The sequence below is a fragment of the Drosophila novamexicana genome, unplaced genomic scaffold, assembly GCF_003285875.2.
Source record: "Drosophila novamexicana strain 15010-1031.04,08,12 unplaced genomic scaffold, DnovRS2.1 tig00001292-arrow-arrow-pilon, whole genome shotgun sequence".
Taxonomy (NCBI): domain Eukaryota; kingdom Metazoa; phylum Arthropoda; class Insecta; order Diptera; family Drosophilidae; genus Drosophila; species Drosophila novamexicana.
In genome coordinates, this window is record NW_020824848.1 from 697,778 (window position 1) to 841,956 (window position 144,179).

A 144,179-nucleotide genomic window follows, 5' to 3' on the forward strand; every position below is an offset into this window, starting at 1 on the left:
TTACCCTGTACTTATATAAGGTTATCCCAGTGTTATAAGCTACAGATATCTGTGATATCTTTATTTCTATATGCTATTTATACTCTGAATCAGATGCGGATTCTGCATGATTAACACAAAAGCTGGGAGTACAGGGTATTATCTGCCAGTAGAGCAGACTTTAGCTTTAAGTTTGATTTTAACTTTAACTTTATATTTCTTCATAATCATATTTTGTCCGCTTCTCCAAGCCCCCACGCATATATCCGAAAGTCAGGGAAGATGATACGTGATCAGTTGGTGTCGTTGCGGGGCAACTTGAATCCCTTTTGTTTTACAGGGCATGCGGTGCAATAAAAAGCTTAACAGTTCAATGCCTGCCTCTGACTTCAATGGAGTTGCCATAAAAAGCGTGGAATTCGCCAGAGTAATAAAGAAAAAAAAAACAACAAAAAGAAAATAGAAACAATTGCGCCTAAAAACCACTCAAGCATACTCTCAGCCGCTGACGACTGTTGTTTGACGGGGGCGGAGGGGCTGCAGGTTGGGGGGTTGCCATAGTCAAAAGTTACAAACGTGCGCGGTGAGTGAATGCCGCCGATCAGACAGTCGGACGGGCGACTGACTTTAGCGGGAGGCAAACATTGGCTAGGTAGCAAAAACAAAGTCGTAAACCTGAAATAAGCCATCAATGGCATTACGGTGTTCCTTTCTGCAACTTCGAAAAGCCCATGCCCGTAACCGGGTGCAACCCCTTGCCAGGCAGCTCCACCTTTTTGGCTAGGTTTCATTTGTCAAAGTGCTTGGCGGCGCATGACGTTCACTTTTTTGCGGCTTTTACGTATGGGTAATCTTATAGGCGGGCATTACTCATACGCCGCATCAGCCATTAGCTGAAATCACGACGCTTCACATTTAAACTTAGCTGATTACACTGCAAATTATATAATTTCGTTGTTGATTTGCCGTTCTGCTGCTGCTCTTGGCCCACATTCGTGCCGTCAGCTTATTTAAAAATCAATATTTGCTTTGATACGTGTGCAGCATATTAATCATACGCAACGTGCTCCTAAACAGACTTTGCTCACTGTGATTTTTGGAGTGCTAACGGAGTGGAGGGAGGGGACGAGAGTGCCCCTCTCAGTGCCCACTTTTGAGGCTAATAAAAAGTTTTGACGCCAATACGTGTGCGGCTTTGCCCCCAGCTGGGTAGCTGCGCCATGGATATTAGAATATGCCTGAATGAATACCGCGTATGTGTGTGTGTGAGGGAAGGGGGAGATTGGGAGGGCGGGGTCGACACTTTCACATAGTTATAATAAGCAAAGTTTCATTGCTAAATGGAAGCAGCGGGCGCCACGGGGGGTCTAATCGACACTGATGTCAGGCGCTAATGAAAGAAAAATTAACTTCTTCAACGGGGCTGCGCTCACTCTCTGACAAGATAATCTAGATAATGTAAGAGTCGAGAGTATGTGAAAGAGAGCTGTGTGTGTGTGTGTGTGTGCGCGCGGCGAGTTCTAGCATAGAAAAGGAGTACACAATAAGGCTCATGTGTGCGTGGGCTACAAAGGAAATGGTCGCTATTCAGCAGAAGATGATACATCTGGATTATACTCTGGTTCGGTAACTGAAACAGGAGTATATTTATTATGTGAGAATCTTTTGATCGGCTGTGCATGTGAGTGTTAACCAGCCCAAGCCCGCTATCTCAATAACCAAACCAATTGCCCAAATAACACCCGAACCGAAGCGCGTTCAATGTCTTCTTTCATCGATTGTATGTTTGATAATTCACAACTTTTGGAGACTTAGTCCAGAGGTGGTCACAGTTTTAAGGTCATTGTCAGCGGCTTACAGTTTGTGAGCCACGTTGAAAAACATGACTATTTCTAGAGAGCTCTTTTTGAAATCGATAATTCTGAGCCACAGTTCGAGAGTGACTGGTCGCGATTAACAGTTTTAGAGTCACGCACCCTGACTCAAGAGCAAAAATGTATTTATCCATTTTGTTCAGCTGTCTTCACAGTGTGAACAGAGTATGAAACAGTTGTTCGCTACATTAATCGTTGTAGTTGATTTAATGATTCGCTTCGCCTGCTGCTTAGCATTGACTGCACTTCGCCTGTGCTTGCCAAGCAGGATCAGGCTCAATGGGAGCTGTTGTGCAGCAACTTCGTGCGGCCAAATAAAGAAATTAGCAACTGGCCTGGTCGTCTGCACCTGGCACCTGGTAGCAGGCACCTTTACGCTGGCTCAACCACGGCTGCAGCTGCTGCATAATTGCCCGGCCGCAAATTAGTTTTATGCATTGCACTCGACTCGGCGCCGCCGCGAATCCTGCGAGGGTTACTTCAAGGCAAGGATGTGGGCCGGGTCTGTGCCTCGTCTGCACCGTGGCCTGCTGCCTTTAGCCTGCAGCCTTTAGCCTGTTTGCCGAGCTGCTGTTAACCACCAGCCAGGCTCATAAATGTTTGAACAGCTTTTACCGCTGCCGCAGTCGCGCCGCAGCTCTTTGTCCGCTGCCGCTGCCTCTGCTGCCGCCGCTGCAGCGCTTCCGGTTGCCAGATATTCAACATGGCGTCCAGGTTGGGCGTCTCGCAGTGCTTAGTTATTGTTGTCTAGTTGCGTTTTTGTGTGCATATTAATTGGATTATCTAACAAGCGAATACACACACACACACACACACACACGCATATCTATACACACGCTGGCAGTCACGTTAATCTCTGGGGGATCAGGCGAGTCCTGGCATGCAATTGTTGAAAAAGCATTTGCACAAACATTGCGCGCCGGGACTCGCCTTGAGAGCACAAAAAGACGCAAAATCAACATTAGATGCGGGCTGATACCCGCCAGCCAGACCAGCTCAACCCAACCCAACCCAACCGCCCACTTCGCCCACTCGCCCACCATCCCGCCCACCCGCTCTGCATAAATCAACCTGGGGGGCAGCAGCTGCGCTCGCTGGCCTGGCAGCTTGTCTAAATATTTATACAATGCCAAAGTAAATTAAAAACAGAGAACGGGCAACAAGTTGAAAACATTGTTAACATCAGCTAAAAAACAAAAAACCTAAACAAGTACAAGTAAAACTGCTCAGGCGGGTAGGCACAGCTGCGAGATACCCTTTAACCAGAAGAGAACGGCTGCTGTTTTGTCTTTCGCTTAAAATTTTGTAAAAGTGGTGTAAAGATGTATTTGAAGTGTGAAGAACTTTTGGTCTTGGTATATGATAGGATATACCTCAAACCAAATTTAATGCCTCTTGGACTTATAGTCCTTCAGCTAAGCATTAAAAGCCGAGAAATTTGAATAGATATTTATCGATTAATCGATCACAGACATAAGCTTGACTTCGTATGTTATCCGAGAACTATTATTATGGCTATCACATGATCGGCGGTTCAATCGTTTTGAAAGAACTTTCTATGCGGTCGCCTTGGGTCACGATTTGGACATTATTCTATTGGTGGTAAGAATCGACTCGTCCCTATATGTTGATCAAGTGTATATATACTTTGCGGTTGATTTCCTATGACTCCTTCTGCCAGTCATGCACAGATTGAAATATACCCTTATTGCTAATAGATACAGGGCATAAAAAGAGGGTAAAATATATAACGCCTCAATAAAATTAACAAATACCTTACCAAAGCTAAGCAGACTTTATGAACACGAATCCTTAAATGTGCAATATGGAATATGGTTATCACATACCCTATACACAGCTGCACTAGTGCAAATGCCCGCTCAATGACAGGGTATAGCGTGTGTGCAGCCATTGTAGCGTTAAGCAAAGGGACTGACAAACCAAATCAAACGGACTCAAATGGATGCCTAGGCCGCCGTTGTGGACAGGCATCATTAGGCTGGCAGTTGTGGACTAATAAACTAGAGAGCATACACACAGATACCCCTCCTGATCCCGTCCAGAGTCTCAGTCAGACGTAAATAAGCCCAGTCCGGATTAAGCAAACCAACAAACAAGTAGCTTAAAAACGCTTGCGGGGTAGTTCGTTGTTGCCATGGCTCGAGTCCATGGTTTCTGTTCGTGATTCGCTTCCTGGTCCTGGTCGCACCTGCGACTGAGCTCTCCCCTTTTCGGTTTTGTTTTTGTTGACTTCACATATTTGATGCTGCGTGGGTAAATTAACAAATAAATGGCATTTTTGTTTTGCCATTGCCGCAGTCCATTGTCCCTTCGACAGGACCTGTGCGTTGATCTGCTCTGCTGCTCTCCAGCTCTGCTGCTCCTTTGCAATTTCATAAATTCCCGGCGCAAATGCGTAAAATGTGGCTAGAGCATTTTCCCCTTGGCAACGTTTGCCCATGCCCGCTGTCCAGAGTCGCAGTCAGAGTCCATGTCCTTTTGTCCATTTGACCACAAACAACATTGCACTTTTCCTTTGTTGCATTTTTGTGTGTGCCAATGTGTGTGAGTGTGTGTGTGTGTGTGTGTGTGTGTGCGTGTGTTGGTGTGTGTTGCCTGCCTTAACAACAGCAGTCATTGTGCTTGTATTGCATAGATTGGGGCGCCTGCATTTGACTTTATATAAGTTCTAAGGGATTTATCAAATATTCAATAAAAGTCCTTAATAATTTAAGAGGCTTGCGAATGTTGAGAAAAAAGTTCCGAATTTAAAAGCTGGAAATTTTTTCTACTTTCAAAAGGTTTTATAATCGTTTAATTCCTAAATTATTTGGCCCTGCTCATTATAAAATGCAGCCTTGAATGAAAATTCTCTCAGTGTATATATATATATGGGAAATATATTATTTGAAGGCGATTTGTATTAATTTCATTTCACAAACATGTACATAGTGCTCGGTCGCTGCTCGACTTAATCCTTGAGCGAGCACTTTTCCTTTACCTTTTTAATTTTTTTATCTTTTATTATTTAGCCATTGTGTAAACAAATTTCTTATTGATTGCAGCGCTGTCAGCAATTCGCTCACCTGGCTGCAAGGTGAGGTGCGGAGTCAGTCGAATAACTTCTCAATTAAGTGAAATTAAAGAGGGGAGCAGCCTGTGTGAAAACTCTTCAGTCATTCGGGCGCTGTAAATCTCGTGCAGCGAAACTTTTTAAAATTAAATGACAAACCGGCACACACATACACACACTCACTCACACACACACACACACTAGCACATATACGCGTGCGTGCAAAATGCATTTAATTTGCTGCAAAAGTGACTGTCGGGCCTCAGACACTGGCCAGGCGCTGCTCCGGGCACGGCTCCAGCCGCGGCGGCACCCGTGGCAGGAGCAGCAGCAGCAGGGGGCAGCATGGAAGGGATGGGGAGGGGGGAGGGGGACAGCACAGCGGGCGGGCGGCTTTTAAAATGATAAAAGTCGCCGCTTGTCGCGACAACGAGACGCCGACAAAGCGGCGTAAATTTCAATTAAATGTGAAAGCAAAACAAATTTTAACTTTGCTCGCACTCGCACTCCGCCAGAGAATTGGACGACAAACGCGTCGCTACTTCAGTACCAATTGGCCAAAAAACAGTTTATGTGGCTTCGAAAACGTGAAAAAGTTATTGTTAAACTGTGAAATTGACTTTTTGATTGAATGACTGACTGATTGTTGATGTAAGCACCATCCGAAGTGCTAGAGCTTGGTAGACCTTGGCTGTAGAAACCTCTAAATGAAAGGGGTTTTTTAAAAATTGATTGATTGATTGACTCATTAATGGCTGACTGTTGATTGAGGCACAGACAATAAGACGGCTGTGCTTGTGTTGTAGCACTTCAGTGCCAATTGCGCAAAAAGCAGTTAATTGTTTAACTGTTTGATTGACTGATTGATTGATGGACTGGCTGATTAATTGACTGGCTGATTGATGATCTAAGTACAACCCGCAGCATGTATTAACCTCTAATCTTTCTTTAAAACTGATTGATTGATGGACTGATTGAGAGTCAGATAGACTGAAGATTGAGGCACAGTCGGCTTTGGGACTTCAGTACCAATTAGACAATCAGCTTATACGGTTGAAACCTGGAGAAGGTAATTGTCAAAGTTCTTCAATGATTGAATGATTGATTGACTGATTGATTGAACGACTAACTGATTGCTCTGTTCTAAGCCCAATCAGAAGAAATTTTCTTATGTTCTAAACAAACTGAGCTTGGGAACGTGCTCCACGGATTGTATATAATTAAAATCTTTTGCTAGGCTCTGATGAATTCAAAGTTTTAAGTTAAAACCCAAATAAAACTTGAGTAATTCGCAAATTTTTATGGTATTGCGAATTGCAGCGCATAAACATAAAATTTGTTTTTTGGCAGTGTGTTTGTGTGCGTGTGCCTAAATGTAATTGTGACTTCCATATTTCAATGAGAATGTGCCTGTGTGTGTGTGTGTGTAATTGCCATGACTGTGTGTGCGTTGTTGTTTTTGTGCTTGTTATTATAACAATTACTTGAAAAATACTCCGATATCAGCGTTCAGCGCCGACAGCACCAGTAAAATTATTTAAATGCCTTTGTGTGCGGGGATTACGAGTGTACGCACACACACACACACACACACACACACACAGAAACACACACAATAACACACACGCACACGGAGATAGATAAACAGACTGAAACTCAGAAGGATACACACGCACAGGGGCCTTGTTATACAATCACAAATACACATAACAGGCTTCCATTATGCTGCAGCTGTGGTGTGTGCGGTAAGTGAGCGAGTGTGCGTGTGTGTGTGTGTGTGTGTGTGTGTGTGTGTGTGGAGTGTGGGAAATGAGCATTGCTCATGGGCTATGCGTTGTGTCTGCCGGAGTTCCGGGGCTAGGCCCCGGCGCGTCCGTCAGACAATTTGGTTTAATTGATAGTTGGGATAATGTAATTATAGACAATTGCGTTTCATGCGAAACCGATTTGCTGCTGCTTCGATTATAATGCTACAACACAATGCTTAAGTGCCGTACATATATGTATGCGCATGTGTGTGTGTGTGTGTTGGGCAAAAAAAAGTGCCCAAGTGGCTGCCACTTTTGTTAATGAAAATATGCGGCCAAGTGAAGTGTGGCCAAGAGAAGTGTTGTTAAGTTGTAAAACATTGCGAAACATTCGCACGAATGTGTGTGTGTGTGTGTGTGTGTGACCGACATGCCAATACTCTAACTGTGCTGCTCTGCCTGCCAGGCCTGGCTAATGAGGCGCACTATTTGAATGGGCTGCCAGTTGCAGTGGCCAGTATCTTTTATCTCGTCAGCCTCTGCCCCTCTACGCGACGGTTTCGACCATCAATCAATGCAGCAAGTGGGATAAGCAAGTACTAATTGAGCTGTAGCCGACTGCGCAATACTCTGTTTACAGCTAAGAATAATTAGAAGCTGTTGAAGAAGAGTTTGCTTAAACCTTGTTGGTGAATCGAAGACTTTATGGCCAAGGAAGTGGATTATTGACTGGAATTGATTTATTTTGAATGCGATTTCTTTGATTATTGCCTTGGTGACTCGCAAACTGTAAGTTCAGGGCTGTTTAGTAAGCTGGAGCAATATGCTTGCCAAGTTCAGCAATAGTTTCCAAACTGTGCGAAGCTTTTATGCGCCTTTGGTAGGAACGCCTGGGACTTTGTAATACAATATCCGAAGCAAATACAGGTAACACATTCAAAATGTTGAGTCTCTAAATAAAGAAGAGACAGAAGCCAATATGCCCATTTGTAACTCTGTGAATAGGGCGCTCGAAGAGCCCACACAGAGAGACACGGAATTGCAGCTGATGCTGCCCGTTCAGCTAGCGCTAATTGGCAGCCGATGGGGGCCAATGGCCGCAGGTAGTACATGCAATTAATTATGGTCATTTTCAGGTGCGCACCCACCAAAAACCCGAATAACCAAAGCTGAATGCGAGTCCGAGTTTGGCTGTAGTCGGTGCCGTAGATGACGCCGGCGTGTCCGTCAAATGGTGAACGGTGGCTAAATATCAAAGCGGCGCCGTTTGCCAATACTGTTGCATACTTTTGTGCGCGACTGTAATGGAGTGGTGTGTGGTGCAGCAAGAATCGCAACGCAAATGTGCGCAAACAAGCGCATAAACGTTGCCCGAGCCCCAGACAAATGGCAACAAATGATGAGGTTCTTTTTTCGTCGACCCTTTGTATGTGTTGTTGTTGATGCCCTGTAAAATGGCGCCCAATTGGCAATTGCCGTTTCCGGCAGCTGATTGGCTGCACCGGACAGGCAATGCACCCGGAGCCGGCATAATGTGCATCCGTATCGATGACAATCACCAAATCGGGCTTGCCAAATGCACAACAACAACAACGACAATAAAAACATTGCATTTGTGGCCAGACGCCGCGGCGCCTCTACTTGCTGCCGGTTTTTATGATGGGGCTTTCCGCGATTTTCCACAGCCCAAAACTGATTTGCGGCTGTTAAGTGAAAATTACATGCAAATGAAGCCCGGCATTTAAAATATTTCCCAAAGGCAGCAAATTGACTGAATGGCATTTTTATGGCCTGATCCACTTACGTCTTCGGCATTTCGCATGGCAAAGTAATTAATAAAAACACAAAGTTGCCTGCCAATAAATTGCCGAAAACGAAAGAAATACCAAATAAATTAAAAAGTATTTTATTTTAAAATCAAATTCCATTTATTTGCATAGACTGGCAAATGGAAAAGCGTAGAAAGGTCGTCGAAAAGTGTTGCAGTGTGATTGACTGATTGATGCTCAACTTATAGCCCAAATTTCAAACAATGTTTAGTTAAATATATGTTAAACATATGATTGACTGATTGATGCTCAACTTATAGCCCAAACAATGTTTAGTTAAATATATGTACAGTGAAAATTAATCCCGATTGACAACTGACTGATTGATGAAAAATATCATTAGCTAAATATATATTACATTTTCAAATAACAAATGTTTCTATACCCTGTTATATATGTGCAAAAATAATAATAAGAAGTGTTGCAGGTGTACATCATTGACTGACTGACTGATTGACGATTGAACTACAGCTTAAATTTAAATATGAAATATTTTCAAGCTTCTTTATAGGCAATTTCAATTGATTGTTTGACTGACTGATTCAAGTAAACAAGCATTTGAGCCCGATTGATTGACTGATTGATTGATGATAAACGTACAGTCTTAGCCCCAAGTGCTAGAAAGCTGAATTGTTCACAGAAGTTACATTTTGCAATGTATGTAAAACTGCAGAAAAAAAATTGTATCAAAATTCAACCTGGAAGGCTTAAAATGATATACACTAATTTGATTGAAGATTTGATTTTCACTTTTCAACTTAATGGAAATTGTGTGTTTTCAAGATGAAAATTAAACATTTCTTTGATTGGTTTCAAACTAAATTTCGAAGTGGACACTTCGTCAGCCTGGCTGAAAAATAGGAAGTAAGCCTATTTTCACTTTTATGGAAAATTCCTTGCCCAAGCAAAGCAGGTAGCACTTGCTGTTATTTGCTAGCATCTCATGCTAACTACTTAAATCTCTATTCCTAGGCCGATTTTTGTTTTGGTTTGAATCGCAGTTGGCTTTCCTTCAGCTGGCTGCACCAGTAATAAAATTAATCAGCTTTAATGCACTTTGGGTGCGCTACCTCGTCCTGCGGCCGAGGCAGTGCCCCATGTTGAATAGCTGGGAGATAACAATAAAAAGGAATCCGGCCAGCGATGGCAAAATGAAGCACTGTGGCAGTAGGCGGCGGCATTTGCTGCTGCTGCTGCACTAAATAATTTCTAATAAAATAAAATAAATAATGAACGCAGCAAACGAAGGATGCCAGCCAGAACAAACTAGCCACCCAGCTAAACCTTTGCAGCAGAAGTGGGAGCTGGAGCTGAGACTGAGACTGGGGCTGGCATATTGCGCAAATATTGCTGCAAGCTGCTTTGGCAATGTGTTTTACTTTTATTGCACTCAAGCCGACGGGCGCGCTGCACATTTTTAACGCCAGTCATAAAAAGCGACGAGCAGTAAGCCGCCACTGGAGATGGAACTGCCGCTGGAGCTGATGCGGATGCTGAAGCTGGAGCTGGAGCTGAAGCTGGACGCAGCCTTGGCCAACACATTTTTACAATTTTAAGGCTGAGCAGCGCACACGGCGCCCGGCCAAATGACCGTAGAAATGATTGCTCGTCGAATCGGGCGCAGAGTTGGGGGCGGAGCAGCTGCGTAACCAGGCAACCTCCCAGCAAGGGTCATTGGTTGCTATTGCCATTGGTGTCCACCGGGTAAGCCTTTGCGCTGTTGTTATTTGTCTGGGCTTATTTGCTAAAAATAAAATCTAACTGCCAGCCGTACGGCGACTTAATAAAGGAAATTGCGTGAAAAACCGCTCAAAGCATCTCAAATGCCAGTCCGCCTTACAATCTAAACACTAACTATCTAATCAAAAGGCTGAACATAATTCGAGGTAGAAAAACTTTGAATTAAAGAGAAATTCCAAGTGACAAAGGCTACTTCTATTATATATTGTAGAATTATATTTTTTATGTTATGTAGTTGATTCGTAAAGGTCTAATCCAAACGACGGCTTAATGAAAATCGGCTAAATTTTGGCCGAGTTATGGAGGTGGGAAATTTTGACCCATGTCTATATACGAATCTTGGGGTTAGATTTGTCTATATACGAAAATTGGGGTTAGATTTGGACATGAATTTCGACTAAAACATCGGTGTTCAGATTTTAATGCCAGATTAATCTAGAGGTAAAACCATGAACAAAAATACAAATCTCGTGAAAATCGGATGAGATTTGACCGAGCTATGGAGGTGGTAAATTTTGACCCACGTCTATATACGAATCTTGGGGTAAGATTTGGACATGAATTGCGACTAAAAAATCGGTGTTCAGATTTTAATGCCAGATTAATCTAGAAGGAAAACCATTAAGAAAAATACAAATCTCGTGAAAATCGGATGAGAATTGACCGAGATATGGGGTGGGAAATTTTGACCCATGTCTATATACGAATCTTGGGGTAAGATTTAGACATGAATTTCGACTAAAAAATCGGTGTTCAGATTTTAATGCCAAATTAATCTAGATGGAAAACCATTAAGAAAAATACAAATCTCGTGAAAATCGGATGAGATTTGACCGAGTTATGGGGGTTGTAAGATTTGACCCATGTCTATATACGAATCTTGAGGTAAGATTTGGACATGAATTTCGACTAAAAATCGGTGTTCAGATTTTAATGCCAGATTAATCTAGAGGTAAAACCATGAAGAAAAATACAAATCTCGTGAAAATCGGATGAGATTTGACCGAGTTATGGGGGTTGTAAGATTTGACCCATGTCTATATACGAATCTTGGGGTAAGATTTGGACATGAATTTCGACTAAAAAATCGGTGTTCAGATTTTAATGCCAAATTTATCTAGATGGAAAACCATTAAGAAAAATACAAATCTCGTGGAAATCGGATGAGATTTGACCGAGTTATGGGGGTTGTAAGATTTGACCCATGTCTATATACGAATCTTGGGGTAAGATTTAGACATGAATTTCGACTAAAAAATCGGTGTTCAGATTTTAATGCCAGATTAATCTAGAGGTAAAACCATGAAGAAAAATACAAATCTCGTGAAAATCGGATGAGATTTGACCGAGTTATGGGGGTTGTAAATGTTGACCCACGTCTATATACGAATCTTGGGGTAAGATTTGGACATGAATTTCGACTACAAAATCGGTGTTCAGATTTTAATGCCAGATTAATCTAGATGGAAAACCATTAAGAAAAATACAAATCTCGTGAAAATCGGATGAGATTTGGCCGAGTTATGGGGGTTGTAAGATTTGACCCATGTCTATATACGAATCTTGGGGTAAGATTTGGACATGAATTTCGACTAAAAAATCGGTGTTCAGATTTTAATGCCAAATTTATCTAGATGGAAAACCATTAAGAAAAATACAAATCTCGTGAAAATCGGATGAGATTTGACCGAGTTATGGGGGTTGTAAGATTTGACCCATGTCTATATACGAATCTTGGGGTAAGATTTAGACATGAATTTCGACTAAAAAATCGGTGTTCAGATTTTAATGCCAGATTAATCTAGAGGTAAAACCATGAAGAAAAATACAAATCTCGTGAAAATCGGATGAGATTTGACCGAGTTATGGGGGTTGTAAATGTTGACCCACGTCTATATACGAATCTTGGGGTAAGATTTGGACATGAATTTCGACTAAAAAATCGGTGTTCAGATTTTAATGCCAAATTAATCTAGATGGAAAACCATTAAGAAAAATACAAATCTCGTGAAAATCGGATGAGATTTGACCGAGTTATGGGGGTTGTAAGATTTGACCCATGTCTATATACGAATCTTGGGGCAAGATTTAGACATGAATTTCGACTAAAAAATCGGTGTTCAGATTTGAATGCCAAATTAATCTAAATGGAAAACCATTAAGAAAAATACAAATCTCGTGAAAATCGGATGAGATTTGGCCGAGTTATGGGGGTTGTAAATGTTGACCCACGTCTATATACGAATCTTGGGGTAAGATTTGGACATGAATTTCGACTAAAAAATCGGTGTTCAGATTTTAATGCCAAATTAATCTAGATGGAAAACCATTAAGAAAAATACAAATCTCGTGAAAATCGGATGAGATTTGACCGAGTTATGGGGGTTGTAAGATTTGACCCATGTCTATATACGAATCTTGGGGTAAGATTTAGACATGAATTTCGACTAAAAAATCGGTGTTCAGATTTTAATGCCAAATTAATCTAAATGGAAAACCATTAAGAAAAATACAAATCTCGTGAAAATCGGATGAGATTTGGCCGAGTTATGGGGGTTGTAAGATTTGACCCATGTCTATATACGAATCTTGGGGTAAGATTTAGACATGAATTTCGACTTAAAAATCGGTGTTCAGATTTTAATGCCAGATTAATCTAGACGTAAAACCATGAAGAAAAATACAAATCTCTTGAAAATCGGATGAGATTTGGCCGAGTTATGGGGGTTGTAAATGTTGACCCACGTCTATATACGAATCTTGGGGTAAGATTTGGACATGAATTTCGACTAAAAAATCGGTGTTCAGATTTTAATGCCAAATTAATCTAGATGGAAAACCATTAAGAAAAATACAAATCTCGTGAAAATCGGATGAGATTTGACCGAGTTATGGGGGTTGTAAATGTTGACCCACGTCTATATACGAATCTTGGGGTAAGATTTGGACATGAATTTCGACTAAAAAATCGGTGTTCAGATTTTAATGCCAAATTAATCTAGATGGAAAACCATTAAGAAAAATACAAATCTCGTGAAAATCGGATGAGATTTGACCGAGTTAGGGGGGTTGTAAGATTTGACCCATGTCTATATACGAATCTTGGGGTAAGACTTAGACATGAATTTCGACTAAAAAATCGGTGTTCAGATTTTAATGCCAGATTAATCTAGAGGTAAAACCATGAAGAAAAATACAAATCTCTTGAAAATCGGATGAGATTTGGCCGAGTTATGGGGGTTGTAAATGTTGACCCACGTCTATATACGAATCTTGGGGTAAGATTTGGACATGAGTTTCGACTAAAAAATCGGTGTTCAGATTTTAATGCCAGATTAATCTAGAGGTAAAACCATGAAGAAAAATACAAATCTCTTGAAAATCGGATGAGATTTGGCCGAGTTATGGGGGTTGTAAATGTTGACCCACGTCTATATACGAATCTTGGGGTAAGATTTGGACATGAATTTCGACTAAAAAATCGGTGTTCAGATTTTAATGCCAGATTAATCTAGAGGTAAAACCATGAAGAAAAATACAAATCTCGTGAAAATCGGATGAGATTTGGCCGAGTTATGGGGGTTGTAAGATTTGACCCATGTCTATATACGAATCTTGGGGTAAGATTTGGACATGAATTTCGACTAAAAAATCGGTGTTCAGATTTTAATGCCAAATTTATCTAGATGGAAAACCATTAAGAAAAATACAAATCTCGTGAAAATCGGATGAGATTTGACCGAGTTATGGGGGTTGTAAATGTTGACCCACGTCTATATACGAATCTTGGGGTAAGATTTGGACATGAGTTTCGACTAAAAAATCGGTGTTCAGATTTTAATGCCAGATTAATCTAGAGGTAAAACCATGAAGAAAAATACAAATCTCTTGAAAATCGGATGAGATTTGGCCGAGTTATGGGGGTTGTAAATGTTGACCCACGTCTATATACGAATCTTGGGGTAAGATTTGGACATGAATTTCGACTAAAAAATCGGTGTTCAGATTTTAATGCCAAATTAATCTAGATGGAAAACCATTAAGAAAAATACAAATCTCGTGAAAATCGGATGAGATTTGACCGAGTTAGGGGGGTTGTAAGATTTGACCCATGTCTATATACGAATCTTGGGGTAAGATTTAGACATGAATTTCGACTAAAAAATCGGTGTTCAGATTTTAATGCCAGATTAATCTAGAGGTAAAACCATGAAGAAAAATACAAATCTCTTGAAAATCGGATGAGATTTGGCCGAGTTATGGGGGTTGTAAATGTTGACCCACGTCTATATACGAATCTTGGGGTAAGATTTGGACATGAGTTTCGACTAAAAAATCGGTGTTCAGATTTTAATGCCAGATTAATCTAGAGGTAAAACCATGAAGAAAAATACAAATCTCTTGAAAATCGGATGAGATTTGGCCGAGTTATGGGGGTTGTAAATGTTGACCCACGTCTATATACGAATCTTGGGGTAAGATTTGGACATGAATTTCGACTAAAAATCGGTGTTCAGATTTTAATGCCAGATTAATCTAGAGGTAAAACCATGAAGAAAAATACAAATCTCGTGAAAATCGGATGAGATTTGGCCGAGTTATGGGGGTTGTAAATGTTGACCCACGTCTATATACGAATCTTGGGGTAAGATTTGGACATGAATTTCGACTAAAAAATCGGTGTTCAGATTTTAATGCCAAATTAATCTAGATGGAAAACCATTAAGAAAAATACAAATCTCGTGAAAATCGGATGAGATTTGACCGAGTTATGGGGGTTGTAAGATTTGACCCATGTCTATATACGAATCTTGGGGTAAGATTTAGACATGAATTTCGACTAAAAAATCGGTGTTCAGATTTTAATGCCAGATTAATCTAGAGGTAAAACCATGAAGAAAAATACAAATCTCGTGAAAATCGGATGAGATTTGACCGAGTTATGGGGGTTGTAAATGTTGACCCACGTCTATATACGAATCTTGGGGTAAGATTTGGACATGAATTTCGACTAAAAAATCGGTGTTCAGATTTTAATGCCAAATTAATCTAGATGGAAAACCATTAAGAAAAATACAAATCTCGTGAAAATCGGATGAGATTTGACCGAGTTATGGGGGTTGTAAGATTTGACCCATGTCTATATACGAATCTTGGGGTAAGATTTAGACGTGAATTTCGACTAAAAAATCGGTGTTCAGATTTTAATGCCAGATTAATCTAGAGGTAAAACCATGAAGAAAAATACAAATCTCTTGAAAATCGGATGAGATTTGGCCGAGTTATGGGGGTTGTAAATGTTGACCCACGTCTATATACGAATCTTGGGGTAAGATTTGGACATGAGTTTCGACTAAAAAATCGGTGTTCAGATTTTAATGCCAGATTAATCTAGAGGTAAAACCATGAAGAAAAATACAAATCTCTTGAAAATCGGATGAGATTTGGCCGAGTTATGGGGGTTGTAAATGTTGACCCACGTCTATATACGAATCTTGGGGTAAGATTTGGACATGAATTTCGACTAAAAAATCGGTGTTCAGATTTTAATGCCAGATTAATCTAGAGGTAAAACCATGAAGAAAAATACAAATCTCGTGAAAATCGGATGAGATTTGGCCGAGTTATGGGGGTTGTAAGATTTGACCCATGTCTATATACGAATCTTGGGGTAAGATTTGGACATGAATTTCGACTAAAAAATCGGTGTTCAGATTTTAATGCCAAATTAATCTAGATGGAAAGCCATTAAGAAAAATACAAATCTCGTGAAAATCGGATGAGATTTGACCGAGTTATGGGGGTTGTAAATTTTGACGCATGTCTATATACGAACCTTGGGGTAAGATTTGGACATGAATTTCGACTAAAAAATCGGTGTTCATATTTTAATGCCAGATTAATCTAGAAGGAAAACCATTAAGAAAAATACAAATCTCGTGAAAATCGGATGAGAATTGACCGAGTTATGGGGGTTGTAAGATTTGACCCATGTCTATATACGAATCTTGGGGTAAGATTTGGACATGAATTTCGACTAAAAAATCGGTGTTCAGATGTTAATGCCAAATTAATCTAGATGGAAAACCATTAAGAAAAATACAAATCTCGTGAAAATCGGATGAGATTTGACCGAGTTATGGGGGTTGTAAGATTTGACCCATGTCTATATACGAATCTTGGGGTAAGATTTGGACATGAATTTCGACTAAAAAATCGATGTTCAGATTTTAATGCCAGCTTATTCTAGACGGAAAACCATTAAGAAAAATACAAATCTCGTGAAAATCGGATGAGATTTGACCGAGTTATGGGGGTTGTAAATGTTGACCCACGTCTATATACGAATCTTGGGGTAAGATTTGGACATGAGTTTCGACTAAAAAATCGGTGTTCAGATTTTAATGCCAGATTAATCTAGAGGTAAAACCATGAAGAAAAATACAAATCTCGTGAAAATCGGATGAGATTTGGCCGAGTTATGGGGGTTGTAAATGTTGACCCACGTCTATATACGAATCTTGGGGTAAGATTTGGACATGAATTTCGACTAAAAAATCGGTGTTCAGATTTTAATGCCAAATTAATCTAGATGGAAAACCATTAAGAAAAATACAAATCTCGTGAAAATCGGATGAGATTTGACCGAGTTAGGGGGGTTGTAAGATTTGACCCATGTCTATATACGAATCTTGGGGTAAGATTTAGACATGAATTTCGACTAAAAAATCGGTGTTCAGATTTTAATGCCAGATTAATCTAGAGGTAAAACCATGAAGAAAAATACAAATCTCTTGAAAATCGGATGAGATTTGGCCGAGTTATGGGGGTTGTAAATGTTGACCCACGTCTATATACGAATCTTGGGGTAAGATTTGGACATGAGTTTCGACTAAAAAATCGGTGTTCAGATTTTAATGCCAGATTAATCTAGAGGTAAAACCATGAAGAAAAATACAAATCTCTTGAAAATCGGATGAGATTTGGCCGAGTTATGGGGGTTGTAAATGTTGACCCACGTCTATATACGAATCTTGGGGTAAGATTTGGACATGAATTTCGACTAAAAATCGGTGTTCAGATTTTAATGCCAGATTAATCTAGAGGTAAAACCATGAAGAAAAATACAAATCTCGTGAAAATCGGATGAGATTTGGCCGAGTTATGGGGGTTGTAAATGTTGACCCACGTCTATATACGAATCTTGGGGTAAGATTTGGACATGAATTTCGACTAAAAAATCGGTGTTCAGATTTTAATGCCAAATTAATCTAGATGGAAAACCATTAAGAAAAATACAAATCTCGTGAAAATCGGATGAGATTTGACCGAGTTATGGGGGTTGTAAGATTTGACCCATGTCTATATACGAATCTTGGGGTAAGATTTAGACATGAATTTCGACTAAAAAATCGGTGTTCAGATTTTAATGCCAGATTAATCTAGAGGTAAAACCATGAAGAAAAATACAAATCTCGTGAAAATCGGATGAGATTTGACCGAGTTATGGGGGTTGTAAATGTTGACCCACGTCTATATACGAATCTTGGGGTAAGATTTGGACATGAATTTCGACTAAAAAATCGGTGTTCAGATTTTAATGCCAAATTAATCTAGATGGAAAACCATTAAGAAAAATACAAATCTCGTGAAAATCGGATGAGATTTGACCGAGTTATGGGGGTTGTAAGATTTGACCCATGTCTATATACGAATCTTGGGGTAAGATTTAGACGTGAATTTCGACTAAAAAATCGGTGTTCAGATTTTAATGCCAGATTAATCTAGAGGTAAAACCATGAAGAAAAATACAAATCTCTTGAAAATCGGATGAGATTTGGCCGAGTTATGGGGGTTGTAAATGTTGACCCACGTCTATATACGAATCTTGGGGTAAGATTTGGACATGAGTTTCGACTAAAAAATCGGTGTTCAGATTTTAATGCCAGATTAATCTAGAGGTAAAACCATGAAGAAAAATACAAATCTCTTGAAAATCGGATGAGATTTGGCCGAGTTATGGGGGTTGTAAATGTTGACCCACGTCTATATACGAATCTTGGGGTAAGATTTGGACATGAATTTCGACTAAAAAATCGGTGTTCAGATTTTAATGCCAGATTAATCTAGAGGTAAAACCATGAAGAAAAATACAAATCTCGTGAAAATCGGATGAGATTTGGCCGAGTTATGGGGGTTGTAAGATTTGACCCATGTCTATATACGAATCTTGGGGTAAGATTTGGACATGAATTTCGACTAAAAAATCGGTGTTCAGATTTTAATGCCAAATTAATCTAGATGGAAAGCCATTAAGAAAAATACAAATCTCGTGAAAATCGGATGAGATTTGACCGAGTTATGGGGGTTGTAAATTTTGACGCATGTCTATATACGAACCTTGGGGTAAGATTTGGACATGAATTTCGACTAAAAAATCGGTGTTCATATTTTAATGCCAGATTAATCTAGAAGGAAAACCATTAAGAAAAATACAAATCTCGTGAAAATCGGATGAGAATTGACCGAGTTATGGGGGTTGTAAGATTTGACCCATGTCTATATACGAATCTTGGGGTAAGATTTGGACATGAATTTCGACTAAAAAATCGGTGTTCAGATTTTAATGCCAAATTAATCTAGATGGAAAACCATTAAGAAAAATACAAATCTCGTGAAAATCGGATGAGATTTGACCGAGTTATGGGGGTTGTAAGATTTGACCCATGTCTATATACGAATCTTGGGGTAAGATTTGGACATGAATTTCGACTAAAAAATCGATGTTCAGATTTTAATGCCAGCTTATTCTAGACGGAAAACCATTAAGAAAAATACAAATCTCGTGAAAATCGGATGAGATTTGACCGAGTTATGGGGGTTGTAAGATTTGACCTATGTCTATATACGAACCTTGGGGTAAGATTTGGACATGAATTTCGACTAAAAAATCGATGTTCAGATTTTAATGCCAGCTTATTCTAGACGGAAAACCATTAAGAAAAATACAAATCTCGTGAAAATCGGATGAGATTTGACCGAGTTATGGGGGTTGTAAATGTTGACCCACGTCTATATACGAATCTTGGGGTAAGATTTGGACATGAATTTCGACTAAAAAATCGGTGTTCAGATTTTAATGCCAAATTAATCTAGATGGAAAACCATTAAGAAAAATACAAATCTCGTGAAAATCGGATGAGATTTGACCGAGTTAGGGGGGTTGTAAGATTTGACCCATGTCTATATACGAATCTTGGGGTAAGACTTAGACATGAATTTCGACTAAAAAATCGGTGTTCAGATTTTAATGCCAGATTAATCTAGAGGTAAAACCATGAAGAAAAATACAAATCTCGTGAAAATCGGATGAGATTTGGCCGAGTTATGGGGGTTGTAAATGTTGACCCACGTCTATATACGAATCTTGGGGTAAGATTTGGACATGAATTTCGACTAAAAAATCGGTGTTCAGATTTTAATGCCAAATTAATCTAGATGGAAAACCATTAAGAAAAATACAAATCTCGTGAAAATCGGATGAGATTTGACCGAGTTATGGGGGTTGTAAATGTTGACCCACGTCTATATACGAATCTTGGGGTAAGATTTGGACATGAATTTCGACTAAAAAATCGGTGTTCAGATTTTAATGCCAAATTAATCTAGATGGAAAACCATTAAGAAAAATACAAATCTCGTGAAAATCGGATGAGATTTGACCGAGTTAGGGGGGTTGTAAGATTTGACCCATGTCTATATACGAATCTTGGGGTAAGACTTAGACATGAATTTCGACTAAAAAATCGGTGTTCAGATTTTAATGCCAGATTAATCTAGAGGTAAAACCATGAAGAAAAATACAAATCTCTTGAAAATCGGATGAGATTTGGCCGAGTTATGGGGGTTGTAAATGTTGACCCACGTCTATATACGAATCTTGGGGTAAGATTTGGACATGAATTTCGACTAAAAAATCGGTGTTCAGATTTTAATGCCAAATTAATCTAGATGGAAAACCATTAAGAAAAATACAAATCTCGTGAAAATCGGATGAGATTTGACCGAGTTATGGGGGTTGTAAATGTTGACCCACGTCTTTATACGAATCTTGGGGTAAGATTTGGACATGAATTTCGACTAAAAAATCGGTGTTCAGATTTTAATGCCAAATTAATCTAGATGGAAAACCATTAAGAAAAATACAAATCTCGTGAAAATCGGATGAGATTTGACCGAGTTAGGGGGGTTGTAAGATTTGACCCATGTCTATATACGAATCTTGGGGTAAGACTTAGACATGAATTTCGACTAAAAAATCGGTGTTCAGATTTTAATGCCAGATTAATCTAGAGGTAAAACCATGAAGAAAAATACAAATCTCTTGAAAATCGGATGAGATTTGGCCGAGTTATGGGGGTTGTAAATGTTGACCCACGTCTATATACGAATCTTGGGGTAAGATTTGGACATGAGTTTCGACTAAAAAATCGGTGTTCAGATTTTAATGCCAGATTAATCTAGAGGTAAAACCATGAAGAAAAATACAAATCTCTTGAAAATCGGATGAGATTTGACCGATTTATGGGGGTTGTAAATGTTGACCCACGTCTATATACGAATCTTGGGGTAAGATTTGGACATGAATTTCAACTAAAAAATCGGTGTTCAGATTTTAATGCCAAATTAATCTAGATGGAAAACCATTAAGAAAAATACAAATCTCGTGAAAATCGGATGAGATTTGACCGATTTATGGGGGTTGTAAATGTTGACCCACGTCTATATACGAATCTTGGGGTAAGATTTGGACATGAATTTCGACTAAAAAATCGGTGTTCAGATTTTAATGCCAAATTAATCTAGATGGAAAACCATTAAGAAAAATACAAATCTCGTGAAAATCGGATGAGATTTGGCCGAGTTATGGGGGTTGTAAATGTTGACCCACGTCTATATACGAATCTTGGGGTAAGATTTGGACATGAATTTCGACTAAAAAATCGGTGTTCAGATTTTAATGCCAAATTAATCTAGATTGAAAACCATTAATAAAAATACAAATCTCGTAAAAATCGGATGAGATTTGGCCGAGTTATGGGGGTTGTAAGATTTGACCCATGTCTATATACGAATCTTGGGGTAAGATTTGGACATGAATTTCGACTAAAAAATCGGTGTTCAGATTTTAATGCCAGATTAATCTAGAGGTAAAACCATGAAGAAAAATACAAATCTCGTGAAAATCGGATGAGATTTGGCCGAGTTATGGGGGTTGTAAATGTTGACCCACGTCTATATACGAACCTTGGGGTAAGATTTGGACATGAATTTCGACTAAAAAATCGGTGTTCAGATTTTAATGCCAGATTAATCTAGAGGTAAACCCATGAAGAAAAATACAAATCTCGTGAAAATCGGATGAGATTTGGCCGAGTTATGGGGGTTGTAAGATTTGACCCATGTCTATATACGAATCTTGGGGTAAGATTTGGACATGAATTTCGACTAAAAAATCGGTGTTCAGATTTTAATGCCAGATTAATCTAGAGGTAAAACCATGAAGAAAAATACAAATCTCGTGAAAATCGGATGAGATTTGGCCGAGTTATGGGGGTTGTAAGATTTGACCCATGTCTATATACGAATCTTGGGGTAAGATTTGGACATAAATTTCGACTAAAAAATCGGTGTTCAGATTTTAATGCCAGCTTATTCTAGATGGAAAACCATTAAGAAAAATACAAATCTCGTGAAAATCGGATGAGATTTGGCCGAGTTATGGGGGTTGTAAGATTTGACCCATGTCTATATACGAATCTTGGGGTAAGATTTGGACATAAATTTCGACTAAAAAATCGGTGTTCAGATTTGAATGCTAAATTAATCTAGATGGAAAATCATTAATAAAAATACAAATCTCGTGAAAATCGGATGAGATTTGGCCGAGTTATGGGGGTTGTAAGATTTGACCCATGTCTATATACGAATCTTGGGGTAAGATTTGGACATAAATTTCGACTAAAAAATCGGTGTTCAGATTTTAATGCCAAATTAATCTAGATGGAAAATCATTAATAAAAATACAAATCTCGTGAAAATCGGATGAGATTTGGCCGAGTTATGGGGGTTGTAAATGTTGACCCACGTCTATATACGAATCTTGGGGTAAGATTTGGACATGAATTTCGACTAAAAAATCGGTGTTCAGATTTTAATGCCAGATTAATCTAGAGGTAAAACCATGAAGAAAAATACAAATCTCGTGAAAATCGGATGAGATTTGGCCGAGTTATGGGGGTTGTAAGATTTGACCCATGTCTATATACGAACCTTGGGGTAAGATTTGGACATGAATTTCGACTAAAAAATCGTTGGTCAGATTATAATGCCAGATCATTTTAGAGGGAACATCATGAACAAAAAGCCAATCCTCGAGAAAATCGTTTGAGTTTTGGACGAGCTGTGGGGGTGGGAAATTTTGACCCATGTCTATGTACGAATCTTACGGGTAAGATTTTGACATGAATTTCGAATCAAAAATCGTTGGTCAGATTATAATGCCAGATTATTTTAGAGGGAAAATAATGAACAAAAAACCAATCCTCGTGAAAATCGGTTGAGTTTTGGTCGAGCTGTGGGGGTGGGAAATTTTGACCCATATCTATATAGGGGTAAGATATTGACATTTTGACAGATTTAGTCAACCAGCAATGAAGGGCAATATATGACAAACGATCGTGTAGAGTACAATTTTTTTAACTTAATCAAATGTCAAAGTTCAAAGCACACTATAAAGAGTACTTTTTTCAGAGGAGACATCTTACATATACTTTCTAGAGGTATCTCCTTCGATCAGTTACGCATGTCGTGACTACATACCATTACCCTAATCAAGAGTAACATATTTATATTAATTTTTTGTTTTGAGTATGCCGTTTAATTATGTAAAACATGTTTGTTAAGTATGTGTGCGTACATAAGTATATAAAGTGTGCAATAAAAATATAAAAAAATTCCGCCCTAAGAATGCGCGTTTGTACGCGTTTTCTCAGTTCTAGTGGCCAGTGATAAAGTTTGTTGTTTTTCGTTTCTTTTTTTTTTGTCGTGAACGCAATTTCAATTTATATTTATGACCTTTAAAAGCCATTTTATGAGCTGGCAACCTCGCAGTAGCCCCCGACTCCACGCATCGGCAGCTCATGTTAATGTTATGGCGCATTTTGCGATTTTAAAGAAATAAACTTGGCCAATGGACAGGCCATCAAGTTGGGGGGCTATTAAACTGTACCAGGACCGTGGAGCCGTGGTTGCGCCTTGGGCCTGGCCCAGTTGCTACTTTTCGAGAATTGGCGCCTTCATGCAGGCCCGGCCTGACATATTGAGTCACATCTATTAATCGTATGGCGTCTTGCGGCCATTCGAGTTGCCATTCGTCGGTCGGGTCTGCCCGAAATGCTTGGCCATCAATCAGCCAAGGACTTCATTAGACATATTAGCAGTGGCAGTCGCCTGTTTGCACACAATGCGCAGGACAGCATGTTTCTGTCAGTTGGTGCCTAATTAAGATGCCAGTTTCGATTTGCTGCCGTGGCAACTGTGAAAAAGGTTATTAATATGGCCGACTTGCAGGAGGCGCCGCTCTGCCGATTGCAAGCCATCAAATCAAACGAAATCACAAATAATTAAATATCTTTCACAACAGCCCCAGAAGCTGGTAAGCAAAGAGGTATGTTAAGAAAATTTGAAATGTAGCTCACACACAAAAACTAGAAGAACAAATAAACAATTAATAAATAATAATATTCCAATGGAATATTTGGAAAACTTTATGACCGAATCAGGTAAGAGAATTGCAATAAAAAATATCAAAGTAATGGTAATTTGAAACATAGAAGGGTAATTTACAATAGACTTTAAAACATTATAAGCCAATATTTTTCCCATGTTTGACAATATTTTTTGATCAAATTCTGGTTCCCTCAGAAACCTTTTGGAATCTTTGGAATATCGACTTATAATATAATGAATACAAAATCGAAATATTCCAAGTTAAGTTAAAACATGAATGATGGTCAGTTGAGATGAGGCGGAGTTTTCGCAAGGGATACAAAGGGCCCTGAGCACCGCAAATCAAACATTTTCTAAGTTTTAGCATGATTTCTTAACGCATCTCGAAATCTTCTTCGAGATAGCTAATTGTATTAATATTCACACCTCCAAGCGACTTTTATTTGGATTTTAGGCACAAAGTCAGAAGGAGAAATTATTACCGCAATGTACACATTCACTCAAATTAGTTAAGTTTTGGCAAAGCTTAAGTCAGTTACAAGAAATACTATACAATTTATAACAGTGTATTATACCCTTTTATTCGTCTTTGTTCTCTCTTTACCAATCGTTTGGGCACAGGGTATAAATATGGACTAACAATTGGCTAAGTAAATGCCTTCATTCATTCAAATCAGTTAAGCAGACATCTGGCAATCATAAGGGAATCTATATAATTTCTCACAGTGTGTTATATCCCCTTCTGTTTGTATTTTTTAGCAATCGCTTCGGGCACAGGGTATAAATATGGGCCGAAAAGTGGCTAAGTAGTTTGTTTACATTGTTAGCTATTTGTGTGACAACCTTTTTTGGGCCATGATCCCTTGGCTCCTTTTGTTGTTTTGTTGCGTCGGCCTCTGTGGGCTGAGCTTGTCTGTCTGGCTGCTTGGCCACATTTCGGAATTGTGGTCATATTGTATTTTGTCGATTTTGCATTTTTGAGACATTTCTCAACGTTTCTCCCTATTGGCAGAGGCCCAACTCAGTTTTTGCCAAACACTTTGCGGTTTTAATTTAAACAAAACAAAGCCGAGCTTGTCCTGACCTACCGCAGCATTTTGATGTGCATTCAAACAAATCGGGTTATAGTTTCAGCTATAAAATAATCCCAATGAGTAAAGTTTGGAGCTGCAGCAACAGCAACAAAAACAACTGCAACTATATGCTGGTTAGGAGCTTAAAAAAGTGTGCGAAAAATTGACAGGTAAACTTTTGGTGTGCAGCAAGAAAAGTTGCTAAAAAACTCTGGAAAATTTTCAAATCTGCCAATAAAAAAACCAAAAGTTGACAATATATTAAGCACACGAATCAGGCTCTGCAGGTTTATATCAAAAGTATACGTAATTGGATATTTGGCAAGTCCATTAACAAACTATTGCAATTGCCCGAAAAACGGCAACGATCCGCCTGGGCAACCTCTTAGCCGATTTGGACATATGTCCGAGAATTTGTATAATCGAATAGTGAACGGGACGCAGCTATAAACGGAATTTTCACTTAACATTTGCAGTTGTCTTTAATATGCTTGGGTACTTTAAGCTGATCATCAAGTGTGCTATGTATCTCAAAGGAAGGCATTGTGCAGATGTGTGTGTTTTCCCAGATGTCTGATAAATCGAAGTGCTATAACTTTAAGCTCCTACTGATTCAATCTCCCAGAAATTGATTTCTATTAAAGTCCAGTTCTTTTGCAAATTAAAGAAAAATAAATATTTTAGTGCCTAAAGAGTGTTTGGAGTTCGGTAGCTCAAAGTTACACCAGCAAGGGTGTTTAGTCTTTGGCATAGTTAAGCGTGTTTTCTTCATTTTTTTTTCGATACGCTTCACCTGGCTCCAGTTGCAGCTGCAGCTGCAGCTTCAGTTACTGTTGCAGTTGTTGTTCTTGTCCGTTTTGGCAAAAAGCTTTTAGCTGGACGTATCCACTGGAGCGTGCGGCGTTTGATACTTGGGTCGCTGCATCAAAGGACATTTAGCATAAAGTTCACATCATTGCCAAATTGTTTGGCATGTTAACTTTATTAGTGCACCCGTCTCCCCTCCCTACCACTCCTCCCTTTTGGCAAAGGCAACAACATGCTAGCGGAAAATAGCCATATGGGGCCGCTCGCTATCGATACGAGAGTCTGTTGTATTTGATTAGCTAGCAGGTTGCTTTCAACTGCCGTGGAATGCAATTTGCAATTCGCAATTTGCGAGCACTGCCAATGCACATGGTTCCCACACGAGCAGCACACACACACACACACATATATATATGGAATTATAATAACAATCAGGTTACAAAGCCACGCAGGTCGCAGAACAGGTTGCCTAGTCGCCGCCCAGACAGATGTCAATCAAATGTACAGGCTGAAAACCTCGTCGCCATAAGCCACATGCAACATGGACGTTGGGCTTGCAATTCGCTGTCGTTACACTTAGCGAAAAACTAGCTGCTTTTATAGAATTAGCAGGCTATGCAATGTGGCTTCAGCTGGACTAGGAGGTATTTTTATAGAAAGAATATATATAGCAAACCTTATTGGATAAAATTCATACTAGCACAGCTCTCGAACCGGGTAAATTGCACAAGCAATACTTTCTAGCTTTTTCCATTAGCTTTAGTCTGGCAATTCTCAACCAACTGAAGTTTTGAAAGGCGACAAGGTGTGTGGAATCATGGATTCGATGGCATGGTCTGCTGATAATAGAGGAAGTTCTGGAGGTTCTTCAAATAGGTATGCAGACAATTTGTTAATTTCTCTGCGTGTGCTTATAGTTTGTTTATCTTTTATAGATTTCAAATAAATAACAACAAAAACCCCGAAACCTTAACTTGTTGAGAATTACAAGCCTCAGCCAAATTAAAAGAATAACAAATAACAACATAATAACAAAGTAAATCCTAATATATGCGTCAATTCATATTTTTAAAGCTTAATGCAATAGAAAACTGAATGCCCCAAAAAGTAGGCAATGAATTATATACCCAATAATTTTTATTACTCATACGAGCCGTTGGCCACCTGCTGTTCGAAAAATCCCTAAAATATTAAATTTATGGTATGACTTGTAGCGAAGTATTTAACTTAAACGAAAATCAGCTTAATTTTTTCTAAGTGTATCTTATCTTCTGCAGCAACAGGGCAACGCTTCTTTCTTATTTCCAGCGTTTTTTGGACGCTTGATTGATTTTTTGCGCGGCAGCTACTGTTGACTTCGTCGTGGCCGTTGCCTGGCACACCACCGCATTACAATAGTCCAGAATTCAATGGGGCTGGCTCCAGGTTTCGCGGGCACTTCAGCTTGAGCCGCGGGCACTAAGCACCGACTGCGACTCTTGTTGTACTTGTTGTTGTCGTTTTGTTTGATATTGTCGTCTAGCAACGCGTCTGCTACACACAAACACACGCACGCACACACACACATACGCGAACACAGTGCACTCTCTCTTCCTCCCTCTGCTCGCCTTTGGCATAATCAGTTGCAAAAATTTGACACGTCGCACATGGTTTGGCAAAAAAACGCGTTCGGCTGCTCTTTTCCCATTTTTGCCATTTTTCAGCGCCATTTTCTTGCACATGTGTGTTTGTGTGTGTGTGTGCTTGTCTGTATGTGCATATTTGCATATCTGTTTTTGATTTTTGTCGCTTATGGCGTACATTCAATTTGACGGGCTCTGCGCCAGGCGCTCCCATCCTGTCTGTGCCTTGCATCGAAATCAATAAATCTGCTCCACTGTTTGAATCCAATTTATCACTTTGTAGACTTTTTTTTTACCACCAACCGCACAGACAAGCAGCGACACGCCCACAAGCAGCAGAGCGACACCCCGGCACCGCCGCCCAGACAATCATCCATTTATGAAGTGGCAAACAGGCGTCGCCGATTGGTAGCTTATCCGCGCTCCATGTGCAATACAACTTCATTAGGCGCACACACACGCACCACGAGGCGTATGAGTAATGTGTGTTTCGCATTATGACCCCGCCCTCTTACAGCAATTTCTTATGCAAAGCGTTGCAACACGCCCATCGCCCAGCTCCCACCTCCCAACGCCACGCAAACCGCCGTCAATCGATCAATAATGAAATTTAACAAAATATTGCGCACACAACAAAAGGGGAAAATGCGCGTTACTTTTGCTCCTGCGGTGCAGGTCCTGCGGCGCATATTTTCGTTTAGGCGCCAGCCTTTGTGTCCTTTTCATGCGAAAATATGTTGCATACTTTGGCGCGTGCCAAAAAAATGTTTTCTGAGCGCACGATTAAATTGCGGATGTGCATAAAACAGGGCAAACGCTGCCAAACGCTGGCCTTTATTATACCCTTATTAAGGATATTATGTACTTTAAATCAAATATGTAACGCATAGAAGGATAAGGATATATTCGAGGAGGATATATTAGAGCATTTATCTATTCTTATTCAGACGATTTAAAGCCTGCTTTAATAATGTAAGTAATAATAATAATAACAAGTAAGAGGTTCTAGTCGGGAGCTCGGACATGGCTAGATCGACTCGGCTGATCAAGAATATATATACTTTATGGGGCCAGAGGTGCTTCCTTCTGCCTGGTACATACATTTGGCTTTCGCACAAATACAATATACCCTTATACCCATTTTGAATGGGTTCAGGGTATAAAAATAATAATAATTAATAATTTAAAGTCTACAGAGTATTTGAGCTTCGGCGTGCCGCAGCTTGTCCCGCTTTCTTGTTTATTTTAATTTGCATGCGCATCCCTGTCGCTGGAAGTGAAAACACAAATTATCATATATTTTTTTTATACATTAAATATATTTAGACGTTTTTCCATTCGAAAATTGTTTTTGTCACGCAAATGTGGGGCACAATGAGCGCAAGGATTTGTTTGTTGTTTTTTTGCTAGGTAAAATGTTAAACAAAATATTGCAGTTGGAATGTTTGTTTTTTGTCGGTGCTATTTTCGGGTTTTTTTTTTTCGCCATTGCGCCACGCCCTCATTGCGCCTACGCCCACGCGGGGACGGCCACATTTGTCGCGTTTCATTTTGGGTTTTTTTTCGGGGAATTTCTTGACATTTTATCGTTTTAGCAAACTTTCTTACATCAAGTACATTTATATAAGTATATATTTTTTTTATATTTATGCGTTTTTCTTATTTTTTTTTTGTATTTCTTTTACAATGCATTTTTCTGGTAAATGTTTCACTGTATCGTTTGTGTTGTGTACATTTAAGTTAAAATAATTATGTAAGTTACATTAAATTGTTAAATATTTAAAATTACGTTACTCGGTGCCATACATATTATTATTAATATAGTTCGAACTGAGAGATAGAACATATATTGTAAAGCGTACTTAAAACAAAACTGGCAAGCATCAGGAACTCAAGACTCTTTGGTTAAGAACGCTTAATGCTAAATATGAAATAAGATTTAAGTTTCATTTATTACAAAATACAAAGCATTTAATGCATTAGATTCGAGTCACTAAACTAATCAAGTTTTCTTGTTGACAGGCCATTTGACATTGAGTTCAATTGCGAATTAGACCAAATGAAAGCTTTAGGTTTAATGTAACACTAGAAGACTTTTGAGAACATAATAATAAATTTGGTTAAGAAATGCTTCTAGAGAACGCAAACAACACCAGTAAAATGTGCTGTTTGCGTCTGTTAAATTTAATCAAGTTTCGCATTTGGTTTTTTTTGTTTTCTTGCACTTTTAATTAAACTTTCCGATACGCTTAGCTCTAATGAAAACTCTAAATACATTTAGCTTAAACTTAATTTTCTTTATATTTGTAATCCTTTTTTTTTTTTTGTTGCTGTATATATATTTTTTGTTTGTTGTTTATTTAATTTTAGCTGAAGTGTGTGTGTTTTTCTGCTACTTTTCTGCTTTGCGTGCTGCTCAATTTTCTCCGCTAAACTGTCCAAGTTTTTCACTTTTTTTTGGCGATTGACCAATTTTCCACTTTCACTTTGTCACTTTTCTCTATTTCCTTTTCGCTTTGCGTTTTTCCTTCTTTTATATGCTTGATTGTCCACTAAAAACTATGCTTGCTTCTAATGCTTTCGAGTTTTATTTTCTGCTCTATTTGAGTTCTCCTATTTTGTTTTTTTTTTACACTTACTTGTAATTCGCAATTGGTTTTTGTATTTTATGTATCATATGATTTACTTTTATTTTCGTTCTTGAAAACACAGACATTAATCAAACGTGGTAAAGATTCAGCGTTTCGGTTTTTGCAAATGCAAATTATATACTTATTTTGTGCATAATTAAATTGGCAATAAATTTATCGACGAGCTTAAATAAATTGCAAATATGCACTTATGCATATTAACTCTCTATGTATTTATGAGTGTGTGCATGTATGCATGAATTTTGGATTTCATGTTCTCGATGCTCGAATCGCGTGCTCTATATAAATTGCATTACCCTTTTCCCCCAGCTTGCGTTTATTACAATACAATTAAACGTACAATACAATACAATACATATACATATACACATGCACATACACGAACATATACATACATATCTGTGTGTGTGTGTGTGTATATATGTGTTTATATGGCGTATAAGCATAATTTACCTTTATTTATTCAGTCTTAAGCTACAAAAATCGTTATGCATATTTCTGCTTTCTGTTTTTTTTTTTTCATATTATTATTCCATCTGCTAAAATTTGAATCTATTCAAATGAGAGTATTAAATTCGCAATTTTATTTGAATTGTTTATATTCACTTATTTTCTGTGGCTGTGTGTGTGCAGCGAAAGTAAAAGTAAGAGTTAAGCGATTCGCATGAGAGTTTCTCGCAGGTCTTGAAGAGGAAATATTTGGCGACAGTTGCAGTGGCATTAGTTGCAGGCTGTAGATGCCCTTTTTCTCAAGTAGCAGGGCGAACAGGAGAGTGTGTGGCTTATGTCTAAAAAGCAATCTTAACTGGTAGGAGAGCGCCCGGTTCCAGAAGCGGCACCAGGCTGACGACTAAGCATATACTCTAATCTATTAAACTTTTATTTATATTTCCTTTTTTGTTCTTTTTTATTTTTAGTTATAGAGTGTGTATCTAACGGCTATCAATCGAACGTTCAGCTGTCTGTGTGTGTGTGAGTTACTGCGTTTATTTTACAGGCGTGCCTCTGATGGACCTTACTTTTAGCTGAACCCCAGCTTGTATCTAGTATTGGGGACTAGCTTTTGACTCTGTGCCTAAGACGTTTAGCGCTTTCCAAGTTTTTACTGTAGTGTGTACCTTGCTCAATTAAACGAATCTCAAATATAATTGCAAACTCTATGGCTAGTCAAAACTATAGCTATGTAGTACAGCGTATTTGTATTTTCGTTTTTGGTTTTCGGTTTTGGTTTCGGTTTCAGTTTGAGTTTGAGTTTAAATGAAACGCCTGTTTGCTCGGAGGTTCTGCTTTTCGCGTACACTCAAAAAAATGCTTGAAAAAATTACCATATCAAAAAAATATTAACGAATATCAGAAAATATTTTGATTTAAGATAAATTGCTTCTATTTAGTATAAATGAGAAATTTCTTTTCAAAGCAGAAATATTTTCTGCTATTAGGACAACATTTGTATTAATTGGCAATTTTCTATTAATTTTGGCAAACACAAATTTTTGAGTGCACATCAATTTGTTTGGGTTTTCGGTTTTTGGTTTTTGGTTTTTGAATTTTCCCGTTTTGTTCGGATTTTTTTTACTGCTGCTTCAAGTTTGTCAAAGTGGAGACTAATGCTACAGCTAACAGCTAGGTTTAAATTAATATCGAATATCGAATTTCCATTTTTACATATTTACAAGACTTTAGTTTTAGGGGTATTATGTTTGTTTTTCTTTTTGTTTTTTTTCTGTTTTCTTGAAGCTCGTTTCGAAAAGTTCTACCGACTCCATATGAAGAAAGTGTCATATGGCCGCTTCCCACTTTAGTTTAGATAGTTTAGACCAAATGAATGCTCACGAGTATGTACAATTAAAACTCATTGGCTGAAAACTCATTAGCTCAACCCTGGCTGAGCAGAAGGATGACGACAGCAGCGAAGCCAAGCAGCGGGCAGGTGAGCCTGAGCTGATGGGCGGCACCTCCATTCATGAGCAGATCCTGGCCCGCATTGCTGCGTACATCCATTAGATCACGGGACAACGGCAGCTCGGTCGGATCGCTCAGCTCATCGTGGCAGGGCAGCATGTCGGGCTTCAGCAAAAACAGGCGCACATGGATGGAGTTCTTACTGACCATAGTTTCGATTGCATCGCCAGTCAATGGCTGCTCCACATCGTTGTGGGCCAGGGCATGGCCACTGCTGCTGCTGCCAATCCCAGCGCCGCCATAGAAAGTGCTCTGCTTCTGCAGGTTCAGGTTGTCGTCCATGTCCAGGCCGCCGTGCCCCAGGCCCAGGCCGGACACATGCCCGCCACTGGCCTCGTCGTAGTAGTCATAACGCTTTTGGGTCTGCGCGACAGCTGCCACGCCCACGAGCTCCGGCTGCTGGCGACGCACACGAAGCTTCGACTCGACCACATTCTCGGCGAGAACATCCGTGAACTGACGCTGGCCGCGCAGCGCCTGGCGCGACTTGCCCGAGGGGTGCTTCTTCATGGCCAGTCCAGTGCCGCCGCTGCTCAGGTCGTCCAGGTTAGCATAGTTGCTGCTCACGCTGCTGCCGAGGCTGTTGCCGATGCCGCCCATGCTGGCGCTGTTGCTGCCGATGGCCGTGAAGCCGCCAATGTTGAGCACGTCCAGGATGTGCGACGGCACCGGGTCGACGAAATGCATCAGCTTTGGGTCCTGGAGCGTACAAATGATATCCTCCAGCGAGTCACGCAGCTGCAGGTGACGTGTCCGGTTTTTCAATTCAAAGATCCATTGCAGACGACAGTCGCAAATGAATTTGTTGTCTGTTGTTGGCCGGAAGATAAAAAGAAGAGCGGGAAAAGCATATGAGTATAACATATATCTGTGGATATATATATATTTGTTGCAAGTGAGCAAAGCAAATAAACGGCGGCGCATTGACAGCTCCACTCGGCCAGGTTGAATGTGTGTGCGCATGTGTGTATGTGTGTGTGTGTAGGTGGGTGTGTGTGCGGGCTGTCCTTAAATTGCTTTTGTCAAGATTTCGTGCTGCCTTTCCCCTGCTCCTTTCAGCCAACCAATCAACAAAATGTAAGTAACTAGAACATGCACGACTGTGTGTTACCCTGGGTCCAGCTTTGTCTTTAATACTGTGTGGGAATATCCACATAATGAGAATTTATATTCTTGAACGATCTGCCTGTTTATTGTCCAATATAAATGATATTTTTATGTCCTTAAAATCGCATTCATTTGTGTGTGTGTGTATCAGAGAGCAGAGTTATGGCAAATGTGGGGGCTGAAGGGTTTTCAGAATTTCCTAAAATCTACTGTGACTTTGCGTCCTGAAATTCACTTCCATATTTAATTGCTCTAGTTCCTTCGATAATTTATGAATATACGTCTTGAAATTCCCTCAAACCTTCCAATCCAATAACCAATCGAAAAAGCATCCAAACAGATGCGAGCACGGCTTACAGTTATTCTGTAACAAGTTTCCCATTTGCGAGTTGCTTCGCTTCTTTGCTTCATATTATGAAAATTTATATTCCTCAACATTTGTGTTAACTGTACGATACTTTCCGGGCTTAAGGATGGCAATCAAGTGTTGTATATATATTAAAAATGAAGCCTGTGCCGTCCAAGAGCAAAATATAAATATATTTATATATTTGTACAAAAACTTCTATTCCAATTTTGGCGCCTATAGCTTTAATAGTCGCTGGAGCAGGGGCATGTCTGCCCTTTCCGTTTTTAATGATGACATGCAAATATTTATGTAACATAAATCAATTCCAAAATAGCCAAAAAGCACATCTGCTTTCAGTCCAGTAGAGGGTATACAGGCCAGCTTAACTACCCTTTCCCTGCTGTTGGACACAGGTGAGTGATTTGAGGGGCGGGGCTCGTCTGCTAAGTGGCTGCCTGCAACAATTGGCTGTCATTTGCTGGCCATGGCCAGAAGACTTGCATTTGAACTGTGAATCGGATATGGATTCGTATGCCTTGGCCGGGGTCAGGGCGTTTTAAATGATTTTACCAGCCAGCCAGGTAGGTAGCTAGCGAGGCTTCCATTGCTGTCCATGTCGTTGACGCTGTGCAAGTTAAACGCCTCAATGACATTTCCAATTTAGAGAGGACGCCGCAGCTGCCGATGCTCCTGGAGTGCAGCAGCGGCAGACAGTTTCCCTCATATCCCCTGGCCCAATTGCTCGCCTGGATTTTGACTGTGTCTGTCTGTTGGTTTGTCACTCAGTTGAACGCCCAACTGCTGCTGCAGCTGCTGCTGTCAATTATTTTGTATTCCTTCTCCGGGCAGGACGCCCCCAGGCGAAGGCCCGCAACAGGGAGCCGGCGGCTGCGGCTGCGTCTGCATCGATTTTCATTGATTCGTTTCGAGCGCAAACCAATTTGTTGTTTGGTTAGTTAAGTTCGAATGGCTTAGCTTCAAATTGAGCGCATAAATAGGAGACCGAGTGTCCACAGACATTCCAGTGCTCATTAAATCGAGTGTGTAAATTATTTACAGAGTCTACTCAAGAGTTTCAACAATCGTCTAACAACTGTCTGTCAACCCACAGGAGGCTCGCTGCTCATCAGATCGTTTTGTTATAATTGAATTTAATTTGTTTACCCTATACAAATGGGCAGAGAGGGTATTTTATATTCCTTCAATCATGTCTGACAAACCCCATTTCAATATGCTTGAGAATTCGCTTTGCTTATAGAAATCAGATCAAGTTGCTTTTTACAAATCTTTAGCTTAATATCGATAAATATCGACTTGCAGTTCATGTCTTTTGAGCATATCTCTAAGGTGACATTTTAGATATGCTTCGAATCGATAACTATCGGTTTTATGGTTTGATTAAGGCACGTCTCAGATTAATAAACTTGGAAATAGTCTTAAAACTAGAAAACTCGCGTCTTCCAGAGCAAACGATGATCAAGCTTCGCAGATTAAATTGCTTTCAACTTATGGGAGACTATTTCAATTAAATCGATATATATCGGTTTCCAACTCACACATTTTCAGCACGCGACTCAAATTATATTAAAAGTTGGAGACATACATATTAATATAAAGTTCTTAATAGATACTACTTCAATTTGAAATTTGCAAAGCCTTGACGAGCTTAGCCCATATACAAAAATCTATGACACCTTCAGACCCCTAAGTAAGCATGTAGGGTAGAGGCTCGTCGAGCACTCCTTCCCAACACTGATTTGATAAGATTCTGTTGCTTTTAAATATGGCAAATACATATTTAACAACATTGTGTCTGGTATCCTGTCCAAGCTCACAACTTCCAATTAATTTGTGTGGGCGCCGAGAGTTGAGTTCAGCGACAGGCCCAAAATGTCGACTCGTATGGGGCCCAAGCTAGTTAATGTTCCGGGCAAATCTCTCGAGTGTAATTAGGGCCGTACGGTGACACAGTTTTCCATGTCAACATGCATAATTAGCATAAACGTTACAAACAAAATATTGACTCTTTGACTGACTGACTGACTGACACACACAGTCGAGAGCTGTGCACATCATTATCCCTGCGCGCACACACACACACACAACCACACACACGCACACACATGGGAGGCTCGGGCTGAGGGCTCAGAGGAACGCAAACACACAATGACTCAGTCGGTGGGGCCAATTGTGGTGTAGGTATGGAGGCAGGCGGCACAATTGTCAATATACAAAAGGCCGAGAGGTACTAGAATTCTGACTTGGAACGATTGGGACAATAATTCTGTGGCAGAGCCCAAAAAGTTGCCACAAAAGAAAACTTTCGATGCGAAAATAGTTGCCAAATTAGTGGCAAGTAGAAGAAAGGCCAGGAGAAGAGGGCAACGTGTACGGAAGTCAAAAATTCTAATTTTCTATATGAAAACATGCAAAAAGCATAAATAAAGTTAAATATGCAAAGAAGCGACTCCGGAAAATGTTCCAAATGGGCAAGACTTGGCAACATTTAGCAAGCAAATTACAACAAAATTAACATGATAATGAACTGGAACTGGTGCTGGCGCTGGCACTGGCCCTGCCACAAATTGTGGCAGCTGCGCGGTGCGGAGGAGCTGGCTGCAGACACGGGCTTTAGATGAAAACTGGCAGCTGTTTGCAGCTGACCAAATGACAATGACTTGCCAGAAAAGCACAAGCACAAAGCACGACACATAAAAAACATGTAAGAGCGTTTTAATTGGGGTATGCGCGACTAGAAGATACCCTGAGCCGGCAAATTGGCTTAAGCTATGGCCGGGTTTCTTTTTACCCCAGCTAAACTCTATGGGGAAATGCAGTCTTCAATTCTTTACTGTGCTTGGAGTCCGATCCTTTTTCTCAGTGCCCAAATATGGCTACCTACTCTGTGGGCATATCAAAGCCGCAAGGCTTTACCTTTAATATGAAGTGTTCCTATTACAAATTAAGGAAGAACGAGGAGAGGTAAAAACGTGAAATATTTATAATCTGTAAAAGTATGCTGCGTAATCCTCGAGATATGCTTGAAGAAACATGTCTTAAATAGATATTTATCGATATTAAGACGGATCTCAAGCTGCATCTAGTTTGCTTGAAAACTGATTGAAGCATTTCGCCGAAATGATACGAGTCAAGAATATATAAATTTAATGAACTCTAAGACCTCTTCTTCTTTGAGTTACAAAATTTGCAACACTTTTAAATGACCCTCTGCAAGAGTATGAAAATGGTAACGACAATGTCCTTAAACTAAGAAAAAAACTGTATGCAGGAATATATACAAATGTATATATGAAAAGGTAAAGTACACACACACACACACACTTTGAAACATAGATAGGACAGTCATGTGACTGGCTTAATGTGCAGCAAAACTGTTCATGTGTGTGGGTATGTGTGTGTGGGTGCATAAAATACTTTTATATTTTTAATGATACTTGGCCAAAGCGGTAGGAAGTGTTTTGGTCTGCTGCACACACTCTAACAGGCACACACACACACACACACACAGATACACATAGGCACACACATACACACGCCCGCCTCATTTTGCAAGCAACGAACTTCGACTTCTGCCAGCCCTGCGACCCCGCCAACGGCTCCTGTTATCCCCGCTTACTAAACTAGATGACTTTCAGTTCTTACCCCTTGCCGCTTGCCACATGACGTTGCAACTTTTTTTTTTTAGTTTTTTTAGGTGCTGTTGCAACAGTCGAAAACGTTTTTACGGTTAGCAAAGGACATTTACATACACCCACACACATGCACACACACGCACTTGGAGTCATGCATATGCGTCTATGTGTACATTAAATTTTATTATTGTCATTTTCATAGCGCTGTCCAAGCGACTCCCCCTGCACCCTCTGTCCGCTGCCCAACACTTTGGCTAACAAGTTCCAAGTACTAACTGTTTGCATAAGTTCACGTGTGTATGTGTGTGTGCGTTTAAGTGTGTGTTCTGTGCCAACAGGCAGCCAGCCAAATTAGACTCAGCTGAACTTTGTTTGGTCAGTTTTAATGCAAATATGTCCGTCAGTTCCTCCCTCTCTCTCCGCTCACCCCCCTCTGTTTTCCACTCCTTTCCTTTTCATATGTCGTAACATATTCATAATTAGTTGTCATTTCCATTTGCTGCAGCTGCAATCCAAGAACGTTTATATTTTGATATAGTCTGATGGAAAAGCTTCTACTTGAAGGAAAATCAACGAAGGTTTAAGCCATACGCCTTTGGTGTTTGTTCTGGATAAAATCTGGGCAAAGGTCTATCAATATCTACACGTGAAAGCAATCTTCTCACAAAAGGAGAGTCGAAACTAGCGGATGAGCTCTTTGGGAGCTTTTGAGGCGGCTAGAGGATGACGAAACAGCTTTGATTATTCTCGCCGAACGTTCAGCCATAACTTGGGGATAGGAGAGAGCAGCTGGGCCAAGAGTCTGCCTGCCCAGCTCAGATCCCTGCCGCTTAGCCCCTATCAAGGAGCTCGAGCAACCCTCACTCTCAGATCTACTTTCTCAATCCACTTTTCAAACTGCCATCGCTTAGCTCCCATTGAGAACGTTTTTTTACGTTTATTTTTAAGTATGCAAATACTTGTCTTAAGTAGTTTGTAATTAACTTCTAGCCATTTCTCCAACTTAAACGTTCAATCAAAGTTGATTTCTACTTAATTTAAGAATATTTCAAACGAAATGCACATCAAAGCACAAACCGGCTTAGGTTATAATTCCTGACTACAATTTAAATGAACTTATTTTGTTTTGACTGCAGAAATTGCTCATTATTACAACTTTTAATTTTGTAGCAAGAAAATAACAATTAATTTTAATTAAATTTTTATTTAGTTGCGCGCCCCTTCCCACCCCTCCGCTGCTGTCCAGCAGCCGGCTCATATCGATGCGTTTAGCTTAAATGGCCCCGGAACAGCCGCTGTCATACATCACGTTGCGGTCCTCTCTAAATGGCATTTCATTAGCTGGGTCCCAGTGGCAAAAAAAGCAAAACATTTATTCTAAATTTAATACACTACACACACACACACACAGGCCCACAAAGGAACAAAGATGTGGAAAACACGAAAAAAAAATATATAAAAAGAAAAAAATTGCAGGTCCGCTTCTTTAATTGGTTGAAGGGGCCGCGTTTTGTTTTGCTTTATATATATATATATATTTTTTTTTTGGGTCTCCTTCTGTTTCTGGCTGCTGACTTGTGCTCAGCACACACTTTTCTCGCCGTGTAGCTGGTGAAAAGCGCAAAGAAAACGCGAATGGGGTTTTCGAGTTTTGAATCGCTTGCGTCAAATATCAACATGGGCGCCAAAAGTTTTTCAACGCCCCAGCCTTCGTTGACTCCCTCTCGAAAATCAACGCAGATGCCTGGCCTAGTTACCGCCTTTGTTTCTGGCCCGGGATCCCGGCCAGCGCCTGGCTGCACAATGACTACCGCACAGCCGTGCCAGCTTTGCACTAAAATCAGCTCATTTTTAGATGGCACGGTTAGCTGTGGCCAACTGGGCAACTGGGCAACAGGGCAACTGGGGAGCCCGGTTCGTTTGTGGCCGGGGCCAGGCTGCCTTTGGCCCCCAGGCTTGTGACCCGCCAACGCCACCAGGGGACAGCACGCACAGTTAGCAACTACCCAATTGCCCCACCCTGCGCTCCTATATGCTCTTGGCTGCTGCTGTCTCTCTAGAGAGTTTTATCATTTTTTATTACATTGCTCGAGAGCGCTATGTATGCAAATGAAGTCGAAAGTTTCGCTTTGTATAGTTGCCGTAGTTGCGGCCAGTTGGGAGCGCCAAATGTGGGTGTGCGTGCATGTGTGTGTGCGAGTGTGTGTGTGTGTGTCAAGAAAAAGAGCTGGCAGCAGTGAAATGCACGCCTTTTTTCTCCCCCCAATCTCGCTCAAAAGTGGGTACAACAATATTGTCATAGTGCTTCTCTGCATTTCATTTAATAATAGCTCTCGAAATTTGCTTGCAAAACTTTCTACGCTCTTAATAGATATTCATGCAGATTAATTAGCAACCAGTTATTTGGCTTGAACAACAACGAAAAGGGCCTGAACTACGAATTCCAAGCAGCTGCATTTTAAACTCCGAAAACCTTGGCTGCTATTCCAAATTAAAGTTAATAGCTTTTAACTTTTATCAAGAATTTAACAACAAATTAATTGATCAAATAGAGTAATTGATAGCTAGCTTGAATAAAGAGGAAGAGGCGTTGGACTAACCCAATATGATAATCAGAATATATTGAATAACAAAGATGATGATGGTAATAATAATAAATATAATAATAATCGTATTATGAGGGCACCAATAAGAGTAATAATGATTAAAAAAAATAGAATAATAATCATATTGATAATAATAATAACAAGATAATAATAATTGTATAATACATAATAATATCGAAAGCATCGCCGGTTCGAATACAGCAGAATTTTTTTCAATATTGACAAAGTAATAATATTAAATTTATACAAAAACAAGAAAGTAAAGATATATTCAGCACTCCAAAGATTTAATACCCGTGTAGACATGCTCATCTTACATCTTACAGATACGCGAGAATAGTTATTGAAATATATTGGAAAAAAGAATATGTTGTAATATAAGAATCTACTTTTCGGCTGTTGATGCTGATCTAGTTTATATATACTTTAAGGGGTCTCCTTCCATGCGTTACACACGTCAAAATTATAATAATAATAAATTATAATCAACAAATGCAAAATGAAATATATGTCAACTGTTCTATTCTGTGGGCTAAACTTTGAAACACTAAGCACAAAGTTTCTGGATCAGATTAGCAAAAAGCAAAAATAAATAATTTTATAATTTTTTTTTCTACATTTTCGATATTATACATTTGGCAATGTCAACATGTTAACATTTTCATATGACCCGAGCAACGTCGGGCAATATTTTCACCTGTTTTATCAATGTATAGTCTGGCAGGGTATACAGCCGTCGGTTTGCTTAAGTGTGGGCAGCTTTTCAGCTGGTGTTTGGTTTTTACTCAGCCGGCACAGCCTTCACTTTTATTTTAAGCCGCCTTCGTTTTTTAATGAGCTTCAGTTCTCGTGTTTTTTCTACTTGATGTTGTTGTTGTTGTTGTGTTGTTGTTCTTTATTTATTTTTAGCTTGTTTTTTGGCTTGTTATGGCTGTGCGTGATTTCGCACGCTCATTCGCATTGCGTGCGTAAGAGGAAGATATTTAATTTTGTTGCCTGCTTTCGGTTGTTGCCACCGCAGAGTCCAGGCCCCAGGTCCCTTTTAGCGTCCGGCAACTTTACTCAATTTATTCAAAATCAAATGGGTTTTTCTTTTTCTCTATATTTTCTCTGCTCGTTTTTTCTTTTTCTTTTTTTGCTTTATTTTTTGTATATATATTTTTATATGCCACGCCCTCTGCCCATTGCTGTTGTGCTTGCGCGAAGCCATTGAAAGCCATTTGAATGGCCGTCGCTTTTCTCGCCAATTTTCTTTATGCCGTAGTTGGGGTCAGTTTTTGGTGGGCAGCGTCTGTGCTCATTGAATGTTTTTATTATGCCAAATGAATGGCAACGACGCCGTACTGGACCCCAACCGGCAACAATTGTTGTTTTGTGCGCATTCGCTTATTTTCGCTGCGAGAAAGCCATAAAATTATTTCACTTGCCTCTTGCCACTTCGCTGCGCTTTTCAAGCCTCTTTTTTGGGTTACAATTTAAATAATAACATTTGGCGAGCAGCAAGAAATGTCTTATCTTACTTTTTTTTTTTTTTAATTTTGCACAAATTTCCGCTGAGCGAAAATCGAGTGAAAAATCACATAAATAAATCGGTAGACGGCGACTTTCAATCAGCAAACAATTACAGTTTATTTCTTTCATATCAAATTATTTTTGGCAATCGAGCGTGAAGTCAAATAAGCAGCCAGCAGCCAGCAGCAGGACCAGAAAATCAAACCCAATGCCAAGATCAAACACTCGACAGACAGCTGCGAGGATGTCGCCCCCGGGGCGGACATTAGAGTTCCGCCCCGCGCCGCACCGCTCCACAATGCGGCTGGCAAAAGGGAAAGTCATTGCAGGCGATTTAACAACTACGCTTGAGGATAAATATTTTATGAAATCGCATAAACAAATCAAAGACGAATCACAGACGGCTAAAAAAAAAAAACAAGAATAGGAAAATCACTTTCCAAATCAATTGGGGAAAAACGAAAAAAGAAAATCAAGCGCGCCGATCAAATATGACCACTCAACCGCGTTAAAGTACACACACACACACACACACACTCGCACTCGTACACACACTCATAAACATTAGCCCTGGGGCTGAGCATTAAGCAGCCTTTGCCAAAATATTTGCACAGTTGGGTTGGGCCAACATTTGGCGGAGGGTGAGCTAGTAATGTGTTTGTTATATGGTAAATCGCATAAAAAATACGGCTATACAAATAGATATGTGCCCATAACAATAACAAGCAGGGCAACTATACAACAGCTATAACAACAACAACATCAACAGCAACAAGAGCCACCCTAGTGAGAGCAACATGTTAGCCAATCCCCCCCTCCCCTCACCGGGGTGTGGGTACCCCTGCAAATGCGCCCAATTCGTTGGTTAATGTTTGCCAAAATAGCCAACGCATCATCAGAGCTTCATCCACATCTACTTCTATCCCCTGCCCTGGCTAGCTTATGAACCCCTCTGCTTGAGCATCTTCAAAAGCCCTCTTGATTTTTGCTCTTATTGAATTGTATTTAATAAAATATGCGAGCCGCGAGGGTTGTTCCAAAAAAAAAAAGAAACAACAAGAGCAAAAAAAAACATTATATAAATAAATAATGAGGCTTTTGTTATTGCGCTGCGATTTGCCAATTCAAGTGGCAACTTCTAAGCTGCCTGCCCTTCCCTTCCCCCCACCCACAAGCATATGCAACATTTGGCGGCAAGTGTATTCAGGTGAGCCACTTGCTGAAGTGCGAGTCCATAAACAGCCAGGCCATATATAGAAGCCATATATCAAACGGCCAACTGACATAAATTGTGCACTCAAATCCGTCCGTTTGCCGATCAAGCGAAGCTTCTAATAGAAGTTCAACTTAGAGCTGGGCTTGGGTCGCATTTGCACGACAAGGCCCAACACGGTCACGAAAGTAATTTTTTTCTGAACACACACAAGAAGAAGATACCTCCAACATGGTTGACCAGAATTCTTTAAGTTTTTTTAATATTATCTTATCTTTGTGTCGTGCACAGATCCCCACGAACTGCAGCTTTTGCAGCAAAGGCTTGTCGTGTCACGCTCTGGCAAGAACCAAGCTCATCTCTAGTTCGAATTTCCTACATATAACAGCTCGAATCCTGTACATATGGCCAATGTAAGTCCATCCATCAATGCCAACACGTTTACATCCGCATTGGCTGTCACATAAGATATGCTGCGAGCATATATACTCTACATATATATATATATAAAGTATATATATGGAGACAGATTGTAAATTGAAATTATAACATACTGTAAAGTTTTAGTGGGCAGACACAAATGGGCGTGGCGAGTGTACTATGCTTATTTATGGGCAACTGCACTAATCGATTGAGCCGAAGCAGAGAGCTATGCGACACTCAATATATTTTATTGAATGCGGCAATAAGTTGGCCAAAATATTCAATTAAATGTTTGTCATTTTGGCAGCCAGCTGCAATTTATGTTCAATGAGTTGGTCTAATGAGTTTTTGGCTGGCTAAAGGCCGCTGATTGCAAGTTAAATGCTTGACCAGCAGATAAATACCCTGTAAGACTCATACTGAAACACGACAAGCTCTGTTTTAGTATAAGAAAATGTATGTCTGAGTAACCTTTGTGTTTATTATCCGATCGTAAAACGATTTACAGTGCTTGAAGAAGGTCTTACAATGAGGGGAGAAGCGGCGAGAGGTATTATAATGGTGGGAGATGTTCGATTTTTGTATGCTTTAAGAGTACCTATCCCCTTCGGACTGGATATAGGGTATTGAAATAATTAAAGCATATATAATACATACCCTGTAATTCTGACATAAGCAGGCGACAAGCTGCGTGCTTTAGCATAAGAAAAGTAATGCTTAAATAACTTTCATGTTTATTGTCCGCGGGGAGAAATGGAAAGTGGTCTCATTAAGGTAAAAGTTGTTAGATTTGTGACTGCAACAACCCCTCGAATAACAATTTATAATGGGTATAGGGTATTAAAATAAATAAACTTTAGTAATTTCGTACCATGTTCTTGTCAAATGCCAAAAAGCCCTATTGATGAGGCACTTCAGCGGCTGCCAAGCAACGCGGCTTTAGGCGAATATAATCACATGTCGCTAAATTAACGTAATACGCGGAAAGGCAATAGTAACAACAACAAAGGCAACATGAGAGTGAAATGAGCTATAATCAAAGGCATTTTGCGGGCCCAGGTGAAAACCGCAGGCGACACATCAGCGACGTTTAATTCAGCCGGGAGCTGCCTGATGGACTGCCATGCTGCCAGCCTGTGCATATATTAAGATAGATTACTACACACACACTAAGTACACACACACACACCTGCACATACACACCAAATGGGAGCCATGAATTTGTATTTAAAGCAATGCTCGAAGCGCTCAAGTTACGCGCAGTTTGGCAAATCCGTTTTCGGATATTGTCGAACAATGGGGAAATTAACGCACGGTTAATGCATGGTCTTTGCCGTCGCACCTCAAACTGTGCCTTCTATATATATATATATAAACACATACATATCTAATCAGGCGACATTAACATATTTGGCTATAAACAGTTGACGGGGCCCGAAACTATGCAGCGGTTTTCCAGCTAAAGCCAACCGCGTCGCAATTGAAACCAGTTAAGCGGCTGGCTGCAAATAATACCACAGCTTGTATTATTATGGCTGCTTTACCCTGTAATCATTACGTTAAAAGGGTGTAATGAACCTGTGGCTACTTATGACAGGCAGAAGAAGACATACCCAACCCTACTCTCTTTTATATGCCATAAGTAAGCTTCTAAATAAAAGAAAGCTGAACATTATTGCCTTAGGGTATCTTCCAGTCGCGCACTCCCTCCCTGTTTTGGCTGCTGATGATTATAATAAATTTAACTAATAAAGCGCGTTAATGTTCAGCCATCAGTTAGCTGTGACAAACGCAAAAGCCAGCCGCCAAGCGTTAGGGCTTTAATCTTAACCATAGTTGGGCGTTATAGTGGGCGCGGGGGAGATGGGGGCGTGTCCATGACTGTCAAGTCATTTGGCTTGCAAAGCGCGCCAGGCGGCTTTAATTGTCGACAGCGCGACGAACGGCCAAAGGGCGTGGCAGGGTGTGCGGCTTTTGGAGTAACTATTCCTTAACGCCAGGGCGTTGCTAAGCTTCCAATGTGCTTCGAGCTGTTTGTCTGTCTGGTTGTGTGTTTCTGATTGGCTTGTTATACCCTGTAAACAGTCAGAGTGTGTACCAATTGAGGTTGATTGGCTTGAAGACAATGCATGGCGGGGGCAAAAGGCAGTTGCCAAAGCAAACGAACAAAGATCTAACGCTGGCAAACTTTCTCTAAGTCAAAGTCTAGGTATTTTTGAGAGTTTGTCTCGGATAATTGTACATTACTCTCAGATCAAGAATATTTTAACTTCGAATCCCAACTTTCCTGCATTTTATGAGTTACAGCCTTGCTTTTTGGTATATACAAAATGTTATATCAAAAAAAATATAAAGAATTAAATTATTAAAGAAATACACTTTCATTATATAGCACCGACATATATATATATATATATTTAATTAATCAGAAGCTAATCACAGGGTATCTTCCAATCGTTCATTCGCCAGCATCTACTTAAAGCATTGTGGGGGAAACGTGAATGAAACGAGCTTCTGGCACAGCCCTTTCTATTGAACTCAATCTCTGTGGCAATTTGTGGAGCTGTTGAAGTTTCATGATACGGAAATCAAGTCCTTCGAATTGAGTCACAATCTCAAATTTTCCATAATGATATCAATTAATTTCGAGCGATTTTAAATGTGCCACCGACAAGAGAGTGAGAGAGAAAGACATGCGGACTAGCTACAAAATTGATGCGTGCGGTGAAACATGTAATAAAATATGCAGCAGCTTGATGCGAGGTGAAAGTTAACACAAATACACACACACATATCCACACATACAAACTGGCAAACAAAGGGAGTGAAAGTTGGCCGCAAGGCATACAAAAGTTTTGCACATTAAACAATAAAAACTCATTAATAATATGCATTTAAGTTTTAATTGAACTACTTAATGAGGGGAGGGGCAGGGGGGCAGAATTGATGGTGCGTGCGACTAAAAGATATGTCATTGTTGTTTTTATACCCTTCTCAAGGCTATAAGGTATTATAGTTTTGTCACGAAGTGTGAAACGCATTGAAGGAAAGATTCGCGATGACATAAAAGATGTTCCTTATCAGAATCAAGAGCCAAATCAATATTCTCAAATATCTTTCTAAGTCTTATTTTAATGAAACTGTGCAAACAGCTGTATATATGTATATCTGTATATATGTAAACCTTTATATATATATGATAACATGTATAGCATGTATATATAACTGTATAGCCTCAATAGTATCATTTGATGAAAAATAAATTTGTTGTTTGCAAAACTTTGAATTTCTTCTTTATGTATAATATTTTGTTCATTTTAACCGACAATCTCTCGTTTACAGGTCTGACGATTAGATTCCTAAGCCACGCAGGGTCTTGAAGAGAAAACTCCCCTACTTGGAGGTTGAGCTTTCCAAAACCCCCACTTATAGCTCGTTCCTGGCCCACAAGGAGCTGTTTAATCCGTCCGTTGATCAACTCTTAAACATATATAAGAGTATTTAATATTCTTTATACCATAGATAAATCAACTTTCTTGTTCTGCTTGCTGCTGCTGATGTTAATGCCGTTGGGTCTTGTCAGGCAACATGAAAGGAAATTGTTGTATGCTCTCATTATACATGGCAAATGGCCGCAAACAAATTGCACGATTGCATTCCTCCTCTGTGTGTGTGCGTGTGTGTGCTTATTTTTTTTTTATGTTTCTCGAAAATGCAGTTTGAGCTCTTACTCAATTGAAATTTTTTGCAGCTGCATAGAAAAGGTGCGTAATTAAAACGATGCCGCGGCTGCTGCGGCTGTTGCTGCTGCAGACAATTAAACGCATGCCACAAACAGAGGCGCATGCCACAGACAACGGGCCAGGCAAAACAATGAGGCAACACGATAAAATGAGCGATGGGCTCTGTGTGTGGGTTTAATTGCGACGACAGACACACAGTCTTTAAATTTATAGCGACTAGAGAGATGAGGAGGGACGACGAGTTTCATAGTCTAAAAGAAACGTGGCAAGCTGCCGGAAATTGAATTCTAAAATATTTATAGGGTATGCGTGGGTGTGTACATGTGTGTATGTGTGTGTGTGAGAGAGGCTGGCTAAACAATTGAGCATAGCATACATATTGGGGCAGAGTGATTTATGCAGCGCTCAGCAACAAATTGCAAATGGAACGCAATGAATCGAGTCCAAAAATCGAATGAAATGCTACTTATGCATGCATGTCACCGTGTGTGTGCGTATGTGTGAGTGTGTGTGTGTGTGTGTGTTTGTCTAAGTGTGTGTCCAACAAACATAATATGTATATACATTTCTGTGCTCCGCTCAACAGGCAATCGAAACGAAGAGGCGAGGAAATTGCCACCCAGAAAAAAACAGAACTTATTAGTGTGCGCATATGTCTGTCGCTCAGTGTGTTAGAGGGGCACATGTTACAAAATGTTGAGCCTCAGATTTATTGGCAGCAATCAGTGGGCTTTTGGCTGGCAGTATCTATATATGTTATGTTGACGCTGACATTGACTATCGAAAGTCAATTTCGGGTGCGTGTCACAAGCTCATTTGTCCAGTTTATGGCCCAACATCATTTGTTTGGCCATTTTTCCGGGCATTGTCTTTTATGCCTTGCGATAAATTCTCGCTTCCGGTGCCTAATACCTGTTTATTGTTGTTATTCCAGTTGCCTGTTTATTGTTCTTGTTGTTGTTGTTGTTGTTTTTGTCGTGCAAATGCAATTTTAAGCCGAACGAAGCGCTGCGAACAATCGCATGCATGCATTATAAATGAGCCCAATAAACTCCAATTGAAGGACCTATTCACTCATCACATCGACCCGAATTAGCTACTGCAGGCATTAACAGGAATTATTCAGCTGGCTAATTAGCTGATAAGTTTTTAAGACGTTCGCTTGCTTTTAATATACAGACTAGGCATATCCAAAGAGCAAAAGGTATTATGATTTCCTTGAGCAGAAATCTGACACTTTAAATTCAAGGTGCATAACAATTATTCTGGACTAGCTTGTGCTTTATTAAACAAGAAAGATTGTTTCAGTGCTTCGAAAAGAGACAGATGGATAGACAGAAGGGCATGGCTAGATCGATTCCGCTCGTCTTTCTGATCTAATAATATATTAAATGGGGTTGGAGATGCTTCCTTCTTAAAGTCATTTGCCACCAGGTCCTTCTATTGTTCTTTCCCATTTCTTGAGAGAAGCACAAATTAATTTGTCTTTCAGGAATTTTGGAATATTAACAATTTTGATCTTCGTTGGATTTTGACAATGCTTGTGCGTGATTTGTGTGCCAATTTCTGGTTTTTTTTCTCAGAATCCAAGACACATCGTACAGCTATTATATAAATGCATAAATCTGTATAAAATTGTATTTAGTTGAAACTTAAACGAAAGCTTTATTAACTAGACAATTGAGCAGACAAAAACTGTTAGCAAAATAATCAAATTGCAGTTTTCAGCTGTCCGCGAAATGCATGTGCATTTTACAGACGCGTCGCGCGCAAACAAAAAAATGCGCAAAAAAATCTGTTAGAAATCCTATTTATATTTCGAAACAATAACCATTCAATTCGAGCTAACGATTTGGGACCCGGGCTACAGCGCATAACGAACCAATTGAGCCGGACACGGACACAGACTGAGACCGAGACCCAGACCCTGTGGGATGCTTTTTGGGTGCGACTGTTGTCGCATTTATTACCAGTGTAGCTTGTGCGCAAAAACTTGGCATTGGCTTTAAAGTGAAAGCATTTGAAATGGTCGCAGGTCCTGGCCACAGGCGCGACGACACAAACAGAACGTGAGCCGCATACAAATAAACAAGCATGGGTCAGTAAAAGTGGGTGCTGCTGCGTGTCGACTGAGACTGTGTGTGTGTGTGTGTGTGTGTCGCTGCTGGTCACCAGCGGCGACCGATGACCGTCGGAATTGAAACAAATGCCACAGCACTGGGCGTGCCTATAAATTTTTTACAAAATACATGGGCATAGGTGCAGCTGTAGCTGGCATTGCACTGGCCACGGCCCGGGCACAGCACACTCTACAAACAACACACACACACACCCGTACACACACACATAAACACACACCCAACGGGTCTTGAAAGGGACATTGTTTAGTGGCAATGTTTGGTTGCCAGACATCAAATGGCATTTAAATGCTGGCAGCATGTGTTCCAAAAAGTTCTACACGCCTCCAAGCCAACAGCATGAGCATAAGGGCAAGAAATGTAACAGAGGGGAGGGAGGAGCATAGTACACGTCCAATGCTTAGTTGCATTTCAACTGTACCCTATTTATGCCTACAGGTGCTTGTCCACTTCAGTCCAAAGCACACCCCAATTCCTCCGCCCAGCACAAATAGCCAGTTGCAGCTGCAATGCAGCAGTTGATGAGTGTAAAACATTTACATTTCCATTGAGCATGAACTGAAGAGTCTCAAGTCATTTTCTGACTAATATTTAAGCCTTCTGAGCTTTTCATGCTTTTCAAATACGAAAAACACAAGGATAACAGTTTCTGTCTAAGTTTTAATATCTTTTGACATATGGCTTATGGTTTTTTGGTAGAATTGTGAGTCTCTAGAGGATATCTTTGATAGAAGGATAAATAAATGCTGATCATGAATCGACTCTTCCAACTGTCTTAAAAAATGCAATTACTGAATATATTATATATATACTATATATTTAAGAGATCCGACCTTAGTAAATATGCGCAGCACAGTGTATGCACGAGGCATAAACGCTTGGAAAGTTCAAATAAGATTTGACAATAAGTTAAAGTGCTTGTTATCTTAGACATAAGTCTATTAAACTAGCGCATAAATACCACTCAACATCTAGCTAGGGTAGTTTTATGGTTTTCTTCTACAAATACCCCCCCACTTTTTACTGTTCAGCATGCAATGCTGCGACAAACTCGAGCAAAATGGAGATTTACTGATGAAATCTCGACGCGCAGCAAAATGCTGCTGCTGCAATGTCAATCAGGTTAGTGTCATTCGATGGCTGTCAATGGCAATTACGTAAAAGTCAAGTCTTCTACAAATCACAATGTACTCGACTGGAGCACGCTCTTGGAGATTTCACATCTCTTGGTTAGCTATGTATATGGTAACTATGGCATAGCTGATGTGCTTTCTGATGCTCTGGCAAAGTTCATGTACATCATTTGTCCTTTGCCGCTAATGGAAATCCCTCAGTGGATGGCAGCGGCACTTCGCTACGTAGCTGGCTGATGTGAATTTGTCAAATAGTTGTGCACAGTTCAGTTCGCAAACGTCCAAACGTGGCACACCTTCACACGCTGTTAGCCAACTGGCAACATGGCAAATCCTCGCAGGATAACTGCACAAAATTCAACTTGGCGTTCGATTAGTTGCCAAATACTTTGGCCCCAAAATTGATGTCCTACCGGCATGTGGCATGTGACCAGCAGCAGCTGCTAAGCTCAGCTCAGCTGAGCGGGAGCCAGTTTTCTGCACTGATGTGGCACGTTTTATGGCCACAGCGCCAACTTTATCCTCAGACGACAGTGTCAACGTCTGTTTCGAGTCATCCTCATCTTGCGACGTTTCTCACATGCTCGCTGCAATTCTGTTGCAATTTTTATATGCCCCTACACTCACAGAAAAAACGAATTGGAATTCACAATCAGCTTCTTTTTACAGCTTTTCATTAATACAAATATTTTTTTAGGTAACTATGAATCAAAAGTAGAGTACGACTTCTTGATCTTCAAATGCTGCCCTTGAAATAATTTTAATCTTTTGTTTGGGTAAATTATTTCAGACTTTTTCTCTGAGTGTATGCACTTGGGGCTGACTGCCCCGCGTTCCGCTTTGATGGCCTTTCTGGCCTGCCACACGCGTCAACACTTGCACCCAATGAGCGAAGAAGTGCTGCATCTTTTGGGCGCCTGCTTCGAGTTGCAGCTTATAAATTTGTCATACGGCAATTTGAGCAACATTTTTAAGAGACGTGCAAGTTTGTTGTGGCTCTGGCTATTGGGTTAATTCGGCAAATGAAGAGCACTTAGTTAATTTATTTATTGATGATATCCCTCTACACACAGCCAACGCCACTTATTCCATATTTGAATATACATTTGGCAAGCTGTCTCGATGAAATCGTTTGCAGTCAGAAAAAAAAAAAATAATAAAGTTTTCAGTGAATTTTCTGTTGGTTCATTAGCAGTGTTGGAAAACTTGGCAATGTTTGCAGTTGAATTAAAAATCATATTAAAATATTTGTATATTTTCGCTATTTAACTTTCTGAACGGGCGCTGATGACGCCAAACAACATCGTGAAGCGTTCTAATCAACCATTTGCCGCTGCATATGCAAATTTCATGTGTATGTGTGTGTTTGGGTGTGTGTGTTCGGTTGTGTGTGTGAACATAATCACTGCACATGAATTAAAAAGTTTTCGGCATGCAAAAATATTTTGCAGTTTAAAGCAATTTGAAGTCATTTGTAGCCAATTTACAAATGTCTGCCGCTTGCAGCAAGTGTGTGTCTGTGGGTGTGTGTATGTGTGTGAAAGTGTGTGTGTTCTCAAATGCAATTACGACTGCACACAAACACACAAACAGACGCATACGTGGCCATGGCTTTTGTATGCCAATGTAGCTCAGCTTTTCTGTCGTTCAACGTCATGCTATACCCTATTTTGAAAAGGAACGAGTCAAGAGGGTATAATACAAATTAACAGTCAGAATGAAGGCCGCAAATAAATCTTGGATATGCTTTAAAAATTGCGAAAGCCTTTGTATATAGCTATTCCTGGACATCAAATTGTTAGTATACTTTAGAAAAACTCAAACAATCTGTTTTAGCTTTGTGCAGGGTACTTAACAGTCGTGTCAACTTTAAGACTTAAAATCATCTGATTTTATGAAAAGTTGTGCAGGGTATCTATCACCTCCTAATGTTTCTAAATGACCTACTCCTCGGTTTGAAATTCTATGAATAAATTGAGAACATACAACTGATTTTTTTAAGAATATTTTGTAGAGTATTTGTTAAACGAGTAATCTCCAAACAATCTCCATTAATGTGTAGGGTATTTGATAGTCAAGTCACCTCCAAGCAATGGGAGACACTGGACCTACACCTCGACGTCAAGTTCTACAATTATAACTGAATTTATAGACAATTTTTGCAGGGTATCTTATAGTCGAATCACCTACAAATAATGCTTCTAAATGACCTATACCTCGGTCTAGTATTCTATGATTTAATTAGGAATACACAATTGATTTTTCTTAGAACATGTATAGGGTATTTGACAGCAAGATAGTACACAACTGAAGTTTTGGAACATTTTTGCAGGATATTCGATAGTCGAGTTCAGGCGAGTAGAGCTGACTTTTTTGTTTCGACTTAAATAAGTCATGCTAATGGCAAACCATTAGCGAAAATTTTGCTCGCACATGTGAGCGACTGCGTGTGTGAGTGTGTGATAATTAAGTTGCATTTGTAACTGCCATTTGGTTGTGCATATGCACTAATTTTCTGTGTGTGTGTGTGTGTGTGTGTGTGTGTGTGTGGGACGACGGCGACTTTGCTAAATGAAAGAGAAATGCGATTTTGAAGGCTGTTGTTAAATATTTAAATGTATTCCTTGGGCCAAGGCGTGCCAACTATACTTAACTGCTGTTGTTGTTGTTCTTCCTCTTCTTACTGTTGCAACAGCCACTGATTACACAGCGCTTACATCAAAGCCTAATTGCCAAGTAAGCTAAAAATAAAATGGCCAACAGAGCTGCGAGCTTTCAAGGTGCTGCAATTTGTTGCGAAGCCTTGAAAGCGCTTTTTATAGCCAACATTCTGCTTGTCGTTGTGGTTGGAAATAACATATAAAAAAAGGGAATGATTTAATCGGAATAATTGGTTTTACTTTTTAAAAATAAACGTCAAGAGACGAGAAGGTATCCCGCACAAAAAATGAAGCCGTTTGAACATCGAGAAGCTCTCTTTGTATACATTTCGCAGCTTCAACAAGTTGGGAATTGCAAGTGAGATTTAAACCAACAACGTCTCGAGCTTCAAACATATAAAAAAAGGCCTGATTTATTCGGAATGGTTGCTTTTTCAGTTGCTAATAAGAAGAAACAAAAGACGAGAAGGTGTCAGCCGCAAAAAATTAAGCAGTTTTAACATCAAGAGCTTCCCCCGTAAACTTTATGAAGCTTCAACTAGTTGGGAAACGCAAGCTTCATTAAAAATAAGTGTCATAAAATAGTTTCATTTAAAATATTGAAGTCTTGTACTCCAAGTCGGCTTCGGGAATGTAATATAACAGTATGTAATACAGACAAGAAAGTATAAGCCACAAATAATGAAGCAGTTTGAGCATCAAGAACCTTTCTTTCTATACTTTTCGCAGCTTCAACTTTGCCAAAAAATAGTTTCATTTAAAATTTCAGAGTCTCTTACATCCAACTGTCTACATGAATATAAAATAATACAATTTGCTGCCGCGATCATAACCTATCTTTTATATTAAGTCTCGTGACAGCAATTAAAATGGCAGTGACAACAATATGAACGTATGCACTTAATATTTCACTTTAATTTACCTTTTAATTGGGCTAATCAACACGCTAATAGCCACTGCTATTAACTTACCCACACACGTATACATGCTGTGCCTGTTTCTGCCTATGGCCATTTGCAGGACATATTTTATTGTTATGAGTTTTGCAGTCGAGTCAAGTGCGGCGCGGCATGTGGTGGTGTAGGGAAAGGGAGAGGGAGAGCAAGGGTGTGGCATGTGGTGCCGCAAAGGGGCCACGTTGAGTGGCTCGGCCGCTTTCAAAATTGCACTTTAATGACTAATTTGGTTTTTGTGCACGCCGCTGGCAGCCAGTTGCCAGTTGTCAGTTGCCAGTTTTGGCGAGTGGAGCGATGTGGAGTTCAGGTCCAGTCAATTAACAAAGCGCCAGAACGAGAGACAAGACATGTACATATCTTTTGCTCTATCTCCCTCTCGATCTATGTCTGTGCAACTATGTCCCTTTGTCGCACGCTCGCAAGTGTCGACGGAAGCGCACACTTGAGCTATGACGACACGACATTTCCTTAATGAAGCCAACCAACACGCACACCAACTGAGTGTGTGTGTGAGAGGGCTGTGGGGATGGCCCAGGAATCAGACACGAGGCGGTTCGAGCCATAAAATTCATTTTCGTGCCTCTCACCAAAAGCACGAAAATGTAGGGTGAGTTCTGAGAAATAGCAACGTCAAAAATTGGCCAATATCAGAATATATTAAGCTAGGAAAAGCCCTCAGCCCTATCCTGGAACTTGCAGAACTTTTAAATAATTGTCCACGCGAGTTGTACCTCTTTTATTTTTAAATTATATTTCTCGTGCCTAGCCTAGAAAATGAAGCCTGCGCCTTGCCATCTCTAATGGCCTGCCTAATTGCGTTCTTAGACAATATCTACAAGTGCGCGGGTTCACAGGGCGCAGTCATAAAACTTAACAAACCGAGCTAAGTGTAGCTCGTGAAGTCGTTCAACGTGGCGTATGCGTAATTATAATAACTTGCAGCTAGATTTTTGCGAGCTGTAGCAATCATCGCATATCAGATGTGATGTCTATTTGTCTGTCTGTCAATTGGTTTGCCAAAGAACAAGTTGAAAAGAAGTTGACTTGACTCACCTGAGACCAAAAGCTCGCTGGTGCTGTTGACCAAATTGTCCATAATTGGCTGGAATGTGTAGAACGTGAGAGTTTCCAATTTGTTTGCCTGCACATTGATTGACAGGAGCGCGGGTGTGCCGCGCAGCAGGCCATTGTCAATTTTCTTTAGCAAATTATTGCGCAAATTCAAAGTTTTCAAATTGTTCAGGCCGTCCAATGCACGCTCGGAAATGCGCTGTAATGAAAACCGGATATTGGAAATTGTTAATTAATTCACAGATTACTTGGCTTAATACCATACAAAAAGGTATTAATACTTTGTTGTAATTAACATTCATAAAAATTCAATACATTTTAAAAAGTGTGTGTTAGCTGGGAGAGTCTGACTGCAAATACCCTGTACTTAGAGTTTCCTTAGTTTTTCTTTAATTATTTATTTTATTTAGATCATAAATATGGCAATCATATAATTTCTATATAACCAAAGTGCAGACTTAATAACATGAAAAGGGTTACATTCTTTTGAAAAGATCAACATACAGAAATATATATTTAGCTATAAATATTTACCCTGCCTCTAGATCATATAATCCAAATTTGCATCTTTGTGTGAGATACGATTAATATCCATTCTAAGAAAATACTAGAACCTGCATTTTAATCTATGTAATTCCTATTCATAGTATATACATATATATTTATATTATCTGTATCATATATACATATTCGTATTATCTACTCCGTTTCTAGTTCTTACAATCCTATATCTCTAAATTCTTTGTATAAAATATTAAAAATTAAGATTTTAAGAAAATACTGGAACCTGCATTGCCTGCATGCATATTATATTATTATATATACTAGCTATATGATATATATACATATTCTTCTTATCTATGCAGTTTCTAGCTCTAACTATGCGGGCCTTAAAACCATGAAGAGAAAACCCAAATTTGTCGATTTTCATAGTAGAACAGATTAAAGTCTCCGGCACCTCAATTATTCACAGGGTATCACAAGCGCCGTCATCCATCAGCCAATATGAAATGCCAGTCATTTTGGCATTGGTTTTCAATATATTATGTTTAATTGTATTTATGCTATAATAACATTTTCGTTTCCTGAACTACGATTTTCGCCCGCGCTGCCAACCTCTCGCCTTTGCTACTCGGTTTATGTTTTGCTTGGCCGACCGAGCACACAAAAAATATTTTCTGCCATTTTTCCGCATTTTTGCGTATTATTTTCACTGGCATTTCTTTTTTTTTTTTTTTTTTTTTTTTGACAATTTCGCTGCCTCGTTTTCCCGTTTGCCATTGTTATGTTTTCTTTGTTTGTTTATTTATTTATTTATGCATGTGTGTGTGTGTGTGTGTGCGTGTGTGTGACATTTACGCATATATAACATATGTAGATGCATCTTTTTTAACTTGTGTGTTCCAATTCGTTTGCCTTGAATTTATTTTTATGCGGAAAAAGAGTCTTTTTTTGTTCATGAAGGAAGCACGAGTGAAAGTTGACTGTGGCCTTCTATTTCTCTCTATCGCCACTCCGCCTGCTCGTCATTATTTAATATTCAATATGCTTTGTCTAGTGAAATGGATAAATTATGCATATTAAATGCGAACCAGTCGAAAGAGACATGTGCCGTTATCTAGCCCATTTCCACCCTTACACCATTTCCACTTGCCACAGTGAAGACATTGAAAAACACGCGTACGTGTTGTCCGGGCGCAAATAAATGCTGGTTAAGATACCCCATACCCCATCTATATCATATCACAGTAGTTTGTTTGTTTGCCGATTTCGCTGATTGACATAAAAATATATTTATTTTATTGAGATATTTTGTTAGTTTGATGAGCGGCACTTGGTGTTTTTACGAGGCGCCGCCAATTTATCGGTTAGCGACAAAAAAAATGTTATTTATGCGTGCTTCTTATGGCGTCTACGTAAACAAAGTTATGATTCAAAACGAGCAAAAAACATGGCACTACGCAATCAGAATGCCAAATTGAAAGAGAACTTAAAGCATGGAGAAACTTTTATTATTAATATAAGAATTTCCAGCAAAAGGTTTTCTTTGAGCAAAATCCATCTTAAGATTTGTAGAGCGAAAGAGCAGTGCCGGGAACGGGGCTGAAGCTAGTTTTAATATTGAATAGAATAAGCCGAAATTGCTGAGCGTTGAGCTAATGAGCGTGAAGTCGCCGGTTCGAATTCGTAGTTTTGTAAAATGCAAATAAAAATGACTTCCATCTGCCGCCACGTCACTTTATCAAGTTTTATACCAACTATAAAGAGGCTGCGTGAAGCTAACAAAAGAGAAGTCGCCGGTTCGAATTCGTAATTTGTGAAATGTTGACAAAAATAACTTCTACTTGCCCTCACGTCACTTTATCAAGTTTTATACCAACTATAATGAGGCTGCGTGGCTGAGCGATGTGCTAACAAGCTTACCATCATTTCAAAGTTTTAAGCTAAGTCAAGGCATGGAAAAATATATTTAAATTTTGTTCTCGTTTGTCTTCCTATTAAAGACATACGAGCATCACGTGCCTGGCTCTCTGCTCGGTGCCCACATGAGCAATTTATAACGATTTTGTAGCTTAAATGCTGTTGCAACACTTTTGCTTTCAGTTTCAAGCCGAAAGCATCCGCTTAGCTGCTTAGCTGTTTATCTATTTATCTCTTTGAGGACTCGGTGACCGCTCAGTTGCTTAGCTTTTTATGTTGTGTCAGACAAAACCCAGGCACCTAAACCTTTTAACAGCAAATGATTTATGAAGTACACAGCAGGACACACACTAGAAGAAAAATGAAATGGATAACCCAAGCAAAACATGCAACGCAATTTGCTTTTATTGAAAAGGACACGAAAAGAAGGAAAGGCATTTTTTGAAGGAAGCAAAACATATGCACACATATGATATGGAATAAAGCGTTCAGCAGGCAAATCCAGTCCAGGCCAAAACAATGCGACATATAAGCGATAACAAGCCCAATCATTATGGCCATGGCTATGACTATGACAATGCCGGGCCTGCTGTTAGAAGCTAATAAGAACATGAAAGAAGGAAGGCTATGCAAGGCACATCGAGGTTTAAATGGAGTTGGCGTTGTCTCCGACATCTTCTATAGACCTATATGATATAGTAGTCGTAAGATTTGACTAATATTTGAGGTTTTCAAAGAAGAGTCACATTTGCGACCGATCATACGTAGGATAGTTAGAATACATATTCATTATGGACTCGGCGATGTCTCCGTCTAAGCGTTACACTTATTATGACAAAATTATAATACTCTTACGAAGGGTATAAAAAAAGAAGCTACAGTTCGAAGGAGATTGTCGGCATCAGCATCAGTGCTCGCGTCTGCCGCAGAGCAGAGTCACGCAGAAGATGGCGGCCAAAAACACTTGAGCAACACTTCAGATGAAGTGTGTGTGTGTGTGTGTGCGGTTGTGTGTGTGTGCGTGTGCGAGCGTCCTACTGGCCTGACACATATGCGAGTTGTCTGGGTGTGACATGATATGCGAGCACTTTGTAAAATGGGAAAAATGAAACACGCAGCAAAATGAAAAGCAAAGACGAGCGACATTGTTGGCCAGGATATGCAGGATTTACGCTTATCGTTGTGCCCACGCTTGTACAGCTGCCGCCACACAAACACACGCACGCACACGCACACATATGCATATGCATATGAACTTAGCTAACAGAATAGAGTATACGGCGTTAAGCGACATTTTCTATTTACACACACTCTCGCACTCGCACGCAGGCTGGCCGTGGCCATTTTTATGGCAGCCCTGCATATCAGATGGCCAAAAGGAGTGCCATAAATCCATTATGCCATGATTTGTTATTCAATATTTTTGTAAGTAGATTAACTTGCAGCCGCACATTTGTTTGCGTACCGAAAGGCGTCGAAAGGATAATGCCACCGCATGTGGCCAGACCGAAAGACAGACAACCGTGAATTAAGCTGTGTGGCTTGCTAGGCTTGTCTTGTCTTGTCTTGCCCCAAAACATAATTTACCAATCTATTTATCATATTAGCGCCCATTCGGCAAACAGCAGGCGACAGCGAGTGGCAAGTGGCTAGCTGAAAGCCCGCTGCTTGAACTGTGTGCCTCGGGCCGAGCTGAGTGACCACTTAAATCACCACAAAAATGGGCATTCGAATTGAATTTATGACACCCGAAAACAAAGTTGTTTATGCGCTATACACGCCCCGAAGGATGTGCTATTTATGATACACAGCCACCCCTACTCCAGCCCCAGCCCCTGCCCCTGAACTCTGTTTCTTATGGTCAGCCGGCAATTTATGGGCACTTAAGTCAGCCTTGGCATAAACTTGACCAAACTGAACTCGGACAAAGGGAAGACGGCAAATCAAGTTGCAAATTTATTGATGGCAAAAATAAACTAAGCAATGATATATCTAAAAATGTTTGTTGCGGCTGATTGACTGAATGACGGGCTGACTGAATGACAGACACTTTAATTTTAACATGACTTTCGACTAAAAATTTTAATGCCAGATTATTCTAGATGGAAAACCATGAAGAAAAATACAAATCTCGTGAAAATCGGATGAGATTTGACCGAGTTATGGGGGTTGTAAGTTATGACCCATGTCTATATACGAAACCTAGGGGTAAGATTTTGACATGAATTTCGACTAAAAAATCGATGTTCAGATTTTAATGCCAGCTTATTCTAGACGGAAAACCATTAAGAAAAATACAAATCTCGTGAAAATCGGATGAGATTTGACCGAGTTATGGGGGTTGTAAGATTTGACCCATGTCTATATACGAATCCTAGTTATGGGGGTTGTGAATTTTGACCCATGTCTATATACGAATCCTAGGGGTAAGATTTTGACATAATTTCGACTAAAAAATCGATGTTCACATTTTAATGCCAGATTATTCTAGAAGGAAAACCATTCAGAAAAATACAAATCTCGTGAAAATCGGATGATATTTGACCGAGTTATGGGGGTTGTAAGATTTGACCCATGTCTATATACGAATCCTAGGGGTAAGATTTTGACATGAATTTCGACTAAAAAATCGGTGTTCAGATTTTAATGCCAGATTATTCTAGAAGGAAAACCATTAAGAAAAATACAAATCTCGTGAAAATCGGATGAGATTTGACCGAGTTATGGGGGTTGTAAATTTTGACCCATGTCTATATACGAATCCTAGGGGTAAGATTTTGACATAATTTCGACTAAAAAATCGATGTTCACATTTTAATGCCAGATTATTCTAGAAGGAAAACCATTAAGAAAAATACAAATCTCGTGAAAATCGGATGATATTTGACCGAGTTATGGGGGTTGTAAGATTTGACCCATGTCTATATACGAATCCTAGGGGTAAGATTTTGACATGAATTTCGACTAAAAAATCGGTGTTCAGATTTGAATGCCAGATTATTCTAGAAGGAAAACCATTAAGAAAAATACAAATCTCGTGAAAATCGGATGAGATTTGACCGAGTTATGGAGATTGTACATTTAGACCCATGTCTATATACGAATCCTAGTTATGGGGGTTGTGAATTTTGACCCATGTCTATATACGAATCCTAGGGGTAAGATTTTGACATAATTTCGACTAAAAAATCGATGTTCAGATTTTAATGCCAGCTTATTCTAGACGGAAAACCATTAAGAAAAATACAAATCTCGTGAAAATCGGATGATATTTGACCGAGTTATGGGGGTTGTAAGATTTGACCCATGTCTATATACGAATCCTAGGGGTAAGATTTTGACATGAATTTCGACTAAAAAATCGGTGTTCAGATTTTAATGCCAGATTATTCTAGAAGGAAAACCATTAAGAAAAATACAAATCTCGTGAAAATCGGATGAGATTTGACCGAGTTATGGAGATTGTAAATTTAGACCCATGTCTATATACGAATCTTGGGGTGAGATTTGGATATGAATTTCGACTAAAATATCGATGTTCACATTTTAATGCCAGATTATTCTAAAAGGAAAACCGAGTTATGGTTGTGGGAAATTTTGATAATTGTCTACATAGGATAATAGGGGATATAACCCGCTCTTGCTCGGGGAGCGGTTAAAAAAAATTCTCTGAAAAATCTTGGAAAATGAGTTTCGCGATTTTTCCACACATGCGAGTGGAATTTCAGAAACAGTTTTATATATAGAGATAAATATAGATAGAATATCAAGAATATATTTAAAATATGTTATTAATTAATATACAATATTTATTTTTATTCACTCACCTCAATACGATTATCGTCCAGTTCGAGCTCAGACAGGCTCCACAGCTCGGCAAAGACCGTGTCGCCAATGAAATTGAGATTGTTGTGCGTCAACTTGAGGAGATTTAAGTTGCCCAATCCCCTGAAGATCTCGCTGGTGAGCACATTGATCTGATTGTGGGCCAGGTTCAAATAGGTCAGACGAGCCATGTCCGCAAAGAGACCCTCGTGCAGTGTACTGATATTGTTGTTGTTGAGGAAGAGTCGCTCGCAAAGCGGCAGATTGCGGAACGCATAGCGATCCATCTCAAAGATCTGGTTCTGCTCGAGATTTAGTTCGCGCAGCCGAATGTGATTGGCAAACGCATCCTGATCGAGGGCCATGATATGATTGTTATTGAGTATGATACGCTCCAGGAAGGGCAGATTGGCAAACGCATAGCTCTTGACGATCTCCACCTGCGAGTACTCGATGACAATGCTGCTGAGATTCTTCAGCGGCTCAATGATCATGGTGGGTATGTAATCGAGTCGTGCATTGTTCTGTATGACAAACTTGAGTTCGCGCAGACGCTTCTGCTGGTAGAAACGTGTCCAGGTCGTGTCATTCTGATGCAATCCCTCCGAGAACACCCAGCATTCGGCCTTCTGCACGGGCATATGATTCTCATCCGGCGTGCAATAGCACATGAGCTTCATGTCCCGACGGCGCATGCAGAAACCGGTGCTGTCCATGGGTCCGTTATAGCCAGTGGCGCCTGTCAAAGCGCCGACGCCGCTGCTGCTGCTGCCGTAGGCCGAGGAGCTGGTGTAGTAGCCACCGCCGGCATTGCTGTTGCTGGTCACGGCCGAGGCGGATGCGGAAGCGCCCGCATTGCTGCCGCGTCCACGGCTGCGACGCTCCTCCTTGTCCCGCGAACGCGCCTCGCCGGGCGCCACGAGGCAGCAGCTCAGCAGTAGAATGCCAAAGCCCAGAAGCGCCCCAATTTTATGGCGCTGATGATGCGGCAACATTGGAACGGCGGGCCGCAAGTTGCGCTCTTAGCTGAAACGATACCCAAAAAACCAGAATGACTCAGTCAATAAAATTTGTTTATCTGGCGCCAAGTGGGTTAGTCTGGGTTGGGTTGAAGCAGGGTTGGAGGCAAGGTGGACTTGAGGATACAAAATGAAAAGCGTAAAGGGCTTTTATCAATGTGAGTCGAATTGCTTTCCAGCTGCAAATTATTGAAAATTTGTAGAACGAAGAAAGCGGGTATATTGAGGGTGTTATGTAGCTTTCTTTTATACTTATGAAATACTTCCTGTATATACTTATACCGGAAGTATCTTTTGAATTCTTATTAGGAAAAAGAACTTAGTCGATCGAAAAACTCGCTGTAGTATTCAAAGAGATTCAGCTATCTTCCCTAAATCGAGAAATATTTATTTGCTCTTTGTCTTCAGCATATCTCATATGTAGAGGAAGAGTCTTTAGGTCCAGATGTGGACAACGCTAGAATACTGGCTGTCTCAGAATTATAGGAGCTGAACACATCATATTTGGCTATATACACAGAGTACACACAAATTGAGAATACATTTGTTCTAGAAGCCTTCCCGCAATCCCAAAAAAGCCATCATTGTGTAACTTCCCTGCAAAGCCAATATAGTGTAACTTCCAGTCGGGCACACTCGACTAGAGTACTCGCACTTGTTTTATGTCCTCGACCTGAAAACCTATTAAATAATATTGTTCGCTCTCGATATTATTTCGTTCATTGGACGCACACTGCAAACTCGAATTGCCAACATTAAATTTGATGCCACATTAAAAGCGTAAATTCTGGGTAAACACCTCGTCAATATTGAAACGGGCGGAATGGGTCGAGTGTTCGGTTCATTTATATTATTCCACTGAAAAGCGATGCGTCTTTCAATACATTGTGCCGAAAAAACCCCCTTTGCCACAGGCCAGTGCCTGCTTAAAAGTTAAAGCGTTTCATATAAAAAAATGCTAATTAATGTTGTTAACTTTTTACTTTTCGCTCATATTTCATTTCTGGCGCAATACACATTTTCGCGGTAGCTCAACACCCCCTCCCACACTCGATCTCTTTTTCGTTCTTTGATTTTCCCGCTTATTCAATGAATGCTGCCTGTGAAAAGTTCATGACATGGCCGTTTTTCCGTTCCGGTTTGCTGTTGTTGTTGTTGTTGTGCCTCCTGCTGGCTTTTTGCTGCCTTCATTTGACGCTCTGTTGGTTCTTTGGGCCTGGTCCATCCTACCCCTACGCCGGGAGACTACCCCCATAAACAAATTTATTGCGCTCATAAATAACTGCAACACTGTCGCTGATTGTTCGCTCACTGGCAACGGCTTCATCAAGTGACCCCCCACCCCCGAGCCACCCCTTGTAGTACCCGCCTCTGGGAGGCCCTTAGTCAATTGCATTTCAAGTGTCATTTGGCAAAGTGCTCTCTAATTATGCTCGTATTTTTAATAAATTAATAAGTCACATCTGACATTGGGCATATTTTTGGATGCACCCCCTACCCCCCCACCCGCTTTCAATCCCCCCCTCATGTTCGCCCAGTGAGCTGGCATAATGAAGTGTAAATAAGTTATTGGCAGTTGTCAAGTGAGTCATCGTTATCGTCGCCAGTTCCGGCAGCCAGGCAGTTTTTCGCCAGTGATTTGCATAAATTATTGTCTTTCAAATCACAGAGAGATTGGTTGAGGGATAGCTGGCTTAAGGGCGTGGCTAAAAGCTGAAAGTCATTTGAGTGATTGACTTTGGCATGCTTCATTACATTGATTATCGTTATAAATTTTAAATAAAACGATGATAAGTGTTTCAATTGTTGTTGCTGCGCTGCTTAAGTTGGCTTATAGGAAATGTCATCTCCTGTCCCAATGCTGGGCCAAAGTTCAAGGTTCAGGCGTGGCTGATGCCACAGGATTAACAGCTCAAAACAGTTGGTTGACAAACATCCGCAGCAGCAGCAGAAGCTCTGCCAAAGCACTTGATGGCTTTAATTTAAATATCAAAGCAAACTCAAAACTAAATTGTCACACACACACACACACACACAAAGATACACACGCACACAGCCACAAGAGAGCCGCAGCTGTGAAATGTTCTGGGAATTTGTGAGGTGAGACACTTTTGAGTTATACGTTTGCACATCCTTGACATTTTTTTTAATAGCCCTGAGAGAACGAACATATATGTTCTTGATTAGCATGCACTGCCTAGTTAATATAGCCATGTTTTTCTGTTTCCAAATGCAATCTGTCTTCTGAGTTTTAGAACTCTCTTTCTAAGACTTTGCATAGATTCGCCATATTATTGCAGGCAATAAGTATGTGGGAAGCGTCTGAATCGGATAACGATATCGTATAGCTGAGATTTTTATTTATTTTGTATTATTTTTTATTTATGGGTAAGGGTAACTAATCTTCGGCGTGCCAAAGATAGCCGTGTTTTCTTTTAAAGTGTGTTGTCAAGCAGCAAATCAAAAATACATGTGTGCGGATATATCAAGTCTCTGTGTGTGTAATTAGATTTTCAAGCGAGTGAATTTAAGGCACACACTCTCTCTCTCTCTCTCAAAGCAATCCATGTATATTCATTGGCACATGTGCAGCAAGCGGCGCTGACAGCCACAGCCAATTACTCAAAGCAGAGAAAACGTGAGAGTGGCCCAGGCAGGGGGGGAGGAGGAGTATCTTGCCCCCTGAGCAGTTGCAAGCAAATGAAAAATCAATTTGTTGTTTATGCATAAATCATAAGATTTATGCGACTTCTCACAGTATTCATAAGTCATTTATCAAAACGCAAAAAGTTTTCTGTGTCACGACAAACCCGACAACAACAACAACAACAACAACAAAATGCGTCCAAGCGCAACAAAAGACACAGAATACGGATACGCTTTAAGCATAATAAATAGCTTTTGGGGCGCACACTTAAAACTTAAGTGAAAGTCGAGAAAATCAAATTTGCAGCCAAAAGAATTTACTACAAGAACTGCAAACAGATATAAATGTGTATCTAACTAAAGCTCAACTATGACAATACGAACAACCTGGATGATGAGCAGCAGGCGAAAATTTAGGCAACTGGAGAGAGTGCTTGACTAGCAGATACCCTGTAACGATTAGTTGTCATGCTATCTATTCCAACTGCCTGCTATAGAAGCTTTATTCCCAATTAATTTGTGTATTTATTGTCTTAATATGATGCATATTAACTCTATATTATATAATTGTTATTATAATAATAAAAACAAACAAAAATACATGGCGAATCTACAATCTACAGGTCATAAGTTCGATTCTTTCATTAATTTGCCATCAGCTACCAAAAGTCTATTCATGTCTTTCTGCTAAACCTTCTGTTCCGAGTCGAGAGTTCCGAGAGTCGAGCATACCTGTTCTCTGCACAACTACAATATATTCCCTTTTAACCCATTTTCAAAGGATACAGTCGAAAATCATGCGGTAGACATGAAAGCAAAAGCAACGTGGGCCAAATTGCAACCAGAAGCCATTTGTCTTGTTGTTTATAATTTCGATTAAACTTTCAATGTGAGGAGCGCACACACACACACACACAAGAGGGCACAGGCATATGCTTAAAGTGTGTGCGTAAACAATAAAGGTTGAGGATTGGGCCTGGCGAAGTGTGAAGATGGAACTTGTTGACGTAGACCCACTACGAAATTGGAGCACAAGCCGCAGCTAAGCTGTCAGAGAGCTCAGAGCTGCCGGCGGCCAAAGGGAGCCAGCGTTGCACATAAATTGTTGCCAATGCTTGAATGCAAAATTTCTTGGCCTTAACGCTGGCAATTCTTTGCTCTCCGGTTCTGGTTCCTGGCCCATGCACAGGCACAGACGACACGGAGGCAGGAAAAGTTTGCTTATCAGGCCGCAGCGAATAAACACATAACAGCTTGAGGGGGAGAGATCCTTGGCTGAGTGAGTGTGAAATGAAGCTATGCCAATTAGCTGCTGATGAAGACAATGGCAAGCAGAGCCAGGCGAAAATCTGATCCCGTTGCTCTCATGGCTGCGACTGCGACTGCTTCTGTTGTCAGCGTGTGGAAATTGTTTTCAATTTTCGTTATTTGACAAATGGTGACACTTCCGCTGCGACAGCCGCGCCCGAGCACCAGCAGGACCTTAACAATATGTCTGTGTGTGCCATGAGGTTTTGTCAACAATAAGTTTATACGTCAGACATGTTTATGACATGGCCCCCAAGCGTGCCCCTGCCCCTGTTCACCATCATCATCATCATCATCGTCATCATTGCTCGTCAGTGCGCACATTATGAGGCGGGACATCCTGGCCAGCTGCCGACCAGTGCACTGCCCGCATGGCATGTGAATAACTTTAAGTTGTGACATCGCACACATGTCCTGGCCCTGCCCGGCCCTGTTCTGGCTGCAGGACGTGCTTGACTTTGACTGAATGCTCGCAGACAGACAGACTGGCCAGCTCGCTGACAAGTCAGTCGACTCCGGTCTCTAGTTTATTTGGCCGCAAATAAAATGGGACAAACGAGCGGACGAGTTGGCGGCATTCCATAACCGAAAGCGCAGTCATGTCCCGATCCACAGTCCGGCCCTGACAAATGGCCGGACTAAAGTGCCCTACAAAGCGGGCTCCATCAATCAAGCTGGTTATGACATTCGCACGTACCTTGCTCACTTTGTGCTCTTATTTATATTATTTTTATTGAAATGCTACATTTGATTTGTTTAGTTGCGTCTTCAACTTGATTTGCTTGCGTCACTCAAACAGAAATATATTTTGCCACTCGGCAAGTGCAGCAAGCACAGAATTGGAATTTAAATCAAATAACTTGAAGACTTTAAGAATCGAAAAAAGGGCTGCTAGAGTTCCCTGGAGATAGTATGGGCAACTAGGTATATATATCTACGAGAAATCAGTTCTAATTGGATAAGACTTAATGTCTATAAAGCTGAACATATATGAGGAGCATAGTGAGACTTACGAATGCCGAGTTTGGTCAAGATATCTTTCCATACAAGAACCTTCTTCCCGACCGTTTGTTCCCATGACAGCTATAAGATATAGTGTTCCGATCCGGTTGGTTCTGACATGATCTATGCAAAGTTTCAATATGTTTCCTCTAAAACTGAGAGACCACAACTTCGCATAGAAGTATACGCAGGGGCATGGCATGAAGTTTCATACCTAAGTAGAACAGGTATTTAGCTAGTTAAAGACAGAGGGCAAAATCTGTGAATCAAGCAATTTACTTTCTACAAGACTAACTTAACAGAACTTTAACAGAACAGAAAAGTCAGTGATTCGAACCCCTAACTGGGGTTAAGAAAGTTGATAACCTAGTTAACATAACGAACACAAATGATAGATATGAGCTTTAACGATAAAGAACTATTTACAGTGCACGACGAGAAGATACCTTGTATCTAAGCTCTACTTGTCTTTTGAAGTTCGAAGTTTGAACCTCAAACCTAGTAAACGTAACGAACCTAAATGTCAGCCTCTTTCTAGGCTCTTTTTGGCTTACCAACTTCTCGACAAGAACCTTAAGGCCAGCCCATGCTACGAACTATAAACAGACAACAACTAATAAGAATTATTTGAGCAGCCATAATGGAAACCTGAATGCGTGCCATATCTCTTAAATGGAATACCTCCACGCGCAGTGGGAGGGCGTCCTAATAAGCTGCGAATAGCGCAGGAACTTTTATTTATATTAGTTGTTGGCCCTTTTTTTTTTTTGTTTATTGTCAGCAATGTGGCACTCTATAAATATATATTTCATAAATTGCTTGCCATTTACATGTGACGTTCGCGCCAAGTTGCGACTGTCATTTGTGAAAACCCTTTTTCTGACAGTGCGCTATTATCATGCGAAGAAGTCATTGCCAGCTGTCGCAGTGCTTGTCCCCCCAGCAAATCACATATACTGCCCTATATATATACCCTATATAAATATATAGACATGTATATATAAGTATATATATCCCATTTCTCTCTAGGAGCTGAGCTATGCCAAATCTGCACACACTGTGCGAGTGTCTCTTGCTTTTGCTTTTACTTCTCTGCGCACTTTTAGACTACTTTTCAGCAGCCTCCACCCCCTACCCCTTCTACTTCTCCCCCTTCTCATCACTTCTTTTTTTTGGCTTTTAGCATACCTGTCAGCAAAATAAAATGAAAAGTAGTTTCCAGTGCAAACTTTCGCTCATCGTCGCCAGCCGCCATATTGTTGACACATATTTTCCTAGCCAAGTTATATGCAAACGCCTGCCACGCCCATGCCCATAGCGCCCCGCCCCTCCATTGCACTTGAGCGAAGCGCAGCCCAGCCCATTACTTTCGGCTGTCATTTTTTCACTTAGATTCCGTAGTTTGGCTTTTATTTGCCTTTTTGCTGGTTTTCCTCTCAAGTGTAGAGCTTCAACTTTTGATGCACAATTTGTTTGCTCCAACCAGTCTCAGTTCCCCTCCCCCTGCCCAACCCCATCTCCGTCCCACCCCTCCCTCAACAGCATTCTGTTTAAGCCTGGCAACTGTTTAATGCTAAAATTGGCAGCACCTGGGCAAAGTGTTAGCGGCTGGCTCAACTGTCCCGACAGATAAGTAGTCCTTGACTTGGCTCTTGCTCTTCCTTGCTTTATTTGCATACCCTGCACCCATTGAAAAATTTCTATCAAATTGGGTATAATGGCATGCAGGCCGCTACTTTTCCCTCTGCTTTGCGTCTGCGTAGGGATCATAAAGAACAAAAGAGCTAAAGATTTCAGATATTGTATATGGGTTCTCATATCTATCTCTCCATCGATAACAACTCTCATTTGCCCAAAATCGATAAATATTGATACTTAGCTAGGAAATTAACTAAGCTGAAGACTTGAAATTTTGTTATACATATATTCTTATATATCATAAAAAGAACGACGTTATCTTCATTTTTTCTATAGCTCCGCCCATTTCTATATTATCGATAAATATCGATTTTGAAAAAAAAAAATTTTTAAGCATAGCTCGAAGCTAGAAGCATTGTAGGCCAACATACTTTAAGGCGATCGGAGAAAATTTCTATCGAAATTTCTGTGTTTTTTTAATGCTAGAACTTTAGAAGTATTCACGAATATTTTTCATGGCCAAACTAGGCCTAGATACAGGGTCTCTACTGGTCGTACATTGTCGAGTGGAGCACTGCTACTTGTTGTCTTTTTTGTTAGCCATTTTGTTGTTTGGCCAAGTCGCCTTCACCTTTTTGCCTGTTGACTGACTCAGCGAGAGGAAGGAGCAAAGGTAGGTTGAGCGAAAATTATTATTTTCGCCGTTGACTGCAAGTTTGTTGCAACTTTCTGACGCAAAGTGAAAATTTGTCATGCTCGTTGAGCAGCTTTGCTAAGTATGTGTCTCGCTCGATGCCGCTGCTGTTGCTGCTGCCTGATATAATAAATTCCCTCAGTTTAGCTGAAATGCTCACGAAGACAAACATAAGCCCGAAAATACAAACACAAACATAAATACAGACCGATGAGCCGGGCTGGATTTCTTGTCGAAAATGAGTTGTCGTCTGGGACAAAACTTTTAACTCAACTGTCAAATGTTTTAACAATTTTGCATAAAACATTATGAAGATGCCAAATCGTGGGCGCTAGCTCTTTCTCTATTTCTATATAGCCAACTGTCTGTCTGTCTTTCTGTCTGAGCTGTTGATTCTGAAAGTGAATTTGAAATGCGCTTAAGCTCCATCTCTTTCTGTCACTCATCTCTTTTTCTCCTTCACTATCTTCCTCCATATCCATTTGGCCCACTCCCCACTTAATTAGCTAAGTTCTAAGCTCTCTAGGTTGAGCTTAAGCTTCAAGTCTTCTGATTTGTGCATCAAATTTGATGCCCACACACAAGGACACACAAGGACACACACACACACATTCATAAGTATTTCTACCTGTAACTGACTCACCTTTTGATGAAGTGTATAAAAAGGGCCGCGTCACGTGCGGGCCTCTGAAGAGCTGAGGACTTTTCTGCTGACTAATGCGCTGCTCTGAAAGAGAAATAGAGAAAGAAAAAGGGATACATGAATTATTGTAATAAATTCAGCAGTACTTTCACTTAATACATTTATTTGACCAACTTGAGGCCCACACACATAATAACCATAGACTAGGAAATACCCTGAACATAATGACAAGCTGCCGTGACAATCATTCTAGCTTCCTTATAGACAAAAAATGCACTCTATGTGAAATACTTTACTGAATAACATTGAAGTTTTTGGTCCGATCTTTTTGGCATCTAAAAGTGTGTGTAAATAGCAGGGATGAGTTATGGGGGGTGGGAATTTTGATCCATGTCTATATACGAATCCTAGTGGTACAATGTTGACATGAATTTCGACTAAAAATCGGTGTTCAGATTTTAATGCCAGATTATTCTAGAAGGAAAACCATTAAGAAAAATACAAATCTCGTGAAAATCGGATGAGATTTGACCGAGTTATGGGGGTTGTAAGATTTGACCCATGTCTATATACGAATCTTGGGGTAAGATTTGGACATGAATTTCGACTAAAACATCGGTGTTCAGATTTAAATGCCAAATTTTTTTAGGGGGAAAACCATGAAGAAAAAGACAATCCTCGTGAAAATCGGTTGAGTTTTGGCCCAGTTATAGAGTTGGGGAATTTTGACCAATGTCTTTATAGGATATTTAAGGGTACCATCTTCGCATGATCACAAATCAGTCAGACAGGACAAACAGTTGTATATATATAGATAAGAGTTTATATACGAAACATGCTCATTAAAGCAGGATATCGATTATTGTGATATGACAAACAGATAATAAGTGAAACCTTTTTATTATGTACTTTTGAAATGGTTTACCTTTTTCTATAGCGTACCCGCAAAAAGTCTAGAATAATTAAGCATACTTTTTTGTTTCAGCTCTGAACTACCTTAATCTCATACCTCATTTGGTTCATAATAATATTATTAGCGGGGCTGTCAGTTGTGGCGGGTTTTTGGGGCCCAACCCCGGGTAAGTTGTGGCTGGAAGTATGCGCACCGCAAATCTAATTGCGTTAATTTCCAGATAATTGTAGCGCCGTCAGAGCGGGGGCCCAGGACATGCGACTACGTAAAACTATTAACACGCAGCGGTACAGAGCACCGCGCTGGGCGGGGCAAAAGGCACACACATGTGCTTAGGCTGCTTGGGCGTGGGCGTCTGTGTGGGGGTGGTCCTATTGCGCGTTATTCAAATAGTTGTTTTTTTTTTTCGGTTGCCACGCTCGGGGCACATAATTTTCTGCGTGTCTATTGTCCATACGGGCGACCACAACTCCGCGCCACGATGACGACCAGTTGAGGCAATTCCCCAGCTTGAACTTAAATGTCACGGCTCGGACAAATACACACACAGACACATGAGGGATTTCGTTCTATTGTTGTGTTTGGGGCATTAAATGAAATAATTGCATTTGCTGCGCCTACAAAAAAGGCAAAGTACACACACACACACACACACACACACACACATATCCCTCCCACAATTGCTGAGCAACTGCCTCACATCCAGTTAGAAGTGGTTCCACTTTTATGGGAATCGGCGGAGCTAGGGCTCCAATTTTACACACTCAGAGAATATTTGGCGACAAGTACATATGTATAAATGAATTTAAGAAAAATTGATTGATTTGAACCAGCACTTTCACGCTCGTTGGTCCGACGCTTAGTCGCCTAAAGCACACTTGTTTTCTAAACAAAGTTTGAACTTTGTTTTCTCCCTTTGCGGTTCAAATATCTCAATAAGAAATATATTAATAAAGTTAATATTTAATTAAAGATTAACAAGCATCACTTAGAAATCAGCACGGCTTTTCTCTGAGTGTATCTGGCTATAATGTTGTTTTTTTTTCTCCCCGTCTGCAATTATCATCGTTGCCTATCGGCAACATCGCTGACCGTTTTCCGTGCCTACTTTTTTTTACCGACTGCTGTTAATTATGCCCGCATTATTTGTATAAAGCAGCTTAGACGGAGCTTAAGACGGAGCTGGAATTTAATATGCTTTGCGCTCCCATTGATATAGGCAAATGCACTGGGGTGTGGGCGACTTGTATAATAGTTGTTTAGTCGGCCATATCGCGTCATACGAATCTCACTGATTGCTTTGACTATCCACAAAAAGGCGAATGTCAAACAAGTTCAACGAGTGTCGGCTGCCATGGGCAACCGACACAATGGAACCAAAGCTCAAATCCATGACAATTTACTATCAACTGGGCATACACATATTGCATATACAAACAGGAGGGTGCTGGTGAAGAATGACCGACTGAAAGATACCCATTCGAGCTAACAAAACAAAACCTGTTCTTAATTTAAAAAGAACTTCGGCTTTTAGATCTGAAAATATACGAGACTTTAACTGGATGACAATTTACTATCACATAATAATACAAACAACTTTGTAGAATGCCCGATACAAAATGTTAAAGAGGGAAAGATAGAATCAAAAGCAAACCTAGACTGAAACTATATATTTATCGTTAAATATTATGATAAACGGATCAACTCTTACGTAGAGCTGCTCAGAGATAAGGTCTGAATGGCCTTCAGCTGCCCGTCACATACATTTGCTCAACTACAATATACCCTATCTTGTAGTGTATATTTCCCATCTCCCCTTCAAGTAATCTCAAGGATTGCTGCGTTGTCAAACTGTCGCATATCATAGCTAACCCAGACCCACGAGGTTTAATCTCTTATTTGCAAGTGAATAACGAACAGAACTTGGCTGAAGAAGTTCACGGAAATTGCAGCAAACGTTTCCATTTCATGTGGGGCAATAAAAATTTAATATAATTACGCACAATTTCCAGCTGAAGTTTATGGCAAGCACACACACACACTCTAACACACCCACACACATAAAAAGATACACTTATGCATTGCCAGGAGCAGGACTCGCTGTGACTTTTGACAGCGCTGAGTCTCTTCTCCCCGCTTCTCACTTTCCAGCAAGAGAGTTTATGAGTCGCCGCCAAGACAAACATAAACACTTGTGAGGACAGTTCAAGGGTACAGGGGGGGGACGGGTATTGCAGCTGATTTCATAAAGTGTAACAAGCCAAAGCTTTGAGCTCAACTGCTGCGACAAATAAGCGACAGAGTGGGAGCGGGAGCGGGAGCAGCCGCGGGGGGAAGCTGCCTGCAAGTCGACAATAAAGCGTTGCGGAAAAGTTTACAAGTTGCCGGAGGGGCGGAGCGGGGATGCCCAGGAAAGAAGCGAACGTGGGACTAGCATTGAATGTAGCCAAGTGTTGTGGCTGAGCACACACACACACTTACACACACAATAACGGGTATCTTGTAGTTGTGCAAGTGTAAGTAACAGCTCAAAAAGTTACAATAAGTATTTACATACATATAATTGATCAGATGAAGGAACAAGTCTATGCGTCTTCTCCCTTGTGCATTGATCAGCTGGAGGAGCCCAAAGTCGTAATCTGTCTAACATGACGTTAACAGGGTATCCGCTAGTCGAGCAGTCTAACTAACGGACAAATCGATCCATCTTCTGCCCAGTGGTTCGATCAGCTGTTGGAGCTCAAAGTCGACGGCAGCCAGGCAGAAATCTTAACAACGTGAAGCTTACAGGGTATCTGCTAGTCGAGCACTCTCAGCTATAGCGCTCGCAGTTGTTTCTGTTGCGCTTGTTTACATTGAGGCTCCCAAAGCAAAGTCGACAGCAAAAGCAGAAGCAGAAGCTGTCGCCCAGGACGTGCATTTTCTACATTTGCCAGCAGCAAGTTGTTATTTCTTAATATTGAGTGCTGCTGCGGATGCTCTGCCAGCAGCGACGCCGGCAGCGGCAGCGGCAGCGCGCATATGTCAGGCGACTTAACCTTTGACAGGCGCGGCGCGGCTCGGCTCCAGCTCGTAGCAGCGGCCCCCGCCGCCAACAACAACCACTTGGCCATAAACTGAGTGGCGTTTGTCTGCTGCCAATGTAATCAGATCAGTTTTGTACGCTTCGGCAGGTACGCGAAAACTTGTATTTGATTGGAAAATTAGAAAACGTACCTCGCAAAGAAGAAGAATGCAGGCAGCGCTAACTTAAACGCGACCCAGCCTTCGATTCGACATAGAACCTGTTGCCAATTTGTTTATCTGCTGACGCAGGATACAGTTTAACAACTTCCAACTATTTTGTCTTAATTCGACCATAATTATCTATCACTTTTCACTATCGTTTAACTTTAATAATTATTTCGCAATAAAAAATGGCGCACAGTTTTTCAGTGTGGCTTGCACTACTAAGTAAAAATCCCGAATAATTTTGGCGACTCTCGTTTTTGCCCAAACTCTCTTATCGATATACAGTCACACTCAGTTTTTTTTTCGCCTTGTGAAGTGGAGTGCAACAAGTAACTATGTTAATAATTAAAAATAAGTGGTTTTATATAAGCAATGTGCCTAAAAAATGTGTCCCAATATAATAGCACATAGCGACCACATTTTGTTTGTTTTGGCGGTAAGTTTAATCTAATAATTTATGCTTTTTTCACCAATTGCAAATTTTCATTATTTTTGGCGGCAAAATTTCGCCAAGGCTTAGCGTTTCGCGTTGCCAATTGAATATTAAAAACCTAATACATTCCCTTTTGAGTATAATAATTGTGCTGGCTACTCTAATTGTCTAACATCTTTTTTCTCTTTGCAGCCACACAGTGTCTGTTGTTTTTTTTTTTCAGTGAAGCTAATTGGAAAGGCAAGTGCGTGTTAAAATAAAATGAAATAAATATATATGTGTAGTGCATCGGAGATCATCACAAAAGTGCAACAAGTGTTCATTTTTTTTGTATATCTGTGAAATTAATCTATATGTACATATGTATGTGCATATTGTATAAGCTGCAAAATTGCCGGCTGGAAAATTACGCAACATCCAGCCGTTCTTCTTCTTCTTTTTTTTTTCTGTGCAATTGGGAAGTGAAGTGCGTGAAATAAAAAGAAATCTATATAATTGTATATAGTCCAATGCAAATCGTCAAATAGGTGCTTATTTAGTCGATCTAATTGGAAGGTGTAGTGCGTAAAAAAGTGAATATAAATGTATATGTATTTATATATATATACATGTGCATCAAGTGTACCCACACAGCTATTTTTTTCAGTGAATCTTATTGGAAGCGCGTAAAAGAAATGGCCAATTAAGCAATTAAGTTTTAGTCCATAGCAAATCATAAGATAAGCGCCAGTTTTGTAAATCCAATTGGAAGGCGAAGTGCAACAAGTGTAGCCACAGTGTTTTTTTTCAGTGAATCCTATTGGAAGTGTCTGCAAGGAATAACCAATTCAACCAACAACAATGTGTTTTATTGCGGTTAGTTTTATTTTACAAAGTAAAAGAACGCCTAAATTAATTACTAATTTCATTTTTTATCTCTTTACAGCGTAGTGTATTTTTTATATGTGAATCTAATTGGAAATAAAAGTGAATATAGTGCGTGAGAAATAAAATGTGGGCAAAGTTATGTGCGAATTGCATTAGAAATCATCAACGTGTCCAGCTCAACAGAATATCCATTTGACGCTGTATATTTCGGTAAGTTGCATATGAAAATATTAAAAACTGCAAATCACTTTTGTTTATGCTATAAATTCGCTGTGGGCAAACATATCGATGTGACCATTCCTTGCGATCAGTAAAATACTCGATATTTAATACACAAAATACCAAGGATGTAAACTAACAGCGGCGATGTAGGTGGTTATCGTTTTCTCCTCTTCTCTCCGCTTATTCCCCTTTTCGGGCTGCGCTTGCCAAACGTGTCAATTGGCGTTAATGTAATTATGTAATAAAGTTGCGTTAATGGTCCGGGGTGCAGCTGCGGCAGTTGGCCTATTTCCTGCTGGAAAACTGGGCAACTGCCGCTAATATTAATTAGCCAGCAGCAGCAGCGGCGCTGGTCAAAAATTTGTGTTTACATTTTCGGCGCTTAAATTTTCTTGTGTCGCGTCAGCTGGCTATTAAAAGCGTTATGCTAAATGGCCATAACAACTTCCGTGTGACACACACCTACTGCTGAATGCGTATATGTATGTATGTGTTTGTGGTTTTTTCTAGCCCCGCCCAGTCAGGCTCTCGTTTTCAACAATAAACAGCAGCATAAAAGCCATGAAACTGATTTTTCACGCCATTTTCGTTTACATTTTGTTGCTGCTATTCGTTGCTGTTGTTGTTGCTGTTGCCATTGTTGTTGCTTTAACAGTTTCTGTTTTTGTTTGCTTTCGCCTTGGCACAGACCGGGGCTGCCCAAACAGTGTTACCAGCTGGCGCTACACGAAAAAAAAACAGCTGAATTAAATGTGTGCAAATATCTGGCAATAAACAGGTTAGCTAGTATTTTGCAAGGAAATGCCAAAAAAATGGCTAAAACAGACGATCGCTGGCAACAGCTAAAAATAGCTAAATAGACAACACTGCTGCCAACGCATATGTAATTAAAATATATTATTTTTGCCGAACAAAACAACTGCGAAAAAAAAGGAACTTAAAAAGCAGAAGCCCAAAAAAAACGCTGCCTTATGTATTTATAACGAAAGTTTGTGGGTGTGGATGTTACGGTTATGTTGATGAGGCCACGGGTTGTGCAGTGGGTGGGATAGTAGGGGGGGGAGGGGGGTGGTAGCGTGTGCTAGGGCAATGATGTTCATAATGATGGCCACTCTGCACGCACCTGCCGCAGATTCTGGCACAGTCTGGCAACGCTCGCGGCCTTCACCTTAGCTGTTGTTGTTGTTGTTGTTGTTGCTTCTTTCTGTTATATCTCGCTTTTGCTTTCAGCACATTTGTTACGCATCATAAATGAAAATGCTCATATAAATATTTCATATTTGAACACAGAAAAAAAGAAAAGAAATGACAACAAGTCGCAGTAGCCGAGGCGCATTGCCACGCCCATCCAAAAACATTTCACATTTCCGCCCATTAAATTGACATACGCGCATTCGCATTCGCATTCATTTCCTCTATCCGTTTTTGCCTGCTTTTATGGTGCTCTGCATGGGTAGGGTATATGCATTTTTTCACTCTTTATGTAACGCTTTGAAGAAGGCAGCTCTATCATGGTATAATAATATATTACAATAATAATATAAAGAAATAATCATGTAATATTATAGTAAAATAATAATATAGCTTTGTATATCTCTGTCAGTCTGTTTGTTTCTCTGTGGGATTGGACTTTATGTCAGTGCATTACTTGACTAAAATTTTGACTACTTTTGACAAATATACCATGTAGATCCTGGATCCTTAGACGTTATCCATAGACGTTCTTAAAGGAACAATCAGTCGGATACTGTTTTTGCATGAGACACCTTCGTATATATATACATTGTGTAGGGCATTTCAACTTCGTTGTTGGCCTGTCTAACGGTACTCTCTTGTTTTATTCTTTTAGGGCTCGCCCCTTCTCCCCTTCTCGTGTTTGCACAAGTTTTGTAATATTTCGGGTTTATGTTTACAGTTGGCAAACGCATTAAAATCACAGATTTACATTTCTTTCTTTATGCCTCCCACTCCCCTTCTATCTCTCTCTCTCTCCTTCGTTCGGCCTGCTGAATTATTTAGTGTTGTCGTCCGCGCCCCGCCCCCTGTCCTGCCCCTGCCCCTCTGCACTTTGTGCCGCCAAAGTATTCGGATTATTGAATTTGAATTTGTTGCGAGTCTGGCGACAGGCATCGAGGCTTATTGTTTTCAAATGTTTTCGTCGCAATCTCGAGAATGTAAACTGTTGATAGCCTCTACACACACACACACACACACACACACACATTTAGGGCGAGGCTTAGGCCGTGTGCGCTTGGAAATTATTTTTTAATAAACACAAAGCACTTCACAAAGGGGCACAGAGACGCATCCGTATTTGCCTGGACTGCAGCACCATGTGGGTGGGAGGTGGGTGGGAGGGGTTGGGGTGTAGAGGGTGCTGGTGACCTGGTGGGTGGTGGGCCCGCCCACCTTTAGCTCAGCGTGCGCAAAATAAATAAACCCACTTTAATATGCGCTCGTTATATTATTTTCTTTTCATTTTCTTGATTTTCCTTCTCACTCTTTGCTCTCTCGCTCTCTCTTCCTCTCTCTCTTGCTGTTATCATGTTTTTCTTTCGTCTTTTTTTCACAATTTTTCGTGTTGTTTTTGCCCCCCGCGTTGGGTTTCGCTTGTTTGAAGTGCCACGCTCTATTTAAAGGCAAATTGTCTGTAGTCCTTTTTACAAATATTGTGTTTCTTTTTCTTTTGCATATTTAGCCGCTGCAGCAGACCCCCCATCCCCCGTCCCCTCCCCTCCTCCTTCTATCTTCCCTGGCACAGTCAAAAGACGAAAATTCCCATCGCTAAAAACTGCGATCTGGCTCCGAGTCTAGACATTGTGGAATTAGTTGGCGCTCAGTCTAAAAATGCATAGAACGACCCCGCCCCCTCAGCCCACGCCCGCCCACAAATGCTAAGAGCTGGCCGCTTGAATTAGCATCCGAACCAAGTGCGCTGACCTGCAGCAAAAGCAGCCGCAGCGCCCACAATGCGGGTCAAGTCAGCGGGGACGGATATAAAAACGAGAGCTTTTTATTTAAGTGGATATTATTAGAGGTTTGCATTGCACTCGACCACTTGTCTATGGCCTGTGATAAATGCTGAAGAATAATATGCTTTAACTGACTGATTAACTGAGGGAATGATGGACTGATTGACAGCTTGACTCGCAGACCAAATGATTGACTATCTTCGTAATAAGAGCCGAGAGTACAGACCGGATTCACTTAGAGACTGATTGATAGATTGACTAACTGATAGGCTGATTGACTGATTGATTAAGTATAACTGAAAACTGTCCAATTAAACCGATAAATTTACAGGACTCGTACTCCTACTACTTGTCTATGCCCTATGATAAATGCTGAGGAACAATATCTATATGGAAAAACTGACTAACTCACTGATTGACAGATTGACGAGCAGATTGACTGATTGAAAGAAGCCGAAATACAAAGGTATAAACAGGAAAAAGAATATCTACATAGAGTGCATTACCTGACTGATTGACTGGGAGACTGATGTACAGACTGTGTGATTGACAGACTGTATGGCTTATTTACAAACTAATTGATTGACTGATTGACCTGACTGACTGGACTAACTGAATGCCTGAAACCTTTATAAATGGTTAAATTTAAGATATATAGGTAAAATATGATGAGCTAAGGTACTGACAGCTTGATTGATTTCGATTGTCAACTCACATACTAACTGATTGACTGACTGACGAACTTGTCTAGCGCATCGACAAATCTTGAAGCACAATATCCATATAGGTTAAAAATATAGATGTATTTTCTGATTAACTGAGTTACTGATCGTTTTATGTATACTAACTAACTGATTGATTGATATACGAACATACTGACTGACTGATTGAAAGCTTTGTGAATGCTGAAATCAAAATCGATATAAGTAAGGGACTGATTGAATGTTCGACTAGCCGAATGAGCGACTTAATTCCTAAATGATTGACCGACTCGTTGACAATCTGATTGACTGATTGATTGATTGATCTACAAAATTAAAGTTCAAATCGAACACATTTAGTATAATCTCTTACGCCGTTTGTTTAACCCCGTTTAACACTTGCACCGTGTTGAGCAAATAAAAAGTTATATCAATGCCCCTTTTGGCTTCCGATCTGTTACCCCACTAATGTGTATATCTCCCGGCTCAGTTCAGTGCCCCGTTGTGGAAATGAGTTGCAGCAACAACAACTAAATGCGCGCAGATCCAGAAGGGCGCCTAGTTTCAATTACACACGCACTTGGCAAATGTCTTAACGGCTGGTTGGAGCTGGAGGGGCAATACGCATAAAGTATGCCCCCCCTTCACCCTTCCCCTACCCCACACTTTATGCGCTCTCCAAGCTCGAGCTCTTGCGCCTGCTTCTCCTCGTGCTCCTGTTACTGCTGCTGCTCCTGTTACATCTCCTGCTTCTGCTGTTCGTCCTCCTTCTTCTGTTGCTGCTCCCCCTACCACTGCTCCTCCTGCTCCTGCCCCTGCTATGCTTTATCATTTCCTCTGCAATTGTTGCGCCTTTTATTTGTTTGCTTTCTGTTGCTGTTTCTCTTAATGTTGTTGTTGTCGTCGTTTCGTGTCATTGCCTTTGTTTGCTTTGGCAGCGTTCGCCCCTCTGCGCTGCCCCTCGCTACACTCGTACACTTAGAGAAATTTTAGCACGGATTATAATGTAATTTTTAAAATCTATTCCGGGATATTCTCACATAAGCTAGATTCTACTAAGAAAAACACTTTTGTTAAAGGCACAAAATCGTTTTTAGCACAAAATGTTCTTAATTAAAGCACAAGCTTTCTTTATTTAAGTATTGCATCACATTTAATTGAAGATTTGGCAAATTATAAGCAATTGCCTAAGCTAAGAATTCGCTTTTTCTGATGTTCCACTTAGCTTCGAGTTTAACTTGAACCAATTACAATTGACTTGAGTTTTTCTCGCAGTGTACGCGCTGCCTTTCCCTATCACGGTCTCGTGTTTATTTGCTTTTTTTATATTTTGAGCATGGCGCGCGTTACAGTTACACAGGATACGCATATTGTGCGTCCTGAAACACCCCTCCCCCCTCCTGCAAACCCTGCACCCCCTGCCCTGTGTACTCACCCCTTTGGGCCGGGACACGGCCGACACTCGTTAAAGGTAACAATTTATTGTGTCTTATTATTATTTTTTTATTGACAATACGTGACGCGTACGCCAAAAAAAGGACAAAATGTGTGCGTGTGCGTGTGTGTGTGTGTGTGTGTGTGTGTGCGTGTGTGCGTGTGTGTGTTTGTGTCCGTCTGAGGATCCTCGCTTCGACGCATACATAAAAGGAGATTTGCTGCAATCGATTTGCGAGCTCCTTTTGCGCCTTTTGTTATTTTATAATTTTCGATTGTTTTCTTTTTTGTTTTGTTTTCCTTTGTTGTTGTTTTTGTTGTTGTTGTTGCCTGTCGCTTATTTGTTTTGTTGCTGCCTTTCGTTGTGATTATCCTTCAGCAGCTGACATTGCGCTTTTGTTTGCGGGCCCTTGCCGCCCTCGCACCGCCCACTTGGCCCGCATTTGACAGCACGTGGCCCCATTAAAATGCGCTTAGACCTTCGACTAGTTCGCCGTTAATCATTATTTACTGTGGCCAAAGGACAACGGACAACGGCCCTGGACGACGCGTGTCATAAGCCTAACTAAAGTGAAGCCTCGCATAAGTGTACGCAGATAACAAAAAGTCTAGATTACATTTTGTGCAGCTGAAATGCTGTCAAAGATACTCAAAAATGCACAAAAATATTCTCAAAATCTAGAAAAATATTCTCTGTTAACAAAAAAAAGAAGCTGCTTTCTATTGTTATACTAAATTTATATTTATTTTATATTTATGGAAAAGTTATTTTATGGCCAGCTTTTGTTCGCACTTTAAAAATTATATAATATTTATTTTAAATTCCAATCTGAGCATTGTTTGCTCGAAGAAAAAGTTGTTTTATGGCCAGCTTTTGTTCGCCTTAGTCAGCTTATGGGAACTAAAAGAGAGCTCATTAACCGAGTGTTCACTGTACTCTGCTAAGGCCAAAGTGCCACAAATCGAAGATTGCGGCAAAACAATTAGCTTAATCACATCTGTTTTGCTTTCATTTAGCTGCCTCTTCACAATGAAAGCAATGAAGACATTGCGCATACGCCCCGATATCGCAATCAGACTATCTACCTCTCCCTGCCTCGCTCTTTCCCCTCTCTCGGTCGCTCATTCTTTGTCTTTTCACGCACAAGAAAAGTTCTTAAACAGAAATTTGCTGCTACCTTTTCCACACTCAAGCACACACACACACACACACACCCAGACACACACACTCAGACACTGACGCAGACAGGTTCTCGACGACAAGCATTTATCTATGGCGGCAAAAAGTTTCCTGCCCGAGGTTAAGTTTTTCGTTTGCTTCAATTAATTTTCATTTGTTTACTAATCTAACAAATTAAACTAACGGTTAGCTCTGTGTAGCTCAAATGCGAAAAGGGCTTTTAAGTATACCCTGTGACCACAGCGAAATGCCTTAAGGGGTATATTTGATCTGGGAGAATAAGCCTGTGAGTTGAAGTGACAGATAATAGACTCTCAATTTGGCATATCGAGTGCAGAACAAGTTATTATCAATCTGTTCGATAAATTCCCGCCATATCATCAAAATCGATAAATCGATAATTTGTAGATACCTTACGACTCAAGTTATTTTCTATTAGTTCGATAGCTTCCTTTATATTGAAGCCAAATCGATAAATCTCGATTACTAGTCCTAGCTCGCAATTTTTAAGAGTTCGACACAGTTTAAAAGATAGCATATTTTCCATTATATCGATAACTCCCTTAGTAGCATCAAAATCTATATATATCGATCTCTATTCTCGCCTTTTTAGGCACATCTCGGAGATTTTTGGACTTACCAGACAAGAGGCTGTATGTAAATATGATAATTTCCTTCATAACAGCAAAATCGATAAATATCGATTTCTCTTCCCGGATTATTATTATCGATAACACCTTTCATATAATCAAAATCGATGAATATCGATTTCTTGACCCATACTAAGCTTGTCTTGGAGATTTCTAGATTTCGATTACAAATTTTGTATATAAGATCGATAACATGTTTTATATCAATATAATCGATTGCTATCATACATATTAATTCAATTTATTTGGTAATCAAGAATATTGGAATAGATTGGTTGCAGGGTATTTCCCAGTCGGCCACTCGCCGCTTTCAACTCTTTTACTTTTGCCGTTTCGCGTTCTGCTGTGGTTTGGGAAGCGGAAATTGAAAGGATTTGCCCTGTGGCTGCCCGTGGCTTGTCCAATATTGTGTTTGGGACAATTGGGCTGCTCGCAATTGTCAGCTGAAATTTTAAACATAATTATCCAGATGCTGGTCAAATCTTGCCCAAGCTATGTTTTCTATTCTATTTCAATTAAATGTGGTCAAAACTGTTGCAAATTTTCTTGTTTGCTTTGTATTTATTTTTTGCTCATTTAATAAGCTTGTGATTTCTTATCAATCGGGCTTTTCAGTACACTTCCTGACCCTTGGACCCCAGCTGCTTTTCCATTTCCTTTTGTGCTTAGGGTTTTCCATTTCCATTTCCCCCTTAAGCATTGCCCGGCCGTTGTTGTGTGTTTAATGTTAATTAATTTTGCACTCGTTAACTAACTAGGCCTAAACCCTGTCTTAGATTTTGGCCAGGAGCCACATCTTTTGGCTATTTGCTTGCCTTATCTTAAAATATTTCGTTTCAATTTGCAAGCCCGCAGTTTTCTGAATGTAAACAAATTTGTGAGGAATTTGACTTTGATGTGGCGAGGCGAGGCGAGAGTTTTAACTGGTTTGGGCTCAAGTTGACTGAAGCCATGAATTGGAGTATTTTTGCACAATATCTATCTATGATTGAGATGCATTGTATGCCTGGGAAGCCTGACAATTGTAAGTGAAGCTTCCTTTTGGATCAAAAATGAGAACTACAACTATCATATGTATTCCCTGGCAGATCAGAACCTGTCGCTTGGATAGATAGTTGGGCCAAGAGTCTTCACAGTGAGCACGAATCGAACTCCCGTGAAGTTGGAAGACATTACCTTTTGGATTTCGCAAATTATCAATTAGTACCGGGCAACGCCGGGTAACTTCCTCTGCTGTTAAGAATAGAATTGGGCTAAAAGTAGGCACTGTGAGCCCGAAGCTTAAGAAATCTAAGGAATCAATTCCTCATGGAGATGAAAAACAAAACCTTTTGTTAAAATAATTCATTTGTACCGGGCAACGCCTAGTAACTTTCTCTAGCTTATTTTTTAAGCTATATCCAAGAGGAAGAACTGTTTAAATACAGCAAGAAAATTCAGCTTTTAAGCAGCAAATTTGTCATGTGAAAAGCTTCTCGCGACTGCCGACTTCAACTTGAGAGATGCCAAATTAATTACGAACCGCCCCCCCCCGGTTTAACGTACTCGTAACTTTTCAAATATTTTATGGAAAATTCTTGGCATATTCAGCTGTGGGGTTTTGTGCCTGATGTGCGACAGCCCCTGCCTTCGGCCCCGCTGGCTGTCGCGTCAAATGTCGCGCCGAAAATTATACCTCTAAAAAATAAGGCAAATAACAGTGTACACAAGTCCAACATTCTCTGCACCTTAGGCCAACCCTCACCTGGCACCTCTCACCTGGCATCTGGCTCTTGGCCACGATTCAGATTCGTTTATTGTTTGTGGCCAGCCAAACAACTTGCGCATTTTTCCGGCTTTTCTTCGCGCTGACGTTGACGCTGTGCACGTCGCCGTGTTTTTAGTGTGTTTGTCGTTGTTGTCCTTGTTGTTGTCGTTGTTGTTGTCGTCGTTGTTGTTGTTGTTGTTCTATATGCAGCCACGCCCACCGCAGTCGCCACATTGACTGCCCTCTTGACTGGGCCTGGGTTCGGCTGGCTTTTTCGCTGCCTCGTTTTATGTATTCAGTCTCAGTGCGCTCACTTGACTTTAATTCTTTTTTCACACGCCCACTTCGCGGCCAGGTTGATGGAGTGTGTCGGTGGGAGGGGGGGGGGGGGGGTGGAGTGGTTCAGGTGGTGCTGGGTAGTGCAATTTTCTAACGGCTCTTAAGTTGTGCGAGCGCCGCAACAACAGAAAATCCGTGTGACAAGCACTGCAAGCACAACAACGCGAGAGTGCCCAGCTCGAAGATACCCTGTACAGCAGCTGCTACACATGAGGCATGCGTGACGTAAGCTGTCTATAATTTGCCTGATTTTTGTCATATTTAATGAGCATATACCCAAAATCAGGAGATCTTAACTCCTAAAATGGCCCTATTTTATGATGCGGACATCGTTTAAAATATTTTTAATTAGTTTAATAAGCTTAACAAATGAAATAAGTATCTCTAGCTTTAACAGGATACTCTAGACATTCTAAACATTCTTGATTCTTGAAAAAAATATATCTCCTAAATCTTACAATACTAGACAACAAATAGATATGCTTTGGCTAAAGTTTCAACAGGTTGATAGAGTGAAAGTTTTTCAATCGGAAGTTCTACCTGCTGCCTGTTACATACATAAGCACACGTCTATCATATTCCTGCTAAACGCTTCACAATTAGTACAGGGTATAACAGCACGCTCGGCTATGCACTTCGCAGTCGCAGTCGCATTCAGATGAGCATGTCAGCTGAAAGGTGCGCCAAGCTTCCTTTTCCCCGTTTCCCCTTGCCTGTCTGCCTTCCTCTCTCTCTCTCTCCCTCTCAGTCTCTCTCTTTCTTTCTTTCCCTGTTTGTCCTGGCATTGAGTTGTAATTGCTGAACATGCCAAGTTTTGTGCAATTTTATGTAGATTTAATAGCTTCCTGGCGCTCCCAGGCGCACAGGTGGCACAGGTGGCATTTCTCGTTTCGTACTTGTCTCACATTTCATTGCTTGCGTGACATTTCATTTGTGCGGCGCTCAGATTTAAGATATCAGGCCGCTCGGTAGCCGGTTCAAAGCATTCTCGTAATTGTACTCGGTCAAGATAGCGAACCGCTCCCCTTCCCTTCCCTTCCACCGTCCGTACGTCTTAATTGATTTGAGCTGCAACTAAAGTTTCAGACAGGCCCTTAACATAAGTCGGAAAACCTGCGGCCCAGCAATCGCGTGGCCGTTGGCAGGGGAGAAAACTTGGGAAAAACTCGTCCGGAACAGCTTTCGCGAGCACGACCAAAAACTTCCGGCACTCGACTTGGCGGCAATTACAATCGACTGACATGTTAATTGACAGCCAGGTGGAGGAACATCATCGATGGGCCACGCCCACCCCCTCCCTAATTCTCACTCGCTTCGATTGATTGGCCTATTCTTTTGTGGCACACAGCTCCAGCTGTCTAAAGTTTATGCAACAATTGAATTTAGTTGCAAACCATTTTCCAGGACAAAGACGAGCTGAAGGTTTAAGTTGTTGGCAAAGCAGTTAGAAAGACAGCTAGAAGGACATTCGGTAAATATTCTATTAAAGCAATTAATAATCAGTTTTAGGTGTATGTCTTAAGTCATTTAAAGAGTCGAACCAGTGTGCATAGAAGTTGCTGGTTCGAATGGGGCTTCTTCGAAAAAGCGAGACTTAAACAAACTAAATCAATGATGAACCTGGAACCAAACACTCTAACATTTTCTTGGGCTCTGAGTTCCCATAAAACCCAAATCCATTTCAAAGTTAGATAATATTTTCAACTTAGTTCCATAATTTACAATATTAATAATAATATTTATAATATATTTTATGTTACACAAAAGTATTCCCTTATATTTGATTGTATGCCAATCAAACTTCCTTTATATATATATTCCCCTTCCCCTTCCCCTTTTGGCGCTAAGTTCATTTAAATGAGTTTGCTTTCTTTTCAATTTCATTTCTCACATTTTCATTAAAATGATTTATTCATTTAATGCCATGCCAAGTTCTAGAAATAACTTTGTAGTTCAATCAAATGTTTGCAGAAAGTTGCTCGAACTAACGAACTTGCTTTAAGCCAAGCGGAAAATATGATTTAAATAAATGAATAATTCACTTGTAGCAGCATTTGCTTACTCTTACTGTACAGCATTTCACTTTACTCGATTAATACCTGATTAAATTAAGACATATTAGAAGTAAGCGAAACTGAATGAATTGCAAAAAGTAATTCTATAATTCCTTGAAGGTTTCTTGATTTCGATTTTCAAGCTTTTAACATGCAAACATTTACGGTTCGAGCTAAGAATCAATTTCAATATTAGTTTAAGATACTTTTCCTTAAATTATTTCTAGCTAGAGTCTTGCCCTTTTTCATTGCTCAAACATTTCCTTTGCGAGTTAAAGTTAAATAAGTAAGAGCTCCCGACTAGGGGATACCCTGAACCGTCTTCTTCCAACATCAAACGGACGGACATGGCTAGATCGACTCGGCTTTTGATGCTGATCAAGAATATATATACTCTATGAGGTCGGAGATGCTTCCTTCTGCCTGTTACATACATTTGGATTTTGCACAAATACAATATACCCTTCTGGATATAAAAATAGAATGGAAATACTTTCAGTTTTCTTTAAAAATGTCCTGCTCAAGCTAAGCATCAATTTGTGTCATATTTGTTTTGCTGTTAATTTTAACTAAATTGCGATTGAAGGATTCAAAAGTAAAGTCTTTTAAATATTAAAAGAAACAACGAAATATTTGTTCAAAAGTCTTTGACTATTCCATTGCTCAAACATTTGCTTGGCGAGTTCAAGTTAAGAAAAATGTAACTTTCAATAAAACTCGAGTTATTTTTCGGTTTTCTTCTTAATTGAAATAATTCTGAAATATCAATTTCTGGCCCAATTCCATTTGCTGTTAATACTATCCAAATTTCGAATGCATTTGCAGTAGACGCTTTTCTGCAAATTGGCAGCATGAATATTGGCAAATTGGCATTTGTGGCCATGCAATTTGCCAGTATCTGCTGCTGTTGCTGTTGCAGCTGCCATTAAGTATCTGTCAGATACTTTGGCACACATTTTGCGTTTGCATTTCGCATGTAATTGCATGCAATTCAACGCAGCAGCACTTGCTGAAAGATGAAGTCGCATTCGGCAAAGCAAATACGACAAACAACAGCAGGCGCGTGGAGCTAGGCACGAGGGGAGCGGAGGGGGGGGGGGGGGGTGGGAGCGCAAGTGGAGCACACTAAAAGCAGTTGCCAAGAAATTGTCGCGACTTTTGCCGGGTTTGTCCAGCAATTGAAGTTGCGGCCGCATTCAGCATTTCATCGCATGCAATTTGCAATTGGACTCAAGTCTCAGCGCTTCAGATATTTATTCCAGCTGCAGCTTTCGCTTTCATTTGCAGCTGCAACTGCAAATATGCAAAGCGCAAAGCTAAAAGCATGCACAACTATTTGCGCGAGTGTGCAGCTACAGTGAATGCTCGCTGGAGTGAACAGCGAGAAACTCGAACAGAAACATTTCCTTGGGCTGCCTTCAGGAAAATATTTGTGAATATATTTCTTAGATATTTCTTAATAAAAAAAAACTTGTTTATTTTTGCAAATGGTTTTTGAGCAAATTTTTCATAATTAGCTTAAACAACTCTTTAACTTTAATTCTTTCCAATTGTGTGTGCATATATTTATTTTTTTTTTTAAATTTAGAATTTTTTGCAGATGGTTTTTTAGCAAAATTTTTCAGCTAATTTATAATAGTTTTTTTTTTAACGATTTTAATTTCTAATAAATTGTCGTCTGTGCACAAATTTAATTTCTAAATTTCCACACACAATTTGCATAATTGTTTAAAAGTTTTTCAACTTTTTAAGTGTCTGTTATTATAATTATATATTATTACATGCCATTTTTTTATTGTCTTGAATTGTCTTGCATTGAATATTTGTCACATTCCCAAACAAATTTCCACACTTTTTATTTTAATCAAAATTTAAAAAGCGCCTGCTTTTTAACTATATTTGAGTAATTTGATGCGAATTTTTGAGTGCAATTTTATCGCAAATTTTTACTTAAAGAATTTCTTAACGCGCTCCAAATAAGCACATTTTGTACAAAAAGTAAGAAGTTGGAATCTATAATGGAAAATGAGTGCAAATAATCTAATTTTTTTTGTACAAAAAGTTAGCTAAGCAATGGGAACTTAAAGACGGCCATTTAGGTGGCACGTTAGCCCATTTTCAATTCGTTTAGGGAGTCTTCACTGTACTTGTTGGTGCAAATGTTGCTGCTGTAGCTGTTTCAGTTTGTGCGTTTGTTTATGCTTTTTATTTGCGCACGGCTAAGCCCAGTCAGAATGTTTATATGTGTGTGTGTGTGCGTGTGTGTGGTGTGTGTGTGTGTGGCAGGGGCAGAGACCGAAGCTGTGGCATGGAATGGAGCTTGACTGTGTTGCGGGGCAAACAGTTTGGTCTGCTTCTGTTTGTCTTTGCGGTTGTAAATGCATTTTTCAAACAAATTGCAAATCATTGCCTAACAATAGTTTCCAGCTCGAGTCTGATTTACTCCCCTCTCTACCCCCCCTGTGTGTGTGTGAATCTCCGACCTCATTGACAGTGATTTAGTTTTTGGCTCCGAGCATTTCGCATACGCAGTCTATTAGATGCGGTTTTTAGCCAGGACGAAGCCAGGACCTAGCTTAATGTTGAGTTTTAAAAACGGAATTTCTGTAATTTGTCAGTGGACAGAGGGGTAGGCGGGGTGGGGACAGCTCTTTACAGCGGGTACACAGTAAATTACATTTGGGTTCTTTTTGATTTGCCAAATTGAATTTAGTCAAAGTTAATTTGTGGATAGAACTTTGACAAACACAAACTGTATTTGTATTTTTCTTCATTGAATTTTCCAGGAATTTTCAAGTGTTTTATTGCCCCCGCAGGAAAACAAGAAAATTCGTTGTTTAGTTTGCTCTAGTAGAGTTTTTTTTTATGTTTTCAATATATATTTATTTTTGCTTTTAGCACACTTTCCACGAGTTCCGTTTTCGCCTTTTTCCCCCACTTATTTGATTATTTGCATGCCGCGCAGCCTCGGTCGCGTCCATTGACCCACAAAGCGCTTAATAATGCGCCAAAAAGCAGGCTATATATATATGTGTATATATTCAACTTTTGTTTAACTTTGCGCATTTGTGCACTTACTTGCAACGCCGACCGACTGGATGCTCTCTCTAGGCAAAATTTGGAGACACTTCAGCAAAGTTCACACTTGCACTTGGATTTGTGGCACACTTGAAAGTTGCAAACTTGTTGCACAGTGTTGCAAAACACACACACATACACACACAGAAGCACCTTCGTGTAGGAACGCTCTTTAAGTATGCAACACTTTGTTTCTGTTTGTTGCCGTTGTGATAAACGACTAACGGTAACAGTCGTAGCTTAACTCAGTTCTGAGACTAACGAGCAACACGCACCGTACCAGCAGACACTAGACACTGGGAGCAACACGTTGTTGACACAAAGACCGCCTAACGAAGACTAATGACAGCTTTATTCGCTTCTCATTCGTTCGCTCTGCGACCAGGCTGCTGTTGTGAGGTTCACACGTTGCGTGCACGACGAGCGTTAGATACGAACTGATTGCTTGCCAGCCTGCCAGGCATTTAACAGCCGCTCGTGCCGCACTGCCGACTGCACACACACGAACGCGCTGCGTGCAACTTCGGCTCGACAAGCTGTAAGCAAGTAACGAGCTCGCTTAAGAGCGCGCCTAGCAGCGCGTGAAGAGCGGGCAACAAAATCGAGAGAGCGAGAGAGAGAGAGCACGCGCTGCCACCACCGGCTGAGGACAATTGAGCTGTAAAGCGTTTCATTTCACATTGTTGCAACGTTTCAGTTCACAGCGTTGCGATAAATACTGCAACTGTAAACTGTTGCTGGCCTGTGTTTCGCTTTTGTTGCTTACGCCTGCGCGGCGCATATGCAATGCTCTTTACTACTGTTCTCTTGCCTTCAAGTTGAAGGCACGCTTTCAATTCAATTTGCCGCAGCTGGCTGCAGCTTGTCACCAGCTGCATTTCAATTGCGCTCTTTGCTTGCTGCGGTCCGGGAGAGCAATACAATTCGTATCGTTTCCATTTCATTTCGTTTCATGCGCAGTTCGTTTCGTGCGGCGCCTAAAAGCGTTTCGCCTTACATTTTGCTATTGTTGTTGCTTGTGTGCGCATTGTTGTTGTTTGTTTCGCGCGCAACAGGTTCAGTTTCAGCCCACCCCGCAGCCGCACCCGCAGCCGCACCCGCAGCCGCACCCGCCCACTGCCTTTGGCTTTGACGCAAATTCGTCTATAGCTTTTCATTGGCCTTTCACAGGACTTTGGGGCTTCTTTTGGCCGTGCTTCTGCCCCTGCAACCCGCCACCCGCCCCCCGGCTGTCGTGTATTTATATATTTATTTGCAGTTTTTGCTTGTTTATTTTGTTGTTGTTGTTGTTGTTGTGCTTTTATGCAAATACGAGCACAAAATCGTTTTCTGCACGCTTTGACTTTGCCTTAAGTGCATGTGTGTGTGTGTGTGTATGTTCGTGTGTGTGTGTGTGAAGTCGTGTATAAATGAATTTGCATATAATTGTTTGCATGTTGAGTGCCTTTTAATTGATTTTATTGGTTTGCACAACAACAACAACAACTAGAGCAAGAAGCACAATGAATGGCAACAATTTTCCACAATTTCCCCCCATTTCTCACTTTATCGCGTGAGTTATCTCTTTCGGCCAGCAGCTGGTTTATTTACTCGCAAGCACTTTGCCCCACTGAACACAGCTTAATATGAATTTACAATTCTCGATGGGAGGAATGGGTGAGTGGGGTGAGGGGGAAAGGGGGGTGGGGTGGCCAATTACTTATCAATAAATACATAAATATAAATTATGCAGCGGCTTAAATTGCAGAAATCTGGCATTTGAGCCAGGGCGTGGATTATGCGATTATAAGAAAGTGCATCGAGCGTGACTGAAGGCTAATTTCAAGACAAATCGACGGATTATGCGGTGCTCAAGTGTGTACATATTCAATTTGTACCTGTACCTGTGTACCTGTTAGTTCGAGCCTAGGTATTACATTTGATTACATCCAACTAAAGGGAAAGTTATTATTATACCCTTGCAGAGGGTATTATCATTTTGTCGTGAAATCTGTAACGCATAGAAGGAGACATCTTCGACCCCATAAAGTATATATATTCTTGATCAGCATCAATAGCCGAGTCGATAGAGTCCATGTCCGTCTGTCCGTCTGTCTGTTTCTATGCCAACTAGTCCCTCAGTTTTAAAGCTATCTTAATGAAACTTTGCAGAATTCCGTCTTTCTTTCGCACGCAGCACATATGTGAAAACCAGCTGGATCGGAACACTATATCATATAGCTGCCATAGGAACGATCGGTCGAAAATTTAGTTGTTGTATGAAATAATATTTTGTTTATCAAGATATCTTAACCAAACTCGGCATTTATTAGTTTTAATAAGCTCCTCATGTATATGCAAAATCCTATTATGATCGGACCAGTATATCATATAGCTGTCATAGGTCGATCGGTCGAAAACTAGGTTTTTGATTAAAAACCTTTTTGCTTATCAAGATATCTTGCCCAAATGCGGCATTAACTACTTTCCCTGTGCTTCTTAGATACGGGCAAAGCATTATGAAAAGGTTGGGTCTGCAAGTGTATTAGATCTTCGGCGTGCCGAAGCTAGCCTTTCTTTCTAGTTTTATATAAAAGACGAAGTCTGATTTTTATCCATTTTCCATAAATGGAACTTTTCAAATGCATTGCAATTTATTTTCCGAAAGCTTTTATATTTCCAATAGAACTTGAAGCTCTTGAGAAGAAAATTTGCCTCTATTTCACACAAACTTTCCCATTTTCCAGGGGCAGTTTCTTCATATAGTGTGAAATCCAATCCCGAGTTTGTCATTGTTTTCCACAAATTTTCCAGCGCTCAAATAAATGATATACAATTTGTAAAGCTTCTAAGATTTTTGCTTAAATTTTCCAATTCCAATAAATAGATTTTTGCTTTTATTCCAAAAACTTTGCCCATCTAGGAAATTGATTTGCGGTTTGTAAATTCATTTATGGTTCTCACAATAAAACAATTCCATTTCCATATTTTTCATAGAAATTTATTTACCAACAATAAGGAAATGTTCTGTTAAAGTGCCCAGCCTCACATTTATTTATAGTAATAAATATATATGAAATTCCCAAATTTAGTTAGCGGAAATGAAAAGTGACCAAATCGCGAACACTTCAAAAACTGCGAAATCTAATCAGGATAATGTGCAAAGATTTTTGTTGAGCAGCGCGAAACTAATTTAAAACCAGCCGCCAACTGTAATTAGGCGCTAATGAGTTATGCCCCCAAAAAGAGGCCAGGCCAGGCCAGGCCAGGCTGCGGGATAACCAAGGCAACGGCCACAGGATTACCCGGCCCGGGGCTCCATTCATTCAGGCTCAAAACTAGTCGGAGGCATGAAAAAAAACTGGCACTCGGATGAGCTGCAGCTGCAGTTTGGCTAATCAAAAAGTGCGATTAATTTGCTCGCTTTTGAATGGGGCAGCTGCTGGCTGTCTGTCTGTCTGCCAGGCGAAGGGGGCGTGGCACTGGTGTCAATGACTGCAGCTATCCGCCTCTGCGCCCCTCCCTTTCTCTGCCTCTCTCTCTCTCTCACACTCTGCGGTGCAAGGTGATAATAATCAGACAGGAGGCATTTATAACAAGACACACGCCCCCAAACAAACCACCCCGCCCACCCCCCTCTGTCCCGCCCTCACACACGGCCCTGCCCAGCTGGTGGGCGGCAGCACCATGGTAATCCATCTCCTGCCACGACAATGGTTGCTCTGGACACCAGCATTAAGCCAGACACTAAATCCAGCAAAGAAACTAGATACAAATATCTTTTGCTCCCACTGTGACTCCCTCTCTCGCTCTCTCTCACTTTCTCTGTGTGTGGGTGTGTGTGTGTGTGTGGCCTTTAGTATAATTATGGTGGCATCACAGGACATGTCGTTGACAAGCTCAAGTTGGGCCAGTCACTCAGTCGCACATATCAACACACACACACACACAACCACACACACACACAGGCACATTAGTAACCACCATAAAACACACGCAGTGCCGCACAGAGATTGGTCTGTGGGTGGGCCCATAAACCAGATCCGCATGTGTCCAAGTTCGTAAAGTTGATTCATTCATGGCAGCAAAATTTATATGGCCCTGACGCGTGCGTCCAACGGCGGCTTCTACGCTAAGGCTGCGTCTCCTAAGCGAAACTATAAAACAAGTTAAAGTGCGACTAGGCGAGTGTGTACGACGCACAAATACCCTGTATACAGAGTAGAGCTGTTCATAAGATAAATAGCTTTTGCTTAGATCTAGCTAATCCGGAGCATGTATTTGGAAAGAGATCGTTGAGACTGTGCACGACGCCCGAATACCCTGTAGACAGCCACAGCAACTAGACAATTTATTGAATAAGAGATCCATGAGGGCCCAGGTTTCTTTCCGGGAGCCGACTAGACACGTATCTAGTCTTTTCTCTTATCATAAACTAGGAGATTTCTGCAAATCGATATTTATCGATTCGAGTACTCGGTAGCTTGTCACTCAGATTACCGCGCTTGCCTTGAACCTGAATAAATATACCATTCTGGATCTTTGAAAAGGAACCCGCGCCTATGTCCAGTCTCTTCTGCTCTTTAATAAGTTTCTGTTATCTTGAACCTGCCTTCTGCTACGTGTTACATACACTTGCACGTCTGCGATATACCCTAACTGAAACATTTTCAAGAGGTACAGGGTATAAAAACATCTAAAACTAACTACAGCTGAATGCGGCTGCTGCTGCTGATGCGGATGTGGATGTGGATGCTGATGATGCCGCTGACAATGACAATGACGATGAAGCTAATCCTCCCCCTCTTTCCACCCTTGACCCCCTCTCTAGCCTATGCCCGCTGTGCGCCGCGGGATGCCGTTTTGAGGCAAATGATTTATCTCGCAGCTAGACTGCAGCTTGGGCATTGGAAACTGGACTTTAGACTGCATCTTGGCTTATTTAATGCGGCCTATTTGCTTATGTGAAGCCCGCCAATTAGCCGAGTCGAGGCACGTTTAAGTGGAAATCAATTGGAGCTGCGATTTCAGCATGAACTCTAATGGATACACTGAGAAAAATACTAGTTAAACTGCGTTTACTGCATGACCTTGAATGGGTACACTGGAAAGAAAAAGTAGGCATCAATTTATTTAACGCATTGCCGCCTTCTTCTTGCGACGGGCAATGCGCGCCAGCTCCTGCTCCGTGGGACGATGTTCGCCGTAGCGATCGACCCAGGCCTCGGCCATGCGATAGAACTTCTTTGGATCATTCACAAATTGACTGGCTATCTCCACGTTGTAGGGATTATCGGGCTGTGGATCGTTAATGGTCGCGATGAGCACCTGCAGCACGTGCTCGATGCGCGACGTTGGCTTCCAGTGCTCCGCCTCTAGTATGGGCAGGCAGACCTGGCCGCGCTCATTGATATTGGGATGATAGATCTTCGTGTTGATGTGAAGAATGGGTGGCCGAAAGGGATACTCCTTGGGGAAGTCTATCTCCAGCTTGAAGGCGCCCTTGTCGTACGGCGGCGTATTGGGCATCAGCAGTGCATACCACTTGTAGATGTTGTCCTTCTCGGGCTCCAGCAGCTGCAGCTGGCTGAGCTGCTTTTGCTCCATCATCTGCTTCAGCTCGTTCTGCATGCGCTTCGGCCCATCCATTATGGCGTCGTCTTTATTCATGGTTGCGCCTATTTTTGTTTACTTTTGCCTCTACTCAAGCTGTACAATTTTGTCTAAAGTATTTCTCTCAGTGTTCTATTATGAGTGTGTGTGTGTGTGTGTATGGGGCAGGCTAGGCTAGGAGTTCATTTGGCGAAAAGCAAGACCAGGAAAGTATAGACAAAGCGAGAGAATGTCCCCGACGAGGAGATATCCTTCGCTCAGCATTCAAACACACGTCATGGAGTATTCATTTGTGAACAATTTTGTTGTAAAATGCTTGGCTTTTTGCTTTCCAGTTCCTAAAAGTTTTGAGCTGTGCTCTAAGTAGGTTAGCTGAATATCGATATTTATCGATTTTGGGAATACGAAGCAGTCGAGAGAATATACCATAATATATCCACATTAAAGAAAGAAAGCTTGGAGATATGCTCGCACAAATACACAGACTGAGTATTTGTATCGATATTTATCGATTTTGTGAACACGGGGAAGTTATCGATAACTTCAAATAGATTCAAAGTTGCCTTTCTCCGTTGCCTGTTACGCACAGACACACAACCACAATACCCTCGCAATAACCATTTTCAAGGCACACAGGGTATCTACATATATTCATAAAAGAAAAAAACTAGAGAAATCCTTTCACATTGACATTAATCCCCGAAATAGCCGCTTTAAGAGTCCGCCTGACGTCCACAGGCTCTGACAGCAGCACATTAGGATCAACTGGGCAAAGCAATGGCACATTGAAACAGATGAAAGGTTCTAGCGCTGTTCCCCCCCGCGACCCTTACCCTCGCCCAAGCATTTCTTTTGCTCCATTTGTTGGCGATACAATTCATGCTCGGAATCTAAAGCCGTTTTATATAATGTATTTGGCCAAGTCGCAAAAGTTCGCTCTTCGTATTTTCTATCTGTGCATTGAATTATGCACACGGGTTATGCCATGTGTCCAGGCAGGTTCTTTTCACCGATTTTTTGGCGCAGATAGAACATGTAGCTGCAGAAAATAGGTGAGCAGAAGGCGCCGTGATGTGATTGCCATTGACATTATAGTTTTCAATTAGCTGAACAGGTGTGGCAAGATGAAGACACACGAGTCCCATCGCAATTCCAGCGTATTCCGGACTCATAAATATGTAAAGATTTTGCCAAAAAGCATAATAAAACCCACTCAAAAGGAAAGCAAAGCTTTGACAGCGCAGCCAGCGTCCCTATATCCCACCTCATCTCGACTTACAGCATATTATTTTGGTCTCCGATGGGAAGGTTGATAACAAAAACATGAAAATTAAATATCAAAAATATGCGATGCAAACGAACAACAAATTCTACTTCTTCTTTGTGCGTGTGTGTAATTATTTATGTTGTATGTCATCATCATGTAAATGAAACCAAGACGAGACGACGACGACCATGGAAATTTGGCCCGGAAACGCAGCATGACGTGCGTAACGGGGCGTCTCAGGCGTAATTAGGATATACATATATGTATAACAGTGTGTGTGATTGTGTTTGATTGTGTGTGTTGGGAAAACAAGAAAGAACTGGTAGCTACGAGTAACTGAATCTGGAATACCCTTGCTGATATAATAGAACTTAATTTTGATCAATTCCTGGAACTATACAAAATAGTATTCTTATGTTGATTAGATATTCAAAGCTCTATTTACTGAAATATCCGTTTGAACAAAAGAATGTTGTATACAAATATATATAAGTCGAGGTAAATTGAGCAATTGAAAAGGGAAGACGCTGGTTCAAATCCTAGGATTAGTGTGTGCTCTGTGAGCCGTGCATAATTGTCAATGCTGGGTTATAGCCTAATTCCACTGTCAACATTTCTTACATTTTTTGCGAAAGTGAAATATGTTGCCTGTACATTTTCCCTTTAGGAACCACATTTTTCACATTTGCCAAAAATGTTGGGTATTTTGTGTTTTTTGCGATGATTTATCGAATTTCGAATCTGACACTTGCTAATGGAATCGCAGAATGTGAAGTTTGTAAATGTAACATATTTAGCGCACAGTATCATTAAGAAATGACGGTATGAAGTAAATACAAACTAAAAGAACCTAATGTCATTTCATGGCTACAGAATATCGATTCCTATATTTAAAAGAATACAAAATAGTTCATTAGTTCCTCAGACAGCTATATAAACATAAAGTCTCGATCCGGCCAACTTTTACACCCTGCCAAGAAGGCAGACGAATCTCAAACTAAGAGACTTGTCAACACTCAGATAGACAGACAAAGCAATATCGAAGCAACGCTTAATACTGATCATGAATGTATATCCTTAATATACCTAACACATTTCCTGATGCCCAATCCAAGGATATGTCTGGCGCCTCTTCGCGGCATTCCCTAGGACTGCTGCTTATACTATTGTGTTTTACAACACTTACAAATCCGATTAATCAGTATTATCGATAACATGTCAGTGGCCAAATACCCAACCTTGGAGCAGAACAAGATAAATGCCCATCACAAAAAGTGGCAGCCAAGGCGTCTGACAGCGCTGCGGGACGCAGAGGCGTCCCTCGACCAAAACTGCGCGATGGGTGTCGCTTTAAGGCAGGGAGAAGGGGAATGGGGAGAGGGAGGGCGGTTGTTGTCAGCTGCCTGGCATCAACGCATCCGCCATACTTTTAGCATAAACAGCCGGAAGCGGAAATGTAGATGACGCCGTGCGCCCACTCATATAAATGCGTGTGTATCTAGCCGTGCACTGAGAGAAATTAAGGCAGCTTAAAAAATAATAATACAAAATCAAAAAAAAAAAAAAAGACAGTGCTGATTTAGATATTTAGTATAAATTTGATATAAATAAGAATAGGAGAAAAGGATTAGGCACAAAATACATTTAATAAGAGTTCGAGTACTTGAAATAAGCGTAAGACTTTCTCAGTAAAAGCTCTTAAAATTGAGTACTCGCGTTTTTGAGACTTTTGGGATTCAAGAGAAAAAGGTCTGCAATTACGAATTTCGTTTGCAGACTGAAAAATTGCGACTTTAGCGGAATTATGTTAACACTTGTACTTGATTTGAGTGCAAAGTTCACGAAATTTTCTCTGAATGTATGCTCATGAGTATGGGTGTATTTTATACCCTACAACCCTTGAAAATGGTTAGAAAGGGTATACGATTTTTGTAAAATGGTATGTAACAGGCAAATTAAGACTTCTTTGACTTCAATCAAATATATATATTCTTGATCTGAGTCGACGCAGCCGCCTCCGTATTTCTAACAGTCTTTCTAGAAGATTCTATAGATTTTCTAAAGATTTGACCTCGTAACGTATATAAATTCTTGATTAAGCTGACGAGCTTCCATTTGTGCGTTAATTCCAAAAGACTAGAAATTTTTAATTTTATATATATAAAGAATATAAAAGTATATATGTTTCGAAAGGGTTTATAATTTTCTCCCATAATTTCTTCCTATTTTCATAGTATCGAAAAATATATGACTTGCGATATGTTGAAGCATAACATGAACATTTTAAAAGCCTCAAGATACTCCAAAATTTTTGTATATTATATATAGATTATAGATCGATAATCGAGAAAGAACAAGCATCTCGGCTGCGTAAAGTGTGGTTATATATACAGAAGAGTCTGGAATGCCCTGGTGCTGATTGTAGGGTATCTCTTAGTCGAGCATTTGGGCCTAGCGCACACTCACTTGCTTCTTTTCTAAGTGTGTGTGTGTGTGTGTGTGTTTGTTGAGCGCCTGCAGCTTCAGTCGCGCCCGCTGTCAGTTCCATTCCCAATCTCAATCCGCATCCCAATTCTCTTTCTTTCTTTTTCTCCCGCTTGTGAACCCCTTGCCCTCCCCCCCCCCCCTGTGCCCGTCGGCGTGTCTGTCATTTGTTTAGCTGTCATTGCCGGCGTATTGCCGCTGACAGCTCGTTGGCCTGGAGCCGGAGGCCTGGCCATGTCGATGGCGCCAAGGCGCACAACTTTTCTATGGCCATGAAAAATCAGCCAAAAATTAGCAGTCGCCGCATTAAATCTAATCTGATCCGATTTTCTATTACCAATTGGCTGCTCACATGCTGTGCTGGGATTCAAGCCGTGTGTGTGTGTGTATCTATGCATCTATGTGTGTGAATTAACGCCCTTTTGCCTGGCCAGCCGCCCCCAGCTCCGCCCCCCTTTTGCATGTGTGCACTTAAATCTTTTTATCGCACTCTAACACTGCGGCTCAGCTTTTCGGCTGGCTTTCAACGCCTTTTGCTTCACTGTGGAGCGTTCTTCATTAGCGCGAAAAACGTCGCGTGCGGCTTTTCTTCTTACTTTATTTTCTTTCATTTTCCGCCTGTCATCGACCCTTTTCGGGCTGTCTTTTGTTGTCGACTGTTGCTTTTTGGCCGTGATATATGAAGCGATTAACATTAAAGGTGCCTAATTGATTCGGGCAGCCAATGTCCGACGCGTTTTAGGCCACCCTCTGCGACGCCAGGGAGGAGGGGAGGAAGTTGGGGCAGCTGCCACAATTTGCGTATAAATTTTCATTAAGAAATTATCGCTCGTGTTGCTTAAATTTAAATTAATTATGTATGGTTTATCATCAAGCAATTGGCGGCATGCAAGGGCGCACAGCCACGCCCACACACACACGCACATACATGCAGTTGTTGCCACATGCAACAACAACAACAGATTATTTATGCCTTCAGTGAAGTGCACAGCACATCAACGACAACGGAGACGATAACGATAACGAAGGGGAGAAGCTCGTATAATATTAAATTGCATGAAGTGAATAAAAGCAAAGTACACACAACAACACACACACACACAGGCACAGGCACATACACGTAGAGACGGCGACGCCTTGTGCCTATGACTGCGACAGCTTAAATTTTGTTCCAGGGCTGAAGAGCAGCTGTTAATGGAACCATCATAAACGTGGCATCAGCTAGAAGCTAAACGCCTGCCGGGTAGAACGATATTATAAGAGGGTCATGGAAATCGTAATGCAGTGAAGGTGACTTCTGTGAGCTTAAGAACTATATACCTTTATATATATTTATGAGTAGCATGAAAAGCCCCGTCGATTTGCGTTCCTCTGAGCTTCAGTATTTTTCCATACAAGCCAGTCGCTCACTTTTGAAGCTATTGTCATGAAACTTTGCATTCATTCGTCTTGCTGTTCCTGTGTCAAAACTGGTGAAATCGTAACCCTGTATCATATAGGTGCCCAGTTGTGATCAGTGGAAGATGCATTTCTTGTAAGAACAACTAATTTGTTTATCAAACTATTTTATAGCTGCACTATGAGGGTTGTCTTCACCCAACTTGTCATTCAAGCTGTATCAACTCGAAGTACTATACCATACATATTTTTTATCAGCATTCGCTCGTGCATAAAGCTTTCAGATAAGATCATTTCTAAGCTTTGGCTGTTTGAAGCTAACCTTTCTTTCTTTGAATTGTTCCTTGCTAAAAGCTTTGTCAAATAAAAGACTCACTCCAGAGCACATTTATCCATATTCCACACATCTTCCAACTTAAAGCCAGTCTTTTTTAAACATTTAACAGATGATATCGTACGAATTACTTGCCTTGATTCCAACCACAAGCCGATGCTCAGACTCTACCCAAAACTGTTTCGAATTAGTTGACTAATGGAAGAAACAGATCAGAGTCGAGCTGTACACTCAACGGACTGCCTTTGAGCAGAGCACAAAACCACACTCTACTGATGAGGTAAACCTTTTAAGGTTGTCTCTGTTCTGCCTGCCTTCCGGCCCTGCTCCGAACTGGTTTCCAATCCTGCCAAGTGAACCACTTCTAAAAACAGCAACTGGCTTTTGGATGGGTTTTTGTGTTCCGCCATTGGCAGCCGCCTCGCCATTGAGTGCGGATTAATCGGGCTCACTTTGTCATAAATAATGCAAACTGAGCGCTCTACAGGCATCCAACCAATGCGCCCACAAGTCCACACACACACACACACACGCACACACATGGAAGGGGGAGGGGGAGGTGTGTCTCAATATGCAGTTAGCTGCGCTCAAACGTGGTGCAATTACTGCAAACTGCGTCTATAGACCTGCCTGTCTTGCCTGGGCCTGGGCCTGGGCCTGAGCCTGAGCCTGTCGCCTTTGCTTTAAATACCCTGCATCCATTGTAAATAGGTTAAGAGGGTATAATGCTTGCGAATGTTACAGACAGAGCGAGGCTTGCCTGGCCATAGAACGTATATTGATTCTTCATCTGGACAATCTTAAGTCCTCTTAAGTAAAAATTAAAAATAAACTTAATTTAGTCTATTATTTAAGATAATACAATCAATGGGAACCACAACGTACAAAAATAGATTCCGGGAAATATAAATGCTTGAGATTTGAAATTTTAGGTAGCATTATTTTGTTTTCAATTTCTTGGACCCATTTCTCATAAATAATGTAGATCCAATGGGAAGAAGAAGCAAGTGCCTATGTATATGTATGCATGTTTGTAACATCAGCTCAGCTTAGAATCCAGGGTAACTTCTAGTCGGTCACTCCCAAATAGGCCACTCTTGTTCCATTCGACAACGTCATTTGTACTTAATGACTTTTCAACGTTGTGTGCGTGCGCCGACATTTTCTTGAGGCTTTTTTGGTTGTTCGCTTATTGCATTAAATTGCATTTTCGCAGCCAGCAAAAAGGCGTAACTCACCCAAAATGGGGGCGTGACTCACCTGTTGCTGATGTTTAATTGGAAAACAAGTAGCATGCATTTCGCGGCGTCTGTTGCTGACAATTTAAGTGCTCCAATGAAGCTGGGAAGGAAAACCATCTGCCATCAGCTAATGCCACAGCCCACAACTATGCGGCTGAGCTGCTGGCTGCTGGAGCTAAGTAACTGAGTGCTCATATCTACACGCTGAAATTTCAGGAGGCCAAGACAACTTCAAAGCAAACCCGAAAATAAACAAGAAAAACATAAAATAAATCGCTTCTTATGCGGCAACTGCGGGAGGCATCCAAATCAATGGACAAGCCACACGGCGGCAACAAAGGAAAACAAGTTAGAAATGCTCTGGCAGGGCTGTGCTTGACTAGAAGATACCCTGAACATAGCAGAAAGCTGATGTCAAACAAATACACTACAAACTAGACGCATTAGCTGTGCTTCTTCTTTTGCCCGATCCATTCCAAGGAAAGTTCTTTAATAACTTCGGCCTTTATTGTCCGATCTTAATGAAACTTTTAGGGTTTAAAAACAGTTTAAGAATGTGTTTGAATACAAAAGCCCAGGATGATACCTGCAAAAAGTGCGTCTTTTTACAATATATATTTTATAATTTGAGGGCGAACAAGTGTTTTTAGAGATATCTAAAGGGTGAACTATTCTAGTCTGTGTATTTACACATGATCCCAAAAGTGAAATACTCTAGATCCGTGTATATTATACAAAAGCATGAATACCAAAGCTCTAGCTCGTTTAAAGTCCAAAAACGGTATATTGATTACGATTCTTATCGATTGTAAGGGAAATGAATAAGGGAAGGCAGATAGAGAGACAGACAAATAGACGAACACAGAGATAGATTGGACTCGGAGAATCTATCTTCAGCCTCTTACTTAAATCTCCACACAGCCATCATACCCTGCCTACTTATTTCCAATGGTTACAGGGTATAAAAACGCAACCGTGTGTCTGTGTGTGTGTGCTTATCATAAAATGTTTAATAAAAACCATCTGCCCCTGGCTGACACAACAGGAAAGCCACCCCTCCCCCTCCGCCCACCAACCCCGCTAAGCAGGCACAGAAGGAATATTATTATATATGGGCCACAGCGGGATTTGCGAGAGTTGAAATGGGCCAAAAAACTGAAAATGATTTAAAATATTTCTTTTGACAGCGACGCAAAATGTTTTGGCCACTTACCGAATATTTTTCCGGGGGCCCCAAATAAGTACGCCAGCATTTATAGATTCGCCCCCCCCACCACACTCTCTCTCACTCTCTCTTCCTATCTCTCTTTCCCCTCTCTCTGGTTGGTTTTAAGTGCGTGGCTTGAAGTGTGAGGCTATTAATAATAAAGGGAACATCTAAAACGAAATTCAATAAGCGTGATTTGGACAGCCAACCGATACGACCCGACCAAGCAACCGGTCAACAGCAAACAAACCCCTAACCCTGGACCTCCCCCCGCTGCCCCCGCCCCCGCTCCCGGCCGAGTCAGTCAGTTTTGCGCCTTGGCCTGGCGGGTTTGGCAAAATATTTAAGGCGGTTGGCCTAAGGATGCCAATAAATCAAAGCGGAAAAAAGGCTGCCGAACAATGTGCGGCATGTGTAGAATTTGCTTTTGGACCACACACACCCACATACACACACACCAACACACACACACACAACCACACACAGACACGTTCAAAGAGTTATGCGCTCTTGGGGCACATTTGTGAGTGTGAAAAATATTGAGTTTGAGTCTCAGTCTGTGCTTATTCTAAAGTGCCATTCGATAACAATTAAACAAGTTTGAGAGCATACTTTAAAAACTGTAAGCACATTTCCAATAAATTATTAGCCAAATTCTCGAATCTTCAATCTTTTTGAAAACAATTAACTAAGTTGTTAAGTGTACTTAAAATTTAAGGAATGATTCATATGCTGGAAGATATGCTTTAACGCGGCCATATGTAAGATAGGTTTTTCCAGCAATTTTTGCCAGAATTTGGTATGCATTGATTTATCGTAAAGAACTCTGACAGAGAGTCTAACTTCAGACAGAATGAAAACTCTAAACACATTTCTAATTAATGCGCAAACAATTTTTTTAAGCATTGTTCCTTTCGATCGAAAAGATAACAATAATTCAACTTAATTCAACTTTGTTCAACATAATTTTCTTTTATAGAGAAACTTAACTTCCTCGCAATTGCTTTGAGCAATTGATCATCCGTAAATCAGGCCACAAAAATATTTGTATATACTTTGGATTCAGTTAGGAAACTTCTTAGTTTGGCGCTATTTACAAATATTTCAATTAAAGCTAAAAGACTAAAGCGGACGTTTTTTTTATGTGTTCTGCGGTTTCGCTGAACGAGTTGGTTAATTGAAATTTTTGCACATTTCTTTATGTCGCGTCCACGGTCACGTGCATAAACCAAAAAAAAAGAAGGATATGAAAATAAAGAAAACTGCGCACTCACAATTCAATAAAATTAATGGAAAAGCACACACACACATACACGCACACTCTCAAATACACATACATTCAGTGCGAGGCAAGCGTCAGAAATCTATGAGTAAGAATTTGACCAATGCAACGTGAGGCAGAGGGCAGCCGCCCGGCCAAGATGCATGCCACTAGCTGTAAACGAGTAGGCATGTGGGTGGGCGGTCTGACAGGGGCAGGGGCGGGGCCAGAGACAGGGGGCTGGGTTTGGAGGGGCTTGAGGGCGTGACGCGTGCTAAGAGCGCAAAGCTTGTAAGCGGCTTAAAGTTGTACAAAGTTTTTCAAGCGCATTCGCCAGTCACCAAAGGCGGCAACGATGGCGACGCTGGAAAAAGTTATGAGTGGCTGTGGATCATGCACACACACACACAACCACACACACTCACACACACTCACACACACACACAACCACACACACGTTTATTCAAAAGAATATATAAGCTTGTCGCGGCTCCATTGCAAGCCCAAACAAAGCGAAGTGCTGCACTTAGAGAAAAGCGCCTGCTTTAATTAATAGGGTTAGGAGTTAGAAATCACAAAAGTTTGCTCTTAAAATTTAAAGTACATTTTGTACTTGAATATTCTTTATTTAAGAAAAAAGACGGATTACTTGTCAAATACTTAACATATTTAAAAAATTCGCATATTTGAATAAATAAATAAATATGATAGATAAATAAGCGCAAAAAGTTCTCAATGGGAGCACATTTCTTAAACTAGTTGCTTTTTTAAAGAATTTTGAAGCAAGAATTTTACTTTAAGGCAAGAAGAATCTGAAGCTTATTTAAAAATATATCAACCTCTTAGACTATTTTCTCTCAGTGTATGTGCGAGTGCTGCCAACTGACTTTGGTGTTGGTGGTGGCCACATCGCCGTTGAGTGTAGTAAAAAGCGCCCAGCTGGAGCATGTAAAAGGATTAAGTTCGCTTAATATCATTGATGAGCGTGGCGCACAGAGTCCATGGCCGAGTCCAGAGCGTTAGCAGCTTCTTCATTTGCTCTACTGCTTTGACCAAGTGTCTGTAATGCCTGCTTTCAATGGGACTTTGTTTCAAAGAGTAACAGCGCTGAGCTCTGAGATTTGAGCTGGGCGGCTGAGTCAATAGTTGAGGCGCCAAAGCAGCTGCTGCATTCCCAGCAACAGAATTGTGATGGGGAGAGGATGTGGGAGTGGGAGTGGGAGTGGGAGGATGTGGTTCATGCATGATCCATAAGCCGGTGGCAGGAAGTACCCAGTACCCAGCCATTGAATTCATGCCCCGAAGGTCAATCGTTGTCTAATTAAAAATGCAACAGCCGCCTTTTAAAAAACATGTTATTCTACTCGTACTACCCTGAGTCGGTCTGCCAGCCTTATGCAAATATCTTCAAGTGCGTAGCGAACAAAAATTTGAATTAAAATGAAAAAAAAAAAAACGAGAATGAACGAGAATAAACGAATAAAAATGAAAAACCTTGGAACAATACACAAATGTAATGAATATTTACGAATTCGTAAGAACAACGGCAAAGCGCAAAACACGTGCGAAATCTCAAAAATATTCCCACACACACACACACACACACACCCCTCCTGTTAAGCATGGCGAGTGTAAGGATTGCCTTTTATATTTACGCTCCAAAAATTACTGGAAAATTTTCATTTAATTATGAAAACACAGAAACTGAGCTGCCAAGTTGTTTGCTTGACAGCCTTCCATGTGCTAATTAAAAGCAAAGGCAACAGTTGTTCTCAGCCCACCGACAAACTGGCCAAAAGTGTGGGGCAGAGCTCTCGATAAGCACTTCCAAACTAAACTATAATCACAACTGTGCATCTTTACACCAGAGACTTACCTTTTTTTTTTGTTTCCACACACTCGCCTGGGTGTCGTTAGAGCTGCAATGAAAAAACATTTATGTACTTCAATTAGATTGCCGTACTCGTGCCAGGATTTGAAGTCTATGAGGATGCTTCGAATAGCTTCAATTTGCAATATATAAGGATACAAATAGAAATATCAATAAAGCTGCTTATTAATTGGAGTTTAATAAACAAAAGATTTGTATTCATATATTCTACAATTTGTGCTGATTGATTGATTGACTGATTGACATGGAAATGTGAATAACGTTGTTTATAACTTGAACTAAATAAACAAAAGATTGGTATTAAATTTTTATATATTCTACAATTTTCTCAGCTTGATTAACTGATTCGTAACCTATTCTGATATAGTAATGATGGACTGACTGATTGATTGATAAATAAATTTTAATATACATGCTTATTAATTAGAGCTACACAAACAAAATATATTCTACAATTTGTACTGAATGATTGACTGATTTATTGATGCTCAACGCATAGCACAAGCCATGAGATTATTTTATTATTTTCTAAATATTTACAATGAATACTTATATTTAAATGCTTTCATTCACTGATTGACTGATTGGTTATTGCTTCAATGAAGCTATTTATGCTGATTGATCGACTGCCTGATTGATGTTCAACATATATAAAAATATTTTTATATTTTTAAGATGTTTTCATATAGAAAGCTATTCAAGCTAATTGCTCTGATTGATTGATTGACTGATTGACGAACAATGCACACCAAAAACCATGTCATTTCTATATATGTTACATTTTTATAGTTCGTTGTTCTAATAGATAAAACATTTCTAAAACAACTTGTGCTGAGTGATTGAATAACTGATTGATGGTCAATGTACAGCATAAGTAAAGCAACGATTGCTCAAAATATTTACACAATGTTCCTTTAATGCGACGAGATTAAATTGTTTGAATTAGTTTTGTTTAATTTTCATCTTATGGGAAACTGAGGGAAAACTATTTTTGTCTTTCATTCGATATGCTGCTAATTTCAAATATATTTTCAAAACTCTGAAGAAAAAGACTTTAATTGAAATGCAAAAGAAAAAAGGCTTTGAATAGAAAGCCAACATAGTGAGAGCATTCAAGTTTCTGCATTTTTATTTTATCGTTTGATGTTGTTGCTGCTGGAGTGAAACATGAAGTCATTCGACTGTCATTTCAGAGTCGACTCTAGTCAATGTCTTGTCATCGTCAAGTCAACATCAATGGGCAGCTTGCTTAGATGCGGCATCCATGGCTTGATTTCTCATTGCCCGAGAGCTGGCAATCTGCGCACAGTAAGCTGCTCATATTTACAAAATGTCTAATGAAAATATTTTCCTCGAAGCAGATATTCAGGCGCGCCAGACTCTGTCTGAAGAGGGAAAAAATCAAATTAGCTGCATGAATGACGCTGGCAAATGCGCTTGCCGGATTAACAGGGTGGCATAAAGCGGGGGCGGGGGCCGGGGGCCGGGGGCGTGGTGACTGCTACAACATGGCCATCAATGGTAGTTTGTTTTTGTATTTGTATTTCTTATTTTTTTTTTGCTTCAGATGCCATTGCAGCTTGCGGAAAGGCTGCTTTGTGTGATTGATGCAGCTTCATGTTTGTGAGCTAATTGCGGGCTTTGCCCGAAACGGGCGTGGGTTGGGGGGAAATTGAGTTGAAGGGGGAGTTTCCCGTATGAGAAGTACTCATTGCATTGCTCGTTAATGCTATTCGGTTAGTCATAATTATTCTAAAGCTCCAAATGAGTGTCCTAATGGTCTCTTTTAAGAGTTCAGCTGTTATCCTTGATAACGTACCACACACAAGTGTGCGCCACAAAACCAAAACCGATGAAATATCTAAAATCTCAACTTTTAACTCTTTGCCTCGTGCTTTTGAATGCTGCATGAGGCGAGCGAAAAAATCAGATAACGCATTTAAAATAAGTAGAAAGCACAAAAGCGCACGACTGACTAGATGAGACAAACAACAACAACAACAACAACAGCAGCAGAGGCAGCAACATGAATGGCACAAATAAAAAAAACATTGCCAAAGGCGACACACAAAAAGCTAAAAAACATGCTAGAAGTGTGGAGAAGGGGAGTTCCACCCAGGTGGGGCCTGTGCCGGGGCTGGGAAGGCTTCGAGCAGAAACTGTATCAAGTAACTGAGCCGCGCCGAGCTGCATAGTGAAAATGCAACTGTGCGGAAAACTGTGCGAACATTTTCATTTTCAATGCAGCTCTTGGCACACAAACAGAGGGATGGTGAGGGAGAGGGGGAGGGTGGAGGGTTCGTACCAGAAACAGAATCAGATTCGGAATCAGAATCAGGACACTAAAAACAACTAGCAAATAGACAACTTTAAGTACAAGCCCCGCCACACACATATACACTCTCACACACACTCACACTCACACACACACACATGCACACACACACATGCACACACACGCATAAACACACATGTGTTAGCGGCAAAAACTTGCAGCGAATCGCAGAAAATCGCTTAGAATGCAGCGCGCCCCAACAAAAAAAAAGGAAGAAAAGAAATAATAAAAACCAGAAAGCAAAAAAAATGTACGCAAAAAGAGGAAAAATTTGGAAAAGCCCCGAACAAAAGCATATGGGCGTCAGCTGGGGCAGGGCAGGGCCCACCGCAACGTCTGACTCCCGACTCGAGTCGAGCTTTTCTTTCAATTTGCAACATTTTCTGTTGCACGTTGCACGTACCCAAAAATAACTTCCGACCGTCGCTGGCTGATTTTGTTCCGCCTTAGTCAACTCGCTGCGAAATTGCAGGAAGCGATTCCATTTAAAGTTGCCAGCGACCAACCAGCCAAGTTTCGAGAGAAAACAAGAACTCGGTTAAGGTTAAGCGACAAAGCACTCGTAAAATGTATCTGCCCGCTTATCAATGGGTATCTGTTGTGCGAACCCCCGCCGGCCCTGCCAGCCGTATCTGTTTATACTTGTATAATTTATATAAAAAATTCAATTAGCCATGCTGTCCAAAACAGAAGTCCCAGCGTAGCCAATAGTTTGTTGCCGCCGTCCCATTAACAAAATAAACTTTCTCAGCTGCCAATCAGCCGGGCCACGGCCAACACAGGATCCAGTTCTACAGTGCTACTCGTACGGTCTCCCAGCCAACCTGCCAGCCAGCCAGTCAGCCGGCCAGTTAAGGGAAGCCTTTAATAAACCCACATAAAACTTGGCAAACATTAAAACAATGGCTACCCCCAAAGCACAGTGGTTCAATTATCTATTATTAGACATTATCGCAAACATATTTATTGCTGGCTTTTTGTGTAGCTAGAGGAAAACCTTTTTTTAAATTATTTTTATTTGGTGGCCATTTGTGTGTCTTTAATTAAAAGTCGCCAAACAATAATAATAATTATCTCGCCACTGGCATCAAAGCAGTTCGCTGACATGCTGGCATATATGCATTTCTAGGGATCGATTTTGTGGAGATATCATCTGATATCATGCTAACCTCTTTTAGTTTAATATCTGAATACATTCGCTTTTATTCGCTTGATAAATTTGGTTAGCTCAAGGCACAAAGATACATCTCCGTTCTTAGAGGATCACACGCATGTCTTCGCTGGAGAAGCTCGAACCCGACTCTCAGCTATTGTTGCATGCTGCTGTTAACATCTCTTCTGTTAACAGAGGTCTAACATTCTATCGGCCGAGAGAAAGCTCTCATCTATCTCATCTATATATCTATATATATATATATATATGGCAGAGTTTTTCTTTTTTTTTCTATTTAATTTGTTTCATTTTGCGCTGGAATCGATTGTACCTAGTGAATTCTACCAATGAATGAGAGAAGAAGGTATAGCTACAAGTATGTTTCTTATATTATATTGGCAGGGATATTTGCAATGATGGAATATTTACAAAGAAGGGGAAGGAAGTATTTCAATGATTCGCCTCGTAGATAGGTCGCCAGGGTATAGCCTCTGGAGGCGCCTCTCTCAAATAGGGTCAGCCGGGATCCTGGCGACGGATGCTGTTACTGACGAAGTTAACCTGAGCTCCGACCCGTGTTGGGAGGAGATCTGGTTATAGGTCGTCGGTTGTCACGTGCCATGCCCAAAAAATATACTTGATATATCTTCATATTAGTCTAGTCTGGAGAATGTCGGCTGTTGTATAGTATAATACATAAGATAGTAGCAAAAGGTATATAATAAATGATAATGTTCAGAAGCTATCAACCCAACTCTTAAAGCCGTACGCTACATCCTTCATCCATACGCTAGCCAGATCCCTGCTCAATTGACTGCCTGACTGCTTGCCTCACTTAAATATATCTCAGCCTACGTTTGGTTTATTTTTCGATGATTATTTTAGGCAACATTTGCATAGGAGTTGCACCCCGTAATAATGTTTTCCACTGTGCACATGAGCCATTAGCAAAAACTTTGTTACAAAAAAGAAACGTAAAAAAAAATCACAAATTGCGCTTCAATGTTAAATGAATTGTTGTCTTAACTGCTAGACAAGCAGGGCTTGAGTGTGTGTGTGTGTGTGTATGGGTGTGTGTGTGTGTCTCTATACAGATGCTGGCAAGAGCGCTGGCCAAAAAGTTAGTAAAATTCATTTTTGGAAAAGTGCAAAATAAGGTAGAGGAATAATACAAAAAAAAAAACGAAAAAAAAAAATTGTGGCGGTTAAAAAAAAGTTTAAATAACTTTGGCAACTAAATTTAAGTTGGGTGGGGAGTAGAAACAAAGTGGGGTGGGGGAGCGGGGTGCAGTGCCCGGCAGCAGCAGCCAACAGTCGTGACAAAGTTGCGGTGGAGGGTGGGGAGGGGGGTGGGCAGTTGTTGTTGCTGATAAAAACTGCAGCAGACGCAAAACTAATTTGCGTGGTTATGTAAATTAGAGTTGGAGTTGACTCTGCGATAAACTTGTTGAGGGCGAAGAACGCTAAAAAAGAAAGTCGCAGCACAATGCGTAACCTGGTTATAGACCGGAGAAATGCGAGAAATGGGAGAGAAATGGGGGAGAAATTGCAGATAGGATGTCGTGCACCCAGGCAAACCGAACCGACACACAGACACACACAGGGTATTGTGGTACCTGGCTCACTTGTGTGCATTTTGTTTGTGTTTTTGTTGCCCTAATCCAAAAGCACAGCCACAGAAGATAACCAAATCGTTGCACAAAAAGACGCCGCCCGCCCTAACAACTAAATAATGTGCACAAAATTTAGTGTTGAATCCGATGCACTGTATACACTCAACGAAAAAGCCAAGCAGCTGCAGTAATTCAAAATAAATGACAGTGTATGAAGCAGGGGAAACACATGAAAGACGGCCAAAATGAAAGAAAATATTTATCATTATACCCTGAACCCATTTGAAATGGATCATGTATTTGTGCAAATGTATGTAACAGGTAGATGGAATCATCTCCGACCTCAAAGAGTATATATATTCTTAATCAGCATCAGAACAGAGTCGATCTGTCCGTATGTATGAACGCCTCGATCTCAGAACCTATAAGAGCTAAACACTTGAAATCGGGAATGTAGGTCCTCCAAATGCCCGTACAAGTTTATTTCCAATATTCGATAACATGTCCCGTTTTCAAGCAATCGATAAACTCGATACTATATCTTCCTCCGTTCTTGTTGTAGCTTTTCGCCCCACTTTGAGGCAGAATTTATGCATATATTATGCCTATTAGTTATTATTATCAATTTCTAAAATCTCACTATAAGCTTCTTTTTTCTCTGAGTGCATGTATCTAGCAGAAAGCCGACAACAGGCAGCAAATGCACATGGCAATGGCAGCCTGCTAAGATAATTTTTCGTCGAGCAACACACTCACACATAGTTATTTAAAAGGCCCAAGGAGCAAGGGGGCGGGGCTGCATTCAGAGCTTAGACATCATTTGTCCAGAAGCTGGCACAGGCAAAAGCCCAGTTGAGAGAGAGAGAGAGAGATGGTGCGGAGGGGGGGTGGGGGGATCATGCATCCAGCAGACATACATTGAGGTCTGTCGGCTGCATTGTCGGTTAACTTGGCAACCCTGGCAGCAGCAGCAGCAGCAGCATCAACAACAGTGGCAATGGGAGGAACCGTGCCTGAACTCGGCACCTAAAGTCATATTAATAATTTTGTTGGGATTTGAGCCCGGCTGCAACCGCAACAACTTGCAGTTGAGTTGCAGCTGCCGCCAACTGCTGCTGCAGCCAGCATCAACGTCTACTGCAGATACACAGATGCATCCGCATACACCAAAACGTATCCGAGTACGAGTAATCCTTGGTTACACTTGCTCTTCCACCGCCACTCGCCGCTCCAGAGGGGCCATTTTCAGCAGTTGCCGCTCTGTTTACATTTGCGAAAACCCGAAGCGGCACCTTGTGCACTGAGCTTTGACTTTTCATAGATACATAAGCTGGTACTACGGCTTATTGAGGAATTCAAAGCTAGCTCTTGGGCAGTTATTGATGTCAAATTTTACAAGAAATATTCCAAATAGCTTCTTTGCCCTCTCGGAACTTTTAAGTCAGAAAAGCTGGAGACCCTACATTTGGCATAAGGTATATCTATGATCACAATCCCCCCATACTTCCCCTAAACCGAAAATTTCAAGATTAATAATATGTTCCTCATGCTGTTTGTCGTCTTACATGATTCGGCATACACATTTAAGTCATAAATGTTGTTTTTGTTATCAATTACCGTTTTGAATATATATTTTTGTTTATAATTTGTGTGCATTGTTTTTCCACACACAAACAAAGCAATGACAACGCAATACATAATCACGGCCAGCTACGATTTTATGGGAAAATCAAAAACAACCAAATTAAAATGCAACCAACAGAAACATCCGTCTTGCCCCCCCTCTATATGAGGCGTGTCCCGAATATTTACAGCGTTTCCCACACACAACATTTTTATTTTTGATGAATTGAATATTGAGATGGATCCAAATGCTATCATGCTCTCAGGGACTAATTAGTTGTGAAGCGATTGCATTTGCCGTAGGACATGTGATATTTTTAGTGGCAGCTTGTTTACCGAACCGCAGCAACAACCACCATGGCGAGGCGCGTGGGTGCCCTGTCCCGGGCTGGGAATTTATTTTTAGTTGCCTGCAGTTCGTTCCATTTGACGGCTGCCTTGTTAATGACATGCAAATCAACTTTGGGTGGTCCTACGGCCAAACCGAGCTCAAAATCCCGGTCGTCCTCACCCGTCCTGTCCTGTTTACATTTTTTTGACAGCTGATTGTTTTATTGAAATGCAGCACGAGCCACGCGCGGAGGTGCCCGAGCAGCATGTTAAAAGTAAATATTTGCTATTTACTTTTGCGGCGCTGTGAGAAAATCATTAAATCAAGCTGCGGCCGTCAACAGACTGCGGAAAATGGGCATTTATCAGTCGCGCCAAGCCCACACGCACGTTCAATCAATGCAACCGCAAGTATTTTACTCGGGCCAAACAATAAAAAATTTAATTAGAATTTTTATTATTTAATAAAATGCCACCGCACTGAGACATGGCTAACAAACGAAAATGGAACAACCGAAAAATTGGGAAATAAACTAAATTGAAATTTTTGATAGAGAGCTAAAGCTGAAGCGCTCAGCCGCCCACCGGCTGCAAAATTGAAAAAGTTCTCGAAATGAAATCAAATAAATCTAGACAAACGAAATCTCTGCTAAGTTCTCCACACAACATGCACGAAAAAATGTTGCGTTTGAAAACAAGATGAAACAGAAAGCGGACTACAATCAAATGAAAACTAATGGCAAAAATGCAAAAAGGTATTTAAAATGTTTGCAAATGTGGTTGCAGTGGTTGAAATGTGGGCACAAAGTAAATGAAAATATTTTTACGCATCGGACAGACGCGCGTTTTTTTTTGCGTGCCGGCCACCAAAATAGGATATCAAATAGATTATTTATTCAAATAAGTTAAAATGGCCACAAAAAAAGGCAACGAATTGCGTTACAGATCAGATGAAAAAGATTTGTTTAATATGGTTGAAATATTTCGATTACGGCATAAAAACAAACATTCACAAAAAAAAAAAAAAACAATCAGTGTTAAATTCCACGATAAATAGTTCTATTATGCTTTAAAAAAAATATTTAAAATGTGTTAAACTCCCCGATAAGTGGTGTAAATTGTTTATTTTTTTTTTCCTATTTGCCTCAAATTCATTATCAAAGCTCTACATGAGAAATTAACCGATAAGTCTTTCAGCGATTTGGGAAATTTCGCCCATAAAATTCATGCATAAATTGTACCCTCAAATATCCTATATAGACATGGGCCAAAATTTCCCACCCCCATAACTCGGCCAAAACTCATCCGAATTCCACGAGGATTGGCTTTTTGTTCATAGTTTTCCCTCTAAAATAATATGGCATTTAATTCTGACCACCCATTTTTTAGTCGAAATGCATGCCAAAATCTAACTCCTAGGATTCTTATATAGACATGGGTCAAATCTTACAACCCCCATAACTTGGTCAAATATCATCCGATTTTCACGAGATTTGCCTTTTTCTTAATGGTTTTCCGCCTAGAATAAGCTGGCATTGAAATCTGAACATCGATTTTTTAGTCGAAATTCATGTCCAAATCTTACCCCAAGATACGTATATAGACATGGGTCAAATCTTACAACACCCATAACTTGGTCAAATATCATCCGATTTTCACGAGATTCGTATTTTTCTTATTGGTTTTCCGCCTAGAATAAGCTGGCATTAAAATCTGAACATCGATTTTTTAGTCGAAATTCATGTCCAAATCTTACCCCAAGATTCGTATATAGACATGGGTCAAATCTTACAACCCCCATAACTCGGTCAAATCTCATCCGATTTTCACGAGAATTGTATTTTTCTTAAAAATTTTACCTCTAGAATAATCTGGCATCAAAATCTGAACACCGATTTTTTAGTCGAAATTTATGTCCAAATCTTACCCCAAGATTCGTATATAGACATGGGTCAAATCTTACAACCCCCATAACTTGGTCAAATATCATCCGATTTTCACGAGATTCGTATTTTTCTTAATGGTTTTCCTTCTAGAATAAGCTGGCATTAAAATCTGAACATCGATTTTTCAGTCGAAATTCATGTCCAAATCTTACCCCAAGATTCGTATATAGACATGGGTCAAATCTTACAACCCCCATAACTCGGTCAAATCTCATCCGATTTTCACGAGATTTGTATTTTTCTTAATAATTTTACCTCTAGAATAATCTAGCATCAACATCTGAACACCGATTTTTTAGTCGAAATTCATGTCCAAATCTTACCCCAAGATTCGTATATAGACATGGGTCAAATCTTACAACCCCCATAACTTGGTCAAATATCATCCGATTTTCACGAGATTCGTATTTTTCTTAATGGTTTTCCTTCTAGAATAAGCTGGCATTAAAATCTGAACATCGATTTTTCAGTCGAAATTCATGTCCAAATCTTACCCCAAGATTCGTATATAGACATGGGTCAAATCTTACAACCCCCATAACTCGGTCAACTCTCATCCGATTTTCACGAGATTTGTATTTTTCTTAATGGTTTTCCATCTAGAATAAGCTGGCATTGAAATCTGTACATCGATTTTTTTGTCGAAATTCATGTCCAAATCTTACCCCAAGATTCGTATATAGACATGGGTCAAATCTTACAACCCCCATAGCTCGGTCAAATCTCATCCGATTTTCACGAGATTTGTATTTTAGTCGAAATTCATGTCCAAATCTTACCCCAAGATTCGTATATAGACATGGGTCAAATCTTACAACCCCCATAACTTGGTCAAATATCATCCGATTTTCACGAGATTCGTATTTTTCTTAATGGTTTTCCTTCTAGAATAAGCTGGCATTAAAATCTGAACATCGATTTTTTAGTCGAAATTCATGTCCAAATCTTACCCCAAGATTCGTATATAGACATGGGTCAAATCTTACAACCCCCATAACTCGGTCAAATCTCATCCGATTTTCACGAGATTTGTATTTTTCTTAATAATTTTACCTCTAGAATAGTCTGGCATCAAAATCTGAACACCGATTTTTTAGTCGAAATTCATGTCCAAATCTTACCCCAAGATTCGTATATAGACATGGGTCAAATCTTACAACCCCCATAACTCGGTCAAATCTCATCCGATTTTCACGAGATTTGTATTTTTCTTAATGGTTTTCCGTCTAGAATAAGCTGGCATTGAAATCTGAACATCCATTTTTTAGTCGAAATTCATGTCCAAATCTTACCCCAAGATTCGTATATAGACATGGGTCAAATCTTACAACCCCCATAACTCGGTCAAATCTCATCCGATTTTCACGAGATTTGTATTTTTCTTAATAATTTTACCTCTAGAATAATCTGGCATCAAAATCTGAACACCGATTTTTTAGTCGAAATTCATGTCCAAATCTTACCCCAAGATTCGTATATAGACATGGGTCAAATCTTACAACCCCCATAACTCGGTCAAATCTCATCCGATTTTCACGAGATTTGTATTTTTCTTAATAATTTTACCTCTAGAATAATCTGGCATCAAAATCTGAACACCGATTTTTTAGTCGAAATTCATGTCCAAATCTTACCCCAAGATTCGTATATCTTACAACCCCCATAACTCGGTCAACTCTCATCCGATTTTCACGAGATTTTTATTTTTCTTAATGGTTTTCCATATAGAATAAGCTGGCATTGAAATCTGTACATCGATTTTTTTGTCGAAATTCATGTCCAAATCTTACCCCAAGATTCGTATATAGACATGGGTCAAATCTTACAACCCCCATAGCTCGGTCAAATCTCATCCGATTTTCACGAGATTTGTATTTTAGTCGAAATTCATGTCCAAATCTTACCCCAAGATTCGTATATAGACATGGGTCAAATCTTACAACCCCCATAACTCGGTCGAATCTCATCCGATTTTCACGAGATTTGTATTTTTCTTAATGGTTTTCCGTCTAGAATAAGCTGGCATTAAAATCTGAACATCGATTTTTTAGTCGAAATTCATGTCCAAATCTTACCCCAAGATTCGTATATAGACATGAGTCAAATCTTACAACCCCCATAACTCGGTCGAATCTCATCCGATTTTCACGAGATTTGTATTTTTCTTAATGGTTTTCCGTCTTGAATAAGCTGGCATTAAAATCTGAACATCGATTTTTTAGTCGAAATTCATGTCCAAATCTTACCCCAAGGTTCGTATATAGACATGGGTCAAATCTTACAACCCCCATAACTCGGTCAAATATCATCCGATTTTCACGAGATTTGTATTTTTCTTAATGGTTTTCCATCTAGATTAATTTAGCATTAAAATATGAACACCGATTTCTTAGTCGAAATTCATGTCCAAATCTTACCCCAAGATTCGTATATAGACATGGGTCAAATCTTACAACCCCAATAACTTGGTCAAATATCATGCGATTTTCACGAGATTCGTATTTTTCTTATTGGTTTTCCGCCTAGAATAAGCTGGCATTAAAATCTGAACATCGATTTTTTAGTCGAAATTCATGTCCAAATCTTACCCCAAGATTCGTATATAGACATGGGTCAAATCTTACAACCCCCATAACTCGGTCAAATCTCATCCGATTTTCACGAGATTTGTATTTTTCTTATTGGTTTTCCGTCTAGAATAAGCTGGCATTAAAATCTGAACATCGATTTTTTAGTCGAAATTCATGTCCAAATCTTACCCCAAGATTCGTATATAGACATGGGTCAAATCTTACAACCCCCATAACTCGGTCAAATCTCATCCGATTTTCACGAGATTTGTATTTTTCTTAATGGTTTTCCATCTAGAATAAGCTGGCATTAAAATCTGAACATCGATTTTTTAGTCGAAATTCATGTCCAAATCTTACCCCAAGAATCGTATATAGACATGGGTCAAATCTTACAACCCCCATGACTCGGCCAAATCTCATCCGATTTTCACGAGATTTGTATTTTTCTTAATGGTTTTCCGTCTAGAATAAGCTGGCATTAAAATGTGAACATCGATTTTTTAGTCGAAATTCATGTCCAAATCTTACCCCAAGATTCGTATATAGACATGGGTCAAATCTTACAACCCCCATAACTCGGTCAAATCTCATCCGATTTTCACGAGATTTGTATTTTTCTTAATGGTTTTCCGTCTAGAATAAGCTGGCATTAAAATCTGAACATCGATTTTTTAGTCGAAATTCATGTCTAAATCTTACCCCAAGATTCGTATATAGACATGGGTCAAATCTTACAACCCCCATAACTCGGTCAAATCTCATCCGATTTTCACGAGAATTGTATTTTTCTTAAAAATTTTACCTCTAGAATAATCTGGCATCAAAATCTGAACACCGATTTTTTAGTCGAAATTTATGTCCAAATCTTACCCCAAGATTCGTATATAGACATGGGTCAAATCTTACAACCCCCATAACTTGGTCAAATATCATCCGATTTTCACGAGATTCGTATTTTTCTTAATGGTTTTCCTTCTAGAATAAGCTGGCATTAAAATCTGAACATCGATTTTTCAGTCGAAATTCATGTCCAATTCTTACCCCAAGATTCGTATATAGACATGGGTCAAATCTTACAACCTCCATAACTCGGTCAAATCTCATCCGATTTTCACGAGATTTGTATTTTTCTTAATAATTTTACCTCTAGAATAATCTAGCATCAACATCTGAACACCGATTTTTTAGTCGAAATTCATGTCCAAATCTTACCCCAAGATTCGTATATAGACATGGGTCAAATCTTACAACCCCCATAACTCGGTCAAATCTCATCCGATTTTCACGAGATTTGTATTTTAGTCGAAATTCATGTCCAAATCTTACCCCAAGATTCGTATATAGACATGGGTCAAATCTTACAACCCCCATAGCTCGGTCAAATCTCATCCGATTTTCACGAGATTTGTATTTTAGTCGAAATTCATGTCCAAATCTTACCCCAAGATTCGTATATAGACATGGGTCAAATCTTACAACCCCCATAACTTGGTCAAATATCATCCGATTTTCACGAGATTTGCCTTTTTCTTAATGGTTTTCCGCCTAGAATAAGCTGGCATTGAAATCTGAACATCGATTTTTTAGTCGAAATTCATGTCCAAATCTTACCCCAAGATACGTATATAGACATGGGTCAAATCTTACAACACCCATAACTTGGTCAAATATCATCCGATTTTCACGAGATTCGTATTTTTCTTATTGGTTTTCCGCCTAGAATAAGCTGGCATTAAAATCTGAACATCGATTTTTTAGTCGAAATTCATGTCCAAATCTTACCCCAAGATTCGTATATAGACATGGGTCAAATCTTACAACCCCCATAACTCGGTCAAATCTCATCCGATTTTCACGAGAATTGTATTTTTCTTAAAAATTTTACCTCTAGAATAATCTGGCATCAAAATCTGAACACCGATTTTTTAGTCGAAATTTATGTCCAAATCTTACCCCAAGATTCGTATATAGACATGGGTCAAATCTTACAACCCCCATAACTTGGTCAAATATCATCCGATTTTCACGAGATTCGTATTTTTCTTAATGGTTTTCCTTCTAGAATAAGCTGGCATTAAAATCTGAACATCGATTTTTCAGTCGAAATTCATGTCCAAATCTTACCCCAAGATTCGTATATAGACATGGGTCAAATCTTACAACCCCCATAACTCGGTCAAATCTCATCCGATTTTCACGAGATTTGTATTTTTCTTAATAATTTTACCTCTAGAATAATCTAGCATCAACATCTGAACACCGATTTTTTAGTCGAAATTCATGTCCAAATCTTACCCCAAGATTCGTATATAGACATGGGTCAAATCTTACAACCCCCATAACTTGGTCAAATATCATCCGATTTTCACGAGATTCGTATTTTTCTTAATGGTTTTCCTTCTAGAATAAGCTGGCATTAAAATCTGAACATCGATTTTTCAGTCGAAATTCATGTCCAAATCTTACCCCAAGATTCGTATATAGACATGGGTCAAATCTTACAACCCCCATAACTCGGTCAACTCTCATCCGATTTTCACGAGATTTGTATTTTTCTTAATGGTTTTCCATCTAGAATAAGCTGGCATTGAAATCTGTACATCGATTTTTTTGTCGAAATTCATGTCCAAATCTTACCCCAAGATTCGTATATAGACATGGGTCAAATCTTACAACCCCCATAGCTCGGTCAAATCTCATCCGATTTTCACGAGATTTGTATTTTAGTCGAAATTCATGTCCAAATCTTACCCCAAGATTCGTATATAGACATGGGTCAAATCTTACAACCCCCATAACTTGGTCAAATATCATCCGATTTTCACGAGATTCGTATTTTTCTTAATGGTTTTCCTTCTAGAATAAGCTGGCATTAAAATCTGAACATCGATTTTTTAGTCGAAATTCATGTCCAAATCTTACCCCAAGATTCGTATATAGACATGGGTCAAATCTTACAACCCCCATAACTCGGTCAAATCTCATCCGATTTTCACGAGATTTGTATTTTTCTTAATAATTTTACCTCTAGAATAGTCTGGCATCAAAATCTGAACACCGATTTTTTAGTCGAAATTCATGTCCAAATCTTACCCCAAGATTCGTATATAGACATGGGTCAAATCTTACAACCCCCATAACTCGGTCAAATCTCATCCGATTTTCACGAGATTTGTATTTTTCTTAATGGTTTTCCGTCTAGAATAAGCTGGCATTGAAATCTGAACATCCATTTTTTAGTCGAAATTCATGTCCAAATCTTACCCCAAGATTCGTATATAGACATGGGTCAAATCTTACAACCCCCATAACTCGGTCAAATCTCATCCGATTTTCACGAGATTTGTATTTTTCTTAATAATTTTACCTCTAGAATAATCTGGCATCAAAATCTGAACACCGATTTTTTAGTCGAAATTCATGTCCAAATCTTACCCCAAGATTCGTATATAGACATGGGTCAAATCTTACAACCCCCATAACTCGGTCAAATCTCATCCGATTTTCACGAGATTTGTATTTTTCTTAATAATTTTACCTCTAGAATAATCTGGCATCAAAATCTGAACACCGATTTTTTAGTCGAAATTCATGTCCAAATCTTACCCCAAGATTCGTATATCTTACAACCCCCATAACTCGGTCAACTCTCATCCGATTTTCACGAGATTTGTATTTTTCTTAATGGTTTTCCATATAGAATAAGCTGGCATTGAAATCTGTACATCGATTTTTTTGTCGAAATTCATGTCCAAATCTTACCCCAAGATTCGTATATAGACATGGGTCAAATCTTACAACCCCCATAGCTCGGTCAAATCTCATCCGATTTTCACGAGATTTGTATTTTAGTCGAAATTCATGTCCAAATCTTACCCCAAGATTCGTATATAGACATGGGTCAAATCTTACAACCCCCATAACTCGGTCGAATCTCATCCGATTTTCACGAGATTTGTATTTTTCTTAATGGTTTTCCGTCTAGAATAAGCTGGCATTAAAATCTGAACATCGATTTTTTAGTCGAAATTCATGTCCAAATCTTACCCCAAGATTCGTATATAGACATGAGTCAAATCTTACAACCCCCATAACTCGGTCGAATCTCATCCGATTTTCACGAGATTTGTATTTTTCTTAATGGTTTTCCGTCTTGAATAAGCTGGCATTAAAATCTGAACATCGATTTTTTAGTCGAAATTCATGTCCAAATCTTACCCCAAGGTTCGTATATAGACATGGGTCAAATCTTACAACCCCCATAACTCGGTCAAATATCATCCGATTTTCACGAGATTTGTATTTTTCTTAATGGTTTTCCATCTAGATTAATTTAGCATTAAAATATGAACACCGATTTCTTAGTCGAAATTCATGTCCAAATCTTACCCCAAGATTCGTATATAGACATGGGTCAAATCTTACAACCCCAATAACTTGGTCAAATATCATGCGATTTTCACGAGATTCGTATTTTTCTTATTGGTTTTCCGCCTAGAATAAGCTGGCATTAAAATCTGAACATCGATTTTTTAGTCGAAATTCATGTCCAAATCTTACCCCAAGATTCGTATATAGACATGGGTCAAATCTTACAACCCCCATAACTCGGTCAAATCTCATCCGATTTTCACGAGATTTGTATTTTTCTTATTGGTTTTCCGTCTAGAATAAGCTGGCATTAAAATCTGAACATCGATTTTTTAGTCGAAATTCATGTCCAAATCTTACCCCAAGATTCGTATATAGACATGGGTCAAATCTTACAACCCCCATAACTCGGTCAAATCTCATCCGATTTTCACGAGATTTGTATTTTTCTTAATGGTTTTCCATCTAGAATAAGCTGGCATTAAAATCTGAACATCGATTTTTTAGTCGAAATTCATGTCCAAATCTTACCCCAAGAATCGTATATAGACATGGGTCAAATCTTACAACCCCCATGACTCGGCCAAATCTCATCCGATTTTCACGAGATTTGTATTTTTCTTAATGGTTTTCCGTCTAGAATAAGCTGGCATTAAAATGTGAACATCGATTTTTTAGTCGAAATTCATGTCCAAATCTTACCCCAAGATTCGTATATAGACATGGGTCAAATCTTACAACCCCCATAACTCGGTCAAATCTCATCCGATTTTCACGAGATTTGTATTTTTCTTAATGGTTTTCCGTCTAGAATAAGCTGGCATTAAAATCTGAACATCGATTTTTTAGTCGAAATTCATGTCTAAATCTTACCCCAAGAATCGTATATAGACATGGGTCAAATCTTACAACCCCCATAACTCGGTCAAATCTCATCCGATTTTCACGAGAATTGTATTTTTCTTAAAAATTTTACCTCTAGAATAATCTGGCATCAAAATCTGAACACCGATTTTTTAGTCGAAATTTATGTCCAAATCTTACCCCAAGATTCGTATATAGACATGGGTCAAATCTTACAACCCCCATAACTTGGTCAAATATCATCCGATTTTCACGAGATTCGTATTTTTCTTAATGGTTTTCCTTCTAGAATAAGCTGGCATTAAAATCTGAACATCGATTTTTCAGTCGAAATTCATGTCCAATTCTTACCCCAAGATTCGTATATAGACATGGGTCAAATCTTACAACCTCCATAACTCGGTCAAATCTCATCCGATTTTCACGAGATTTGTATTTTTCTTAATAATTTTACCTCTAGAATAATCTAGCATCAACATCTGAACACCGATTTTTTAGTCGAAATTCATGTCCAAATCTTACCCCAAGATTCGTATATAGACATGGGTCAAATCTTACAACCCCCATAACTCGGTCAAATCTCATCCGATTTTCACGAGATTTGTATTTTAGTCGAAATTCATGTCCAAATCTTACCCCAAGATTCGTATATAGACATGGGTCAAATCTTACAACCCCCATAGCTCGGTCAAATCTCATCCGATTTTCACGAGATTTGTATTTTAGTCGAAATTCATGTCCAAATCTTACCCCAAGATTCGTATATAGACATGGGTCAAATCTTACAACCCCCATAACTCGGTCAAATCTCATCCGATTTTCACGAGATTTGTATTTTTCTTAATGGTTTTCCGTCTAGAATAAGCTGGCATTAAAATCTGAACATCGATTTTTTAGTCGAAATTCATGTCCAAATCTTACCCCAAGATTCGTATATAGACATGAGTCAAATCTTACAACCCCCATAACTCGGTCGAATCTCATCCGATTTTCACGAGATTTGTATTTTTCTTAATGGTTTTCCGTCTAGAATAAGCTGGCATTAAAATCTGAACATCGATTTTTTAGTCGAAATTCATGTCCAAATCTTACCCCAAGATTCGTATATAGACATGGGTCAAATCTTACAACCCCCATAACTCGGTCAAATCTCATCCGATTTTCACGAGATTTGTATTTTTCTTAATAATTTTACCTCTAGAATAATCTGGCATCCAAATCTGAACACCGATTTTTTAGTCGAAATTCATGTCCAAATCTTACCCCAAGATTCGTATATAGACATGGGTCAAATCTTACAACCCCCATAACTCGGTCAAATCTCATCCGATTTTCACGAGATTTGTATTTTTCTTAATGGTTTTCCGTCTAGAATAAGCTGGCATTAAAATCTGAACATCGATTTTTTAGTCGAAATTCATGTCCAAATCTTACCCCAAGATTCGTATATAGACATGGGTCAAATCTTACAACCCCCATAGCTCGGTCAAATCTCATCCGATTTTCACGAGATTTGTATTTTAGTCGAAATTCATGTCCAAATCTTACCCCAAGATTCGTATATAGACATGGGTCAAATCTTACAACCCCCATAACTCGGTCGAATCTCATCCGATTTTCACGAGATTTGTATTTTTCTTAATGGTTTTCCGTCTAGAATAAGCTGGCATTAAAATCTGAACATCGATTTTTTAGTCGAAATTCATGTCCAAATCTTACCCCAAGATTCGTATATAGACATGAGTCAAATCTTACAACCCCCATAACTCGGTCGAATCTCATCCGATTTTCACGAGATTTGTATTTTTCTTAATGGTTTTCCGTCTTGAATAAGCTGGCATTAAAATCTGAACATCGATTTTTTAGTCGAAATTCATGTCCAAATCTTACCCCAAGGTTCGTATATAGACATGGGTCAAATCTTACAACCCCCATAACTCGGTCAAATATCATCCGATTTTCACGAGATTTGTATTTTTCTTAATGGTTTTCCATCTAGATTAATTTAGCATTAAAATATGAACACCGATTTCTTAGTCGAAATTCATGTCCAAATCTTACCCCAAGATTCGTATATAGACATGGGTCAAATCTTACAACCCCAATAACTTGGTCAAATATCATGCGATTTTCACGAGATTCGTATTTTTCTTATTGGTTTTCCGCCTAGAATAAGCTGGCATTAAAATCTGAACATCGATTTTTTAGTCGAAATTCATGTCCAAATCTTACCCCAAGATTCGTATATAGACATGGGTCAAATCTTACAACCCCCATAACTCGGTCAAATCTCATCCGATTTTCACGAGATTTGTATTTTTCTTATTGGTTTTCCGTCTAGAATAAGCTGGCATTAAAATCTGAACATCGATTTTTTAGTCGAAATTCATGTCCAAATCTTACCCCAAGATTCGTATATAGACATGGGTCAAATCTTACAACCCCCATAACTCGGTCAAATCTCATCCGATTTTCACGAGATTTGTATTTTTCTTAATGGTTTTCCATCTAGAATAAGCTGGCATTAAAATCTGAACATCGATTTTTTAGTCGAAATTCATGTCCAAATCTTACCCCAAGAATCGTATATAGACATGGGTCAAATCTTACAACCCCCATGACTCGGCCAAATCTCATCCGATTTTCACGAGATTTGTATTTTTCTTAATGGTTTTCCGTCTAGAATAAGCTGGCATTAAAATGTGAACATCGATTTTTTAGTCGAAATTCATGTCCAAATCTTACCCCAAGATTCGTATATAGACATGGGTCAAATCTTACAACCCCCATAACTCGGTCAAATCTCATCCGATTTTCACGAGATTTGTATTTTTCTTAATGGTTTTCCGTCTAGAATAAGCTGGCATTAAAATCTGAACATCGATTTTTTAGTCGAAATTCATGTCTAAATCTTACCCCAAGAATCGTATATAGACATGGGTCAAATCTTACAACCCCCATAACTCGGTCAAATCTCATCCGATTTTCACGAGAATTGTATTTTTCTTAAAAATTTTACCTCTAGAATAATCTGGCATCAAAATCTGAACACCGATTTTTTAGTCGAAATTTATGTCCAAATCTTACCCCAAGATTCGTATATAGACATGGGTCAAATCTTACAACCCCCATAACTTGGTCAAATATCATCCGATTTTCACGAGATTCGTATTTTTCTTAATGGTTTTCCTTCTAGAATAAGCTGGCATTAAAATCTGAACATCGATTTTTCAGTCGAAATTCATGTCCAATTCTTACCCCAAGATTCGTATATAGACATGGGTCAAATCTTACAACCTCCATAACTCGGTCAAATCTCATCCGATTTTCACGAGATTTGTATTTTTCTTAATAATTTTACCTCTAGAATAATCTAGCATCAACATCTGAACACCGATTTTTTAGTCGAAATTCATGTCCAAATCTTACCCCAAGATTCGTATATAGACATGGGTCAAATCTTACAACCCCCATAACTCGGTCAAATCTCATCCGATTTTCACGAGATTTGTATTTTAGTCGAAATTCATGTCCAAATCTTACCCCAAGATTCGTATATAGACATGGGTCAAATCTTACAACCCCCATAGCTCGGTCAAATCTCATCCGATTTTCACGAGATTTGTATTTTAGTCGAAATTCATGTCCAAATCTTACCCCAAGATTCGTATATAGACATGGGTCAAATCTTACAACCCCCATAACTCGGTCAAATCTCATCCGATTTTCACGAGATTTGTATTTTTCTTAATGGTTTTCCGTCTAGAATAAGCTGGCATTAAAATCTGAACATCGATTTTTTAGTCGAAATTCATGTCCAAATCTTACCCCAAGATTCGTATATAGACATGAGTCAAATCTTACAACCCCCATAACTCGGTCGAATCTCATCCGATTTTCACGAGATTTGTATTTTTCTTAATGGTTTTCCGTCTAGAATAAGCTGGCATTAAAATCTGAACATCGATTTTTTAGTCGAAATTCATGTCCAAATCTTACCCCAAGATTCGTATATAGACATGGGTCAAATCTTACAACCCCCATAACTCGGTCAAATCTCATCCGATTTTCACGAGATTTGTATTTTTCTTAATAATTTTACCTCTAGAATAATCTGGCATCCAAATCTGAACACCGATTTTTTAGTCGAAATTCATGTCCAAATCTTACCCCAAGATTCGTATATAGACATGGGTCAAATCTTACAACCCCCATAACTCGGTCAAATCTCATCCGATTTTCACGAGATTTGTATTTTTCTTAATGGTTTTCCGTCTAGAATAAGCTGGCATTAAAATCTGAACATCGATTTTTTAGTCGAAATTCATGTCCAAATCTTACCCCAAGATTCGTATATAGACATGGGTCAAATCTTACAACCCCCATAACTCGGTCAAATCTCATCCGATTTTCACGAGATTTGTATTTTTCTTAATAATTTTACCTCTAGAATAATCTGGCATCAAAATCTGAACACCGATTTTTTAGTCGAAATTCATGTCCAAATCTTACCCCAAGATTCGTATATAGACATGGGTCAAATCTTACAACCCCCATAACTCGGTCAAATCTCATCCGATTTTCACGAGATTTGTATTTTTCTTAATGGTTTTCCGTCTAGAATAAGCTGGCATTGAAATCTGAACATCCATTTTTTAGTCGAAATTCATGTCCAAATCTTACCCCAAGATTCGTATATAGACATGGGTCAAATCTTACAACCCCCATAACTCGGTCAAATCTCATCCGATTTTCACGAGATTTGTATTTTTCTTAATAATTTTACCTCTAGAATAATCTGGCATCAAAATCTGAACACCGATTTTTTAGTCGAAATTCATGTCCAAATCTTACCCCAAGATTCGTATATAGACATGGGTCAAATCTTACAACCCCCATAACTCGGTCAAATCTCATCCGATTTTCACGAGATTTGTATTTTTCTTAATAATTTTACCTCTAGAATAATCTGGCATCAAAATCTGAACACCGATTTTTTAGTCGAAATTCATGTCCAAATCTTACCCCAAGATTCGTATATCTTACAACCCCCATAACTCGGTCAACTCTCATCCGATTTTCACGAGATTTGTATTTTTCTTAATGGTTTTCCATCTAGAATAAGCTGGCATTGAAATCTGTACATCGATTTTTTTGTCGAAATTCATGTCCAAATCTTACCCCAAGATTCGTATATAGACATGGGTCAAATCTTACAACCCCCATAGCTCGGTCAAATCTCATCCGATTTTCACGAGATTTGTATTTTAGTCGAAATTCATGTCCAAATCTTACCCCAAGATTCGTATATAGACATGGGTCAAATCTTACAACCCCCATAACTCGGTCGAATCTCATCCGATTTTCACGAGATTTGTATTTTTCTTAATGGTTTTCCGTCTAGAATAAGCTGGCATTAAAATGTGAACATCGATTTTTTAGTCGAAATTCATGTCCAAATCTTACCCCAAGATTCGTATATAGACATGGGTCAAATCTTACAACCCCCATAACTCGGTCAAATCTCATCCGATTTTCACGAGATTTGTATTTTTCTTATTGGTTTTCCGTCTAGAATAAGCTGGCATTAAAATGTGAACATCGATTTTTTAGTCGAAATTCATGTCCAAATCTTACCCCAAGATTCGTATATAGACATGGGTCAAATCTTACAACCCCCATAACTCGGTCAAATCTCATCCGATTTTCACGAGATTTGTATTTTTCTTATTGGTTTTCCGTCTAGAATAAGCTGGCATCAAAATCTGAACACCGATTTTTTAGTCGAAATTCATGTCCAAATCTTACCCCAAGATTCGTATATAGACATGGGTCAAATCTTACAACTTGGTCAAATCTCATCCGATTTTCACGAGATTTGTATTTTTCTTAATGGTTTTCCATCCAGAATAAGCTGGCATTGAAATCTGAACATCGATATTTTAGTCGAAATTCATGTCCAAATCTTACCCCAAGATGCGTATATAGACATGGGTCAAATCTTACAACCCCCATAACTCGGTCAAATCTCATCCGATTTTCACGAGATTTGTATTTTTCTTAATAATTTTACCTCTAGAATAATCTGGCATCCAAATCTGAACACCGATTTTTTAGTCGAAATTCATGTCCAAATCTTACCCCAAGATTCGTATATAGACATGGGTCAAATCTTACAACCCCCATAACTCGGTCAAATCTCATCCGATTTTCACGAGATTTGTATTTTTCTTAATGGTTTTCCGTCTAGAATAAGCTGGCATTAAAATCTGAACATCGATTTTTTAGTCGAAATTCATGTCCAAATCTTACCCCAAGATTCGTATATAGACATGGGTCAAATCTTACAACCCCCATAACTCGGTCAAATCTCATCCGATTTTCACGAGATTTGTATTTTTCTTAATAATTTTACCTCTAGAATAATCTGGCATCAAAATCTGAACACCGATTTTTTAGTCGAAATTCATGTCCAAATCTTACCCCAAGATTCGTATATAGACATGGGTCAAATCTTACAACCCCCATAACTCGGTCAAATCTCATCCGATTTTCACGAGATTTGTATTTTTCTTAATGGTTTTCCGTCTAGAATAAGCTGGCATTGAAATCTGAACATCCATTTTTTAGTCGAAATTCATGTCCAAATCTTACCCCAAGATTCGTATATAGACATGGGTCAAATCTTACAACCCCCATAACTCGGTCGAATCTCATCCGATTTTCACGAGATTTGTATTTTTCTTAATAATTTTACCTCTAGAATAATCTGGCATCAAAATCTGAACACCGATTTTTTAGTCGAAATTCATGTCCAAATCTTACCCCAAGATTCGTATATAGACATGGGTCAAATCTTACAACCCCCATAACTCGGTCAAATCTCATCCGATTTTCACGAGATTTGTATTTTTCTTAATAATTTTACCTCTAGAATAATCTGGCATCAAAATCTGAACACCGATTTTTTAGTCGAAATTCATGTCCAAATCTTACCCCAAGATTCGTATATCTTACAACCCCCATAACTCGGTCAACTCTCATCCGATTTTCACGAGATTTGTATTTTTCTTAATGGTTTTCCATCTAGAATAAGCTGGCATTGAAATCTGTACATCGATTTTTTTGTCGAAATTCATGTCCAAATCTTACCCCAAGATTCGTATATAGACATGGGTCAAATCTTACAACCCCCATAACTCGGTCGAATCTCATCCGATTTTCACGAGATTTGTATTTTTCTTAATGGTTTTCCGTCTAGAATAAGCTGGCATTAAAATCTGAACATCGATTTTTTAGTCGAAATTCATGTCCAAATCTTACCCCAAGATTCGTATATAGACATGGGTCAAATCTTACAACCCCCATAACTCGGTCAAATCTCATCCGATTTTCACGAGATTTGTATTTTTCTTAATAATTTTACCTCTAGAATAATCTGGCATCAAAATCTGAACATCGATTTTTTAGTCGAAATTCATGTCCAAATCTTACCCCAAGGTTCGTATATAGACATGGGTCAAATCTTACAACCCCCATAACTCGGTCAAATATCATCCGATTTTCACGAGATTTGTATTTTTCTTAATAATTTTACCTCTAGAATAATCTGGCATCAAAATCTGAACACCGATTTTTTAGTCGAAATTCATGTCCAAATCTTACCCCAAGATTCGTATATAGACATGGGTCAAATCTTACAACTTGGTCAAATCTCATCCGATTTTCACGAGATTTGTATTTTTCTTAATGGTTTTCCATCCAGAATAAGCTGGCATTGAAATCTGAACATCGATATTTTAGTCGAAATTCATGTCCAAATCTTACCCCAAGATGCGTATATAGACATGGGTCAAATCTTACAACCCCCATAACTCGGTCAACTCTCATCCGATTTTCACGAGATTTGTATTTTTCTTAATGGTTTTCCGTCTAGAATAAGCTGGCATTAAAATCTGAACATCGATTTTTTAGTCGAAATTCATGTCCAAATCTTACCCCAAGATTCGTATATAGACATGAGTCAAGTCTTACAACCCCCATAACTCGGTCGAATCTCATCCGATTTTCACGAGATTTGTATTTTTCTTAATGGTTTTCCGTCTAGAATAAGCTGGCATTAAAATCTGAACATCGATTTTTTAGTCGAAATTCATGTCCAAATCTTACCCCAAGATTCGTATATAGACATGAGTCAAGTCTTACAACCCCCATAACTCGGTCGAATCTCATCCGATTTTCACGAGATTTGTATTTTTCTTAATGGTTTTCCGTCTAGAATAAGCTGGCATTAAAATCTGAACATCGATTTTTTAGTCGAAATTCATGTCCAAATCTTACCCCAAGGTTCGTATATAGACATGGGTCAAATCTTACAACCCCCATAACTCGGTCGAATCTCATCCGATTTTCACGAGATTTGTATTTTTCTTAATGGTTTTCCGTCTAGAATAAGCTGGCATTAAAATCTGAACATCGATTTTTTAGTCGAAATTCATGTCCAAATCTTACCCCAAGATTCGTATATAGACATGAGTCAAGTCTTACAACCCCCATAACTCGGTCGAATCTCATCCGATTTTCACGAGATTTGTATTTTTCTTAATGGTTTTCCGTCTAGAATAAGCTGGCATTAAAATCTGAACATCGATTTTTTAGTCGAAATTCATGTCCAAATCTTACCCCAAGATTCGTATATAGACATGAGTCAAGTCTTACAACCCCCATAACTCGGTCGAATCTCATCCGATTTTCACGAGATTTGTATTTTAGTCGAAATTCATGTCCAAATCTTACCCCAAGATTCGTATATAGACATGGGTCAAATCTTACAACCCCCATAACTCGGTCGAATCTCATCCGATTTTCACGAGATTTGTATTTTTCTTAATGGTTTTCCGTCTAGAATAAGCTGGCATTAAAATCTGAACATCGATTTTTTAGTCGAAATTCATGTCCAAATCTTACCCCAAGATTCGTATATAGACATGAGTCAAGTCTTACAACCCCCATAACTCGGTCGAATCTCATCCGATTTTCACGAGATTTGTATTTTTCTTAATGGTTTTCCGTCTAGAATAAGCTGGCATTAAAATCTGAACATCGATTTTTTAGTCGAAATTCATGTCCAAATCTTACCCCAAGGTTCGTATATAGACATGGGTCAAATCTTACAACCCCCATAACTCGGTCAAATATCATCCGATTTTCACGAGATTTGTATTTTTCTTAATAATTTTACCTCTAGAATAATCTGGCATCAAAATCTGAACACCGATTTTTTAGTCGAAATTCATGTCCAAATCTTACCCCAAGATTCGTATATAGACATGGGTCAAATCTTACAACTTGGTCAAATCTCATCCGATTTTCACGAGATTTGTATTTTTCTTAATGGTTTTCCATCCAGAATAAGCTGGCATTGAAATCTGAACATCGATTTTTTAGTCGAAATTCATGTCCAAATCTTACCCCAAGATGCGTATATAGACATGGGTCAAATCTTACAACCCCCATAACTCGGTCAAATCTCATCCGATTTTCACGAGATAATTTTACCTCTAGAATAATCTGGCATCAAAATCTGAACACCGATTTTTTAGTCGAAATTCATGTCCAAATCTTACCCCAAGATTCGTATATAGACATGGGTCAAATCTTACAACCCCCATAACTCGGTCAAATCTCATCCGATTTTCACGAGATTTGTATTTTTCTTAATGGTTTTCCATCTAGAATAAGCTGGCATTGAAATCTGAACATCGATTTTTTAGTCGAAATTCATGTCCAAATCTTACCCCAAGATTCGTATATAGACATGGGTCAAATCTTACAACCCCCATAACTCGGTCAAATCTCATCCGATTTTCACGAGATTTGCATTTTTCTTAATGGTTTTCCTTCTAGAATAATCTGGCAATAAAATCTGAACATCGATTTTTTAGTCGAAATTCATGTCCAAATCTTACCCCAAGATTCGTATATAGACATGGGTCAAATCTTACAACCCCCATAACTCGGTCAAATCTCATCCGATTTTCACGAGATTTGTATTTTTCTTAATTGGTTTCCGTCTAGAATAAGCTGGCATTAAAATCTGAACATCGATTTTTTAGTCGAAATTCATGTCCAAATCTTACCCCAAGGTTCGTATATAGACATGGGTAAAATCTTACAACCCCCATAACTCGGTCAAATCTCATCCGATTTTCACGAGATTTGTATTTTTCTTAATAATTTTACCTCTAGAATAATCTGGCATCAAAATCTGAACACCGATTTTTTAGTCGAAATTCATGTCCAAATCTTACCCCAAGATTCGTATATAGACATGGGTCAAATCTTACAACTTGGTCAAATCTCATCCGATTTTCACGAGATTTGTATTTTTCTTAATGGTTTTCCATCCAGAATAAGCTGGCATTGAAATCTGAACATCGATTTTTTAGTCGAAATTCATGTCCAAATCTTACCCCAAGATGCGTATATAGACATGGGTCAAATCTTACAACCCCCATAACTCGGTCAAATCTCATCCGATTTTCACGAGATAATTTTACCTCTAGAATAATCTGGCATCAAAATCTGAACACCGATTTTTTAGTCGAAATTCATGTCCAAATCTTACCCCAAGATTCGTATATAGACATGGGTCAAATCTTACAACCCCCATAACTCGGTCAAATCTCATCCGATTTTCACGAGATTTGTATTTTTCTTAATTGGTTTCCGTCTAGAATAAGCTGGCATTAAAATCTGAACATCGATTTTTTAGTCGAAATTCATGTCCAAATCTTACCCCAAGATTCGTATATAGACATGGGTCAAATCTTACAACCCCCATAGCTCGGTCAAATCTCATCCGATTTTCACGAGACTTGTATTTTAGTCGAAATTCATGTCCAAATCTTACCCCAAGATTCGTATATAGACATGGGTCAAATCTTACAACCCCCATAACTCGGTCAAATCTCATCCGATTTTCGCGAGATTTGTATTTTTCTTAATGGTTTTCCATCTAGAATAAGCTGGCATTGAAATCTGTACATCGATTTTTTTGTCGAAATTCATGTCCAAATCTTACCCCAAGATTCGTATATAGACATGGGTCAAATCTTACAACCCCCATAGCTCGGTCAAATCTCATCCGATTTTCACGAGACTTGTATTTTAGTCGAAATTCATGTCCAAATCTTACCCCAAGATTCGTATATAGACATGGGTCAAATCTTACAACCCCCATAACTCGGTCAAATCTCATCCGATTTTCACGAGATTTGTATTTTTCTTAATGGTTTTCCGTCTAGAATAAGCTGGCATTAAAATCTGAACATCGATTTTTTAGTCGAAATTCATGTCCAAATCTTACCCCAAGATTCGTATATAGACATGAGTCAAATCTTACAACCCCCATAACTCGGTCGAATCTCATCCGATTTTCACGAGATTTGTATTTTTCTTAATGGTTTTCCGTCTAGAATAAGCTGGCATTAAAATCTGAACATCGATTTTTTAGTCGAAATTCATGTCCAAATCTTACCCCAAGGTTCGTATATAGACATGGGTCAAATCTTACAACCCCCATAACTTGGTCAAATATCATCCGATTTTCACGAGATTCGTATTTTTCTTAATGGTTTTCCGCCTAGAATAAGCTGGCATTAAAATCTGAACATCGATTTATTAGTCGAAATTCATGTCCAAATCTTACCCCAAGATTCGTATATAGACATGGGTCAAATCTTACAACCCCCATAACTCGGTCAAATCTCATCCGATTTTCACGAGATTTGTATATTTCTTAATGGTTTTCCATCTAGAACAATCTGGCATCAAAATCTGAACATCGATTTTTTAGTCGAAATTCATGTCCAAATCTTACCCCAAGATGCGTATATAGACATGGGTCAAATCTTACAACCCCCATAACTCGGTCAAATCTCATCCGATTTTCACGATTTGTATTTTTCTTAATTGGTTTCCGTCTAGAATAAGCTGGCATTAAAATCTGAACATCGATTTTTTAGTCGAAATTCATGTCCAAATCTTACCCCAAGGTTCGTATATAGACATGGGTCAAATCTTACAACCCCCATAACTTGGTCAAATTTCATCCGATTTTCACGAGATTCGTATTTTTCTTAATGGTTTTCCGTCTAGAATAAGCTGGCATTAAAATATGAACATCGATTTTTTACTCGAAATTCATGTCCAAATCTTACCCCAAGATTCGTATATAGACATGGGTCAAATCTTACAGCCCCCATAACTCGGTCAAATCTCATCCGATTTTCACGAGATTTGTATATTTCTTAATGGTTTTCCATCTAGAACAATCTGGCATCAAAATCTGAACATCGATTTTTCAGTCGAAATTCATGTCCAAATCTTACCCCAAGATGCGTATTTAGACATGGGTCAAAATTTTCAACCCCCATAACTCGGCCAAAACTCATCCGATTTCCACGAGGATGGGCTTTTTGTTCATGGTTTTCCCTCTAAAATAATATGGCATTTAAATCTGACCACCCATATTTTAGTCGAAAATCATGTCAAAATCTAACTCCTAGGATTCGTATATAGACATGGGTACTTCTAGGATAGATAGATAGTCATGGGTAAAATTTTCCCACCCCCATAACTCGGCCAAAACTCATCTGAATTCCACGAGGATGGGCGTTTTGTTCATGGTTTGGCCTCTATTTTAATCTGAAATCTAAATCTGACAACATTCGAGAAAACGCTACGCTTATAAGTCTGCAAATTCTGGAAATAGGCATTTCTTACTGAATCCATGCGAATTGAGATATGCCAATCTCCAAAATCAGAACTGAATCAAGAAGATTCCAGATTCCAAATGTATATAAAAATTTGCTGCAATCTCAGTTGCTGGCTTTAAAGCTTCAGCCCATTTTGTTGGCACTTGAAAAGACAGCTTTATTCTTGATATTTAACGAGCGCTACGGGGCGCTTATCTATTTGCTGGATGGTCGCGAGTTAATGAGAAAAATGCATACGCATAAAACGACGTCTAGTTCCGACACATAAACCTGACGGAGCAGTCAGCCCCAAGACACACCCCCCGACACAATACACTCCGGCGGATTTTACGACCTTGTCGCTGTTTGTCTGTCTGCCAGGCAGACGCATAAAACAGCATGTGCGTGCTGGTAGGGAGTGCCCGACTAGGAAATATCCTACAATGAGGTTATCTGGAAGTCAAGCTCCTTCTAGGCTTGCATGAAATATGCGGAAGTTGTCTGTACTGTAGAAGAGCAGGCATATACAAAGCTTGGTGAATCGAGCTTTTGGAATCCTCGAGATATGCTGCAAGAAACAGGATTTTTTTTATCGATTTCTTATCTGTTCTATTAAACCGGGACAAGCTATCGATAACATATGGTTTTATTAAATATTCTGGATCTGTTTATTCTATAGAAGAGCAGAAATGTAAAGCTTGCATTTAACTTTTATAATCTTCGAGATATGCTAAAAGAATAGATTTTTATATCCATATTTTTTTATCGATTTGATGTAAACGGGGCAAGCTTGGGCAATGGAAGGAGCTGCATTCAACGTTTCAAGTCTCCGAGATCAACACGTTCAAACATGTAGACAGACGGGTTGATAGGCTTAATCGACTTGGTAATTGAGGTTGATCAAGAATTTGTATACTTTATGGGCTCTGAGAAGCATCCTTCTGCTTCTTACAGGGTACAGGGTATATAGGGGATATAATAGACGTTAAACTCGTCAAAGCACAAGTTCAACATGCCCGACTACGAATCACAGCCAGACACACAGCTTAAATATAGATGTGTATGAGTCTTTTATATTGTACACAAATTACCAATTTTTAATTACAACTTTAATTATAGTCCAAAAACCAAAACAAGCCCCGGACCTAGCCCAGCCGAAGTGAGTCGGCAATTTATAGCACTTGGCGCCATTCAATGAAATTCTTTTTTATGTATTTATTGGCCAACAAGGCGCTAGCAATTTATGGCCAAAAGTGTGAGCGATGCCGGCCAGATTGAAAGCGCGTGTGCGTGTGCGAGTGTGTGTGCGTGTGTGTGTGCAAGTGTGTATTCAGTAACCGCTGCGGCCGCAAAATCCGTTGAATAATTTTGGTCGCTGCATGTGATTTGGTATATGCAGAGCTTTGCCTGCTGGCAGCTCTAATTTTGTGTGAGATTTATTTTTTTTTTTTAATTTCCAGTTTAAAATGGGGGCGGCTGCTGTGAGTGTGTGGGCGTGTCGTTTACGGCAACAAATAAATTGTGCCGCGGCACCCAAACGATTTAATTTGCGGTTTTTGTCACAAAACGGACACAGCCTGAAAATTTATAAAAACTGACAACTATTCCGACTGAAGAACAAAATTTCAACAGATTTTAGAGCTTGTCGCTTTTAGTTAAAGTGCGGCAACAAAGTTAGGTAACGCATTGCCTCCGAGGACTTATTAACACTGCCCAAATAGCCCAAATTGCGCCTCTGATAATACGACTCAAACTTGCCCAGGTCCCCGCGCGTCATGTTGTGGGCCAGTGTGTAGGCGACGCGTCGCCAAAGGCAGACAACAATGCGTGCCATGGCCAAGAGCTCGCACATTTCCTCCCCGGAGTTGGCTTCGCTTAGCTGCAGGCTGGCCGACATGGTCTGCACAAAAGCCTGGTGCGTCGCCTGCATATAGGAGAGCCTCTCGCGCCGCTGCAGCCGCTCGTCGCACAGCTCAGCGGCCCGCTGCAGCTGCTGCAGCCGGAAGTGCTGGTGCAGCGCATGCAGCACCGATTGCTGCAGTTGCAGCAGAGATTCGCTGACCTCTTGATCGTCCGGCAGCTGGGGCAGCTGCTGCAGCCGGTGCACAGCCACATGCAGCTGCAGTCGCAGGCGGAAGGCGGCGTTGTAGCATCTTAGCTGCGGCTCCGTAATGATGCTAGTCAGCGCAATGTCGTAGCTGTAGTGCAGTGTTAGCTGCTCTACCTTGGCGCCGGGCACGTGCACGTAAAACGGATAGTTCGGCCGGAGATTCTGCATGTCTAAGATGCTCTGCAGCTGCTCGGCTGCCTCAGCGCTGAGGCCGCGCTCCAGGCTGCCAACAGCCAGCTCGTATTGCTGTGCAAACTGCTCGAAGTGGAGCAGCAGATAGACCGCACGCAGCTGCTGCAGCAGCTGGACCAGCTGCATCTGGTCCCTGATCAGATGGCCCAAATAGCTGTTGAGCAGCGTGGCGCGCTGCTCCAAATGACGTTCCAGCGTCTGGCAGATGAGCTCGTCCAGCGGCGCGTAGACCACGCAGCTCTGGCAGCTGCTCAGCAGCTCATCGATGCTGCAGCAGCCCGGCTGAGTCTCATCCAGATGCGTCTCCTGGTGGTATACATAGTAGAGGCAGCGCAGCTGCTCGTCCTCCGTAGAATTCAGCTGCCAGAATATGTCGGGCACCTCGACGCCGGTGCTGCACCTACTCGTGGATAGCTTCTGGTAGTACTGCAGCTGTCCGTGCACGGACTTGACCAGCGCGTGGTGCAGACTCTGCCCCAGCAGGGTCTCGTGCGCGCTCACAAAGTCCGGCAAACGCTTCGAATCGTAAAGCGCAGCGAGTGCTGCGCCTGCGGCCACAACATGGCGCTCGATCAGCTGATAGACGGGACAGATTTTCATATAGGGCTGTCCGTTGTCGAAGGTGCGCATCACATATTCCGTGCGTCCGTTGTGCTCGAGACGCTGCACCGGAAACTCTTCGTGCCAATCGTTGAATTCGCCCAGCTGCCACCAGTTGTCCAGGAAGCGGCAGAGCACGTGCAGCACATGCAACAGCAGCGCTGCGGAATAGGCGCGTCGCTCCTGCTCCTCGGCCGTGGACGTCTGGGCGGACAGCTCGACCAGGCTGCAGAATATGTGCTGGCTGCGTGAGTGCGGCTCCTGGCCGAACTCCTCCGGATAGGAGATGTAGGTGGCCGCGGCAAGGCTCCACAGCAGCTCCAGACGCATAAAGCTGCGCTTGGTGGCACGTCGAAAGTCGCGTAAGCTCAGCTGGTTGCCCTCATCTGTGTCCAGGCTGCGTTCGAACTGCGTCAGCGATTCCACCACGGGCTTGACCAGGCGTCGCAGTGCGCCGGTCAAACTGTTCAGTATCAACAGACGCTCCCCGTTCGTGTAGGGCGTTTCGCAGCTATTGATGTACAAGTGCAGCATTTGCATGTACTGCATCGGCTTGACGAACTTCTCTAGCACCAGCTGCTCGCTGGCCGTATCGCTAATTATATTTGGGCGTAGCTGAAGCAAATGATTGACCACTTTAAAGTTGTGACAGTCGCCGGGTAGAAAGAACATGCCCAATATTTCGCGCATGACAAAACCCTCCTCGCCGTACAGCTGCAGGTTCTCGGTCGCATTGTTGAACCTGCGCCGCAAATAGCTGCCGTAGGCCACGGCAAAGCGACACTTGGCGCCAACCTCGCTGCAGCGAGCCAACGTATTGCAGTCGACGGGACCGGGCCGCGGCTCCTCCGGCTGCTGGGCGTATGCGGCGTTAGCTCGGGTCACCATGCTGGTATAATTTTTGGTCGGCACCAGTTCGTTCATGCGGCGCGTCTGCAATGTTTGGGCGCTGATCGTTCTCGAGGTGGAGGCCTCGGTCTGCTCTTGCTTGGGCACCGCATCGCGACAGCTCGACAGTTTACTGTCCAGCGTGTGCCTAAATGTGGCCAAATTGAATTCGCGTGGCGTATCCGAGCTGGCCTGGGACGCCGTCAGTGTTTCGAGTATTTCCTTGCGGCGTGTCATGCAGTGCTCGTAATGAATGCGGGCCGAGCGGAACGCCTTATAGTTAACGGACAGCAGAAAGTCGAGCAGCGCCACCTTCAGGTCTTCCGTGATGCTCTTGTCATCGATTATCACATTGGCCAGTGTCTTAATGGTATCGGCTAGTATGGGCAGCTGCTCACACAGATACCGATCCACAAAGTCGGCCAAATTGTTCCAGACACGCTCGGCGCTGTTCAAGGGTTTCGCATAGCTCTCCACGCGGGCCACTGCGTACTCCAGGCAGTAGGCATAGGTGTCATCCTTCTCGTCGGTTTCCAGCAATAGTTTTGTCAACTGCGGCATCAGCTGCGCCACGATTAGCTTGCATTCCTCCTGCATGCTGATCTCTCGTACAGAATATAAACACACTTGTCATATAAAATATAGAAATATAGATCTGATAAGAGAGCACAACTGGGAGTTGAGATTTGGGCGAAGCCTGCCTGGTTGCTAGGCAGAGGCAACGATAGCTGCAGCTTACGCCTGCTTAGAGGCCGCCAACTCCGTACACTCTGAGAAAAAGTCCAGCTTCTTGTTCTCATATTGAACAATCATATTGAAGCGCTTGCGTTGAATGTTTGAATGAAGAAGAATGAAATTCTGATTTCGAACATAGCAAAATATAATCCAAAAAGCTTTAAATATTATTTTTTAATTACTTAAGTTAAACGATTTCATATACATATGAGAAAATTTAAAAAAATTGATTTTGAACCAGAAACCTTATGCTTGGAGGGCCCAAAAGATCTGTCATCTAAAATTGCATCACACCTAGCTCTAATTTGAGCCCTCAATCATCACCAATCAGTTAGTCAGTCAATCAATCGGTGGAAACTCTTTGATACCTTGATACCTGCAGAAGAATTCTTTACGTGCTAAGAACAAAGCAAACAAATACGGACTTGAAAGAACTTAGACCAGGCGTTTTTTGTCCGAGTGTAAGCAATGGTAATGGCCGGCGGCTTATGGGCGCTTAAGGAAAATTCAAACATGCAAATTCCTGTGGCGTGCATTGGTATGCAAGGAACCCAGCACCGACACCGACACCGACAAGAACTCTGACACCAGTGACCTATTTCTAGACTGCATCAGAATCCAGCTCTGTGTGTGTGTGTGTGTGTGTGTGTGGTCTTCATGTCCAATAGCTTTGTGCAATGTGCGTACTTTGCTTTATTTTATTGTCTGACAAGATAAATACCAAAATATTGAATATGCACAGCCAGCCAAAGGGAGACAAGTGTAAGGCATGGCAAGAGAGGGTGGCGGAAAGAGAGTGAGAGGGGGGGGGGGGGGGTGTAAGAGAGGGGGAGCCATGGAGACGCCAGTGAGCGTCCAGCATCCGGGCTCTGCCCTGGAAGGAGCCTGTCAACTGCGCCACGGACAATAACTCAAATGCAATCGAGCATATTTGCTGCAGAGAACAAATAAACCCAGTTACCGGTATCCACAACAACAACAAAAGTAGGAGATATACAAATATGGTACAGTGAGGCCAGATATACGACAACTAAAAAAAAACCATAAGGCAATCGCAACAGTGATAAAACAGATTTGATGCGCCTTAAGCAAGATATCAGCTTTAGTCTCCATATATGACTTTTTTCCTATCTATCTAAAAAAACTTTTTGGTGGTTCGACTCATGGTTTGAACCAGTGACTCGTCCTAAGACACTTAGTTACCTTAACCTTAACTCTTAGTTCGTTTAGGGGGGCACCTATTGTATTTTTAATCTTGAACTTATAATATTACTTATAATATTTACAGGTTTTGGCAAAACTTTAGGCAAATAGCTTTCAGTTCAGTGTGCGCGGTGGCACAGAAATATTTGTAGAAAAAAAAACTATAGACAACAAATACTGCTGAGGACTCTTGGTAAAACGAAAGTTCCCACAGATTCCGACTGTCTGTCGCAGTGTCTAACTGTGCGAGTGTGCGGGTGTGCGGGTGTGCGAGTGTGCGGGTGTGTCTGGTGTGAAGAAGTGTTGCCAAAACAGCAAGTGAAATCTTTACCAGAAAACAAAAGCCGAAATGTAGAAAAACAAGGGAAAATTGTTTGAAGGCAAAACTTGGGCAGGCAAAACTTTTTGTCGCACTCGGCGAAAAGTAAGCGAAAACTTAATAAAGATCGCAGCTGACGTCGCAGTCGACGTCAGGATGGGGCACAGGACAGCGTTTGGTCAGTGCCTGCAACGACCACAGACTGTCGAAATTAAACCAAACTGAATTTGCACTTACACTTTGCCCAGACGCCGAGCGAGTGAGAGAGGGAGTAAGAAAAAGGGGGAGACTATCTGCGTGAGGCTGTCGAAATTGTCACTTTCGCAATTTGCCGAGCGGGTGCAATGTGGCCGCCATTCCGAACAATGGCGCTTGCGTCTTGCCGCATGGCGTGCTTCAAGCGTCGCCTAAGTGACATTTATGCGCCTGGGCGGCAGTCGCATCAGCAGCAGGCATCACAAGCCGCTTCAAGCTGCGCCAAACTTTGCCAACCAAAATGCACCATGGACAAGTTGGCCAAGTCTTGCAGCAAAAAATAGACGCTGCTAATAATTTGTGAATATTTTTCAGTCCTGACTGAATGACATGTGATCGAGCGGCCAGAAGCTTATCTTTAAAACTTTGTTTTCAAGTGGGGGCAATAATAGTCAAACTTCTCACAAAAATCATAAGCGAAAAGCATTACTATAAATTTGTGATTTGTAAGCGTCGAGCAAGCTAAAGCGCAGGTCGCCTGTTCAAACTCAGCATAGGCGCATGTTAGATCTACATTTGGGAAGCTTTCTTCAAAGTTGGCGCGAGTTACGTAATGGACTTTAATGTCCGGCTGACGCTTAAAAATTTACTCTAGGTTAAATAAAACTCGAAATTCTGGGCTTGAACCAATTCGGTTCGGCTTTGATTGTAATATACAAAATGCAAATTCAAATATTCGAAACGCAGTTTTGAAAAGTTTAGGACAAAAATGTACTCAACTGCATTGCTTAACAGCTGGCAGCCTAACAGCTTTATGTTAACATGTTTAACATTTTATGTTATGTTAACATTTTAACATTGAATGTAAAAGAGACAAACTATGCCCATAGTCCAATGCAATTGCAGACGCAGTCAAGCAATCTAACTGGGAGAGTGAGATAGAGAGAGTGAGGGAGAGAGAGCGGGAAAGGAAAAACGAGAGTTACGACGGAGACAGAGCGAAGTTTGTTTTAATAAATACTTTCATTGTGTATGCAGCGGCATCACCTGCCTCCAGCCAGATCCTGTCACTGTTGATGATGAAAAGTTTCTTCAGAATTTACTCGCTCATCGACATTCCCGGCGAACTTGGACGCCGATGGAACAATAGGAATGAGAATGGGAAAGCCGCCGGGAAACAATCAACAGCCGCAGACGTCAAATGCAAAAATTACTCAGTTTTTATGAACTTTGCCATTCGAGTTGTTGCAATTACGACAGAACTTCGCCAACTTATGCTTGCAGTTTGGCTGCAAATAAATACGTATATTTCAATTAAGGCGCTAAAAATCTGTGAGCCGGGCCAATAATTTTCTTTTGTCTTGGCCGAACATTAGCTGCAGGCCAAAAGTGTTGTTAACAAAAAATGTGCAAGGCACAAAGCAAATTTCAAGTTACTTTCTTCAGCCCTGCGGGCGTCTGTTGTCGACTAAACAAGGGTTCAGCTTAAGTATACAAACACATGCATAACTCAAACTGAGCTTAAATTAAGAAAGTAAATACGAAAATATGTTTTAAATTCATTTTCAGACTGTTCAGAAATTGAAAAAGTTGCTATTTATATATTTAAAATATTTATTTAAATTTAAACAAAACACATCCGATTTAAATATTACTAGAGCCGCGGATTTAGAAAACATTTGGTTGCTTATATTAAACAATTTTACATTCTTAAAATGTGTAGCTAGAAAATTATATTTGAATTTAATACCAAACATGTCTCAAATAGAAATCTGATCTACTTGAAATAGTCGCACAAGACCATGAAATAAGCACGTTTGCTGTTTATTGAAAAATTACTCTCATCCATCAGACTATTAAAGCTGTACAGAGCTTAAGTTTGACCATGGCCTGAGTTTAAATTTACTCAACAATCAAAGCAACAAATAAGTTTTTATACCCTTGTAGAGGGTATTATAATTATACC

The 144,179-nt window shown here is 40.1% G+C and overlaps 3 protein-coding genes across 3 annotated transcripts; all 3 read right to left on the reverse strand.

The window, feature by feature from the left end:
• Positions 1 to 31,758: 31,758 nt before the first annotated feature.
• LOC115766956 (connectin) lies at positions 31,759 to 89,799 on the reverse strand. Its single transcript, XM_030711044.1, has 5 exons — positions 89,731 to 89,799; positions 69,910 to 69,993; positions 60,962 to 61,985; positions 54,696 to 54,912; positions 31,759 to 32,958 (listed from the first exon to the last, which is right to left on the reverse strand). Exons 3-5 carry the CDS (start codon positions 61,952 to 61,954, stop codon positions 32,063 to 32,065), a joined length of 2,106 nt encoding a protein of 701 aa, XP_030566904.1. The 5' UTR covers positions 61,955 to 61,985; positions 69,910 to 69,993; positions 89,731 to 89,799; the 3' UTR covers positions 31,759 to 32,062.
• A 4,986-nt stretch (positions 89,800 to 94,785) lies between these two features.
• LOC115766962 (ubiquitin-conjugating enzyme E2 L5) lies at positions 94,786 to 95,643 on the reverse strand. The gene has a single exon (XM_030711050.1). It carries the CDS (start codon positions 95,377 to 95,379, stop codon positions 94,843 to 94,845), a length of 537 nt encoding a protein of 178 aa, XP_030566910.1. The 5' UTR covers positions 95,380 to 95,643; the 3' UTR covers positions 94,786 to 94,842.
• A 41,538-nt stretch (positions 95,644 to 137,181) lies between these two features.
• LOC115766974 lies at positions 137,182 to 140,432 on the reverse strand. The gene has a single exon (XM_030711069.1). The coding sequence runs from the start codon at positions 140,356 to 140,358 to the stop codon at positions 137,623 to 137,625; it is 2,736 nt and encodes a 911-aa protein (XP_030566929.1). The 5' UTR covers positions 140,359 to 140,432; the 3' UTR covers positions 137,182 to 137,622.
• Between the last annotated feature and the right edge of the window lie 3,747 nt (positions 140,433 to 144,179).

Coding starts and splice junctions, on each gene's coding strand:
- LOC115766956 (XM_030711044.1), bottom strand. CDS start 61,954: ATGTTGCCGCATCATCAGCGCCATAAAATTGGGGCGCTTCTGGGCTTT. Junction 54,913..60,961: donor TGGACGATAATCGTATTGAG/GTGAGTGAATAA, acceptor TTTTCATTACAG/CGCATTTCCGAGCGTGCATT. Junction 32,959..54,695: donor CAGCGAGCTTTTGGTCTCAG/GTGAGTCAAGTC, acceptor GGCCAACAACAG/ACAACAAATTCATTTGCGAC.
- LOC115766962 (XM_030711050.1), bottom strand. CDS start 95,379: ATGAATAAAGACGACGCCATAATGGATGGGCCGAAGCGCATGCAGAAC.
- LOC115766974 (XM_030711069.1), bottom strand. CDS start 140,358: ATGCAGGAGGAATGCAAGCTAATCGTGGCGCAGCTGATGCCGCAGTTG.